At 37.4% G+C, this 144,179-nt stretch overlaps 5 protein-coding genes across 5 annotated transcripts; 1 reads left to right on the top strand and 4 right to left on the bottom strand.

Moving 5' to 3' along the window:
• Positions 1-3,073: 3,073 nt before the first annotated feature.
• Positions 3,074-44,618, bottom strand: LOC121405600 (rhodopsin-like). The gene is made up of 4 exons (XM_041596529.1): positions 43,482-44,618; positions 16,218-16,351; positions 7,126-7,204; positions 3,074-4,278 (listed from the first exon to the last, which is right to left on the bottom strand). The coding sequence occupies exons 1-4, from the start codon at positions 43,682-43,684 to the stop codon at positions 3,249-3,251; spliced, it is 1,446 nt and encodes a 481-aa protein (XP_041452463.1). The 5' UTR covers positions 43,685-44,618; the 3' UTR covers positions 3,074-3,248.
• Positions 44,619-52,248: 7,630 nt separating this feature from the next.
• LOC121431900 lies at positions 52,249-54,059 on the bottom strand. The gene is made up of 2 exons (XM_041629680.1): positions 53,457-54,059; positions 52,249-52,955 (listed from the first exon to the last, which is right to left on the bottom strand). Exons 1-2 carry the CDS (start codon positions 53,747-53,749, stop codon positions 52,265-52,267), a joined length of 984 nt encoding a protein of 327 aa, XP_041485614.1. The 5' UTR covers positions 53,750-54,059; the 3' UTR covers positions 52,249-52,264.
• A 3,955-nt stretch (positions 54,060-58,014) lies between these two features.
• Positions 58,015-76,716, top strand: LOC121432273 (EF-hand calcium-binding domain-containing protein 6-like). The gene is given in 17 exon segments (XM_041630135.1): positions 58,015-58,689; positions 62,460-62,560; positions 63,648-63,823; positions 64,648-64,824; positions 65,624-65,761; positions 66,197-66,327; positions 67,160-67,296; positions 67,814-68,013; positions 68,897-69,013; positions 69,558-69,734; positions 70,412-70,559; positions 71,021-71,145; positions 71,798-72,041; positions 72,433-72,516; positions 72,518-72,606; positions 72,945-73,116; positions 74,209-76,716. Coding segments are annotated over 17 exon segments (2,853 nt in total). The 5' UTR covers positions 58,015-58,283; the 3' UTR covers positions 74,440-76,716.
• A 1,412-nt stretch (positions 76,717-78,128) lies between these two features.
• Positions 78,129-101,113, bottom strand: LOC121432274 (N6-adenosine-methyltransferase non-catalytic subunit-like). The gene is made up of 11 exons (XM_041630136.1): positions 100,969-101,113; positions 95,941-96,029; positions 93,821-93,920; positions 93,448-93,516; positions 89,667-89,754; positions 88,394-88,484; positions 83,222-83,363; positions 81,645-81,737; positions 81,094-81,207; positions 79,248-79,458; positions 78,129-78,595 (listed from the first exon to the last, which is right to left on the bottom strand). The coding sequence occupies exons 1-11, from the start codon at positions 101,032-101,034 to the stop codon at positions 78,270-78,272; spliced, it is 1,389 nt and encodes a 462-aa protein (XP_041486070.1). The 5' UTR covers positions 101,035-101,113; the 3' UTR covers positions 78,129-78,269.
• Positions 101,114-104,996: 3,883 nt separating this feature from the next.
• Positions 104,997-122,555, bottom strand: LOC121431783 (follistatin-related protein 5-like; the record flags this gene model as incomplete). Its single annotated transcript, XM_041629483.1, has 12 exons — positions 104,997-109,386; positions 109,905-110,135; positions 110,456-110,689; positions 111,125-111,399; positions 111,789-111,917; positions 112,688-112,843; positions 113,585-113,705; positions 114,556-114,725; positions 115,461-115,667; positions 117,261-117,398; positions 117,943-118,197; positions 122,468-122,555. Coding segments are annotated over 12 exons (2,484 nt in total), but the record flags the coding sequence as incomplete, so codon positions are not given.
• Positions 122,556-144,179: the final 21,624 nt, after the last annotated feature.

The raw sequence follows: 144,179 nt of genomic DNA, 5'->3' as shown, positions 1-144,179 counted from the left end.
GACTTTCAACCAGTGAGGTACAAGCACCTACACTGTAAAAAGTGGTGTTTATAATAGAGGACCACACCCTGAGGTGTTAAAATAACACACTAGAGATTAAACATAACACCAAAGAGTGTAAATGTAACAACCATAGGAGTTGTAATAACACTAGAGGTGTAAAACTAACACCACCAATTTAACACCGGTGTGAAATAACTGGTGTGGTCCTCTATGTACACCGGATAACACCACAGTTTTTGCTGTGTAAGACTTATATTGCATTCGTATTGGCGAACAAACGTGATTCGTTGTAAAACGGGGCCAAGATCTGATGCGCTTCACATTTCTTAAATCATTCAACATTTCTTGGCAACATATAGTGAATGAATAGCGAAGCATGCATGTCTACACAGTAAAAAATATACAACGGTGTTTACTATATGAACCTAACAGTAATTGTTTAAACAGTTTAAACAAGTGTTTAAATCTTAAGCAACAAAGTTTAATTTTCAATATATAATCCTCAATAAATTAAACATGATTGTTTAAACGGTTAAAAAAATACTGTAAGGTTCATATAGTAAACAGCGTTGGGTTAGGCGTTTTTAATGTGTATGATAAATGATTCTTCATTGAAGATCTTCTTACACATAATAATAACTACTTTTATACATTTGCAAATTCCGATTACAAAATATAAAACACATTATTTACATATCATGCTCAAGCCAAGCTTATATAAAATATAACATCGAAATATCCAGAGTATTTACAGAATAATATAGACATAGTTATTTACACCATGATTGCAATTATTGATCCCCTTTTGTAGTAATAGGGGCTCTAAAAACTGTATATTTCAGAAGAACACGAGATAAATAATAGTGCCAAAATGTGCAATAGAAATATAAGCAAAATAATATAGCATTAGCAAGGTGATACATCAACTACTTGAATACTCTAAATCCGATTTCACAACAAAATATGTTTGTAACTGACTCTAACTTTTGTAAGGATTAGGCCTAGTAATGATACAACTATCAACGCAGAGCTGATCTGGTGGGTGTTTCATAAAGTTGTTCGTATGATAAGAACGGCTGGCGATCCTTTCTTTTGGTAAATGGTATACACCAAAATATATAGGCGAAGGTTTAGCGCGTAAGAAAGGATCACCAGTCGTTCTCAAAGTCGCTCTTAACTTACAAACAGATTTATGAATAAACGGCTCCCTGGTCTCATTGCCTATTATGATGCATAAGACTTGAATACACACATAAATATCAAGAATGTACTCTGTCTCTGGGGAGCATTCATCCATATTCCCAGAATATAAACTGACTTTAAAAAAATCAAAATCACCGAACTTTCCTTTGATAATCAAGATCCCTTCTTGATAGTTTTTATGCGACCAACACAAAAACCTTTGTGGTAACTATAAAAGTCGATGATATACTGAGTCTACATAATGTAGGCCTAAAATTCAATTGAGATTGAACGGCTTTCCATTTTATGATACACAAGGTCTTTGATTCGTTTGCTGGATAATGGTTTCAAATAAACAAACAACCAAATCATTAACTTTCCATTTGGACAGAATTATTATAAATAAGACCCTTCTTGATTCATAATTTTATCCGACTCGTTTAAGACAGGTCTGCGACTTGAAAAGATAAATCGCAGTGCAGATTCAAACCTCTAAACCGTGACCACTTTACGATGTGACTACTCAATTTGCAGATTCAAACCTCTAAACCGTGACCACTTTACGATGTGACTACTCAATTTGCAGATTCAAACCTCTAAACCGTGACCACTTTACGATGTGACTACTCAATTTGCAGATTCAAACCTCTAAACCGTGACCACTTTACGATGTGACTACTCAATTTGCAGATTCAAACCTCTAAACCGTGACCACTTTACGATGTGACTACTCAATTTGCAGATTCAAACCTCTAAACCGTGACCACTTTACGATGTGACTACTCAATTTGCAGATTCAAACCTCTAAACCGTGACCACTTTACGATGTGACTACTCAATTTGCAGATTCAAACCTCTAAACCGTGACCACTTTACGATGTGACTACTCAATTTGCAGATTCAAACCTCTAAACCGTGACCACTTTACGATGTGACTACTCAATTTGCAGATTCAAACCTCTAAACCGTGACCACTTTACGATGTGACTACTCAATTTGCAAATTCAAACCTCTAAACCGTGACCACTTTACGATGTGACTACTCAATTTGCAGATTCAAACCTCTAAACCGTGACCACTTTACGATGTGACTACTCAATTTGCAGATTCAAACCTCTAAACCGTGACCACTTTACGATGTGACTACTCAATTTGCAGATTCAAACCTCTAAACCGTGACCACTTTACGATGTGACTACTCAATTTGCAGATTCAAACCTCTAAACCGTGACCACTTTACGATGTGACTACTCAATTTGCAGATTCAAACCTCTAAACCGTGACCACTTTACGATGTGACTACTCAATTTGCGATTAACGCGGAAACAAAATCATGTAAATACTGCTCTATGTTGGATCGAGTTCCACATACGAAATGTGCGATCTTCTGATCCAGTCCCAAAACGACAATTGCATCTGCGGTTTGCGTCGGAAATAGTAGGAAAGGTCTACGAATCGGCAACGGACGAAAGCCGTGACGTCATATCCATCTCATTGTCGCAGACTGCTCGTAGAGGAGTCGTTGTTCTTAATCATGGAGGGGGGGGGGGGGGAGGATTTACTGTAAACATCCAGAATACATGCAATATGGATCTACTTAAGATGGCTAGCCGATCTGCCAGCAGATCAACCCAGTGCATATTCAAATCACTATCACATCATCAAAGAGGTTCAACATTCACTTATTCACTTAGCCCACGCAGAAGAAACGCTAAATCGGTTTAATTAATTGAATACCTACTCACCGTGGAGGTATTTGTTGGAGAATAAAAATGAATATCATTGTTCTTGTTTTGATCGTTGCTATTATCACAACAAATATCATTACTAATATCATCTTATCATTATGTCATTATAATCATCATTATTATTATTGTTATTTATTATTATTATAATATTTATCATTGTTGCTGTTTTTGCGGGTGGTATTATTCCTATTATCATTTTTTAAACAATCTCCAGTATTGTTTAATAAAGGGAGATGGGTTAAACAGGAGAGATCAAATAGCTAAAGACAGTAGACCACCCGATGAATAATATTCAAATCACATGACAGGCCTAATCTACATCTTTGTAAGGTATTCCTTATCATTGACCCCCGGAGCAGCGGGAGGCGGTTGGCTCCACTGATCCATTTGCCCTTCTCCATGTTGCTTTACTCTATCGTCACGCTGGCCCTGATCGCCCCTGCCCTTCTCTTCGATTTCAGCTCCGGTGTCTTTGGAAAAGGTGACTTCCTCGGGGTTCCTCCGATACGTCCCCGCGGCTTCCCCCTTCTCCTGCTGGACCCTCACGGTGGCTGGACCTGGACCCTGCTTCCGGTCCTTCAGCTCCATGGCGTCCTGCTCCACCGTGCTGGAGACGGAGGATTCCGACAGCGTCGAAGAATTCTGGCGATGCATCCCCCGTCGGCCGGTAACCGAAGATTCCTGCGACCCCATGCTTCGATGCTTCGACGGAAGCTCCACCCCGCACATCTCCATGAGCTTCTCCTTCAACGCCGCGTTGAACTTCTCGTGCGACAAACAATAGATGATCGGGTTCCAGATAGCTGAACACTTGGCGAAGATAACCGGCACGACCGTTCCCAACGGTGTCAGTAAATCCGGGTCGAAGTACTGACCAATGACAGCGACTACAGAATAAGGCAACCAGGAGAGGATATAAAAGATGGTGACTTGGAAACCGACCTTTGCGATTTGGAACTCGGTCTTGGCCTTGTCGGCGCGACGGATGGACGACTTATGCTTCTTGTCCTTGTCTTCGGTGAGTCGTGTCCGCATCTTGTTTAGCTCGTGCCGATGCTTCCTCACCGTGACGGCTATGCGGGTGAAGCAGGCGACGATGATGGTGACTGGCACGACGAAGCTGCTGGCGAAGAGGAAACTAACGTGGAGGTAATGGTTGAGATCCTGCGTCATGAAATCGAAGGTGCAGCCGAGACCGTAGCCCTCCAGGACGTAGGACCCTACGCCGAAGAACGGTGGAATGGACCAGAAGATTGCATAAGCCCACACTATGAGAATGATGATCATAGACCGTCGATGAGTCACCGAACGTACCGCCTCCAGAGACCAACAGATCACGTAGTATCTGGAATGGGGACCAAAGAAAGTGATATATCTGTTCGGCGGTTTTTGTGGTTCAGGGTTTTTTTTACTATACACTTTTCATTACCCCGTGATACTAAAGATATTTACATTTTTCACTACACTTTGATTGCTTAAAAGACCGCTGAAAATTAATCAATTGACCTGGACCGTGTCTATATTAAACAAGAAGTGTAAGCTATTCCTTTAAAATGCGAATATGCATCATATTTCCAAGAATTATTTTAAGCATCGTTTGCAGATAACACATATTTTACATTGTTTCAAAGCTCTGCAAAGAAGATGACATTTTAATCATGTTTAATAGAACTCCCAAGTTGGTTCCAAACTGTAATTCCTGAAACTTAAAGGACTATGTTTGTATATGTCCTAAATTAAAGGAGAATGAAACCTTTGGAACAAGATAGCTTGTGTGAAAACAGCAAAATCAAAGAACCAGATCAACGAAATGTTTGAGAAAAATCAGACAAATAATGAGAAAGTTATGAGCATTTGAATATTGCGATATGCACTAATGATATGGAGATCCTCACATTGGCAATGCGACAAAGATGTGTGATGTCGCTTGTGAGCAACTCTCCCCATTACTTTAGTATATATTTCACTTAAACTGCCCCTTTTATCATATCTATCAGTAGATCATGTGTTCTTTCTAAAGGAGGACATGTAATACATATTTTTAAAGAATACATCATGGATAAAGAGTTTGTATCGCCCTATAAGAAAGAGCAAAAATTTACATTTTCAGGGTATTTTATAATCCATCAAAGGGAAAGTTGTTCAAATAAGACATCACACATCTTTGTAGCATTGCCAATGGGAGGATCTCCATAGCATTAGTGATTGCAATATTCAAATGATCATAATTTTCTCATTATTTGTCCGATTTCTTTTCAAACTTTCTTTGTTCTTATTCTTTGATTTTTCTGTTTCGACACATGTCTACTTGTTCCAAATGCTTCATTCTCCTTTAAGGTTTTCGCTATGTATCCCTTACTATATGCTTACATCATGTCTTGTACAGTGATCGTGTAGCGAGCCGACATGTTGCGAATGACTCTTTATACCTCAGTCACATTTCATCTACGGCGGCCGTTCGGCGAGTCGAAAATGGCCGTTTATTCATTTTTTATTCAAACCGCCTATGATGTCTCTGGTACACACAAAAAATGTTAGAATGGCTGTTTTCGACTCGCCGTACGGCCGCCGTAGGGGAAATGTGATTGAGGTATTTTGTATGTTGGTGACGTGTTTAAAGGACACCAAAACCCAAGAAAAGAAGCAATCTTATCAAAAAGAGTAAATTGAGAGGAACAATTAAAAACAAAAGTTTCATCAAAATCGGTTATGAAATAAGCAAGTTATAGATGTTTAAAAAGTCTTGTTGTACTCAATCATTGGGAGATAATGTGAACTATGTAAAATAAAGTGGAAAATCTGAAAATTTGTGTACAAAACAAATGGAGAGTTGTCCACAAAATCAGCCATTTTGAAGCACGTTTGCCAATTTGAGGATTCCCAGAGAAAGTACAAGACTTTTTAAATGTCCATAACTTGCTTATTTCGTAGCCGATTTTGATGATTTTTTTTCCAAATGTTCCTTTCATTTTACTCTTTCCAATAAAATTGCTTTTCTTCTTGGGTTTTGGTTATTTCCTTTAAGTGTATTCTCCCAGGGGGCGACTGCGTTAAGGGCCTGGTCACGCCGCCCGAGCGTCGTTGGAGCGGTCGTGGACCGGTAGGGAAAGAGGGTCGAATTTCGCTTTCAAAATTGGGGGAAAAATCGAAAACAAAAATCGAAAACATAAAAAAAACAATTGAAATCTAAAATGGTGAACGGTAGCGAGCGGTGATGATTTTTTTTTTCTCTCCGCTCCACGACCGCTCCAACAACGCTCGGGCGGTGTGACCATGCCTTTGGGAATTTGATGTGCCATTTTGTTTATACATGTAGTGGCGTATATTGCATCAGCAAGAATAACACTAGAAATAATACCCCGAGTTCATTTCTCTGTATTCCTTCTCTTTTTAACGTCTTTTAGGCTATTATTCATCATTATTTGTTTGGCGTCACCTTTGCCTGGGAGGCGAAAAGTGAACTGAATAACGGCGACCCGCAGGTCTCTCCTCCCGATATAACTGATTGGGGGAGTGCAGGTGGACCACTACACCGGGGTTTTCCCCTACTCTAGAGGCTAAATCTTACAAGCCATTAATTTGAAAGTATTAAACTGGCAGCTATTTTTCGTTAGGTCATGCATTACACACTCTTATAAGTTTTTTAGAAAATAGTCTACGATCAATCACCTTCAAGGAAAAATCGTCTAGTTCGCAAACTAAATTTGTCATTCAGCCCTTGTCATAATAATGGAAGGGGGGGGGGGGTAATTTCCATTCTTCTAGCACGGATTGGCATGACAATAGACTAAAAAAACGCTGTTTAAAATTTCAAGCAGGATGTTTAAGCCCGTCACTCTAACATGAGTTGTTTAAAGTCTGAAACAAGTTGCTTAATTTGTTTTGACAAGATGTAGAAAACGTATGCATAATTGAAAACAAGATTGTGTAATGTTTAAACAACTTGTTGTTAGAGTGACGAGTTTAAACAGCGTGACATTTTCTTTTTACTCTGTAGCTTGCCCCCCCCCAGATAGACATCTTAAATAATTAAAAGCTTAAGAAACAAATAAAATCGGATAAGGGGAAGTGGAGAATATTACTTTTTAACCTTTTTTTTCGAGGGGGGGGGGTCAACTCTTAGTTTGCTTGGATAGGAGGCTTTGCCAATTTTTGTTCATTTTTTCTTGATTTAGTTAATCCTCTTGCTTACCTATCCAGTGCAATTGCAGTCATATTGGCAATGGACATGATGCCGAACAGAGCTCCACAGAAGGCGTAAAACTGACAACCTGTAAATTCAAAAGAGTAAGAATGAATTGAATATGACAAATTATAAAATTACAGCATATGTTTTGTTTCTAGAATGAAATGCTATAAGAGGGATTCGTGAAAAACTTTTTATCAAATCGCCCCCCCCAAAAAAAAAAAAAACCCAAAATAATAATAATAATAAATAATGAATAAATAAATACAAAATCGAGAAAGCTTCAGTCATTTTCAGCCGAATTGTTCAACTGGACTATGTCTGGAGGAGAAACAAAAAGACTTTTAAAAAAATGTTTAGAAACTCCTCCAAACATACGGATTTCAGTTGTCTACTATACGTCTTGCCACCCGATCTTCCGCTTTCATCATTACTGATTTGGTAGTGTGTATATAGGTGCCACGAGCCTAATTACAACAGCTGAGGAAATCAAAAGATATTCATTCGACCCAACCCATAATTTTCTTTTTAATTTTATATAGCTGATTGACAAAAGTGTGTGAATATGATTGGAAATCTAACATTGATTCTTGGGAGGGTACCTATACTGAACCTCCTTTGCCCAAATTGTGAAGATATATCAATGACTTTGGAACTACTTTTGACTGGCGGAAGAATAACAGCTATTTTACTGTTTCAAGTGATGAATTTGACCCCTTTAGGGGTTATCTTCATAAATGGCGATTTATTTTTAAAATGAGCTGGTCAAGGGACCCTTTTCTTGTCAGATATGGAATGTCAGATATATATATCCTTTTCACTGGTAGTAAACGTTCGACCGTCTAATTTCAATATTATTTTTATGAATTTTTTAACAGTGAAATTTTAACATTTATGATTGTTTGTCAAATGTATTATTTATGCCACAGTTTATTGCATTCACGTTTGTAACTTAATGCCCGAAAGCGAATTTTGTGTATTCTTATGCATGACAATAGATTATCTTGAATTTTTAAACACGAATCTTCGGGAAATGTTTTACGCGTGTGAAATTTAATTTAATATAAATTGGAAACAGGGGAGACGCTACAGGGGAGAGGGCATCCACACACACTTGATGCTCCAAGTAGTTGGGAAAGAGAGCTAAGGAGGAAGAAGATTATACCAACAAGGGCAGTGCTTCCACTTTTCAAAACGGAACTTCCTGGAATTTCCTGGATTCCAGGAAGAGTGGAAGCACTGAACAAGGGGGTCTGGGACGCGACATCCTATCTTACCTATCTTACATATTCAATCTTTTATTCCATTGGGTAAAAAATGACGTCACTTTTTTGGTGGTGTTGCCAACCCTAGCAATATAGTCACGATTCTATGTAGGGTAGACCGCGTAGAGATTATGCAAGGGCATGATTGGAGACAGGGGACAGTGTCATATTCCCTGGCAAGTTCACAATTGTTATAAGCCACCGGAATCCTTGCTTCTGAATGGCATAGAGTTGATTAAATATTCACTGCCCTGGGACCAATTTCATAAAAAGTTATAACTATTGTAACTTTGCCATTATGGTAACTACCAAGGCAACCTTGATTTTGATTGGCTGCTGAGTCATGTTACCATGGTAGCTACCGTAATGGAAAAGTTACAACTGTTGTAACTTTGCCATAATGGCAAAGGTACAACAGTTGTAAGTCCTTTATGAAACGGGCTCCAGGGCTCCGTAACACAGGGGCTTGCGATTGAAGAACCTCACTGATTGGTTCCTAGTCAGTATTTTAAACCAAATGCGCGTGTACCATTGATCTTTATTGGCCAGTCCATCAGTGTAGCGATTGATCTTGAAGGGGGGGGGTACTCACGAAATAAGGCATACGGGGATGTGCCGCTGGAATGGGTCGCTTTTATTTAAAGAAATCCCTAAACATGGGGTATGGTTTTATGTTGGAAAATTCCTTAACATGGCCTCAATTTTTAGATACAGGCCTTAAACATGGGTCCATAATCTCCTCCAATTTTGGGTGATAACCTTTTTCCTTGCTTGTCAAATTTTTAATAATGGGTACCTTCTTAGCCACAATGACCAGTAAATATGGGTATCGGTTTTGAACCTTCAGCCGCTCATCCCCCTCAAAACCAAATCTATTAGTACCCACCCCCTTTGTGTTACGGAGCCCTGCATGGACGCTTAAAAAAAACCCTTTATGCGTAAACAATCCCGACATAAGATTGATTTTGAGATAAGGTTAGACAAGATTTATAGAGAAAGCTATCAATGGAATTCCAGGAAAACTGTATCTATTCTACATGATCGAAAAAAATCAATGGAAATATTTAAGAATTCTTCGAAGTGCTGGTTGAAACAGTAGTGTCACCCCATTTACCACTAATCACAGTGATATTATTCGCTTTTTATGATGTTGATGAAATCGAATACATATCTTGATGCGCAGGGCAGATAAAAATAATACTATTCATGATATTCTATTCATCATCCGCATGAGATCTAACGACAACAAGAAACCAGTGCTATTAATACGGAAAAAAAATTGTCAGAATTTTATTCAGGATCTGCATACTGCAAGAACAGGATGAATGTGTTTCTACTTTCCACGGTGAAGATTCTTAAAAAACACAAGTGGACAACTCGTTCTAAATATGCATTTTAAAACAACAAAATAAGCATCCACCCCCTTCTTTCGATAATGACGTTCAGACGTTTACGTATAGCAGCGTTTAACCACATATGTATATCGTTATGCCAGCGATGGAATGACAAATAAAGATGAAAAACAGCTTCATGATTCGAAAGATACATGTAGGCCTACTGTTACTGCTGACCGAAATATTTTCGCTGATATTGGTCAAGTGCAACAATGCGCTGACAAAGTAATGGCAAATGTGACACAGTTATTCTAAAACAACTGAACACAGAATGTGAACAAGATAATACGTTATGTATAAACACACATATTTTAGATATGAACGTAATCTCGCAGATGTATTGTTTTACGTGTTCATACCTGATACAACTGCGTTCACATTATCTGTCATGCCTAGAATAACTATCAATAACTGAAATAAAATACCCCTGTTTATATCTTAAGTATATTATGTGCATATGAAAAAAAGCTGTATTCATCCGTCATTGTGTCATATCTAAAATAATTATGTTCCTACCTAAACAAATGTGTTCATGCGTAAATTAGATGTGGTCATATGTAAAATTAAATGTATTCACACCTGAAATAAGCGTGTTTATATCTACAGTAGATATAAAATAGTTGTGTTTATACATAACATTCCTTGTTCACATTATGTGTTTATTTCTTTAAGAAAACTGTGTTCGTGTTAATGTGTTCACATCTACCGGAGACAAGGGGGCATTTCATGAAACAAAAAAGTGGTATCCACTATTGTTATAAGCTACTAAAAATCCTTGCATCTGATTGGCTTAGAACAAAGATATCAGTGAAAAATCACGGAATATCTCGTTTTATGAAAAACTCTTTTAACAGAGGCGGCACCAGAATATTTTGAGGGGGGGGGGGTTGTTGCACCCACAAATGTAATAACGCCCACAAATGTAATAACGCCCACAAATGTAATAACACTTTACCCACAAATGTAATAACGCCCACAAATGTAATAACACTTTACCCACAAATGTAATAATTTTTGATCGCCCACAAATGTAATAATGACTTTACCCACAAATGTAATAAATTTGAAGGGATTTTTGGCGAATCCGTTCTAAACTAAAATCCTATAGTAATGCGTTCATATAGCACAAAAGTGCAAAGTCTTTTTTTCAGACCGGGTTAATAAAACATCAAAGTACAAGTCCAAAGTCTTTCTTCCAGACCCGGTTATTTCAAAAATTATAATATAAATCCAAAGTCTTTTTTCCAGACCCGGTTGTTAAAAAAATATAATAAAAGTCCAAAGTCTTTTTTTCCAGACCCGGTTGTTTAAAAAATTGTGATATAAGTCCAAAGTCTTTTTTCCAGACCCGGTTGTTTCAAGAATTTTAATAAGTCCAGTCTTTTTCCTGACCCAGTTATTTCAAAATTTATAATATAAGTCCAAACTAAGATACGATAATGATATTCCTGTTGAAAAAATTGGAATCGAGCTTAGTCTTTTCTCCAGACCCAGTTAATTAAAACTGGTGGAATTAATGTCTTTGTTGTTGTTTCAACTTATACGGTGTATATTGTGAATATATGCACTAAGAGTAAATTGAGAATCAAGCGTAGTCTTTTCTCCATACCCGGTTACCTGTTATTTAAACATTATGAATAACAGTTTAAAAACAGTTTAAAGACCCCATAATCTTATTAATGCTGGATATAGCGTAGTCTCTCAGCCCGACCATTTTTTTTCTTAAAAAAAAACGCTAATAGTAAGAATTAAAAAAAATCAAAGTCTAAGACCAAACAAACCTTCAACCTAAGAACCTGTTTTAAAAGAGGTTTAGAGTGTTGTCTTTATTCCAGACCTAAAACAGTTACGAAAAAAAATCTTCTAACATAAGACCTTATATTCTTATTCTCGTGGAATAACACGAGTTTTAAAACGTACTCTTTCCTCCAGACCCGGCTATTAAAAAAAATAACTGAAAAACTTCGAATCTAAGACCAAATTTCCAAAGTTTTACCCAGTAAAAATATGTCTTTTTAAAAATAATACTACTACCCCTACAAAACATTGTAATAACGCGTGGGTTAAGCAGACATCCTTTCTCCAGACTTGGTTACTATTTGAAAAATAAATAGTTTTTACAAATATTCTAAAACGAATACCCAATAATCTAATTACTGTGGAACAACATGAAGACCGATTGTCGAAGATCGACTTTCCTCCAGACACAATTATTTCAGGAATAAAAAATCAATAAAACTCAACCCCCAACAACGAATCTAAGAACCAACAATCCTCCAAATTAAGACCATGCATGTAGAAAAGCACATGTTTAGAGCGTTGTCTTTATTCCAGACCCGGTGATTTAAAAATGATTTAAACAATCCTAAAAATAAAAGACTCATATTCTTATTCTTGTGGAATAACACGAGTATTATGCTTAGTCTTTCGTCTGGACCCGGTTATTTAAAAGATAAAGAAATATTGAAAAAAATGACAGCTGAGACCAATCTTCAAAATTAAACCCACTTAAAATGCTTGGGCTTAGAGTGTTGTCTTTTCCCCTCACCGACGTATATTATAACTTTTGAAACGACCGGGTCTGAAAAAAAGACTTTGGACTTGCATTATAATTTTTGAATTAACCGGGTCTGGAAAAAAGACTTTGGACGTATATTATAATTTTGAAACAACCGGGTCTGGTAAAAAGACTTTGGACGTATATTATAATTTTGAAAAACCGGGTCTGGAAAAAGACTTGGACTTGTACTGTAATATTTCATTAACCGGGTCTGGAAAAAAGACTTTGAACTTTTGTGCTATAGACCAATTTCACGGCCGGTTTATGTATTTGGCCCTCTATCGGCGACGCCATTGCTGCGGTGGGCAAGTGCGCTGACCGCGATTGGCTCTGTGTACAAATTCAATGAAAGATTACAGATAAGCTCTGATATTGTGTCATTAAATTCATCATAAAACAATAAAATAAAGCATGGACACCTGGGTAGACGATGTAAGACAATGGCCATATCTGACCGATGAAGGTATGATGAATTTTTACGCTTTGGCTACTTTTCCCCCTTAGTTTTGTCAGTAAAAGTGAGTTGATGATGACCAAGAATCGCTGTTGGTTTTCATCAGGGAGCTCACTTCTTGTTGCTAGTAAATTGTGTTAGAGTAGCGGGAGAGTGAACGAGACATAGAGTGAGAGGGAGAGAGGATGAGAGAGGGGAGAGGGGGATAGTGAGAGGGGAGGGGGAATAGTGAGGAAGGGGGGGGGGGGTAGTGAGAGAAAGAGAGAGAGAGGGGGTAGTGATAGTGTTAATACAGAGAAGGGGATTAAGTGAGAGGGAGAGAGAGAGGGATAGTGTGAGATAAAGAGGAGAGAGAGAGAGGGACTGATATTTCCATCTAAGTCCTTTCTGTTGATGTTTTTTATCCACTGGCGACGCATTCCTTCATCACGGCCTGGAAACCTATGCAGGGAGTACGGCTTCACACACAAACAGGCTTCATGAGTCCAAGGCGAGTGAATTTCACATTCACTTTGCTTCCAATCCTGAAGCTTTCTCCAATTGTTGTGGCAATTGAACACAGCACAGCTGCGACCTGAACATCTCCGATTAATGCTCATTGTCAATCTGCTCAATTGGTCCAAAATAAAAAAAAAAATCGAACGAATGTACCAAATACCCTATTGACTTGTGTACTATAAAGTTGATTCGCCCACCGCAGCATGGCGACCAGTCTGCTGCCCTCTCACGTTGTGAAATTGGTCTATATGAACGCATTACTATAGGATATTAGTTTAGAACGAATTCGCCAAAAATCACTTCAAATTTATTGCATTTGTAGGTAAAGTCATTATTGCATTTGTGGGTAAAGTGCATTATTACATTTGTGGGTAAAGTGTTATTACATTTGTGGGCGTTATTACATTTGTGGGTAAAGTGTTATTACATTTGTGGGCGATCAAAAATTATTACATTTGTGGGTAAAGTGTTATTACATTTGTGGGCGTTATTACATTTGTGGGTAAAGTGTTATTACATTTGTGGGCGTTATTACATTTGTGGGCGATTATTACATTTGTGGGTGTAACAGGGGTCAGGAAGACTTATGGGCGGGGGTCAGATTTTTTTTCTCAATTGAATTGTGGGGGTATTATAGAGTTAACACGCTTACCCGAGATCTTTCCTTTAAATGATCGTCTTCTTTCTTTCCTTTATTTCTCATTTCTCTTTAGTAGCGTACTAAGAGGCGGGGGGGGGGGGATTGGGAGGCGCTTGCCTCCCCCAAAGAAATTTCACGACTAAGAAAATAATAAAGACAAAAGGAAAGAGAGAAGAGTGAAATATATTTTCTGAACATTATGTCAAAAACTGTCACAAAATTTGATTGTTTTAATGAAAATATCGATTTTTTTCTCGCTCTTTCCGCTCCCTCGCACTGGCGTTAATTGGGGGGGGGGGGTGGATTCTTTTTCACTCCCAAGAAAATAAAAGACAAAAGGAAAGGGATAAAGGTAAAATATGATATTATTTCCTGAATATTATGTCAAAATATATTACAAATTTGGGTTTTTGCTCGCTCGCTTTTCTCGCGAGCAACTTTTAAAATTAATTTACGCGATGTTTCATACCGAGCCCCCTCAAAATTTTGCCTCATTACGCTACTGTTCTGTTTATATACCGACACAAAGAAACGGAATTGCAACCTACTTTTAGTAAATTCCTAACGATGAATTCATTTCTCTGCTCTAGCTCCCTTTCAGCTTATAACTCTACCCATAATGAGATCATTAGACATTGATTTTCTCCTCTCTTTTTTCTTTTGGAGGGGGGGGGGTATAGGTCAGAAGTGCCATCAAATGAAACTAGAACATTAGGGATGTCTATGCTCGATACTAGTGATTAAATATGACAATGGAGAAATTGCATTATATTCCAATTTCTATTATTTTATGTACATGTACATGCCGAAGGCATTTTAAGTAGTAATTGCATTCACTGTCGGCTGCGATTATAACCACTGTAAAAGAATTTAGTTAGCATCTTATCTGTATCATGATTTTTCATCCATTCGTCTAAGCGAACACTGATGTGTTTTGATATGAAGTTGAAATATTTTAATCCATGTTTGACAGGTATACGTGGCGGAAAACTTGACTCTCTGCATGTGCTGTGCGCGTGCGCATGAAATCAACACGTGAAAGTTACCCCAACGCAAACAAATTAATGGACACTCACAGTCATGGCAGTGAGGAATGGAAACGGGATGGAATTAGACAGAACAATTGCTCGAGAATCCCAACTCCATCTTACAGACGCCTTCCTGGGTCCATGAGGATAATTGTTTAAGTACGGACAGGAAGGCGAAAGACGCAACATCAATTCATCTGGTTACGTCGTGAAGACAAATTAGAAGCACTCTTCTTAATACGTTACAAATCAAATGACACATTGGCGGAGACAGTGACATCATGTTTACACTACACTGTTTACGGAAGAGCCGTGGTGTAGTGGTTATGACTCTCGCCTTGTAAACAGAGGGTTGTGTGTTCAAATCCCACAGCGGTCTAGCATCCTTTGGCAAGGCGTTAATCCACACTTGCGTAATCTTACAGGAAAGAAATTGGTCTTTGGTGTATGGAACCGTACAAATTTCTTTTAATGAAACACCCTTTTCCCCTTTTTAAACAGACCTGTTCTCTTAAATTGCAGAAAATTCCCTTTATTATGAATTTACAGAATGATTCTGTTATATAATTGCTTTCTGCAAAATCTTCTTTTTTTCTCTCTGTTAAATCAGGTTTTTTTACAGTGTACATTCTTATCCCTGTTCTGGTCTATCGTCGGATCTGAGCAGGTATCGGTGTTAACGACATGAACTTAAAGGGGAATCCAGCCTTGGCTTGCCTTGTTGCATTTAAAACTTTTCATAATTAAAATAGTTATGTGCGCAACTCAGTGATGCGCAAATGAGTGAGTCGATGATGTTCCTCACTCACTATTTCATTTTATTGTTTGAATTATACACTATTTACATATTTGACGATAATGACTAATTTTACTGAACCAAAAATGTTAAAACAATGGTATTTCTACATGTTCAGGGAGGAATTAAACTTTGTTCCAAATGACAATGAGGAGAAAATAGAAATATTTCATATAGTGAAATACAAAATAAAAAGTGAGTGAGTGATATCATCAGTCCCTCAATTGCATACCGACCAGGATGTGCATATAACTGTTTTGTGAAATTAAGCGAAACTTTAAAATGTCATAACTTCTTGTTTTACATCCGATTTTGATCATATTTTCAGTGTGATGCTTGTTAGATTTTTATCTTCTTATTTAAATCAACTTTTTGTTGGGGTGGACTTGTCCTTTAAAGAATAAATCGACTTCGTAACACGCAAGAGAGAGAGAGAAAAGGGATTTAATATTATCTTACCTACCTATATCCCCGAAGAGCCATCTATTGTATATAGTTGAAGCAAACATGAGAGGAAAGTTGGTAATGACCATTCCAAAGTCACTGATGGCAAGATTCACAATCAACATGTTGGGTGGTGTCCGCAAAGACTTGGTCCTGCAGTGCCAAAAGAAAAATTAGAGAAAGAGAACGTATGAATAACATCGCATGATATCGTGTGGCAACGAACATTATGGTATTTTAGTCTTTTACTGCAATTTTTCCCCTGATATGGTCGATGTTAAATTACCAAAATATTACCGAGAAATGTTATGGTATTTTAGTCTTTTACTGCAATTTTTCCCCTGATATGGTCGATGTTAAATTACCAAAATATTACCGAGAAAATGTTACGCACTTGGTCTGATATGAATATTTTTATTTAAAAAGATACAAATAGTAAAATAAATGAAATTTTCTTTAATAATAAGTGTATTTTGAAGAACGGAAAAACGTTTTTTTCATGAAAATCTGTTTCTCAAAAATATTCTTTAAATTTCATCACATTACAGATGTCAAGGGGACACTTAAGCCGGATAATTATTTCAGATGTATGGGATTGGACGAGGAGGAAGTTTCAGTTGTTCAAGAAATATTTGCACATACCCCCAGAGAATGGAAAGACAGGTTAAGAAGGAATACTTCATTGGACGGCTTGAATATTGAATTTGTCCTTTATGAGAAAAGAATTCAATTCGACTCGGTTACTTCCAAATATCTATATAGAGAGTATATAAACAAATCGTATGGCAATGTAATGGTTTGTATGATATCGTAGTGTATGGTATGACTTCGTGTTGCAAAGTGCACTTAAACACTGAAATGTTAAATCAGAAATTGAGAGATTGAAGGAATGACAACCCGTTCCAACTGTTGCATTTACCACTTTAAATCGTTTGACCCAACACTTAAATTCAGCTTTATGCAAAGTTTATATATTATATTATTTTATATTAAAATGTCAATCTCGTCTTGCTCATAATTGCGTGAAGTGTTCGTCATCAGGTATCAAAATGTAGAGGAATTATGGAATTGCATGATCATAATTTATTTGCCTTTGAAGAAAAAAACAAGATGTGGGAACCCCGATTTCCTAAAAATACTACTACTACTACTGATAGTAATGATAATAATAATAATAACAATAATAAATAATAATAAAAAATATAATAATAATAATAATAATGATAATGATCCTCTTTTATATAGCGCTTAATACATCAAAAAGACGTGTCTAAGCACTTTAAAGATATATTATTAACCCAGTCATATGATTCAATCAGTCATTCCAGCACACAATGTGTGCACATCCTCCACTCCCTGGGGAGTATTCCAGTCGGTCACCGGTGAGGCGCACGCAGTACTGGACTTTCACATCCGACCGGGTACCAATTTAGCACCTGGGTCGAGAGTGGCAAAGTATGGATTGACGCCTTGCCAAAGGACGTCAGACCTAGACTGCAGACGCAGACCCTGATTGAAACTTTGATCAACAAGTATGCCTCCGCGCAAAGAACTAGGACATACAAAATTTGCTGTTCCAATTCAGGAGGGCCTACAGTACACAAGGCATGGGTAGGCTGCACATTCAGACCCTTTATTCGAGTGAAGGATTTGCCCAGCAGCAGACTACGCCGGACCGTGGTGGTATTCGAACACACGACCCCCCCCCCCCACCCGTTTTCAAGGCGAGAGTCAGAACCACTATACCTGTCCATGCACGGCTCCTCCTCCACACAACAAAGAAAGTGAGACGGAATGTGATGGAAGAAAGAAATTAAATTAAGAGAAAGAAAGACAAAGAGAATAAGAGAGAGAGGGAGTGCCGAGTTGAGAAGTCTCGATTTGTAATCAACCTGCTTTAACCAGATAAATGTTAATAAGGTTCTTAATAGGATTTAAGTTGAAAATTGTAGCCAGGTAATGATGGAATGGAGGACAAATCTTTGCATTAAATTCTCATTATCATTTCATGTTATATCAATAATCTCAATAAAAGTGGCCCTTGAGGCGCTACTCGAAAAACAACCACGAAGGGTTAGATAATTATTACTTGCCCTTGCGAAGAGAGATTTTTTAATCAAAAAAGAATATTTTTTATGTTTACTTTATACTCGGGAGTGTCATATACGTATATTTACCTTAATTTTTTGTTTTTTTAATTTTTGTGATTTATTGATTTTCACAATTACACATTTTATGATAAACACACCAAAAACTAGTCACAGATGTTTCAAGACATAATATTATATACAACACAATTATAGATTTAAGAAGCACACAGTAAAAAAAAACAGAATTACCTCAGATGATTTTGTGTAAGAGCATACCTTGAAGCACTGGCGGATCCGGGGGGGGGGGGCAAAGCTGGCCCGTGCCCCCTTTGAGAGACACCTTTAAAATTTGTATGTAAAAATGCCGTTAAAAACAGAAATATACCCCCCTTAAAAGTGAATACTTTTTTCTTTTGCTTGCCAATTTTTTTTTGGTGACGAAATGTCATTATATTTGGTTGAAAACCTTTTTTTTTTGCTTGTCAAATGTTTCCTCGGGAAAATTGTGCCCCTTTTGGAAAATCCTGGATCCGCCCTTGCCTACATTGAAGTTATACACTTTTGTGAGAAATTCAAAGTAGGCATATGTCATCTTAAATAGTTAATGCTATACTATCAGACTCGTTCGCTTGTTTGTTAATCTGAATTTTTTTCGTCATTAGCAAATAAAAACTCGCCACAATCAAAAGAAAATCATACAGAGAAAAAGTTTTATCATTCAAATTTTTTATTGTTTATCTCTTTATTAATAAGTGAACCATGTCAACGCATACGACTGGATATTAAGCAAATGAAGATCAGCAAATACACCGTTGGCAAAAATTATGGGCCAAGCCATCATTCAGACAATTCCGATATAGCGAAGCTGAGGAAAAGTAGCATCTACGTTCATATCGTCAAGGAAGAAATAGCTTGTCTCAACCGCTGTCACCAAAATTCGATTGTTTGCTTCACCGTCCACATCGGAAACGATCTAATCTATTTACACAAACAAAAAGGACGATATTCCTTGAAAAAAATGTCACCTAAACTGTAATATCTGGAGTAAAACTCAGACAAAGCAAAAAAATACGAGTACAATTACTCCTGGGTGTATACATATTTTTTTTAATTAGGATATACGAATGCAAATGTGTTTGTGGTATTATAGCGCTAAATGATATACGATTAGGGTGCCATTTGGAACGATGGGGGGGGGTCCTCCAGGACTCAAAACGGATTCAATAACACAGTAAATGTATTTTCAAATGCGAGTAAAATGACAAAAACTGGAGGTCTTTGTCGAAAATTGGTGGACCGGAACAGTTTTGTCCTAGGTTTCGGTCGGAGCTGACGAAACAAATCGAATATGTCGTTTGTTCAAGACCAAACCGCTGTTTTGAATCACCTATTTTCGACAAAGACTTCTTGGTTCTTCTTTGTCATGAAGGGCATTTGACAACCGGGGAGCGTTTCATGAATGACGTGTCGGACGTTTTTTCCGACAGTTACTATAGTAACAGTGCTTCTCAACCAATCAGAATCCAGGAAAGTTGTCAGATCTGACAACTTGTCGGACGAAAATATTGATGAAACGCCCCCCAGATTCTCTATGTTCTTGAATTCGTCGTGCGTCGTGGAGCAAAACCTCCATATTTGTATGCAGTGCAACGAACTGTTATCCAAGATAGTACATAGATCAATGACCTTTAAAGATAAATTCCAGTTCTGGTAACGATTTAAAAATGACTTTTTACAATGACCACCCAAGTGTCTGTTTGTATGAATAAAAAATATGTGCCAAAGGATTCTGGAAGAAATTGTGTAATTGCTGAGAAATATGCAAAATAAGCGCGGATTCGGTCACTTCCGTCGGGTCTTTATTCCAGCAATAATAATACACTGTCCCATGTTTGCCTATCTGTGTTGGCGATATTCAGTGTGATCGTATTTCAGCTTAGATTTTATGATTTCACAAAATTCAGTTTTTAACTGTACCAGATCTAGACCCACGATGATGTAGTCATACTTAACCGTGGTTTTACAGACTTTTTCACGAAATTAGTGTTTTACTGCAATACTATCATTTAGCTTTAACCTAACAAAATACTCCGGGTAATATCACTCTTCTGTGGTTCTACATGTAAAGATCATAACTGTTTATCTGAGAGATGAGCAAAATAGCTGATTGGATTGCGTTTGATGGAAAAAAAGAAAAAAAAACATGTCGTGATCTGTGTCGTGGAATATGCCTATAACCAAATACTGTATAACTTAGAGGAGTGCACCCTTTAACCCTTATCGGGCATGCTTTTCAATTATTCAATTTCTGCAAGAGCGTGCGTTTCGTGAAGTGAGCTCTTCATAATGTTGTCTTGTGGCATTCTGTATCTGTCAAGCATGGGCATAAGTGCCCTTCAAATGGAGTTAAAGGAGGTACCCGCCCAGGCTAAAAATAATGATTTGAAGAGATAAAGAAAAAACAATCAGACAAACAAAACACTGAAAAATTGATCAAAGTCAGACAAGGAATAACAAAGTAATTACATTTTAAAGATTACCTTTATTCCGATAAAGCAGTTCTATGCATGATGTCTTCATGAATATTCAGTGAGCAAACTGATGTTGTCATATCCCCACTGTATTGTTCTTTTGTATTTTATTACATGAAATCATGTTATCATAATTTTGTCCTCCAAGAACATTTTTTTTACAAAATGGATTGACAAGAACAACTGAGTTTTACATTTGATTTTCATTGCTGCAACTAACATTAAGGGATATATCATACACGCACATAACATACAAATGAAAATACGAAATATTTATGATTCATGTATGAAAAGGGGAGAGTGGAGACATGACATCGACCCACCTAATGAGTATTCATGACGACGTGCACGATAACTGCGTTTACAAAGTATAAAAAAAGTATTACAAACTTTAAAATCAAATATCTTCGTCATTTGTCATATCTTAATAAAATTACCCCTTTAAAAATTAAACAAAAATAAAAACCACGTGGGTACAGATTGCAACTCTTGTTAACATTCTACATATCTGGAAAGATAAGTCATAGGACGCTCGAAGAAACGGGTAATAGACTGAAATATATACCGCGAACTATTTTGGGGGCAATACACTGTAATATTCTCCGAGAGCTATCAACACCTACATAGACTGAGATGTCGACCTTTTCCAGTGCCTAGAAGGGGGGGGGGGTGACATGATGTGTGAAGATGCCATGATCAAATAGGATAGGAAATCTATCATCAGGGACCCGTTTCATCATGGACCATGGTTTCATAAAGAGTTTCAATTGTTGTAACGTTGCCATTTTGGCAACTACCATGGTAACGGGGCTCAGCGGCCAATCATAATCAAGCATACCATGGTAGTTACAACAATTACAACAGTTGTAACTCTTTTTGAAACTGGCCCCTTGATCGAGGAATCAGAGGCTATCGCGTGTCTGTTGTCATGATTACGAGCTAAACCCTTACGCTTCGATGTGTTTTTTAATCCCTCGTAGTCATTCACTTTCGATCCGTAAAATGTTGCAGTTGGGCTGCTCAGAATTTGAAATTTAATCTCTACATTGTCTTGAAGTTTCATTATAAACTTAAGATCGTGTGTCACATAATTAAAGGACAAGTCCACCCCAACGAAATGTTGATTTGAACATGTTGAATTAAAAGAGAAAAATCAAACAAGCATAACTGAAAAAAATAATCAAAATCGGATGTAAAATAAGAAAGCTTTGACATTTTGAGGTTCGCTTGATTTCACAAAACAGCTAAATGCACATCCTGGTCTGTATGCAAATGTCGGACCTGATGACATCACTCACTCACTGCTTCTTTTGTATTTGTGACATGATTATTTATAAAAAAAAAATTCTCAGAATTTTATTTTATAATGGTTATGATATTTTGCTTATATATATACTATGTTTTGTTTTACTTCTACTTATAGATAAGTATCATCTACTGTACATGCCTGAATTTATTTTGTCTGTATGTAACTATTTTGACCTCATTACTTTGTTCTTCTGTTGAAAATGAAATAAATAAAATTGAATTGAATTGTTTTATTCCTCCCGATCTTGTGGAATTACCATTGTTTTAACAATTTATGGTTAATTAATTCAAGTTGGTCTTTATTTTCAAATCTGTAAAACTTGAAATAAATCCTTATCCATATTTTGTAATTCAGGCAATAAACAAAAAACAAAACAAAACAAATGAAATAGCAATTGAGGGACATCATCGACTGTCTCATTTGCATGTCACTGAGTTGTGAATATTAGTTTTTTGGACAAAGAAATGAATGTAAATTTTAAAATGTCATAACTTCCTTATTTTACATACGATTTTGATGGCATTTTCAGCGTTATACTTGTTGACTTTTCTCTATTGATTCAATTCAACATTTTTATGAAGTGGACTTGACCTGTAAGACAATGTCGTTCCTACCAGAGCACCCCCCCAAAAAAAAAAATGATGCCGTTGCGCTCTTTACATTTGAAGGTATAAATATCTGCCAGGTCCCAATTTACTCTAGTCTGCAGGCACAGACCCGGATTGAAACTTTGATCAACAAGGTGTGTCTCCACGCAAAGACTAACACATACAAAACTTGTTGTCTCAATTCAATTCTGAGCGAGAGGGCCTTCAGTACACAAGGCATGAGTAGGCTGCACATCAGACCCTTAACTCGAGTGAAGGGTTTGCACAGCAGACTAGCTCTTTACCCCGCCATTTTCCTCACCTGGGTTGGCTGCAGTACATCGTGACCATAATGATGGCCCCTCCACAAAACTGTTATCTGCCTGAATTTGGTATCCACTAAGGCCTTAAACATAAAACAAAGTTCACACATTAAAAAAAACATCTTAAACTTCAAGAACACCTTCCATAATACATGCGAATTCTCTATTTGGCACTTAGACTCGAGATCCCTTTCCTAATTTCCCCACTTTAGGATAAACATGATACTCGTCTCCCTTATTTTGACGTATTTATTTCTTTCATTTTAATTGAGAAGTTACTGTTTTATCTTTACCCTTTCTCCTCTCTCTTTCTTTGTTATCAAAACCCATAATGCTCTTCGATTAAATCGATCATAAATTACTTACCTTACCCTACTTTTAACTATTTATGGTCTACGGGGGGGGGGCAGAGGGGGCAGACTGCCCCCATGACGAGTCACAACCCATGCAAGGGACGTATCCCTGCGCCCTAACCCCCCCCCCCCCCCCCCCTCCCTGACGAGTCACAACTGATCCATGGCCCGCTCCTTTGAACTTGAAGACCTTTTTTTTTTTTTTTTTGCTTGTTAATTTTTTTTCTGGCACGAAATCCTTTATTTGTGGAAAATGCTAGGTACGCCACTGGTAAGGATATATTTGACGGATGAGGAAGAAAGAACACATAAGATAACACGTAGCAGAGCGAAGTTACAAGAAAGAAAATGTGATGTAAGAACTTGTGAAATTGCGAGAGAAGAGAGAGGTGATGAGAAAATGAAACATTGTATTTTGTATAACAAACTTAATAACTAATGAAAATGCAAACGTTAAACAGAAAATTGCTTTTCGTTAATCATCGCGACAGATCTCACTACTATATTTTTTTTCTACAAAGAAAATGCCGATATTGATTATTAGGCCTAAAGGCTTTTACTAGTGGAAGTGGACTATTTTAGTATGCTTTAAAATGCGATTTTCGCATGTCAATTTCTTTTAAAAGAGTACCCCCGGCTCGGTCGATTCGCTCCCTCTCCAGGACTCAGACAACAATCATCACAAGAAATCGACACCTAAAAGAAAATTTAACAAATCTGCTTATATGCTTGTAACATAATGAAGTAGATGTATTTGAAGGAACTTTTACCCACGGCCCTTTTTTAAGTTGTCATTTTTCATTTCATATTTTCATGTATTTGTATATTGCATGTTATGTGACTATCGTGTGTTATACTTTGTAAATATCTTTTAATCGAAATAAAATAAATGGAACCAATCAATCGATCGATCGATCGATCGATCGATCAATCAATCAATCAATCAATCCAGTGGCGGACCGTGACCCCGAGGAGACAAAGCATTGGGGGGGCACGGCATTGTTCACACACAATGCAGTGGCCCCCCCCCCCCAATGCTTTGTCTCCTCCGGGTCACGGTCCGCTACTGAATCAATCAATCAATCAATATACAAATCGACAATCAACGTATACGCCTTTATTCCCCGGAAAACCTTTAGGCCCCCATCTCACTAGGATGGCGATCATGGCGACCATGGCGACCATGGCGATCTGTCTAAATCCCGCAAAGCGTAGCAGAATCGTCCTCGAATTCTATTTTTAGCCTGCGAGGCGATTGCACTACAACTTCACTGCGACGGACCTGCGCTGAAGGCGATGGTAATACGCTGGTAGTACGACGCTGCCACTCTCTTGCCACGATTTGAGGCAGATGTGATGCGCTGCTTCTGCGATCAGAGCGACTGTACAACGAGGCCCATACGCTAATTAGGACCTCGGTGCGGTGGTGCTACGAATGGAACGATTGTGTTACGTTCATGATGGGCTCTTGAAACGATTTCAAGCAATCGGCATATTGATCGCGGCACATGAGACATTTTTCAGTCGATTGCCAACCTCCGACCAAGATGGATGTCCAGAATTTGGTTGGACTTATACATCTTAGCATTATACAACAACTTCAATTAGAAGTTGAATACGAGGACCTGATAGTGATACGAGGACAGTAGGAGGAGGCCAAAAAGATACTGGGTCCGATCCTGGCTGTCACTTAAGTCATAATATACAATATATATTAAAATTTCACTCAAAAGATGTCGATGAGCCTAATAGTTAATATGAGGGATGCATCCAGAATTTCATAAAAGAGCATAAAAATGTTTTATATTTTGTTTATTTTTTTCCACAAAAGTTTGTCACTCAAAATTGTTAGGTAAATTCCTTTCAAATTTGCTTTCAAGAAGTAGTCTACTGATGTGAGAGCACTCATAAGGGGGGGGGGGGGGGGGGGGGCACAATGCCAGAATCCCCATAAAGTGTGCTTTCCCAATCAATACATCAGTGATCGAATCATTAAAATTTTGATATTAGTTGTTTACTGTCACTGTAGTTAGAATTCATTCTATTTTTAAAACATATTCAATTTTATATTTTTGCGGAGGTAACCCATTTCGTCATCAAGACATGCGAGCGTCTTTTTTTTCTCTCTTTCAAGCTGGCTCAGCAGTTAGATTTTCATCCTCCTACTATACCTCCTCCTCCTCTTTCTCCTCCTCCTCTACCACCACCATAACCTCTTGTTCGCTTACTCTTGGATCGCCGGCATAACAGATTGGGCAGCTTCCCTTTTTGGTCCTTTTTCTGGGAAGTATATTTGAAAACGTCATGGTGTCGCCTCGTAATCTGTTGAAAATGTGATAATCCGCTACCATCATGACCATCGGCACGTTGTGTTTCATAGCAGCGCAGACGGTCGCTGCTCAATCGCTGGCCAGTCATCAGCGGCGCAGCAAAAGCGCAACACGAATGCCTGCCGGGCTGAGAACGTGTGCCACCTGCCACCCAAAGGGAAAGCGTCGTGGTGGAAACGGTGTAAAGCGTGTCGAGCGCAAGGCAGTCGCCTCGTAAACGGAAGCAGCGTAGCAGAAATGTCTTGGGAACGGGCCTGAAAAACACGGGCGATCGGTGCCGCTTTTAATGCGCTTCTACTACGCTTTGTGCGTTGGAGCTTCGTTACAGCTACGAATATGTCGTTTGTAATACGCTCTTGACTCGATTATGATGCGCTTTAGCACCTCGCGATCTCGCTACGTAAGTTTTGAACATGTTCAAAATTTTGTGGCGACCAGGAAGATGGTGGCGATCCTTGCCGCTTCAGAAAAGATCAAGGTACGACGGAGAAGATTGAAAAGATCAAGCCACGTTCAAGCTACGATATATACCACGCTTTGTCGATTTTTGACGATCGCAGCGGAATCGCCATCTAGTGAGATGGGGGTATTAGTTTGCTAAACAAGCGTTCCGGATGTATACAGGAAAGCAATACGTTAATAACCATCTCGAACTTAAAAGCTCATAAAGTTTAAGGTTTCGGACCTCATTTTCGACCTTAATTGAGGCACAATAACACCCGGAGGAAGGCAAAAGTACTAAGAACAAAAACAAATTTTGCTAAATCTTTAGAAAAAAGCAGATCCGGATAGAAGAGTAGATAATGCACATTAAATCAAATAGCCGCGTTTCCTTTGAATTAAAAGTGAAATATCCCGGACGGAACCTTTTGTGCTACAAAATGATGGTGTTTTCGGTCCAGGAATAATTCCGTAAAATCCATTGTTTATTCGTGCTATCATAATTATCTATCAATAAAATATATGATCGATATTGTCGTAATAGGCGCTTACATGATTTCAATGCAACAATTTGGTATATTCTACCAAAATGTTAATACTCTCGACTTCCATCGAACTGTATGTTTGGAACCTGTCATTATGTTAATGTAATTGAAGAAATTTATTTGATGATCTGGAACAGCGGTGTTATGGCAGCTGAGGAAGTCTGATTGAATTTTTAAAGGCCAAGTCCACTCCAGTGAAATGTTGATTTGAATAAATAAAGAGAAATCAAACAAGTATACGCTGAAAATTTCATCAAACTCGGATGTAAAATAAGAAAGTTATGGAATTTGACAAGTTTTACTTATTTTTCACAAAACTGTGATATGCACAATAAGGTGAGTCAGTCGATGATGTCCATTACTCACTATTTCTTTTGTTTTTTATTGTTTGAATTATACAATTTTTTTTTACAGATATGACAATAAGGACCAACTTGACTGAACCATATAGTATAAAACAATGCTATCTACACATGTTCAGGGAGGAATTAATCATTGTTTCTCTTGACAATGAGGAGAAAATTAGAATATTTCATTTTTCATATAATAAAATACAAAAGAAATAGTGAGTGGATGACGTCATCAGTCTCCTCATTTGCATACCGACCAGGATGTGAATAGAACTGTATTGTGAAATCAAGCGAAATTTTAAAATGGCATAACTTTCTTATTTTACATCCGATTTTGATGAAATTTTCAGTGTTATGCTTTTTGGATTTTTCTCTTTTTATTCAAATCAACTTTTTGTTTGGGTGGACTTGTCCTTTAAGTGTTTGATTTGTTTCTAACGTACCATACCTAGTTCCGACAACAAATCGCTAGCCCGATTGGTGAGGTCCCCATCTCAAATCTTGGAATAGCAGTTAAAGGATCTGAAATCATGCAATTTGGCTGGATGATATAAACTTGTAGTACTAGTAGTAGTAGTAGTAGTGTTATTATCATCGTTATTTATTATCATTATTACTATTGTTATTATTATTATATTTATCATAATTATCGTCATCGTCATCATCATCATTATCATCATCTTCATCATCATCATGCATCATAATTATCATCATCATTATCATCATTATCATCATCATCGACATCATCACCGGACATTACCGGACATGTTGGCTCAGTGGTAGAGCGCCCCCTCATGGACGGAGGTTGTGGGTTCGATCCCCGGCCGAGTCATCCCAAAGACTTAAAAATGGGACCTTCTGCCTTCTTGTCAGGCGCTCGACGAATGGAAATGGAGAGGAGTATTGAAACATATTATGTTATACAGGGCCCGCTGGAAGAACAGCTTACAGCTGAGAGTGGCTACCCTGGGTAAATAAGTGTTATTATTATTATTATTATTATCATCATCAACATCATCCCTATCACTAGTATCATCATCAGTATACATATTATCATAAAGTTTGAAAGTGTTTTCTTAAAAATAACAATCTGAATTTCATCATACAATAGTTTTAAAGGATTTCATCCTAATATTTGACCTAAATAAGAAGACACGCCTGTTAAAAATATAATTATGCTCGACTGTGCGGAGGTCAGATTCTCGCCATGACACGTGCCAATCATCTAACAACTATATGGGCAAACAGTGACTAACTTTAGAGCGGTAATAACGAGTTTTCGATTGTCTGCGATGTGGACGTGGTACTCGTTGACCTGAAGTGCCAATCAGGGAAGTGCACACGTTACTTCACCGATGAAATTAATTAGTTGATTGATTTTTTATCTATTTATTTATTTAGTTATCCATCTATACATCTACTCATTTATGTATTCATTATTATTTATTTATTCATTTATTTATTCATAAATATATTTATTCATTTATTTATTCATTCATTCATTTATTGATATATATATTTATTCATTCATTCATTTATTTATTTGTTTCTGCATGTCATAACAATGTACACAGTGTGACCATCACAAAAGTAAATACATTTAATTCTACATAAAAAGATGAATAATTATGATCATTTACATAACTGATTATACGAAAGTGGCAGATATGCATTGGTGTTACGATATAAGCAAATACTTGAGCCGTTGTCTCACCTTTGGAAATATAAAATACATACATGTATGTAAAAAAATACTAAAAAAGTCGACCGAAACTAACTAATGCTTACAAACAGAAAGAAAGGATTTTGTTCCACAACTATAAATACAAATATTTACAAAGGGTGTGAGGCGTAATAATACTACTAAATTAGCACGGACTGTGTCGGAGTCTTTGTTATTGGAGCAAGAAGACCCAAAGATGACGCGATTGTCCTCAATGAAAAAAAAACAAGAGTCAGCAGTTCTATTACATGCCTCTTCTTTTTAATAGCTTTCTTTTTAAGTCTTTTTTTTTAACTTCAACTTAAAAATAGCGGGGCTACCGCCGCCCCAGTTTGCTATAGCATAATTATGCCGAGACCCATTCCAGGCCACTTTCCACTGTTCACCGCATGCATTAAGTTCGTTTTTCTTCACATTACGGTCCTCCTCCTCATCCTAATCAGTATCATCATTATCATCTCCAACACCATCATCACCACTCTCCTCATTATCATCGTCAATATCATCATCGTCGTCATCATCAGCATCCTCATCCTCACCCTCCTCATTACCATCAATATCATCATCGTCGTCAGCATCATCATCAACATCATCACCATTATCACTATCATCATCCTCATCCTCCTCCTACTCCTCCTCATCAACATCCTCACCACGAACATCATCCTCATCATCATCCACATTCTCATCATCACGACCATCGTTTCATTGATTCATACTGATCTATATGTCTGCTTTACTTCAATCATGTTTATACATTTTTATATCATACTATCCATAATGGCTCTTCTTCTACTTGCTCGCCTCGCTACCGTTTTCTTCTTCTCTGTACTCATATCATCCTTTCCCTTCTCTTAGCCCCTCTTTTTTAATCATTGTTTAATAGTTATATAGTTTTACAGATGTGTCGAGAAAAAAGCCCCTGATTTCTGGGTTTAATGCCTTCTTCCATACACATAATTTAGATACTGTATTCCTATTCTTCGTTTTGTATTACTGATTTGTATACTTTATGCGAAAAATGCATGAAATGGCAATGAGAGAAATCAAAAGTTCAATTGAATTGAAGCTTACACGACATATGAATTGTATACGCAAGTTAAGATTTCTCACGGATTCATAAATGATCCATTACCAACGCATGATAAATCCACATGAATCCTTTCTGCATGTTCTGCAAGAGTTCCCTTCCATGAAATCATCTAAATTGACCACGTTAGCCACCTAAGTGATATTCCTTTACCTATCCTTCATTTGTGATTCCTCTATGTACGATGGAAATAGACACGAGCCCAGGTGGGTTGAATGTTTGGAAGTCATACTCCGCAGGGGGACGAACATTGCATCGATCATAGGCTGACAAAAGGGTAAATTGCCAATTCGTCTACTGCCAACTCCTCACATGGTCTACTTTCATTTATTTTAATGCCATTCCGTCCATCAACATTTCGTCTGGCAACCATTTGGTCCAATGATCACTTCGTCTGATCACCATTTCGTCTATGACCATTTCGTCTCATAACCAGTTGGTCTAATATCTATTTCATTTTCATTCATGTTGCACAATCAACACTTAGTCCAATTGGACCAATGGTATATGGACTAAATGGCTACTGGACCAAATGGTTATTAGACGAAATGGTGAGTGCACGAATTGGCAATTAGACCATGTGGATATAGTGGACGAACTGATGGTAGACCAAATGATAGTAGACGAGTTGGCAAATGGACGAATCAGACGAATTGGAAATAAATCGAAAAAGGAAGTTTTCCTTCTCTCAACAAAGTACGAATGATTAAAAAAACAGAGAAAATATTTTTGTCAAGTGCCTGTCATGACGGTTACACTTCGTAATTCCGAAGGTTCTTTATTCCGAAGGTTCGTAATTCCGAAACACGTAAATTGCCTATACCTCGATGTTCGTTAATCCGAAAACGAAAAAGGGTTCGTTAATCCGAACATTTGTGGCGTTATTCCGACGGTTCGTTATTCCGAAGGTTCGATAATCCGAAAACGAAATAAGGTTCGTTGTTCCGAAGGTTCGATAATCCGAAAACGAAATAAGGTTCGTTGTTCCGAAGGTTCGTTAATCCGAAAACGAAATAAGGTTCGTTGTTCCGAAGGTTCGTTAATCCGAAAACGAAATAAGGTTCGTTGTTCCGAAAACTAAATAAGGTTCGTTTATCCGAAAACAAAATAAGGTTCGTTAATCCGAAAAATGAAAACCGGGAAAGCAGAGGCAAGGGGGATGGGGGGCGGGGGACAATGTTGCCGTTCAATCGTTATGAGGATGGGAAGGCAAGGGCGGCCGAACGAATTTTCGTTTGGGGGGTAAAACCAAAAAATGAAACTCATACGTCAAAATGGACACTTTGGTGATATTTTCCCCTTAAGATTATCATCTGCTTGAAGTCATTGTGTGTTTGATAGTGATTAAGTAGAGAAAAAACTTTTTTGAAGTGATTTCTTATTATGGCAAAACGTATATTTAGGCTTTATTTTTTGGGAGAGAGTGTAATGAGCGAGCGGCTTGGTAAAACAAATTCAAAGGTGAAGTTGTAAAATGTTATGGGGGTCAATTAATCTTAAAATGGCATAATTGCGAGGTGTTGCGAGCGTGAATCACAGCTAGAACTCTAGGGTATTTCAATAAAAAATGAAAATTATTTTTTAAAAATCCGAGCAGATTTCTGCTGTCATTAAAAAAGATGTGCATCTAACTAAAGAATTAACACGAGCGCAAAACGCAGCTTAAACATAACTGACAAGGAAAAGGAACATGTTAAAGAAAAGCAATTAGTGGCCTCTTTAGGAAGCATATTTCACCAATCGAATGAGAAGGGCGAAGCGCAAGCTGTAAATGTGCAATATTCCAGCCTGAAACTTAACTTGTATACTTTAAAAAGAGATATTTTAATTCGAAAAAACACGAAAAACGGCATAGTTATTTTTTAAAAAGGAACTTTCCCATTTTGGAAAATATTCATTTCCCTGTTTTTTATTTCATTTTGGGGGTGCAAGTACCCATGCCTCCCTCCCGGCGGATCCAACTTTCGTCAAATAGGAGGGGGGGCAATATTTTTTTCAGCCACATTTTCCTCGATCGGCAGCTTAAAAATTGATTTTTCTTTGTTTCTTTGAAAGGGTAGTCCTAACAGTCAATAATTAGCTTTATACTTATAAAATAAAGTAAATATGTAATAACATGATAAACCCTTTTTAAATAATGCGAGCGCGAGCTATATATTTTTTTTATATGATGGGCAATATGTTTGTGATCTTCAAAACGAAATGCCTATGTAACTAACTTTAGATAATAATTGCGAGCAAGATCGCAAACAGAAATTTTAAATATATAAGCTCTGACCTGATCTAAAGGGGACATTTAAAGAACTTTTTGCAGTTAGCCATGAAGAAGATGCGTGTTTCAACCAGTGGCGGCGGAATATATTTTCCTTGGGGGGGGGGGCAAAGCAAAAAAAGGGGCCAATAGGGGCAATTTGGTGCAAACGTATATTTTCACCATGAGTTTATTATCTGTGTAAAGAGGTTGTGTGTTTTGTAGTAATTGAATTGAGCAAAAAATTTAAGTGATCACTGATTGATAAATTAAATATTTACGTTTCATTTCTGCGAGCGTAGCGAGCAAGCGGTTTTGGGGGAAAGAAATCAAATCTGAAGATGTAAAATTCGCCTTTTTGGTCAATTACTGTTAAAAGGGCATCCTGGTGGGATGTTGCGATCGAATCACGTGCTCAAACTTTTGGAAATTTCATGTAGGCCTAGAATGATAATAATGATATAGATATTATTTACCCAGGGAAGCCACTTAAGTTCTGAAAACTGTTCTCCCAGCTATTATTTTTTTACAAGAATGCTTAGAATATCCAGTTTTCAGGTTGGAAATCGGAAAGTTTTGGCTCACGTTTCTCGCTCGCATCAAGTATTGTTTATTGAGGAACTCATTCTATTCCTGGTTACAAAAAAATATAAAATGTCCAGTTTTCAGGTGGAATATCACAAATTTTAAGCTTGCGGTTCGCGCTCTCATTATTTAGTTCGTGAGATATATATTCTATTCATGAGTCACTAAATGCAGTCCTTAAAACTGGTCAGTATATAAACAAATTACAGCTCACCCTCGAGTTAATAATTTCTTTAGAAAGATACACATCTTTCTCACGATTAAAAAACTGTTCAGAATGTTTAAGTTCACGTCTTGTTACATGAATGTCTACTAGTTTGAGATTGCGATTCGCGCTTTCATCATCTCACAAGGATCATTATTATAGTATTATTTTTATTACCAGCAGAAGCTTTTATTAAAAATGACATCCCCTCCAATACAAATCCTATTATCTAGAGGTTACTCGCACGCGACCAACACACTTGATCCCCTGCATCTTTAAACCATTTGCTTAGGCAGCAATTGCTCAGATAAATCGAAATTAGCCTATGCTTGATCAGGGCGCCTATTCTTAATGAAATACATGCTTTTGGCCACAACACATGCATGTATCATCGATCGTCATTGCATAATATCGTGTAATCTTGTAATGACAACACCGTTTTTGTTACCAAAATGAATAATTTTTCATTTTCGGAAATACGAACCTTATTTAATTTTCAAATTAACGAACCTTATTTCGTTTTCGGATTGACGAACCTTCGGAATTACGAACCTCATTTTGTTTTCGGATTAACGAACCTTCGGAATTACGAACCTTATTTCGTTTTCGGATTAACGAACCTTCGGAATTACGAACCTTATTTCGTTTTCGGATTGACGAACCTTCGGAATTACGAACCTTATTTCGTTTTCGGATTGACGAACCTTCGGAATTACGAACCTTCGGAATTACGAACCTTCGGAATTACGAACCTTCGGAAATACGAACCTTCGGATTACGAAGCTTCGGAATTACGAATGTATGCGGTCATGGTTAACAACAACAACAACGAAGTCTTTGTCGAAAATTGTGAATCAAACCAGCCTTCAGTCTTTGATTATGGAAAAAACAACATTTTCAAATCTTCGCCAACTTTGACACGTATCTGCGGTTCCGGTTTCTCAATTTTCGACGAAGAGATCCTTCCTTCAGGCCCCTGGGGCCCGTTGCAGAAAGAGTTGCGTTTAAACGCAAGTCAAAAAATCAATCGCAAGTCCCAAATGCGCGCTGTTGATTGGTTGAATATCAAGTTGCGCATGATTTTCAGAGTTGCGATTGATCGCAACTCTTTCTGCAACGGGCCCCTGTTCTGTGTCATTCGACGGGCATTTTCAATACATTTATTTTGTTCGTGAATCGTCTGTACGTTGTTGAGCAAAAAACCCCAATAGACTGAATGAACTCCAGCAGAAAACGAGGATTTAGACTTCGAAACCTAAAAAATAACTCTTCAATCATCATTTCTGTCTTTGTATCTATTTGTAGTTCAATCTTCTTATGAGAGCATCTGTCATTGTGTTCTAATTTTACTTGTGTTTACTTTCTTTCTATTCTTTTCATAGGGCGAATGAAAAATTAAAAACAAAACAAAAACGCTATTGTATTTCAAAGTGGTACCGACTACAGAAAAGTTAATAATTTGAAATAAGCAATGGAAAAGCAAGAAAAAAGACAGGAAATTGCTTTAATGTGTTTTATATAGAAATTACTTTTATTATCGAAGTGCCTACAGCTTCAAGCTCAGATCAATATACCATGTGTGTACATGAATTTAGTTTTAAATGCAAGGGGAAATGAGATGATAGAGAGGGGGGAATGAACGAGAGAGGAGGAAAGGAAGAGGGAAGAAAAGAGAGAGTGAGACAGAAAGAAATATATAAAGGGAAAAGGGAGAGTAAAAATGGGGTTGTAAGGTCCAATTTAAAATTATGAAATAATTATTTCTGTTCGTAACTGTATATTGGGTTCTTTTTCTTTTATTCATTTCTACAAAAAAATGCACATAGCAGCCTTATATACAATTTACAATTGTTGATGCAATAGTGTATGAAAATTTAAGATTATTGAAATAAGTCATGAAGAACTAAACTTGATCTAGATTCAATGAATATTGGTAATAGAATTTTAAAAAATGAATTTGATGGATAGAGATTTTATATACATTTTAATCCGGTTGCTTTGGAATGTATATGTTTAATAGTTATGTCATATGTCATATGATTCATAATGCAAATCCGTTAATTAACTCTGCTGCAATTATTATACTATTTATACATGATCACAGCCGAGGCAACCAGTAGGCCTCCACGAATTAAAGGTATTGTTTAACTTTGTGAGCAGCCGATTTAAAAAATTCTCAAACCAAGATGAAACATGTGTACAAGTGTATGTGTTAGAACTAAAAACCCCGAACAACCATTATTGAGAATGAAAAGCTAAAAACTACAAGGCAAACCCCGATTTCGTAAAAAGGCTTATATATGCCTAAATGGTACACATAACTGTATGGGATGAAATTATTATGGTGTTTCCGGTCACTTTATATTTTAATTTTTGAAGCACTAAATAATGATTTTCGAACGCAATTTTTTCAGGGCTTCATGTTTGTAACATATCAAAGACACAGAAGACAAGTGTGACCTTCTGACTCAGACTTTTTAAAAGTCAAACCAATGTTAACCAGTCACTTTAGGGTATTTTTTGTGCATCTTATAATTATCCCGCAGGCCCGGCTGCTTGCATGCCTCGCACATTTTGTAGATTGAAGTGAATATCATATGTAATGTATGTTTTCAGAACCGCTCAAAATGATAGTCTTCATTGATTTTTATTGATTTGAAATATTCATTTCCGTTTTGCTGCTCCAATGCGAACGGAGTCTGAAACCCGTTGGCGGTAGTAAGGAGGGCTGCCCAAACTCATGGATAATCTAACATTTTTTTTATTATCTCTATTTCTTTCATACAGACGATATTTTCTTATCTGCCTCTCCAGAGGCTTTTTTTTTCTACTTTGCTTCCATTTTTTCCCGGTCCCCGTCACTGCGAATCAAGAGTCGCAAATATCATGCACATGATGTTTCAAAAGAAAAATAACTAAAATTTAAGAACAAAGTTTAAAGGGGAATAAAACCTTGTTCATAAAATGCTGTGTAAGAGAGAGAAAAAAATAAAGAAACATTTTTTTGGAAGGAAATGACATTTTAGCCACTTAATGTAGCCTATTTCAGTATATTTATTGGAAGGGTATCTTTGCCTCACAACATATGACATTACCAACGCGACCAATTTGAAGTCCCCATATAGGGATTACCCTTTTGTACACCTTTTAAAAATCCATAACTTTCTCACTGTTTATTGCTCAATCTTTTTCTATCCATTTTTCTGGCTTTTATATTTTTTTCTAAAAACAACGTTTGATTTGGGTTGAATTCCCTTTAAGAAACAGAGTTCCCCGGACTGTTAATGCGTAAGCAGGTGATTGAGAAGCAATTCTTACAAGCCCCACGGGTATAGGTAGCTCTGGAAAAAAAGATGCATACATGCACGTCAATAAAAGAGTTTGTTTCAGAAATTCTGGAGCAAAATAGATGGTGATACTTGATACTATTTAAGGAAATCCCTTTGGATGTTTTTTTTTTAGGCATCACTGGGATTTTAATGCGAGGCATGTGGTGAGAAGCAGTGTCACGAAGGTAGCGTTCGCGGGCATAGTAATTAACATAATTTGTCAAGCAAAAGTATCATAGGCTATGTGCATTAGGTGTCAATTTGTGGCTGCGATTTGGGGACGATCCGCCTCAACGCGACCAAGCGTGAAAACGTGTTACGATGACCTTAATCAAACAATCTTCCTGGGATCCGAGTTACTTTTATCTCACTCTTTTGACATCAGTCTCTATATTCATTGTCAAAATATCTATGCGAACGATTCCTATGTTTATTGTGTATATTTGTATATGTAAGTTGCTTCTCTTTTTTTGACGAAATACTATTTTTTTTTTGTTTATTTGCTCATATTCCTTGCATTGTATATTTGTTTGTATCATTTTGTACTTCTTGTTTTGAGCAAAATATTGGCAATTGCCAGTGAAGTTCTAATAAATTCAATTCAATTCAATTCATCATCTCTTGAATTGTGTTTGCGAGCGAAGAAAGTCAGCTTTGATGGAGGGGAGGGGGGGGGGGGGGTCTCAGTTGCATAACATGGTTATCATTATGATTAAAAAGTTAGGCCCCATACGAAATGATATCTCCCTTTTTATTTCTTAATTTTTCTCGAAGTACGAATGCGATTTCGATTTCACTGATTACTCAACGTATATTTATGGTAGGGCAAGGGACCTCTACAATTTAGTCCGCATTCATCTGTTCATATATGAAATCAACGAGCTAGCTTGATTGGTGTTACATTGTACACGTAAAAGGGCAGCTGCTAGTCTGGCGAAAGTAGGGGAATTAATTAAGGTAAAGGGGGGGGGGGGGAAAATAAAAAGATGACAAGTAGGAGGATAAGTGACGAGAGAGTTTATGGCATTGGTATTTCTCTTCCTTCATCCACACAGACGTGACGTAACCAAGATCAGACCGGTAATTTGCCAATTCGTCTATATACTGCCAACTCGTCAATTCGCCACATGGTCTACCTTCATTTAGTCTGATGTCATTCCGTCAACTGGGCGTTGTGGCGTGCGCCTGTAATCCAGCTGTGGGGAAGTTACAAATTGATGCAGAGGGTCGAGGTTCGAGCCCCGGTCACGTCTTTCGGATGGTGACGTTAAAGGTCGGTCCCAGACGCAAATAATCATATCTGATTGATACACGTCTGACAAAACTCAAATACACACACACACACACACACGTCCATTTGTTCCAATCATCACCTCGTCTAATCTCCAGTTCGTCTATGACTATTTCGTCCCATTCATAAAAAAACATTTTATATTCATTCATTTGCCACATTAATACTTAGTCCAATTAGACTAAATGGTATATGGACTAAATGGATGTTGGACGAACTGGTTATTAGACGAAATGGTGAGTTGACGAAATGGCAATTAGACCATGTGGATATTGGACGAACTGATGACAGACCAAATGATAGTAGACGAGTTGGTAATTGGACGAATTGGCATAAGACCAATTGAAAATAAACCTTCAGACTGATCAGCATTTCTTGAAGCAAATACAGGATCTCTGATTGTTCATGGACCCGTTCCATAAAGACTTGTTAATGCACAATTTCTGTGACAAGTTTACTATCAGCCAATCAGATTGAAGGATTTCAGTAGCTTTTAACTGTTATCGCAAATTTTTCCTCACAACCAGTTTTATACAACGGGCCCCTGGTGGGTGCTCCATAAAGCTGTTTCGCTCAACTGGAACAAGGGGTCACCAGTCACGCGTAAATTCATTCGTAACAGAAAATTGCCAACTCGTCCACTCATCACATGGTCTACCTTCATTTAGTCTAATGTCATTTCGTCCATTCACATTTAGTCTACCAACCAGTTGGTTTACTCGTTATTTCGTATAATCACAAATTCGTCTATAACATTTCGTCTCATAACCAGTTCGTCTAATATCTATTTCATTTTCATTCATGTTGCACAATCATCACTTAGTCCAATTAGACCAAATGGCATGTGGACTAAATGATTATTGGACCAACTGGTTATTAGACGAGATGGCGAGTGTATGAAATGGTAATTGGACCATGTGGATATTTGACGAACTGATGGTAGATCAAATGATTGTAGACGAGTTGGCAATTGGACGAATTGGCATTCGGACCAAATAAATATAAAAACTTCGTTACTTAAGGACATCTTAATTTTCAGATTTTTGTATTTTTAGCCTCCACTTCGCGGAACCTTTCTGCAACGTTCAGAATCAAAGAATGGACAGACCAGAGGTCATTGTCGAAAGTTGGTGGATCGGGGCAGCACAGCGTCTTAAGAATAGGACCGAACAAAAAATTCCGAATATGTCTTTTTTCCAGAGCCAAGGACGATACTGCTGTTTTGATTCACCGATTTTCGACAAAGACTGCTCCTTTATAAAGAACTTTTGACAAAATATTTTCTGCGTCATAGAAAGAGCCTGCGAAGAGATTGCTAAAATGCCATGATGAATCACCCGCCAGAAACGAATAATGACCTTAACCTTCACTCTCAGATTTTTTCAACCAGCCTAAATAAATAATTGGCTTTAAAAATCACAATGCATTTAGGATTTGTTTTTTTTAAAAGGACAAGTCCACCCCAACAAAAAATTTATTCGAATAAAAAAGAGAAAAATTCAACAAGCATAACATTGAAAATCTCATCAAAATCGGATGTAAAATAAGAAAGTTATGAGATATCTAAATTTCGCTTGATTTCACATAACACTTGTATGCACATCCTGGTCGGAATGCAAATAAGGAGACTGTTGACGTCATCCACTCACTATTTCTTTTGTATTTTATCAAAAGAAATACGAAATATTATATATCTCTCCTTGTTGTCAAGTGAAACAGTGATAATTCCTCCCTATGGCAGTGTTTAATACTATATGGTTCAGTCAAGTCGGTCCCTACGGTCAATTCTGTAAAAAAATGAAATTTTGTATAATTCAAACAATAAAAAACAAAAGAAATAGTGAGTGATGGACATCATCGACTAACTCATTTGCATGTCACTGAGTTTCGCACATCACTGTTTTGTGAAAAATAAGCGAAACTTTAAAATGCCATGATAACTTTCTTATTTTACATCCGATTTTGATGAAATTTTCAGTGTTATGCGAACTTGATATTTCTCTATTTATTCAAATCAACATTTTGCTGGAGTGGACTTGACCTTTAAACAAATAGTTGTGGTGGGTTCATTGAACCAGCTCATTGGTTAGTTTAAACAAATTCTGAGAGTGCATTAATCACATTTTAAAGTGCATCTTCCAGGTTTTGATAAAAAAAAAATGGGGTTCTTCTCATTTGCCGACATTTAGATAAGTAATTTGTTCTATAAATAGTACCTTGGAACATTAAGGAGGCTTTTAACGTCGTATTTGCAGAGGCGGGAATGACCATGCATGCAATGACCCATTCTTGACCGATCATAAACTCAGCAGCGAAGAGAAGCTATTTCAAGGCATTCAGGATGTGAATCAAGGAGGAAAACAACATTCAACATGTTCAAGGATACCATACCATATTGAAAGGGAGATAAAAGGGGGAAGACAGAGGAGGGGGGGGGGGGGGGGGGGGAGGGGAGGGAGTAAAGAGAAGGAAAGGGAAGATGGGTATATAAAGAGGAAAAAGGAAGTTACATGGAAAGAAGTAGAAGATTGAGAAGAAGAGACAGAGAGAGAGAGATGAAGAAAGAAAAAAAAGACCATATTATCGAGAATGTGAGATGAGAAGGACAAAGAGGAAGAGAGAGGCAAAAGAGAGACGGACGGAGGGGGGGGGGAGGAGGAGGAGAGGGGGAGGAGAGAAGAAGAGGGGAACAGCTAAAAATAGGGGGATGGGAGGGGGAAGATGAAGAGAGAATGAGACGGGAGAGAAGAAATATAAACCCAAATTGTGATTGCATTAGTTTGGGGTATAATAATTGATATATAGAAATAGTATTATTTGCAATTTACTGTAATTTACAGTTTCCTGTACAAAATGCCCCCCCCCCTTGGAAAATCCTTTATCCACCCCTGAATACGTCTATTACGGACCCATAAAAAAGTATTTTCAGTATTTTTAGTACGTTGGTATTTAGTGATTTTGAGGGTTCCCGAATCTAGGAACTCGTTAATTCATTGTCACATGAACTGGAATAGCTTCGAAGCTTTGGTAAAGCTTATTTCCAAATATTAACTCTTGCGTAAATATGGCGGTCGCAAATCGACGCTTCATGTTCTATTTCAAAAGGCGTTGCATTAAAAAAATAAATGAATAAATTACAGTCAGGGATGCTAGGCTCTTGTGCATCAAGGATGTAATCTTGGTCTTCAGTCCAATGGACCCTTGCATTAAGAAAATCAATACAATGTGTAAAAGGGCGACAATCGTAATCTTTAACGCGAAACCGTTAAAGACCGTTTCGTCTAATTGTCTGGCGTTTGCCAACCGTTCGATTTGACTTTGTAAAAAAAATAAAAATTATAAAAATAGAAAATTATTTAATGCTTTATTAAAATGAAAAATCGTGACCGGAAAAAAACATTCAAATTTTATGCGATAATGTAATATGTATTACAATTTGACTCGCCAGGAAATTTTTATAATAAATGATAATTTTTTTTCAATCAGAGATATCTTGAAAATATATGCACGAATTTGATTTGTTTTCCTCTGGGTGTTTTTTTTTATCCAGCATGAAATTGAAACAATATCGGATACAACACACATAAAACTTCGGGATTTTTAAAGATAAAATATTCTATGTCTTCTTTTTCCAAACTTCACCGAAAAATGATCTTCACGACATACCATTGGCGAATAATCGACATGATTATTGAAGGAGAGATTCGGCAAAAAAACTTGCAGCGTATTACGGCAAAAAGGTCTTGCTATCTCGTCATCTATTACAGAAACACACCCAATTTTTTTTTACCATTTCATGTCAAGAGTGTACGTGACGTAATGTGGTGGCCCTGAAGAGACATCGCAAATAGACCAAATCGCGAATATTCACGACCAAATTGGCGACGAAATTAACGCCGTCGCCAATTTCGTCTGGAATTTCGTCTTCCATTTGAATATTCACGACGTCGCCAATTTGAATATTGACGACGAAATTCATGACGTCGTGAATTTCGTCGCCAATTCGGTCGTGAATCTTCGCGATTTGGTCTATTTGCGATGTCCCTTCAGGGCCACCATAATGTAAGGCATGCACCTGTATGATACTATTAGTATCATGACCCAACATAGTCTTTCCAATGGTGAACATTCATCGATGTGAACTACACTGAAGACCCCCCCCCCCCCCCCGAAAAAATAATATTAAAATAAAATAAAATAAATGAAATAAATAAAGATTAAAATTGAAAAAAATCTCTTTGAAGCACATGAAGTATAAGTAAACACATGTTTAGAAAAAAAATGTTAAAGAGCAAATTATATAGATTAAACTCGAATTAATTATTTTAAACGTGAATGCCTTGGATTTTCAGCAATATCTATGTAAAAAGAATGATTAAGTCTGCAATACAAATACTTGGTACTGAAGAGCAATTAGATATGTTTTATGAAGGCCATGTGAACACGGAGAATATATTATTATGCAATCACGAGAATTGTGAGAAATTCTAACGAACACTCGGGGAATACATCACTGTGCAATCGCGATCATTGTGAGAAATTCTGTTGAAACCAAATGCTTTGAAAATGTCAGTGTGTCCCATAAAATCAGGATTGGACGTGTTTCAGATTTGAATTAAGCGGGAGTTTTTGCAACCACTAGACGTTTTCTAGATCGCAGAGAATCTATTGGCAAAAGCCCTTTATGACAAAGCAGTCTTTGTCGAAGATCGGTGAATCAAAACAGCAGTAACGACCTGGACTTTGGACAAACGACATTACATATAAATTATGTGCAATTTTCCGTCATCTCCGAATCTTAGGACGATCTGCTGTCCATGTTTACCAACTTTCGACAAAGCCCTCTACACCTGTTAATTGTGATTTGAAGATATTTTTAATAGATTTACTATGATAATAATAGTAATAATAATAACCAATTTTTATAAAGCGCTTTTCCCAGAATGGCCCAAAGCGTGTTACAGCATATTATTATTACCCCGGTCAATGGATTCTTTTCAGTCAAGCACAAAAAGCACAATTTTCACTCCCTGGGGAGTCGCAGCCACATAATGACGCTGGTAAACTCAAACATACAATATCTTTCGCATCCTACCGGGTACCCATTTAGAACCTGGTTCGAGAGTGGCAAAGTGTGCATGGATTAATGCCTTGAAGACCGCGATGGGATTCGAACACAAGACCCTCTGTTTACAAGGCGAGAGTCAGAACCACTACACCACGGCTCTTCCGCTATATTGTACATTCCATCCCCGTTGAAATTGCAATAACTCACCATTGTCATACTGCAGTCACATCAACGGAACCGAATTGAAAATCGACCAAGGCAATTGCATTACTACCAATGACATACCACCGGCCGAATTGGAGTCGGTTTCGTTGATGTAACTGTGGCACGACCGGGTTCTCTTTATGTACACAGTCACATCGGCGAACCAATCTTAGATCGATCATATCTATTACGTTATTACCAATGGCATACCATCGGTCGGTTTGGAGTCGGTTTCGTTGATGTGAATGAAACATATCCGATGCATCGTTTGAAAGCCAAACCTGTTTCCAATAAAACCTACAAAAATCTTACCCGGGGGTTGTCCGTCAAAACACGAGAGCATTTCATGAAACCAAATGGTTAGTGATTTTCCCTGACAGATGTTATAAGCTACTGAAACCCTTGTATTTGATTGGTTCTGAACAATAAGTTAGTTAAAATCATTGATAAAACTTTTAATCAAACTCCAAAATCTATCATCTACTTCATTAGCAGTTAAGCTAATGGAAAACCATGCCAAAGGTCCCTATAAAGAGAAAAACAATAATTTATAAAATAAACTTGAGTGTTTATAACCTGACATACAGTTTCTGGAGGGGAATCCGAGTATGTCAATGAATTATTACGTAATTTCAAGGGAGGTTAATACAGGAAGGAATTTCTAGGTCTTTAACTTACTTGACGAAGATCATGATGGCGGCTCCGTTGCCAGCGATACCGAAGATGAAAGCAAATACGAGTACGATGGAAAGACCGTGATCGAGGAATGGTGGTAGAGGTAAGGCCGTGGTCGAGGCCATCGGCGTCGTGGCGTTCGTCGTCATTCCCGTCATATCCTTCTCCGTGGTCCACATCACCGCCGTGGTCGTATCATTTTCCATTTCGAACAAGAAGTTTCTTTAAACGATTCTTTCTAAACTGGTGATATTTCTGTTTGATGTTATAGTCACACGCCTAAAAATGCGTTGAAAGCGAAGAGGTCTTCCAATACAAAAGGAAACAGCGTCTTCCTTTGTTAAGATTTGCAGAATTCCATGTTTTTGGGTAAAAATAAGGCAGTTGAACGCACCGCCCGATCGAACGATTGAGATATAGACGATAACGATAACAGGTGATGTTATGGTCGTCTGCACAGCAATGTGCTAAGTGAACGAACTTTGAAATAACAATCTAACGGAGATATGAAGTTCGCGCTCTTCGTTCGCAAATCCACGCAAGCGTCTCCCTCTTTTCCGATACTGTGGGATATCTTTCAAGTGTTTGCGACGGTCAGAAATGTAATTGTTAATGATCCTCGTTATCTCTTAGTGGATAATTTGATTCGAGAGTTTCATGCGTTGATGGAACCCGTTTAAGAGGCAAATGGACGTGCGGTTTCTGGGAGGGAATGCGACGCTGAGCACAGCTTAAAGAGAAACGAAAAGTCTTACTGAAGAAGTGTGCGTGAGAGGGAGAGAAGAGGAGAGAGAAGATGGAGCGAATGGCACGTGTCTTGTTGAGGGATTGGGTAAGCAGAGAGGGAAACGTTGCAAGTCGTGATATACGATGCTTCGATTAAACCTGATGTAATTCAAACGGAATCCTTGCAAAAACTCGCAGAGGGGTTGACGGAACGGAATACCTTGGTATTCTTAGACGCATTGAAATTAAAACCCCTAAGATACCAGCCGGCAAGACAAACCAGCTCGGTTTTCTTTTCTGAAAACTATTTTTTTTAAATAAAAAAAATCTACTCAGGATGAACAGACATTCCCCAAAGCGTGACGTTTGGCTCCTAGTACACAACGAGGAATGCCGACCATATAATGCATCATATTGTGACTAGACACAAACCAACAATTGAGTATCAAAAACACCTGCATTAAAGTGTGGGACAACGTGTAACTTGAAATCTCGTTTAAAATCTATACTGTGACGTAGGAACCTCAGGTGAACTCTAAATTCAAGGAGTGACTAAAATTTCGAGATAACGATCGTTGATGAACCTGATGAAATCTGGGGGCAAGTGCTGGGGGCGTTTCCCTGAAAAAGTATTCTTAATCATAAGTGTACTAATCAGGCAATCGTGGTTAATTTCATTTTTTTTTTTATTAATTCAGTTTGTTTACGAATAGTATGGAAGCATATTCCTTTATCAAGTATATAGCTTGTATTTGTAATGAGGGTGTTTGATGGTTGTTTATCTTCGCCAAAAGAGGGGGGCGTTGGTGAAAGAGAGAAAGAGAGAGAGAAATATATATTATATATATATATATATATATATATATATGTGTGTGTGTGTGTGTGTGTGTGTGTGTGTGTGTGGGGTGTGTGTGTGTGTGTGTGTGTGAGGGGATGTACAATGTATGCATTTTGAGGAAGGGGTGAAAGTGTGCCCATGATAAAAAGAAACCCTTTTTTTTGGGGGGGGGAGAGAGCGAGAGAAAGAGGGAGGGTAAATGTATGTGCGTGTGGGTGTGTGTGTGTGTGTGAGAGAGAGAGCGGGAGAAGAGAGAGTGGGTGTAAGCATGTATGTTTGTGCGTGTATATTTTGTGTGATTGAGCGCTTTCGGGATATTGATTTATGATTTTGCCCCCCCCCCGCCCGATGCGCCGCCATATCAAGAATACAAATAAATCGACTCTCCTGCATGTCAGCAATCGAAAACAGAGGCTTGCTCAATAAGGCAGAATCTATTACTATTTCATCAACTCTAAAGAGATCGTACGGTCGGCGTCATAGTTAGTGACATGCAAGAGGTTACCCCTCTGGAAAAAAATATAAGAAAAAGGGAGAAAGGGGCGTCAAATGAGAAATGAGAAAGAGCAAATTAAAAGAAGGGGGTTCTGAAAATACGCATGTAGGTGCCCCCTTTGAATGACTGTAAGCACTTTTATTGCAAGCTCACTTTGACATATGAAAAGTAACGATCTTGTTTGAATGATGTTGTCAAAGTGAGAATGTTATAGGAGTGCTGGATTTGTTTGTTTATTTATTTTCCGATTATTAAAAACACAATACATAAATATGTTTAACATAAATAAAAAAACACATTGATGGCATCAACTGAAATAAACAAAATGAATTGCAATTATGTTGAATATAGATAGAATAATCATGATAATCAAAAGGATTGTCCATTTCAGAGTCATTAACATGATTACTCTGTTCTTCCATGGGGTCCGTAAAGGCAGAATATATACATGTAACTATTTCGTCAAATTTAATAGATCACACGCTCAAATAAACTTTGCCACGTTCATGACGTTAGTGGTTCTTCTGATGTTAATACGTGCGAGAGAAAATAAATTTTTAGAGAAAGATCTGGTGGATTTTTCATAAAGATTTAGATTTATTCATTTTCCGTTCACAAAGCACAACAAAATCAAACAATACATAGTCAAATTTAAAGTACAACATCAATCGAAATAAGGTATAAACAATGAGAACTAATGCAAACTAAAGTAACTTTGACTATAATAACTATATAAAACAGAACGGAGGGGCCTGCCAAGAAAAGCGAAGCTTGTATGGGAGGCAAGCCCCCGTAACTTAGTTTCAATACGTATATTACAAAACTATAGTATAAAGGAGAGACGGAAGACAGTTTAAAAGGAGGCTATACAAAATATCGATGGTAACAACGAAAGAGTGAACCAAATTAGAATAAATGATACTAGTAATAACAATAACAAAAAAATTAAAACATGGTTACAATGATTGTGATTATGAGGGAGGAACAGAGAGGCAAATGTAGGGAGAGAGAAAGGGGGTGCAAGTACAATTGGAGGTGTAAAGAGGAGCATGGCAGGCATTGGCGGCGGAAGCCAAAAATGTTAGGAGGGGACAACCAAAATTTTTTTGACAAGCAGAAAAAAAGAAAAGGTTCTCAACCCAAAAATTTTAGGGGGGACGTAGGAAAATAAATCGACAAGCAAAAAAAAAAAAAAAAGGTCATCAACAACAAATTTAGGGGGGGGGACACGTCCCCCCCGCTTCCGCCGCCTATGATGGCAGGTGCGGAAACAGGTCGGCGGGCAAGTTGTAAGCTGGGAGGCAAAAAAAAAAGTTTTTTTTGTATATGGTTTTGGTTATATGGTAGATTGACTTGTTGTGTAAAGTATTGACAAATAAGCATCTTTTTAAGGTTATGTTTAAAAATTGTGATGCTTGGGGATTCCTTAAATGCGTTGGGCAAGGAATTCCAATATACGGGACAAGAAAAGTTAAGAGCGACTTTAAGAACGACTGGTAATCCTTTCTTACGCCCTCAACCATCGTCAATATTTATTTACCACAATAAAGGATCACCAGTTGTTCTTAAAGTCGCTCCAAACTTACGAACAGCTTTGAAACGGCGCCCTGGTTGCATTTTTAACAACGTCCAAATGCGGAAGCCTAACTAAAACACACCGGATTTTTTTTTCAAGGAGAGAGAAGGGGGTGGGGTCATTCTTGATACACTTCCCTCTTCCAAAATTCCCGATACACATTTGAACCGTGTAAAATAAATTCCTTTTCCTTCTCATATACTGTAAAAAGTGGTGTCCCACTCATATTTTATTCATAGGATGATAGTGACAAGGTTTATGTATACGAGAGCAAAGATCACGGTCATCGTAGCTATTTTAAGGCACGAAGTGTGATCTTCATGACGGATAAGAAAGACTTACGTAAATCTCGGTTCATCAATTTAGAAATTGACAGAATTGTGCAGAAAGATAACATCTGGTCGTGCAGGGACCTGGGACCCCTTTCATAAAGGACTGGCCACTGTTGTAACTTTGTCATTATGGCAAATGCAATGGAAACCTTGATTCTGATTGGCTGCTGAGCCCTGTTACCATGGTAGTTGCCATTATGGCAAAGTTACAATAGTTGCAAGTCCTTTACGAATCGGGCCCCAGGTAAACAGAGTTTAAAGATCAAACGCATATCTGCTGTCAGAAGAGAAGAAAGGTAGCTTTTCAGATTTTCCTTACTTTTCTCAAATTGCATTTAGTGAATATAACCCTAAGCAATTTGTCTTCTCCCCCTCTCTTTCTATTCCCTTTCTTTTTCTCTTCCCCTCTCTCTATGCATCTATCTTTAACATGGAATTTAATCATTGCTTCCGAGCATTGCTCGATTACCTTATTACTCCAATCGTTTCCGAAATTTTTACTCTACCCCGTAATTCACCGCCTCCGAACTCGGAATGAAATCTTTCATGCCAGTAGGTATAAAAGTCTAAATTCGGGTATGGATATAATTGGACCGAAGCATGTAAAGCTACATAAATACATTTTCTGTTCAAATTGATTGCGCTTCTTTTTCGAGCTGGTAAACTATAATATAACTGCCGTCACTCCCCTTGGGCTACCTGCTCCACTTTTCATCCCATTACTAGACAACATTATTTGGGACAAGCGGGTTATCAATTTATTAAGTTACAGGCATAAAGTTCGTGCCGGTGTACTCACGGAACAATTTCAAGTCTTCCATTAAATGCGATGAAACTTCATTCCACATACATGACATAGCCCTGGTTATAACCGATATTCCGCACTTTTCGGCCGACGACGGAAACGGACTTTTACGACGCTAGTTGATGTTGGAGACTTTTTTGGAGCCCCGTCATAAAATTACTAATCTGCAACGCAATTTGTATGACATGTGATTTTTTTACTTTCACAACCGCAACGGGGGACATTTCATGAAATAAAATGCAAAACAACAAGTGGGATGTGACATCATCAGAGCAATAGAACCATTTCACCGAAATAATGCTTATTTTTAAAATGTCATGACGTAGTTTTTTTTAAAACAAGTCCACACATTGTGATTCACGATGAATATATCATTTTCATTTATTTAATGCACGATAAACCAGCAATGTGGATAAAATGCCTTCCTGAGGGCCATAAGTGCAGTGTCGGGTATCGAACCCCCGATCCTCGGATCTCCAGTAAAGCGTCTTAGATCACTCGGCCACTTTGTTATTCCTTGTCCGAGTTTGATGATTTTTGCAGTACTTTGTTAGTCTTATTGTTCTTTATCTGTTCAAATCATAGTATTTTCATTTAATTTTATTTCCATATCCATGATATCACAAAGTATATAATATAACTCAGACATACAAATTACACAATTTATGTTACTGAACGATAAAGCATATAATAATAATGAACAAATTTGGATATGGGGGGAACATGCAAAAAAGCAAAGCTTGTTACAAGGCAAGTTCCCTAATTACAAGGCAAGTTCCCTAGTATTTTCAGCCTGGAGTACCCCTTTAAATAAAAATCTATCACAATATTAGATTTTTTATTTTTAAGAAGGTCCATTATTTATAAATTTTGTCCCACACATCACGGCCCCCCCCCCCTCAATAGCTTGGGCTCATAACGCCACTACTGTTGAAGCTCTGACCACCTTATTTTTAGAAATCGCATTCATTCATCAGCAGAACAAATCATGGTCCAAAATGCGACGCAAACCTAATACTCTTAAGTTATCTTTGCTCCGGGCTATTTCTGGAAATTGAGTTAAAAACGGAGGATAGCTAGGCAAGGAAACACTGAAATTCAATCCACGAGCGTTTCTTCGATGCATATATATCCTAATCAATACGGTGAATAAAGCTCACTGTATAGGGAGGATTTTGGAATGGATTTGATTCTAAAAATTGAAAACAGATCTTGTTGTTTTTCGGGAAAAGATCAAAGCAGGGCGTATGTAACAATTGGTGTAAGTCGCATAGGGACAGAAATCCGGAGTATATTCCATATGTTAATTCCTATAGCTCCAGATAGATTAGTACTGTCGTCTCTATTTCCTTACTGGCATTAAAAATCCATTTTAATATCAATTCTACAGCCCTCGCTCCTTTTCCCTCACTCTACTCCCTTCCTTTTCTCACACACACTCACCCTCACACACGCACACCCTGACGCACTCACCCACACACACCCACCCTGACGCACTCACCCACACACATGTCATACGCTCTCTTCTTCTCTCTGATTTACGTGATTTCAAAGAGAGTCTGGGGTTGACGAATCGACCTACTTGCTGCCAATAAAAAAAGGAACTAAACAGAAAACGGAATGTTTTGGGGATTCTTCGAATAATACACTAGGTACATTGCTGTTACACCGACGAAACCGACTCCAAACCGAACGATGGTATATCATTGGTAACAACGTTATAACTTTTATCGGTCTGGAGTCGGTTTCGTTGATATGACTGTAACATTGTATATACTTTATTCTGTGGCTCTTGACCACGACCACTTACGACATCAGTTACATTATTCATGAAACGATTCATAGAAGAGTCAATATTTAAACAGCGAACCGACATGGACTTTTTTTCGGCGCAGAGTGGACCACAGCCATGATTAGCCAAAAAAAAATCACGTGTATAAAAACAGATACAGGGCTAGCCACATCGTAAAAACGCGGTTTGAAATTTTATACATCGTCGTTTACCATTATGAATCTTGCAGTACTTGTTTAACAATTTAAACTTCCATGCTTGATTTATTGAGAATTATATATCAAAAATTAAACTTCGTTTTTTTTAATAAGTTATTGAACACTTGTGTAAACTGTTGTTGAAACAACTACTACAAGAATGGTAAGGGTTGTATAGTAAAAATTGTTGTATAAATACTTTAAACAACGTTTTTACTGAGTAGTACACGGTATAAAACCCCTGAAAATACAGATAATTAAAGTACTCTATGATTTCCTGAGATTGGAAATCAAACTATAAGATTTTGATTGGCATCGATCAAACATACTGACCAGTATCAGATTGAGAAAATATCGAGTTCTAGATTTATTACATTGAGATAATCAAATTTTGGACAGGTCAGTCATAACTGACCTTCAAGCACTTTTGTTCTTAAAATAGCTGGCCCCTGGATTTTACTTACTATATCACATGCTCATGATTAAATAATCAGTTTTTAGTATTTTACTCTTCAATTGTCACATTTAAAATATAGGCCTATACATTTATATAATGATAACAATTATAATAACATAGGTATATTTACCAAGGGTAGCCACTTCAGTTTCGAAAACTGTTCTTCCAGCGGACCCTGCTATTACTATTACACCGGCTTTAGCTGAGCTGCCAAGGCGCTCAAGCATTCAAGGAATTTCTTCCTACCGGGTACCCATTCACCTCACCTTGGTTGAGTGCAGCACAATTTGGATGAGTTTCTTGCTGAAGGAAATTATGGCTGGGATTCGAACCCACGACCCTCTGTTTCAAAGAGTCAGAAGACTAATCAACTGGGCCACAATAATCTTTATTATGTGAACATGTTAATTTCTTATTGATATACAAATAGAATTTATAAAAAAATAGACTATTAAAATGTCTTCAATAATGTAAGGTCATGATGATCACAATGTAGAGGGGAATTTACACATTCAGAACAACAAAGAAAAACGCAAATTTGAGAATGGAACTACATTTGTGATAATTTTTTTCCTTTCACCACACCTACATCTTTATTATAGACATTTTAGCTGATCCGACTTTCGTTCTTCACTTTGACATCCTTAAGTTACTGCACTTAACACAGGCATGACATGTGCAGATATTTTGTGGAACATTAATTACATTAATCAAATTACAAAAATACGAAATGGGATTTTAAAAAAAGAGTAAGGAAAATTGAACGAATTAAAGAATTATTTGGAAATAAATCAGAATAAATGAATGAAACAAAATGGTAAGAAAATATATTATGAATATTGTAGTACGGGGATCTGACAATTAAACATTTCTAGTAGTAGTACTCTTCAACAGAGGCAGCCCAGCAGACATGTTCTCAGGTTGAGAACTTGCTGGCCAACTACCAGTTTTTTAATTATTCAAAGCCTTGCTGCATTTATGGTAACATTCCATGCAAATTAGTTGAGGCACATTAATATTCATATCTATGCAAATTAATATAACAAAGAATAACTAAATATTCAAATATACAAACAAAATATATTCAAACTATATGCAAATTATTATCGAAGCTTGAGGGCATCAACTGAACATTTTAACCAATCAGGAGAGAGGTGCAAGGAGAGGGAGAGAGAGGAAGAGAGGTGTGAAGAAAGCTGTATGAAGGATGGTGGAGTGATTCAATACAAAAGAACCTTGTGTGACGAGTGTACAGCAGTTAGTGTATAAGAGAGAGCTTAAAGTCACCTTTTACTTACGAACAGCTTTATGAAACTACCACCAGGAATGTCACTTATCTTTAGTTTGTAGCATCCCTAACAATAAATTTAATAATCTTCAGTTTACACAGCCTACGTAGCTACCTATATTGCCCTTGATTACAACTTCTATCATCATCATTGGTGTGCAGTTATTGTAGAACGCATCACCCCCTGTAAAAATATTCGTACGCTTATTTTTCATCTTGACCACAATCCTTGCAGTCAATCTGCATCAATTGTTTTTTTTTAAATACTTTTAATTGATTCTATAATTTGTTGTTACACATTTTGTCATAGAATGGTCTAGCTTGCTCAGCCAAACGTAGTACATCTTTCGTTAAATTTTGAACCTGCTCTCTCTCTTTCGCTGGCATGAAACAAGAGCTAGTCATTGCCGTTTCGTAGAAATGGACATTACCTCGTAGAAGTTCGTCCCCAGCCGCTTTCCACGAAAATGCAACGTCCGCGGATGGGTCCCACCGAAGAAACGACTGGTCGTAAGGCAAACCAAGGGCTTCGCAAAACTTCGGCAATATTTCGTCCGGTTTCGTGAGAAGATCGTCTGAGTCGATGATCACCGATTGACTATTCGGTCCGGAACTTTCTCCATCAGGTAGGCCTACACAACGCGTTTTCGATGATTGCATCACGTAATTCCACAAATCGCAGAGTTCTTTGTGAAATAATCCAGCATTCATGACAAAGTTATCCCTTTCTATGTCGAATTCACTTTCATTTTTGGCATCTTCGTCCAGGTACCCGGCAGATTTAAAGGAGCTGTACGTGGCTCGACGGTATGATGCTATCGTTGCAATGGGTTCCCGAATCAAAAACGCGTGAGCGAAACCATCAGGTAAAAAACGACGATATTTCTCACCGGACATCGCCAAGGCCATGTCTTTCACGATGACATATCTACTCGTGGTGCATTCAAGTCGTTCTTTGACACCCTCATACCTGCAAAACAATGTAAAGGAGAGAGTTAGTGTGGATCAAAATAGAGGAAAGCCCAACGGAGAGGTGGAGAACACAGAAAGAGTAAGTAAAGGAAAGAATGCGGGAGAGAAAAGAGAACGAAATATGGGTACCTATCCAATAAATCGAAGGTAATGGCGTACATGGAAAGTAGTGAAAGCACCAAGCAAAAATGTATGACACATCTCTCCCTAAAGACTGCCGCCCCTTCCAGTTTCCCCTAGAAATATTTCTTTTTAATGTGAATAGAAGTGAATGTTGTTATAGGATCCCATTCGAGCTGTAAAATGCTTCAAAATAGTATTTTCGTTCAGTCAATGCTGCAAGCACGAACAAGCCCTTCGACTTGGCGATTGGGGTATAATTTTATGTGAATATATTTTGTACCCCCCCCACCTTTGGACACTGGATCTGCCCCTGGTATAAGCTAGGCCATCATGAATTGTAACGATACAGAACACGATATGAAAGAACTATATTTACGCAAGTCTTTCGGGATCCAGGACTCCCGGAGGCATGAGCGTCATCTTCGACAAAATTCGGGCAGCTTCGGCAAACATCGTTTCATTCCCTCGGTAACTCGTCGGCAACTCTCGTCCGTGAACCCGTCGGTATTCGGTCGCGGCCATACTACAGAAGCAATACGGTTCAAACCATATCTCGACGCCTTCGATTTGACTCAGACATTTAGTCAAGGCTGTTGATCGTGTACGAGGGAATGTCCAGAGAAATACGCGGACCTGACTGGTCTTTCTGCTGGGTTTGGTCGACGTCATCGTCGTTCTCGTAGTCGTTTGCTCTCGGCGATGTCCGGACGGACAGCTTGATAATCGCTTGACCGCTAAACGTCTTTTAGTTACATGGGTTAACGCAAATGGAAAACAAAACAGAATCCCATTTTATGTACACTGTATCCGTAATAAACAAATCGCCGGAAAGATGTGTTGCTCGATGACCACAGTTCAGATCTCCCAATGAATTCATGCAGGTTTTAATGGGGAAGTCATTCAATACACACACACTCGCACGAAAACCACAAGAGAATAAGCATGGAGCTATTTGTGTTAATTAGCTTCCATGAGATAAAGAGTTTAATTCACTCAAAACTTAATTGGACTTTGTACTCCGTGTCGGTCCAATATTTAGTTCACTCATTTTACATGTTTCATGATGTGTGTCGTATTTTTTTATCCATTAAAAGTGAATGATTTCATTTTTTGTATGGCATAAAAACATACCTGGATCCAGAGAACTTTGATTGCTTTCATGGGGGCGGGGGGGGGGGGGGGGGGTGGGGGCGACATAAATGGCTAAGTCATTTTTTTTCTCAGTTGAGTACGGGGTCCCAGATCAATCTCTTATTATGCACACATTTTTTCTTTCCTTTCCCTCCTATTTTAATTAATTAAAAAATATAATTATCCAACCCCCACGCTTGCGTTGACGCTTGTATAGCCAGGATCGTAGCTTTCTTTGTTAATGTTGATGATGATAATAAAAATAAAGAAGATAATTACAACAACAATGATGATGACGATAACAACGACAAAATAAGGATAATAGTACTAGTAATATTCATAATAATAATGATGGTGATGATGATAATGATGATAACAAAAATAGCATAATAATAACATAATATTGGTATGAGGATACAAACGGCAAGTATTATACCCCAAGCTTAAGCTCGGGCTTCCTGTTTTATCACCAGCGCCCAGTGCACCTAAGATTAATGCTACCCATGAAACCATTCACCACACCTGAGTAGAGCAAACTACACTTTCACTACTTTAAAGATCACGAAAGGGGGCCATCCTTTCATTTCTCTGGGCTCCGCCCTGGATAAGTTCTAAAAGTATAAAAGGAAATGCATGTCACGATTCAGAGAAGACACACTATAGGGGACATTTTTTTATGTAGAGAGAGAAAGGTCAAATTGGATGACCTAGCTACGATACCACTTGCTCCATATGCTTCCAGTTACCATAGCAACGGCGGAGTCACTGCATATCTAAATGGAAGAAGCGCGGAAGAGGGCGAAAGATTATAGGATGTCCCGCGTGTCATGGATTTTAATAGGAGGAATGTTTGTATGTAGGGGGTGGCGGGGTAATTAAGTTGTGACACTTTTTGCTTTTTGCATGTTAGAAATGATATGATTAATGATCTTGGAGAAATAAGTACCTTGCCTTAAAATCTAATTCTTCTGAAATATTTTTCACCTATATTTAGATTTCTACCCCACACAGAAAGTCAGAGTCACCTTTGAAAAGAGAGATGTCAAATGGCTCAACTTGCCCATCTGTGGGGGTAAGTTGAGCCACCTTGTAGGGTAGGTTGAGCCACAAAAACTATGTTCAAAATGTATAGGGTATAGAACCACCATGTCATTTTTTTATTTAAAGGATAAGTCCACCCCAACCATAAATTGATTTGAATGAAAAGAGAAAAATCCAACAAGCATAACAATGAAAATTTCATCAAAATCGGTTGTAAAATAAGAAAGTTTTGGCATTTTAAAAATTTCGCTTAATTTCACAAAACAGTTATGTGCACATCCTGGACCAAGAAGACACCGATGACGTCATCCACTCACTATTTCTTTTGCATTTTATTATATGGAATATGAAACATTCTAATTTTTTCCTCATTTTTAAGTGAAATTAAACAAATGAAACAAAGATTGATTCCTCCCTGAACATGTTGAATTAACATTGTTTTAATGGTTCATCCAAGTTGGTCCTTATTGCCAAATCTGTAAAAAATGATATATTGTATATTTCAAACAATAAAAAACAAAAGAAATAGTGAGTGATGGACATCATCGACTGACTCATTTGCATGTCACTGAGATGTTCATATAACTGTTTTGCGAAAAATAAGCGAAACTTTAAAATGTCATAACTTTCTTATTTTACATCCGATTTTGATGAAATTTTTAGCGTTTTGCTACCTTGTTTTTTCCTCTATTTATTCACATCATCATTTTTCTGGGGTGGACTTGACCTTTAAAGTCATTTCACCCGCTTATTCTCTATAAATACCAACATCCTCTAACAGGAAAAGAACAGTCATGTAAATTTGCTCCTTTCTGCCTGCATATCGATGGCTTTTTAAAGTTTTTTTATATATATATATATATATATATATGCATTACCATAAGAATTACTATGGCTCAACTTGCCCCATGTTGGTTTGCTAAACGTACTCCAGTCCTATATAAACACACTTAATGCGATAGTTTTGCATCCACACATTTCTTATGCATCCATCATGTAAACAACTACGACAAGAATGAAGATCCATAACCTGGACTACAATGTTGTTCTTATGTCCTTATTATATTTAAAGACGTTTTCGTGTAAAAAGCACTTGTCTATTTCACATCCTTTTTTACTTTTTTGGCTGAAATTTGTATTTTTCCCTCTAAAAAATACGTTTTGTTTCAAAGTTGAAAAAAATGTGTTGGGGTCGGGGGTTATGCAATGGGTCATCAATACATGGCACCATCACGATGTCCGACTCATTCATTATTGGCCTGGGGGTGGTGGCTCAGCTTGCCCCTGTGCTCAACTTACCCCGCCTTCCCCTACATGTCACGTCCTTACAGGGCCCTAAAGAATAATATTCTCCGACTCTTTTTAGGGGGTATACGTTCTTTATTGTATTTTTTCTGTTAAAAACACAAAATAAACAAGCAAACCAACGTGCCTTGACTTTAATCGTAATTACGCGGTTGTTGTTCGAAATCCTAAATATCTTGGAATATACAATAGTACGCTTTGAAACTTAAAAAAGGACAGGGCAAAAGATTATCTCGAGGCCCGCTCGAGGCCTATTTCTCTCTCGCTTCGCTGTTGTCATTAGGAGTAATTTTCCGCTAATAATGTCCCTTTAACTAACCTAATGAAAACTTTTTTTCTCTCTGTATCTTTCTTTATTTCAAGTTTTTCCTGTAAACAAATAAGCACATATCTTATTGGGCAAGTTTATATCGATTTATAGGGCGGAAATTGTGATATATAGGCCTCATTGTATTCACAATATTCATTATGGGTTACTTTTGTTCTTGTCCTCTTTAGTCTACAACGGGTGGACTCCCGTCAATCAACCTTAATTAAAAATTCTATTCTTTTTCGTTTTCTATTATGGTTTGTGTGTATGTTTATTTCAATAGGAACAAGTTTTGTAATGTGGGGTCTTTCTTTTTAAAAACTTGTAGAGCAACAAGAAAAGTATATAGCAACACTTTTCGGTGCCTTAATGATAGCCTAGTTACATGCATCATAAAGTGCGCATTTTTACTATTATTTTATTAATTCACTCTTTCTTTAAAACGCTTTTTAATCGTTAATGTTTCGTCTTTATATTATATCGTGGTAATTAAGGGACAATAATTCTGAATATCCTTTTCATTGCTTGAAAATTTCTCTCAAAATAATGCCAGGTTAAATCATTTGTTAATTTAGTGAAAATTTGCTAACTACCGATCCCCTCCCACCCTTCTTTTAAACACGTTATATAGGCCTACAGAAGAAAATTTGATAATAGTAAGAAAGCTAAACGGATTAAAAAAAAAACAGTTGTTTGAAAATCTAGTGATGATTAGCATTTCATATTCAACAAAATTCGTATGTATGAAGTCTTGGCTAATCAAATTCACGTAGCTTCTCAATTCCCCCCCCCCCCCCCCGCACACAAACACACTTGATCTTGAGGTTGTTTAGTATACATTCGCGCCCTTATCGAGCGATTGGCATGGTTGGGGTCGCCCGACTGGCTTGTTGTTTGCCCCCCTTCCTCCCAGTTCTCGTCTCGTCGCTATCATAAACATATCCTTTGTCGCTATTCAATTGCTCTCGGCTTAAACATTGTCATCGAGTACCGGACGACTGGTTGTGAAAAGAGTTCGGCAAGGGCATCTTTACAAGCCGAACCAACCAAGCGGGGTAGATACCTCCATTGTCCACACCCCCACACACAACACGCACACATACACCGCCGGAGGGGGGTAAGTGTCATTTGAATATGAATACCATCCCGTTGCTAATGCCAACAAACACCCCGGTTACGATGGTTTACCGTGTGTGTAGCCAATGTATATCACTCCATCGCGAACCAAGGGGGTAAGAATCTTCGACGATCTTGCGACCCGTCTTCGTATATCCTACCGCATGCGACTCGAATTTCGAAACAAGATAACATACTTGGATTTAATTCGTGAAGAGTAGAATTTGACATTTTCGTGAAAAAGCGAGGAATATTTAGAGGATTCATCGAGGCAAAGTTTGAAGAATCTTAGAAGAAGTCATGTCCCAGGCGTTGGTATCGAGACCATCGTCGCAGGCGGGGTTCCCCCGCCAGCCCGGCTTACCCAACCTCCCCGAGATCCAACATCCCTTAGCACGACTAGGTGATCCGGACAAACTCAACGTCAGGGGTTTATCAAGTCGATCTGGTGGACGACCACTGTCTAATCCACTTGGCGGAAGAGGACCACGACCAGCCGAAGAGGTACCTTTTAGCAGTTTGACCCCTAGAGTATCCCGGACAGCGTCTGGTGGTCGACCCCTTAGCCAGCTCCAGAGGGGTGAGTTTGGCCCCTCTCACACCAGTCGGTCGCTCCCTAAGATACCACATCTATACTCGAGCATTCCAGAAGGGGTCGAAGTATGCCATTCAGATGATCCCAGCAAGACAAGGCTACCAGTATTTGGTAAGTATAATCCTCCTTAATTTCTTCTAAAAACTATTAGTACTTAACGGTGGTGACGTGCAAAAAAATATATAATATATATTGTTTACAAAACGACTAGGTCTGCAGTCCATCCCATCAAATAAACGTCAAATGCTCCCAGTCTTTAGTATAATTTTGCTTCTTTATTTCTTAATTTTTTATATACTTGAGGACAATTTAGACAATTAGTTACCAAGTGCACAATCATATATTAAATCCTTCTTTTCTTCAATATGCGTAAATTGATATACTCCAATAACTCCACTATTTCATTTCTAATTATATGTTTTTTGCATCAGTTGAAACCATTGATCATGCGTCCTTTTGATGACGATTGATATCTGTAAATAAGGGCACATTTCCATTTATTGTTAAAGGAAAACATTAAAACGCCCAAGCATACATTTTCATTCGATATAGGTGTATTGATTTGTATTATTAAGGTGTGATCAGAAAGATAAAAGTTTATTCCCGATACCAGTAGATAAAAATGAAAGGGAATACGATGGACCATGACTGAAACATATACATTTTGATTAACATCCCAATATACGGTATTTCATAGAAGTTGCGATCAATAAAATTTTAAAAAGAAGGAATTACAAGTTGGAAAAGACGTGTGACCTAGTCATTGTTTCAAACTAACTGACATTCGTTCTATATTATAAATAAAATTTTTAAAAAAATCCAGTTTCGATATTTAATACTAGGATGACTACAAAGTCATTTACTTGCAATAAAATAATGTTATCATTTACGTGAACAATTCTTTCAATGGCTGATATTACATGCAAGTGACAAAATTATTGGATCTACATTCTGCATGATACTTTGGTTTTGTGAATATAAATATATACTGTTTACTTGTAATACTTTTATACCCTTAACAGTGGGGTTACTTGATTAGGTAATATACATGACATGACTGCAAATGCCAAACTTCCATTAACATTATTTTCACTTAATGTAAACTTAAATTTACATGACAGAAATTGCTCGTAGTAGATGTAAACGATCATACATGTATCTAAAATGGAAAAAGACACAGAGAGGGGGGGGGGGGGCGTGAAAGACATACTGTATTTTGCACCGTACGATGACATTAATTTACGAGGTTCAAAGTCATATCCACGGGCAAAACATAACTTTTATGATTAACAGAGTAAACACTGACATGTCTCTACGAATTTGTTGTAAAATATATTTACGGTTAAAATATATTTCATCTGGTATACATGTAGTCGTTTTCAGTCGTCAGGATATTGGTGTTTAGTAAACAAAGAAACGAACGTATATGTATTTTTCACCGCCTGCCTCTGACCAAGTCTTGTGGCGCTATACATGCGTGTCACTTCATCGAAAGTCTTGTAAATTGATATTTTAACTGGATATCATTTGTTTTATCAGGTCAGAGTATGCCTGCAATAAACAGCTTAAATATTGCAAACTCTTCTAATGTGAAGTGAATAGACCGATATAGACCTGCATGTGCCTACCTCTTCAAGCAATCAAAAAAAAAAAAAAAAAAAAAACACGCCGTATGATGATGACATTTAGACAAAATGTCATGTTGCAGTTAAACAATAAATGTTTATCGCTTAGGCAGTATAGGTCTATACGTTCGTAAATATTTTTTTTTTATTCCTGCAATTGAAATAAGTTCACTTGATAATGACAGATCGTGTATCTCGACGAAAACTTGATGAATGCATTTTAGATGGTACTGTATACATGCACTCTTAAAATGTTGGGTAATATCCTGTCCACACAACAGTTGGTTACAAAATTTATCCAACTCTGGGTAGTTTTCAACCAATACTGTGTAGTTTTCACCCAAAGCAAAAATGATTGGGTTAAAACTACACGGAATTGGATAAATTTTTAACCAATTATTGTGTGGACAGTACATGTTACCCAGTATTTTTAAGTGTATTGTTTTCTTTGCAAATTGGGGCAAATTATCACACCATACACGCTTAAAATATTTGACAACATACTGTCCACTGTGTTTGGTAATGTGTGTTGGTAAAAAATATATATATTCTGGGCAATTCTTATCCAATAAAACTTGAGCAAATTTCTTACCCAATGATTAGTTTTTATTATCAATTTGGACAGATTTTAACCAATAGTTGTGTGGGCAGTATGTTGTCCAGTGATGGTTAAAAATTGGGCTTTTTTGCCCAACCTTTTTAAGAGTGTACTTTTTATTCTTATGGTTAAAGCACATACTTGTTCCTTCGCAATCCTCGTTGCACAATTTTGAAAGAATCATTAAAAAGGTCATATTTTAAGTACATGTATATGAAATACATTTCTAATTAGAGAAGTAAAAATACATGTACACCGTAAAAACTGTGGTGTTAAAACTGACACCAATTGGTGTTAATAGAGGACCACATCCTGAGGTGTTAAAAGTACACCCTATATTGAACATAACACCAGAGTGTAAATGTAACAACCAGAGGTGTTGTAATAACACCTATAAGTGTAAAGCTAACACCACCAATTTAACACCGGTGTAAAATAACTGGTGTGGTCCTCTATGTACACCGGTTAACACCACAGTTTTTGCTGTGTACATGTATATATACATGAAAACAGAATAAACCATGCAATTATTCAGCCTCAATAGTTTGTACTGGTCGTATTTTTTATTTATCTATGATTTTAAATGCTTTATAACATTCTTGACAGATGTAGGACTGCGAATTATTTTATTTGCAAATGTTCCTCAAGATTATGGCATGTTAGTGAAATATTTACCAGTGACAGGAGTCGTAGTGGTTATATTTGTTGGGGGTAAACATTAAACATGACAGTTTGACGGACTAATTAAACAATGGACTACGTCGTGTTCATTCGACGCGCGTTTAATTGCTTAAAGAATTTGCGTTTCTCTCTCTCTCTCTCTGTTACGCAAGTGTCTCATAAACAAATTGTCTGAAATTCTATGTTCATGTGAGATATTCTTAATTTCTATTCCCCACACTCTTCTTCAATAAGTAAATAAGATGCAAAAAGTGGTTGAATATGAAGTCACAATCATGAGGAAAAAGAAGGTGACGAAAAAAAGATGTATTGCCAATACTATTGACATACAGGGACAAACAGTTACGAGGAGAATGAAGGATACATGTTTGATTTTCTAATGAAAGGGAGTATAAAAGAATTATTTTATTCCTCTTTAATTCATATGCATGTATAAGCCCATCCCCCTGATAAATCCATATGAGAAGAGAGTGGAGGATGGCGAACGTAATCACACACTTTTGCAAAATGCACGGATGTCACATTTTGTAAAAGAAATTCTTTAAGAAATACATGTATTAATGTCGAAAATCAACGATTAAGACCGAGGTATAAAATCGTTACATTAAAAAGAAAATGTTTCATTAGGAGGTGCCGTGGCCCGAGTGGTCTAAGGAGCCTGACTATACATTGAAAGTCAGGGGTTCGATTCCGGCCACGGCACCTAATCGACAATGCTCTTTTATCCTGCATTCAAATAAATGAAAATGCCTTGCCCGTGAGCAAGGCATTTAATCGACAATGCTCTTTTATCCTGCATTCAAATAACAAAAAATGCCATGCGCATTCTTGGTAACTAGGTGTTTAAAAAAAATAACATAAGGCTACAAAAATATTCACGCTTGCGAAACAATTTGGAGACGTATTCTTATGTTGAATAACTAGAAGATGTGTATATTTCACATTCTTTTAATATCTTTTATGTCCATTTTTTTCAGGGGCAAGAAGCAGCTTGGAAAGCCGCGCAGAAGGGAGAGATCAGCTGACGTCGCGCCAATCAAACCGGCCGGGCACTCAATCCAGGATTGAAGTGGACGAAGTAAGTTATCATCAAAACCGCCTTCCTTTGGTTTCCAAACCCACAAACCACACGCATCCGCATGCTCAACACACTTTCACATCATCCTCAATATTATATTGTCTTTATATTTGTTTGTCTCGGGGTTGATCCCCTGAAGGGTTCATCATTTTCAGGCGAACCGTTCCAAATTTCAATCAAGAATTACTGGAAGATTTAGAGGTGTTATTCAAGCGCGGCAACGCCTCTCCGCGCAGATCAGATAAAAATGGGATTTTAATTGCATACTCGCGGCGTGTGATGAGGCAATTACGGAGATCATTATCGGAGATCAAAGAAATTGTGTCACAATATTAGCACCCTATAAAAGTTAAAAACCAACAGAGATAGAGAATCGTCTCGTATTTGAAATTCATAGGACCCAAGCAAGCATGAACCAAGGTGAACTAAAACTGTGTTATAACAAACAACTCACTTCAATTCAAAGATCAATTGATATATTTGCCATTTCATCCCCCTTTATGATTTCTTTCTGACCGACTGACTCTGACCCGCACCAACTGCTTCGTATAAAATTTTAATATCAACATTTTACATAGTAAAGTGTTATTCCCCTCCGAAATAGAAGATTCTTTATATTTCAGTAAGATTTTTCAAAATAAATGAAAGTGATATATACCATGTAGTTAAATCGGGTACTTTTTAATTTTCGTCCAAATTTGGCAATTTGTCCGCCTTAAAAAAAATGTTTGTCATAGTAACGGAGAATAGATACAGCCAAATTCTATAGATAGGCCTATAGTCCATACAAAAAAAAATGCTGAAAGTATATGTCTAATACCCGGTCTAATATATGTTACAACTTTACGTGTCTTTTAGTTTTTGTTCCCATTATCGAGATACATGTAAGACTTTCAAGTTAGGAAAGAACATACTAGTATGTTTAGCCTACCACTGAAGGGTCAAAAGTTTCATAGGCGACTAAAAAAAATCATTACTTTTTACATCGCGTAACTTCACCTCTACCAACAATTATAAATGGCGTATGTTTCATTAGGTGTTTGTTTTCTTTCTTAACATTGTTCAATGTTTACTCATTTCTTTTTAGATTGAAATGAAACTTCGTGAGAAGGTGAAGAAGAACTATTACGAGTTGAAGAAACTATTCATTTCCAACGACCCAGATGGTCGGGGGATTGTCAGCCGGGAAGCTCTGGCGAGGATCGTCGTCACATTCCTCGGTCGATTTGTTAGTCTTAAACAATTCAACCAGCTCATGCAAAGGTAATTATCGTTAGGCTTAAATAATTTAACCAGCTTATGCAAAGGTAATTTAAATACAAACGAAATTAAATAGGTGTGTACTATCTGAAGGCACTTTCATGTACCTCTCTAGCAAGAGAAATACTCTTACTTTTACATTAGAATTTCAAAAGCTTAATTATGAACAGCTTCATTTTATTATATTGCTGATTTTTCCATTCCTCATTTCAAATCTCATTTGAAAACGTAATAAAATTCAAAAACTTAATTTGCAAGGAAGTTTGCCTCAATGATTACAGAAATATAATCTTAATCATAGTAGGCCTCTATGTTATGATTGTAATTGAAAAAAAGAATAAATCCATCTCTTCGTGCCATTTAATTTACCCGTCTGACACGTCCTCCACAGCCTATACCTTTTTTCAATTTCAATTTATTTCATTTTCAACAGAACAAAGTAAAGTGGTCGAAATAATTACAATGAACTTATACAGACAAACTAAATTGAGGCATGTACAATATATGATATTTTTCTATTAGTAAAACAAAACAGTATTATTATATAAGCAAAATATCATAAACAATTATGATATTATTCCAAGATAGCTGCCTGACATAGCATTGATTTCAATACATCATCATTTAAACAATCCATTCAATTCTTTTATTTCATTTTCATTCAAAACATAATACAAAGTAATATAATTGTAATACAAATCAAGTACAATTTTACAGAAGGGCATTCTTACTTCGTAAAACAAACAAAAAAACAGTATAATATAGAGCATAAATGGAAATGAGGGGGATCCACTAATCTCTTCTTTCTCTTCATTGAAATCCTGCAGGATGAGATTGGATGACAAGAAAGCAATCAAACTGGAGGAATTCTATGCATTCTTCCGCCACGAGACCAGTAATGAGATGCCAGCCTGGTTGGATCCTATCAACAGACACAAATCTGATAAACTCGTGATGAGCGCTGCTCAGGTCCATGCTCAACTCAAAGAAAGGGCTAAGCAGAGGTAAGATTGATTTTTCAATCTTTTTGTATTACTTTTCTTCTTTCTTGTGTGTTCATAAACACCATGCTTTCATGCCAATATATGTGATTCAAATGACACTGTAACGTAAGATATTAATATTAATGATAATGGTAATAATAATAATGACAGCAATAAGAATATAATAATACTAATAATATAATAATACTAATAATAATGAAAAAATAATAAAGATAATAATGATGATAATAATAATTATTTTTTATTTATATTGATATCAATAATACTGATTATTCTACTACTAATAATATTATTACTGATAATAATAGTAATAAAAGTAATGATAATAATGTGCCTAATCCACTCCACACTGTACTTGTTGAGAGATATAATCCTATTGTATGAAAATTTGTTTGATAATTTACTTATTCACTTTAGCCATCCTTACAATCAATCTTATTTTTTTCAATCAATAAGCTAAATAAATATACTGCCCTCCTTTTACAAAAGCAAGCAAGTATAATACAAAAGTAATTTTCTGTAGAATTGGCAATTTTATTTATGATTTACATATATAATAAACCAATTTCAAAGAAGAAAAAATCAGTTTGTAAACTGTAGACACAGTTTCAGTTAATGTGCCACTTGTTTCCTTTGGTAAAATTAGGGCACAACATAGCGTTCTATGGGATTATGTTTATTGATAAGTGCAAATTGATGACTTTACCATGCTAATCAAACGTCAATTTGAGATTTAATTAAACCTTACTCCGTTACTTGAGTCCCATTCAATATGTTTCCATGTTTGGTTTTCTTTCAGGTTCCTTGATATAGCAGATATGATTCCTCAACTAAACCCTGGTGGAACAGGCCGTATTCTGAAACCAGAATTCAGAAATGCTCTGAATAAGATGCTTTTCCACATGGATGATGATGAATTTGAAAAGCTTTGGCTCAAGTAAGTCAATAAATGCAGAGAAAACAAGTTAAATTGCATGCATGGGGCATGTCACAGCTTGGGGGAGGGTGGTTGCATTGAGTCCCCTTTTTGAAGTGATAACCCTTCTTTAGTAGTGGGGAGGCATTAAGTTCCGTCTTTTGAAGTGATAAACTTCCTTCAATGGAGGGGGGGGGAGACCTTAGTTTTTTATCTGTACACTGCATTTATTTTTAAAAATTCAGACTACATTTGCCTACATTTTGAGTAATAAACTTTTTGAGAGGGGGGGGGGGAGAGGGGGGTAACTATTTTTAGTGCCTTCTGTGCCCCTTTTTTAATGAAACACTGGATCTTCTCCTTAATTATGAATTTAACCATATACTGACTTGAATCAAAATATATGTGAAGAATTTCATTATAATGTTTCATTTCTAATTTACCTTTTTCAAACAGATACGATTCTGACAATATTGGAGTAGTCAATGGCAGTAAGCTCTTGGGCAAGTTAGGCATCAATCTCCGGGCAACCACAGCCCCTGTCAGCGACATCTACGCTAGGAGCCCCGATGGTGAACCAACATCACGTGAGTCAGATTTCCAAAAAATTCACTAAGGAGAATAACTCCCAGGGGTGTGAGTGGTCACAAATAAAAAGATCTGAAAAGAGCTGAAGAATGTTGAAAAAGTCTGAAATAGAAGAGCGTCCATACTTTTTGTACAGAGGAAAGCCAATAATAAGCTGAAATAAAGCTAAAAAAAAAATCTGAACCCCCTCCTTTGAAACACCAGGGGCCAGTTTCCTAAAAGACTTAAAGCTGTTGTAACTTTGCCATTATGGCAACTACCATGGTAACAGGGCTCAGCAGCCAAGCATAATCAAGGTTACCATGGTAGTTGCCGTATTGACAAAGTTCATTTAGTTGCAACTCTATGAAATGGGCCCTGGGTCCTAGCCGTTTCATTAATACTTCTTATAATATCTAAATGCACAAATTCTACAATAGGTTTATTATTACCCAATCAAATTGAACAATTTCAGTAGCTGTGAACTGTTCTTGCAAATTTCTCATTTTGATATGTTTTATTGAATTGGCTTTAGATTAGACAGGAATGAAATTGAAAAAAATACCACAGACCGATTCAGATAGTAAATTACATATTATCTTTCATGAGGGTGCACTGGACTTATTATGATTTGGGGGCTTAGATATTCAGAGTCGCATGATTGCAATTTATAGAATAGTACATGGAGGATTTGGCAAACTTCTTGGTGAAAAAAAACCCAGAAAGTTTGTTGCAAGACTATGGGGTGTGGAACTCATTTTTTAGTCAAAAGCCAGCAGATAAAAAGGAAAGTAATTTCCCGAAACTAACAAATCAAAGAAGCTAACATTTTACTCCCTATTTTTCAAACAGCGAGGAGAAAGAAGAAAGCAGACACAGCTAGACTTAGATCAATCCACGTTGAGAAGTGGATCAAAGACAAGTTCAGGACCGGCTGTACCAGGATGAGGAGGGAGTTTGAAGAGTTTGACAAAGACAACAAAGGAGAGGTATGGATTTTTATACTCTTTTGATCAACTTTGGTGATCTTGGTGTCCCATTGATGTCAGCTTTAAGCTTTCTCTTAAGTCCCTGATATGTCAGTCCTCACTCCTCCGAGGAATTATCTGCCGGATGTGTAGCCAAACTATTCTTTTCCTCCCCATCAATATTTTTCACTAAAAAAAGAGATCAGTTGATATTGTAAATGACTCGAAACTTTTGAAAATACGCATTCCCTAAATATGCATAAGAAATATTTCAAACCTTCTCTGGGAAGCTGCATGAAGATTTGGAGGGTCTTGAGGAAAAGTTCTTCCAATCAAGTACTTCAAAGTGCAAATCAAAATTCAATATCAAACATCCAAGATTTTTTGCATGTCTTTTCATAGACAACTATTATTGTCATTCCATTTTTCTATAGGTGGACAAAGAGAAATTTCGGTAGGTTCTGTCCAAGTTCAAGATCTAAGATCTCAGACTTTCCTGTTCACAGTATAATAAATTCCACATTCTATTTTTTTCCAGGTGGACAAGGAGAAATTTGGGCAGGTTCTGTCCAAATTTGGTCTGAAACTGGAGGGTCCGTACCTGGACGAGTTCTTGACGCGTTGTGGTCTTACTGCGAACCGTGCTGGCATGGTGTCTTACAGAGACTTCCTCAGGCGCTTCCAGGACAGGAGTGAAGGTGGCGTCACCCACAACATTCTCAATGACCCTACTCACAAGTAAGTACGATATTAATAATGATATAGGGTATTTGTATAGGACACAAATCCACCTTGTTAGTGCTCGTGGTGTTCCTACATTACCCTGGCTAGGCTAGCTACATGTACGTAGGCTGCCAATTCTGGTGCTCACACCCATTTATCTCACCTGGGTTGAGTGCAGCACATTATAGATCAAATTTTTGCTGAAGAAATATCATACCATGGCTGGGATTTAGACCCACGACCCTCTGTTTCAAAGTATGGAGACTTATCCACTGGGCCACGATGTTCCACTTTAGCTGTAGACATTGTTTGTCAGGCAGAAGAGTGTAACACATGAAAACTGAGTGCACGTACAACATACAATCATTCTGACATCTGGATGACAGTGTATTCTTTTGTGATGGGAAACCTTCTGGGCCTTATTTTATGAGTAAGATTCTGTTATACCTTGAATAGAGAGAGATTATAAACTACAGCTGATACTCTTAAAGCATTAAAACAGAAGAGATTTTTTTGTTCGTTTCTGACAGGATAATACACGTCATACCCTTCTTGGGACCATTTCTTGAAAGTGGTCATCAGCACCAACTTAAGTCATTCTCTGACAGTTACCATAATAACAATCAACAGTCAGTGCTTCTCATCCAATCAACAATCTTGAATTTAGTTAGCGCTGACAGTTGTTGGTGGAAAAAAAGTTGATGAAATACCCCCCGAATTAAAATAGGCCACATATTGTTGAATCAAGAAATTTTCTCACTTTTTGAAGCAACAACATCTATTCATTAGTCCAAAGAACTCTGTGTGTTCTGGCATAACTAGGGGGATCAGCAGCATTACTCCTCCATAGGATGGTTCTAACATTTCCACTTTTCCCTTTTCTTAAAATCTCTTGTAGATACCACCAGGGTGACTGGATGGAGAACCAAAAGAACGTCAACTCGATGACATCAGCGGAGGTTAGGATGATGGAGCTCTTCCAAGGAGACTTCATAGGATTATTAGGAATCTTTCAGTAAGTATTGGTCATTCCTTTATGGTTTATCTTGGAACAGAGTCAGGAATAGTTAGGATAAGAAGAGTGGAACGTAGTATATATATTTTTTTCTTAGATTGAGATACATGTGCATATACATTTTTCATGGTACACCTAAAGATCAGGGTCGACAAAGGCAATCAGTATTTGAGACATGAGTTCCGTCTCTGCAACACCAACAAAATTTTCTAGAATATTTGTTTGTTCTTGTAAATGTTGGTCAAAAGATTAAGGTCATAGGTCATCTGCATTTAAGATATCTGTCTCAAAACAGCACCACATTTTCCTAGAAACACTTTTTCTTGCAAATTGCCAAAAATTCAGGGTCATAGTCTATCTACACTTCAGATAAGAGATCCATTCCCCCAACAGCAACATACTTTCTAGAAACAATATTTGTTGTAAATGTTTGTTAGAAAATCAGGGTCATGTATAGACCATTTCTCTGGTAGCGAAGATTCTGAGAGACAACTTGTCGTTTACCAAGCATTTCCATTTCATATTTGCCTCTTCCTTCTTGCAGGAAATGCGATAAGTTGTGTTTGAGGGTGATCAGTCAGCAGGAGTTCCGCTCTGCCATTGAGAACAAGTTCAGTCTTGGTCTCTCGGACAGGGAGTTTGAGGCTTTCCTCGACAGGGTGCCACTGGACGAGGAGGGGAACGTCAAGTACCATGACTTCTTAGGACAGTTTGACACCAAGTAAGTCAAATCATTAATAATGATAAGTAGTTCTTATCCACTAGGACAAAACGCATAAAGGTTTACCTTTAATTTAGCTTTGCATGGCATCAAGATGACAATTTTTTTGCAGGAACTTTTCAGCAACATCCGTTGTTTGACAAGATGTCAGATCTAAAAACTCTCTATTATTTGTAGTGGATGAGAAGCACTGATATCTGATTGCTACTGTAGAGGGGGGGGGGAGTGTTGGGTTGACGGGATGGAGAATGCACAGTTGAGGAAAGGTATAAGGGCAATTTTCGTGAGTGTGAGGTAATCCGGACATCTCCAATTTGAGATAATGAGTTTGGCGTAGGGTTAAGAATACTTACTAGCTGCAAAATACAAATTTTTATTGGTCACCAATCTAAAATGTATTGTTTTGTATTTTCATTTACTGGTATATCAAGCAATTATGTTCCTACAGAAGAAAAGTGATAAAAATCAACCTCATCACCTCCTTACCAATTTCATGGATGAAATTTTGGAAACTATGAATAGTTTGTTGCAGGAATAAACTGATTATCTGATTATATTGTTTCAGACATTTACTACTTAATTCTCTATGTGCCTTGAGTACTCTACCAAATGGATTTGACACTGTATAAATAATAGTATTTTTATTACGCCTATTTTCTGTTTATCTTGCAATCTAGGTACGGACCTGCTCCCAGTCTGTTTGATAGCAAGACAGTAAGAGGAGGCCCAGAGGATATGGATCTCGACGTGGAGGAAGACTTGAGCCAAGAAGAGGAACAACCACAGAGCTTTGAAGACTTCAAGAAAGGAAGGTCCATGAGACAGGTTTGTGACTTTGTTTTTTCTTTGGGCGGGGGTGGAAGGGGTGCTATTGCATGGTCCCGAGAGCCTTTCTACAGTTCTTTCCTAATGAAGGGAACTATTTAGGTATCATTCAATATTCTTGTGAACTCATGAACAGAACAAGAAGATGAAAAATACCGCCTCAGACAGGTCGATGAATTATCCCTTCCTTTTTTTTTATTTAAAAGATATTTTTCAGGTTCTTTAATTTTTGTGTTTGTAGTTAACCATCCTTTTTATTTGTTTTTCATTAGCAAATTCAAGCTCAGTCTATCCTTTTATGTGTACACAGATTTACAACACATGAAACTTGAGAAATTTCTGTTTTGGAAACTTAAAACATAAACTCAGGGGGATATATCCTTGTATTGTTTATATTTCCTTCTTGTAATTCCAAAAAAATTCAAAATTCATTAATTCTTGTCCCCTTTCTGACCCTGCAGATCTCAAAGATGATGAAGCAACTTATCACTAACCGCATGGCAGAAGTCGAGGCGGTCTTCTCCGAGATTGATGTCAACAACACGAGGAGACTAAGTCAGGAGATGATGTATGAATTGTTAAAACGGTGAGTGATCTGTCTGCAATAGAAAGCAAAATAACAAGTAGCTTGATACAGATATAGGTAGTCATTGATAATTTCTCATCCATTCTTAGGTTTCAGTCTCACTTAATTGAAATAATAATTTATGTTTAGAATGCCACATCACCATCATCATCATCATCTATTTCAGTCAGCATTTTCCCACGTTGAAAGGTTACCGACTCTTTCACCATGGTGTCAATCCCTCCTTCCCAACTTGAGATTGCTTCTCGTTCAACCTTCCTGCTTTCTTTCTTTACCATATCATTTCATGATCATTTTTGTCTTCCTTTTCCTCTTATTTGCCTTCCACGTCGAGAACCCATTTTTGCAAATGGGTAAAAACAATATGATTAATTTCAATTGCAAAGTCTCAGAAGATTTTTACTAGGCAATTAGAATGTAGCAAGAAATTGTAGGATTGATTTTAACATGAGATCTTTAACATAAGAACGTTAAAAGAGGTAGAGTTGACATAAGTTTCTTTCAGGTCTGCATTGTCTAGAGATAATAGATTTCCCAAAAGACAGGCAGAGATAAATAGAAATTGGGATAACCCTTAGACTTACAAAGGCAAAAGGAATTTGATGTAGTAACGGGACAAGAAAATCATTGTCTTTTCTTATGCCATTCACAGGCTAAACGTCAGGCCAGAGGTCACGAGAGGAGAGATCCGCCGTCTCTGGGATTCCTTGATCACCACGCAGAACAGAACACTCCACTTCACAGAGTTTGTCCGCCATTTTGGATACTCGCTGAAGAGCGCTGCTTTCCCCAACGCCAAGCTGTCACCGCCGAAGCGTGGCGATTCCGACTTCCTGATCAGATCGAGGAAGCTCAACTGTGCAGCTGACATGTTGGAGGACAATCTTAGATCAAAGGTAGGTTCTTTTGTTCACATTGATAGATGTAGAAATAGGTTTTAGATGAAATTACCCTGCAGGAGAAAGCCTACATTAGAATTCATGGAATTTTTCTCGGACATAGAAATGCATGCCAAATTGATTCCTAGGTTGTCCCCTGTAACTGGTTTTATGATTGATAATAGTATTGATGAAACATTCCCAGGCAGAATTAAACTGTTTCCAATTAGTGGAATAACAAAATAGACATCTGACTCAGTGTCCTTTTTCATAGATCTCCATGGAATAATCTACTTCTCTAATTGGATTAGCATTTCTGGTTGTAAGAGAAGAGCTTTCAACTGTTCTCTTAAAATCAATATTTGTTTGCCTCCAAATGTAAATGTCATCGATTTTGTCAATAACAAAGGTTGATTACATGTGGGACGATCTGCGTAAGGAGTTCCTGAATCTTGACACCTACGGGACGGGCTTCGTCAGTAAGGAAGAGTTCCCGGGATCTTCTTCAAGAGCTGTGTGTACACCTTAATGCCTATGAGCTGGATATGCTGAGCGAGAAATTTGACACACAAAAAGACAATAGGTATGTGGACTTCAGACCCATCATTTTATCTTTTTTCCCTTTCTCCTTTTTTGTTTCGTAGTAGGTTTTGCCATTTTACACATTGGAAAACAAAATGGAATTTGCCAATTAAAACAAGCTGAGTTTAAAACATGAAAGTTTTTGATCTTTTCCAAACTACAAAATAATAAAAATTTATATATTATAGATTTTTTAAAACTGATTTTGTTGAAACATATACTTTCAAGAAGCTTCCAATTCGATGTTAAGCCATATCCCATGCATAGTTCTCATGAATTCATCATCGGAGTAGACAAATGCTAAGTACACGAAATCTTGACCATTCTTTGCTTCTGCAGGGTGTCATACGTAGAGTTCCTGCGACCTTTCGCTGTTCGGAAATCCACGCATCGCTACGGTAACAACATGATGGGATTGATGTCACATCCGCAGGCTGAGATGCCCATCGATGCCATCGTTGATGAGCCCAACAAGGGCTTGAGTGGAATTACAGCTAGACTGAGACAAAAGGTGAGTTATTTTTTAAATCCAAGCTTCTAACGTTTGCTTTGAATGTGATCCTTTGCTTTGAATGCGATCTTTCATAGGCTAGCATGAACTTCAAATAATGACTCCTGCAAATACCTATAACAAAGACAACTCTTAAGAGATTGTGCATTTAGCTATGTAGCTTCTAAAGCTTGGAACTTCCCAGAAAGACCTGGCCTGTTCCTGTTTTTGAAATCGTTATTGAAGACCAACCTTTGTTGGGAAATATTTCAGTACAAAGATTGTTTTTTGATTTTCAAGTAAAAATAATGGGAATTTCTTATCAAAGTGTAGTAGAATATACCGTATGGGCACTAGTATTCAACCCGGCATAATTCAAAGATTTTGACATATTCCCGAAAATATTTAGAAATAGGGAATTTATCTTAATTTCATACCTTTGTTATTTCTGGGGTGATCTGTTGTTGGTATTTTCTTTATCAATCTGTCGACTGTATGCGCGGAGGATCGAATTATGCGGCGATGGCCTTTTTCATTGAATGGCACTAGTATTCAACCTAGTGAGGATAGATAGCAAATCTCAAAAGGGTTTGGATTGCCAAATTAGATCTAGATCTATGTAAGTCTCTGGCTTTGATTAATTCCCTGTTTGGTCTCATCTCAAATGGTCTAGTCCATAGCCGGATGGGACAAGGGTAGATTGAGAGACAGGGCCATCTTAAATTGCTAGGTTGAATACTAGTGCCGACGGATTGAATACTAGTGCTAAAAACCATCGCCGTATAATTCGATTGCCCGTGCACACAGTCGACTGGCTGAAGAAAAAAATTATGGAAAAAGAATAACCAGCATTTGCTCTTGGAAATAGGACGGGTCTGAAATTCAGGTAAATTCTATATTTCTATATATTTGAGGAAACTCTCCAAACGGGTTGAATACTAGTGCCCCTACGGTATGTACATGTATATAGTGACTGCACTATAAAATTTCATCATGTTACTTGTATTATTATCTTTAGATTTTACAAAGATACTATCCTCCATTCTTGAAATACAAATCATCTTTGTAGAAGAGTTCCTTAAATGAAACATGCTTTATTATTTTGATTTGCAGTTGGTTGGCGACTGGCGAAACTTGAGGCGGGCCTTCAAGAGGCTGGACACCGAACGCACAGGGTACCTGACAATGCCGGAGTTCCGGAACGTCCTCAGACTCGCCAACATGGTCCTTGATGAGGAAGAGGTCTACCAGGTCATGTCGCAGTTTGACGAGAAGATGGAAGGCAAAATCAACTACAACAAATTCATTTCTGAGACTTTCAATGCTGATCCAACCAAACCCTAGGTTGACCCGTTCCCTGTTGGAGTGAAGCAATTACAGCGTTTCCTGAACTTTGCCAGGAAGTCTGAAAGGATCCTGTAATCAAGGTTTAATCTTGTTGACTGAAGACCTTCTGGAAAGCATAAGGCCTTGTGCCAAATATTCAGTGGCATACTACTATGTTCTGAAGATTCAAGGATTCTGAAGCAAAGTTTAATCTTGTTGACTGGAGTACTCTGCCTCTTGCTGAATATCCAGTGGCATATGCATTCAGCTTTGGAGGTCCAGGACAGCTATGAGTGAACTCCTGCATTGCTGGTCTGGTGGCACTGTTGGATTTTAGGAGAGTGGTTCTAACAGTCAACTAAGGGACAGGGTAAGTACAGTCGAATGTCCCCTTGCATATGCGGTCTGGGAATCCAGCTTTGGACATTGCAGAGATTTAAGATTGAGACTCATGTCGCACTCATGGCTCTGTCCAAGTTTATCTGAGAAGGGCCAGAAGGCCATAGACTTTCTCCTCATTTCACCTTTGATGCTTGTCAGAGGATATTGCAGTGTCAGTAAAAGAACAGTATTTTTACCTTTCCTGCAAAAAAAGTACACTGTAAAAGTGGCGTTGATGTATGTATAATGTTCATTGCTTTGTTAGTTGTTTTGCTGTCATTTCAAAAGTGTATATGTTAATAGATGATTTGTATATTGTGTGTATACATGACTCGTATTTCATTCGTCAGTAAAAGCTTGTGTTCATGGTGCTTACAAAAATGAGTATATTTCCTGCTCAACTTTTCAAACATTTCATTGATTAATACAAAATATAATACAAACACATTATAATTACATTTACTTTTAATGTTATTTATTTTTCAAAATTTGACAATTACATATTACAAAATGTACAAGTTTTAGTATGTTTTACAGTTAACATATGCTATGATTGAAGTAATAACACAATGCATTTTAAAACAATTTTTTTTTGTTTATTCTCAAGTGATGTTCAATTCAAAACCAAATATTCAATATGTTACTACGGCACCGTATAATAAGTTCACTTTGGTTTAAACATAGATATCAAAAACTTTTGAATATTCAGGACCCTGTTGCATGAAACTTTGAAATCAATTGCAAGATTTGAATGATTATTCTGATTGGTTGATTGTGGGCATGTTTGTGATTGATCACTACTGTTATATAACTGAGCCCCTTATCGAACCAGAATGTTGCTGTTTTTTGCACGTTATACTTTTTAATATTTTTTCTTCATTTTTATTCTATTTGGCTGAAATGTTACTTCTATTAAACTGTAAATATACATGTACATACAAATGTAAAAAGAAGTGTCATAATAAGTTAAACTCATGTAAATAGTTTTCATTCACTCTTGTTTTATCTTTATTCAACTCACCATTTTCAAGTTTAAACTGCCCCAGGAGACATATTTTGGGTTTTGCAGTGCAATGAATGATGTCATTATTGGCATTTTCTTATCATACATTAGTTAGGAATTAGGTTTAATGGTGAAGGGGACCCTGTTTAGCAGATATAAACATTTTAGAAAGCTATTTCTATCCATGTACTTTCTTATCTATGTACTAATATATTGTGATAAATCTAGTTAAAAGAGAAATTGTAATCGTGTTAGATAATCAATTCATATGTTGTTCTTCAGTCTCTTATATAGATTGATCTTGTATCCTCATATATGTGATATTTTGTGAATTAAATTTGCATGGCAAAATGAAAAAAAAATATCCAAATAAATACATGTGCATTGTGTGCATTCATTAGTCTCATGAATAATTGCATTTCATTGTTTCCGTTACCATATTTTGGTATACATGTAGCGTGATGATATACCTCTACAACTCAAATTTGGTGGGGATTGGTCCATGAGGACCTTATGAATATATAATAAGCCTCTTTTGAAATCAATGTATTATTGGCATGATTCTAAGGCCCCCATAGACCAAATTTGGGTTGTGGAAGTATTTAATTATGCTCTACCGAAATACGCAATAAAACTAAAATACAAAAGAAGTTGGGTTTTTTTTAGACCTCATCTCTTTGGTACTCTTTACAATACAGACAAAAAGCTCAAAGGATGCATGCTTGCAAAAGCATGGTAAATTGTTACCATATTCATAGACACAGACTAACATGGTATACATAAACCATGTGTTATTTTCATTCATACATAAATAATCATTTTGATGATCATTTAGTTGGATTGAATTTATGATTGTTCCTACAACTGTACTTTCTGCTTAGGTCACACTGATCTCCTAGTGACACCCCCCCCCCCAAAAAAAAAAAGATATATATATGACTAAACTGCCATTTTAAACAGAGTCTGTGCACTAAACTACAAAATGATGAAATATTGATAAACATTACCTCATTAATTAAAAAAAAACATCTCCTAATGACAAGCCCCCCCCCTAAAAAAAAATATGACTAAACTGCCATTTTAAGCAGAGTCTGTGCACTAAACTACAACATAATGAAATATTGATAAACATTACCTCATTAATTAAAAACACACAGCATATTTCAATTTTTTTCTTCAAATCTAGGCATGATCAGAATGTTATTCCTGTTCTAGTTAACACCATTACAGTGATCCAACCAATGTGCTATGAATTCCAATTTCCATTTGGTCCACTGGTCACATGGACTTATCCCCAACTGTGCAAACTGCCAGAACATATAATGATCTAAGATCTAATGGCCAGTTTGTATACCTATTTCTCCATTTCATCTACTGACCATGTGGTCTACTACCCGTTTCTCCAAGAAAGTAGAATAAACGATGTGTTATATCAAGTAGAAATTGAACACCATTGGCATTGGCCCAGTGGAATTTCTTCTTCTTCTTCTGGAAACAGTACAGTCCACCTTTAATCTCATTTCATTTATCATCAGTTATTCTGATAACAATTTGGTACAGGTGTCTCCTGGCCCATTTACCATTCCAATCAAATCACCAGTACGACAATACACCAGACGGTGGACTGTACTGTTTCCAGAAGAAGAAGAAATTCCACTGGGCCAATGCCAATGGTGTATTGTCGTACTGGTGATTTGATTGGAATGGTAAATGGGCCGGGAGACACCTGTACCAAATTGTTATCAGACTAACTGATGATAAATGAAATGAGATTAAAAAAAGTAGGATGAATGCCAATTCACAGGCAACACAACTAAACACGCATTTTGGTGGCCTTTTCTTTGGTGACAAAACAGATACTTGAAGCTGAAAATCTGATATTTGTAGAATCAAAGCAAGCAAGCACAAAACCTGAAAATTTGTCAAAAAAGTCAACGGGAATTCACTCCCACGATTTTTTTAAATAGGACAAAATTAGGGTATATCATTTAAAAAATTGTCACAAGTCATCCATAAAATACTGAATTGCAAACAGCTTCATGAAAAATCAACCACTGCTTCTAGATATACTTCCTTCCGGTTCTTTTGTCCCTGCAGGAGCATACTTAAAGGGATTTCAAATAGCATGCTGAGCAATGGTGTTGGGGTAAATCAACACCAGCAAAAACAGATAACTTGAAGTGAGGCCAGTCACCAGTGTCAGGAACAAAGTCACTTTGTCTTGAGGTGTCAATAAGGCGAATAGTGTCTTTTTCAATATGGTGAATGGTGTCATTGTCCAGACCAAATAAAAGTTTTTAGTTCAAAGTAGCGGCACGATCCCAGATTCCAACACCTACAACAACAACTGAAAGCGTACTTGAAATCCTCCACTAGTAATCTTCATTTGGAGCAAGAGATGGATTTCCTTATACTGTACCACTTCTTGACCTTTTGCTCAAGGCTACACCTATCCGTTCCTGCATTAGAACCCTCCCCTCTGCCCGAAACCCCCTCTATGCCCTCCCCTGCCCCTACCCCCGAAGCCTCCCCGCCCACCTCTCCCTCCACGGTCCCCTCCGCCCCTCCCTCCGAATCCCCCTCTCCCCATACCCCCGCCCCTACCTCCTCTCTCTCCTCTGCCTCCTCTCCCGCCGGGGTTGTTCTTGTTGACGGGGGACTTGGGGCGCAGCCTCTCCACCTCGTCGGGGCACCCGGTCAGGTAGTCTTCGGAGTTCTTGTTGAAGTAGCCTTTGAAGGTGTCCTTGTTGAAGTTGCTGTTGGTAAGTTGAGGACCTATGGTCAGCCAGCCTGAACATAGGAATAACAGAATGAGAATACAAAAATGAAAAAAACCAGAGGAAGAACCCAGAGGGAGCGGAGACAGAGAAGAGAAAGGAGTGAGGGAATGGGGAGATGGTAATTACGATGGATGGTTTTAAAGATAAATGCCAGACGTGCTGATTTCAAAATGATTTTGAACAGAATCCAATTCCATGACTGCCCATGTGTCTGTATTAAGTATGAATTAACAAATATGTGACAAAGGATTCCGCAAGAAATTATATTATTGCTGAGAAACTGGGAACATAAAAAACATCATACTCGGGCAAATTTGTTAGTATTTTTCCAAGCAATAACTATACACTTCCCCACATGTGCTTTATGTGTTCGCAATCTTCATTGTGATTGTTTTTCAGCTTAGATATAATGATTTCACAAAGTTCAGTTTATATCCCTGTGCCAGATCTAGATGTAGGATAATTTGGTGACAATTAACCTTGATTTTACAGACTTTTTCATGATATCAGTGTTTACTGCAACTACTTTCATTTAATGTTTAATATAATCTCACATTGCCTACTTTTGTTGTAATTGTATGTACATTATATACAATTACAAGCAGTCTCTAATAAATATTAATAAGTCTACTTTTGTTACAATAAGTATAAAAGACACCTACCTGGTCTGATAGTCTGGTCATTGCCAAAGATGTTCAGTCGTCTCCTCCCAAGACAGAAGTGTTCGATCAGATGGAAAATTTCTTCTGGCTTTTCGAGACTCCCGGTCTCTGGTTCTTCGGTGATGATGACGTCCAGATCAATGTTAGCGTGGATGAAATCCCCGTCGGTGGACCGGCGCACTGTCCCCTTTATCCCCATAAGGCAGTGTTCCTGATAATAAAAGAAAATGTGAGAGTGATAGATATGTGGAAGAATCTTGGTTTAGTGGTTCTGACTCATGCCTTATAATCAGGGGAGCGTTACATTAACACTTGTTGTCCGATAATCTGTTGAATCTTTATTATAATTGGATGAAAGGCATGTACATGTACAGTTCCTCTAACTGTCAGATAACATCTACTCTTGGGTGGGAGCGTCGTGGTTTAGTGGTTCTGACTCTCGCCTTCCCAACAGAGGGTCTTGGGTTTGAATCCAAGCGGTGTTTTCCTTCAGCCAGAAATTTATCCACACTGTGCTGCACTCGACCCAGGTGAGGTATATGGGTACCCGGCAGGAGTAATTCCTTGAATGCACAAGCGCTAAAAGGCAGCTGGAGCTGAAGCTGGGGTAATTATAATAAAAATGTGCCTCGAAAAAGACGTTTCTAGATAGATGGTGCTATACGAATGCCTACTATTATGATTATTACTCTTTTGGATCCAACAAAACCTTTCATGATATGCTCCCCAATTGGTCATTTGTTCAAATTCCACCGTTGCCTGATGGCCTTCGGCAACCAATCGATCTACACTTGCCATGATCAACCAATGTGAGAAATGGGTACATGCTAGTTTGCAAAAGCAAAGGTTGTATGTCCAGAAAATTATTTTTTTATAAAGTCTTTTAGAAATATTCTCCAAGGAGTGAGGAAAGTTCATACATTATGAGCAGGCAAAGCAGAATCCAATGATTGGATTAAAGTATATCTGTAACTTGTCATTCACATTTAATAATCAGTTTTAAGCACTATATTTGAAATAATGGTTATTGCTTGGCTGCATTATGATGGAACATTTATTTATTCTTCCAATCATATCAAGTTAATGAAAACACTCCACTTGATTGTGCCTACAAACTGTAACTATGTCTTGGGTATATTTTTAAATCAACATTATTCTCCCCGTGATGGGTAAAATCCTTGGCAAATTTCCAATCTGCTCTTCCGCCTCGAAGGATGTGAAAGCCCAAGTTATCCTCCTTTTATATATTGCTAAAAACAATGGCCCGTATTCTGAAGTCAGGTTTAATTTAGACCATGGTCTAACTCTGTGCTAAAATTATGGGAAGCCAAACGTTTCAAAATTTTGTTTACAGTGAATGCTTCCCATGTTTTCTGTGCTCTTTACTAATTATCCAATGGTGAAGACACATGCCATACTTATCCTTCCCAGACAGTTGATGTTTTGGGAGTCAAATAATAACAATAATAATAGCTGGATTTATAAAGCGCTTTTTGCCTGAGAATACAAAGTGCTGCTATTATTACCCCGGCTTTAGCTCGAGCTACCATCATGGCGCTCAGTGCATTCAAGGAATTATTCCTGCCGGGTATCCATTCACCTCACCTGGGTCGAGTGCAGCACAGTATGGATAAATTTCTTGCTGAAGGAAAACACTCCATGGCTAGGATTCGAACCCACGACCCTCTGTTTCAAAAGCGAGAGTCAAAACCACTAGAGCTAATAAATTGAACCTCTTCTCTTAGAGATTTATGTAACAACTGGCTTTCCATAGTTAAACCCAACTTAAAACCAGGGTTTAAATTAAACTCGACTTCAGAATACGGGCGAATGGGTTTGTCCTTACTTTGGTTCTTTGTAGGATAGCACCAGGTTCCAGGCTGATGTTGCCAGGGTTCTTACTGTTGGTCTTGATCCAGCAGATATCTTCTGATCTTCTGAAGCCCCATTCTTTCAAACACTAGGAGAATTCAAGGACAATTGGTTAGAGGTACAAAGATGTCATGACATCAAGATTAATCTGTGTTTGATCCTCAAATTGGCAGCAATCATGATTTTTTTTTAATGTCATACACAACTTACTGCATTTTATAAGTTGAGCTTTAAAGGGGGAGTGAACTGTATGTGGTCTCTTATTGACTGTGTGTTATAAATACAGAGTCTTAGAATATGCGTTTTTTAGATATCTAATATACTACAGAGAACAAATTCACCTATGATTTTATTTGTATAAAGAAACTAAAATGTATTGAGAGGAAAAGTAATTGTAGGCGGCATGGCTAAAGCCAGGGGTAATAATAATAATAACATTGTTGTAATGCGCAGTTGAGTATATACATATAGAAATTGCCCAATGCATTTTGTACAATAATCATCATTATTATTTGTCCATCTTACCTCTCTCCCTCTTTCAAGTCCATCTGAAGAACCAACCCAGAGAAAGATAAAGGACCGGAATGATGATATAGATGGTATATCTATTCTCATTATCTGTTGAAATAGAGAAGAAAAAATCAAATCATTCTAGTGGTGGCAAATCCCGCCGGAGTAGCATTTGGAGTAAAGAACATGCATTGAAAGTCCCACTTCTTCAGACTTCATTGTTTACACTGAGAATTAATAATAATGATAATAATAACAGCAGGATTTATTGAGCACTTTTTGGCTGAGGATACAAAGCCAAATACCTTGGCTTTAGCTGTGCTGCCATATAGGAGCTGAAGCATTCAAGGAATTTCTTCCTCCCGGGGACCCATTCACCTCACCAGAATTGAGTGCAGCACTTTGTGGGTAAATTTCTTGCTGAAGGAGAACACGCCATGGCTAGGTATCGAACCCATGTCCCTAAGATTGAAGACGAGAGTCATAAATACTAGACCACGATGCCCCCACAATTAGGGGTGGAGAAAGAGGTGGCATTTTCAACATTTTACTACTTTTTCGACTGAATTAAACACAAATGTTTATGTGCCTGAAGAGATGTTACATCGTGAAGCTTATGCAAAAGTAGAGTTTAACGGGTCAAATTGGTTCAGAAATGACTAAATATCAAAGACATGAACATTGAGTTGGATTAGTAGGTAGAACTGTTCTAAAAATCACTTAGGGAGAACCAATGAGATATCTGTTCCTGCTATGTGTATTAATCGCTGTAAATAGCTCAGTGAGGAGCGGCCAGCATCAGTTTCCCTAGTGTTGCGTAGAAAATGGCCACTGATACACGATCATCTCGAAGTACTCTACTAGAATGTCACCAGAGAACATAATCAGATAATCTTTACTATGGGTCTATTCATGGAAATCAGAAAGTTTATGTGACTTTTGAAATCATTATCATACCAATGTCCAATTTCATTACGACTGAATCTTTGATGGACCTTTCGCTTCTTAGGTAAAAAACAGTAATTGCAGCAAAGAATTATTTCATGAAAAAGCTTTTAAAATAAAGATTAAATTACCACCATATACTATCATAGATCTAGATCTAGCACAATAAAATCAGCTCATCTTAGTGAAATCATGAAATCTTAGCTGAAAACTGCTAATTCTGATGATAACTAACACAAAAATGCATACGTGGAAAAATACCAAACAATTTAAGGATTTTGTGCTAATTTTGCTCGTTTCTCAGCAATTACACATCTTTTTCCAGAGCCAACTAGCATATATTCTTTATTTATACAAACAGTCGGTAGTCATTTCATTAGATTCTGTTTGAACTCATTTTGAGATCATTACCACAACTGGGTGCTTCATAAAGCTGTTCGTAGATACGAATGACTTTACGCAGGACTGGTGATCCTTTCTTGTGCTATGTGATATGCCTGTGTAATTGTATTATGACCTAAGATCATGTTCCAGTTGTGCGTAAAGTCGTTTGTAACTTTACGAACAGCTTTATGAAACACCCACCAGGCATTTATCTTTAATACAAATAGCATATGGCTTCTCCTTGACAAATAAAAATCGCTTACATCATCCCAGCTCCAGAACTTTTGGTTAGTGAGCACTCCAGGTCGATGCCTGTACTCCTCCAACGGTGGGGCCACGTGGATGCAGTCAAAGACGTTGTCCAACTCGGAAAGCTCAAAGTTCTCTAAGTCACATTGCAAGTACCTGGTTGATGAATACAAAAATATGTTTGAGGGGAGGAACTAGCAGCAATAGCATCAATTCCAAACTAGGGTCCAAAAGAAACTAATCAAACTTCACAAGCGCACTACACAAATTCCACTAAGTCAAAATGAACAAAATTTTGACACAGGCTAAGCTTCAATAGTCTTTAAAGGTCAAGTCCAGCCCAGGAAATGCTGACTTGAATAAATAAATAAATAAAAAAATCAAACTAGCATAGTGCTGAAAATTTTCATCAAAATCGGATGTAAAATAAGAAAGTTATGACATTTTAAAGTTTCGCTTATTTTTTTTATAAAACAGTGATATGCACAATCAAGCGAGTCAGTCGATGATGTCCATCACTCACTATTTCTTTTGTTTTTTATTGTTTGATTTATACAATGTTTCATTTTTTTTAGATTTGACAATAAGGACCAACTTGAATGAACCATATAGAATTAAACAAAGCTAATTCCACATGTTCAGGGAGGAATTAATCATTGCATCACTTGACAATGAGAAAATTAGAATATTTCATATAATAAAATACAAAAGAAAAAGTGAGTGGATGACGTCATCAGTCTCCTCATTTGCAAACCAACCAGGATGTGCATATAACTGTTTTGTGAAATTAAGCGAAACTTTAAAATGTCATAACTGTCTTGGGTGATTCCATACGTGTCGTACGGGACATTTAGAGAACATTTGACAGTTTTTGACAAGAAAAAACAAAAAATATTCCAATAACTATAGGTGGTCATCAACTTCTACCAGAGTGTAAGAAAAACCAAGACTTAACATGACTTGAATTCACATCCTGTATAATACAGATTAAAAATAGTAATGTGTCGTACGGACGCAGAAAAAGTGGCTTTTTTAGAAACCTCAAGTTTGTACTCAAAAGTCTGTGAGTTGGGCAGATAAATTTCATAGAAACTGAACTCAAATTGACACTCAATTACCCAAGAACAAACACATTTACAAAAGAAAGCAAAATAAACATTCATGAATAAATAAAGCAAATTATAATTTTCGAGAACATTGTGGCGTACGGGACATTCAAAATGTGTCGTACGGGACATCTCTAAATTGAAGTATGTCACTTTGACTTCTTCAATCACATTATTTGGCTGATGATAATGATAATCCCATCAAACTAAGACATTCATTAGGTTAGAAACTGCTATTAGGTGAATATTTCTGTCAATATATCATAAACAAAATAATGTGTCGTACGGGACAATTGTGTGTCGTACAGGACACTTCTGTGTCGTACGGGACACTTGTGTGTCGTACGGGACACTTGTGTGTTGTACAGGCACTTGCGTGTTGTACTGGGCAGCCTGAATAAATAAACATGAACTTTTTATCAATCAGAAGGAGCATTGCCCCTAAATTCTTGCTTATTTATGAATAATCTTTTAATAAGCAGTCATTCAGGACAATACAATTAAGTAACCTCAATATATACAATTGGGAGCAATATGTTATAATTTTTTTCATGATGGGAAATGTACAAGTGTTCACAGCATTTTACGAGCTGAAAAACTTCAGGTTTTGTGTGAAGTTATATTTTAGGGAACTAATTGATGATTTCCAAACACTATTTAAACAATAAATGAATGAAACTTTGTGTAAATTATGGGGCTAAAATGATCATGATGTTATGATTTTTTATATAAAATGTATATCTACATGATATATGTCACAACTGTCACTTTTTTCCCTTTTTTGGTCACAATTTTTTTGTCTAAAGAAATGCGGTTCTACTTTTTCAAACCCATCTGCATTTCATGAAACCATATGGTTTGTCTTATTTTCAAGATTTTTTTTACAACTTGAAAAAAGTAAGGAGTTTCAATATTGTATATAAAAAATAGTGATCAAGGGAAGTCCAAATAGATGATCATGATGATTGATATGATTTTTTTTACATCTTATAATAATTCCACATTAGCATGCAAGAGGAAGTCATCTTCCAGGCTAGGTTGAAATATAAAAGTTTTCTTTTCATGCTCAATGAAAAGAAATTAACCTGCTCTGATCAGTGAAAATCACCAGTTTAGCTGAAGGGATTCACAAAAGAATAAGCCTACATGAAATCAATTAAAATGTTTAGAATCACCTATTTCATGTTCTATGGAGATAAACAAAGTACTTTTTCAGTTCACTTTATGTTAAATCAATTAAATGAATTTAAATATGCCTACTATTTATGGTTTCTGAATCCAAATCCTGCAATTAGATGCATTATTATATTGTGTGTCGTACGGGACATGTCCCGTACGACACAGCGTGTGTCGTACGGGACATTTTTTAATAGGACAATAATTGAAAAATGAAGGGCAGTAATTAGATCCTTATGGGATAAATCGATCACCCATGGGTCAAACAAAGAGAAACTCATTTTATGAAATTGCATCATCATAAATAATATTGTAGGAAAAACTTTGGCATTGTCATGTGTCGTACGGGACATTGCCAAAAATAGGTTCGCAAAAATCAGGGCTGCCCCTATTATGGATCATGAAAATGTTGTAGATATTATTTGGAACCATCAATGATATATTATTCTATTGACCTGCAATATTTTCAATCTTCTCTTGCTTTGAAAATAATTGTTTCAGGTGGAATTTGTACTTGACTATTCAATGAGCAAAATTATTGAAAATTTAAAATTCCATTGTTCTCCCCCCAAAAAACTATATCTGTCTTCACTTTTGGTTAAAACTCATAATTTTCATAAAATTTAGGTATCATAGTAAAATATTACACTACTTATGACTTATTGAAAGCATGTTGAAATTTATGATATTTTTGAAGTTCTAGTGTGGAATCGCCCTCTTATGTTACATCCGATTTTGATGAAATTTTCAGTGTTATGCTTGTTGGATTTTTCTCTTTTTATTCAAATCAACTTTTTTTGGGGGTGGACTTGTCCTTTAATAAGCACATGTCAATAATTAAGAGATTGGTTTGATAAAAAAAGAGGCTGTAGCCCGTCAAATCAATTGGTCACAAAATGGCACAAGACCAATGAAATGAGATTGGATTAAACCAAATGGTCATTCTTTGCTGGACAGCTACTGAGTCCATTCATGAATTATGCTTCTTTGACCTCAATAGGTGTGCTTAAAATGTTAATATCAACTTCCTTTAAGGTGGTGTCACACCTTGGCGTTTTAGACAGCGTATGCCCGACGTATCCAAATTTCTCTAAAATGTCGGCATACGCTGAACTTTGATTTTTTTTTTCAACTCTGGGCGTATACTTAGCGTATTCATAACGAGTTGGATGTATACATAACGTATTAGTAACGTATATCGAACGCTTCGTTAACTTATAAGTAACGTATTCCAACGAATGCTTAGCGTATTGCTGGCGTACACAACTTATGCCCTACGATAGCCTAACTTACGCATAGCGCTCGGCAGCGTATTGCTGACGAACACGTGTCGTAGCCTATAAAAATGCTGCCGCTCGACTATTCAAATCATAACCGCACGATACATCACCTGTCAACACCACCGCATTGCCGAAAAAAACTCCTGTGAACCCCACCTTTATATACCAATTCCTATAAACATGATAAACGTTGTCAATACGCCATTATACGGTAGCTGTAAGTTATAAACACGTTCAGTAAGTTTTGTGGTCGTCCGGAGCATGTCTTCATACGTCAATATACGTTGGAGTTAAGTTACACATACGTTCAAAGCACGTTACTCATAGGTTAGAAGTAAGTTTTAGGGTACGCTGGACATTATCTCGACGTACATCGACTTATGAGTAACTTACGAGTAACGTGTGTCAACGTGTATCAACGATCGCGTAACTTGCCTACAACTTATGGCCCGCGTATGCGGGACGTATGAGCCATACGCTGGCATACGTCGAAAAATTTTGTGCTTGCACAAAATTTTTCGACGACCTCGCCGTATGACGACGTATACCAGCGTGTTTTAGCGTACTCTTAACGTATGCAAAACTTACCCGTAACGTATTCGACGTACGCCAGCGTATTCGCCAAATTCCTCATACGTCGGGCATACGCTGTCTAAAACGCCAAGGTGTGACAGCACCTTTAACTTCATGGTTATTGAGGCAATCAATTAAACATGCCAATGGTCATACTGTGAACTTTGATGAACTGCTAAGTTTGTTTAATCCAATCTTATTTTCATTGATCCTCTTTTTTTCCATTTTGTGACTTTGGATTCCGGAACATATTGATATGAGGGGCTACTGACAGCCTCTATGTGATTAAACCAATCTCTTAATTATTGACATGTGCTTAGCAAAGATTATTGAAGCTAGCCTGTGTCAAAATTTTGTTCATTTTGACTAAGTGGAATTCTTAGCCAACTTCTATTTCCAATATTCTATTGCCATTTTTGCTGCACACAGATGGATACAGTGCACATGATTTGGCTATTATAGACTTTATAGCATCACAATAGTTATTAGTATTTTGCTTAAAGTTGGCTTGATAGGGTAAAAATATTTAGGAGCAATCTGAATACGATTATAAGCATTTTACATAGCCAAGTGAAACTCTTTAAGAAAATCACTTAGTCAATCAATACTTTGAGTTGAATGCTTGCCCTGGGCCACTCTGAAGGAAAGAATGGTAAATTTGAAGCCGTATATCATACAGTTTAAATTTTCGCGCAAATTTGGTTGCAAAATCACAAAAATAATTAACCACTGCAAAAAACAAATTGGTTCATGAAGTACATGCCAGAGGGGGGGGGGGGGCGCTGCCATTATAAAATGGACACCATTCTCCTACACAAAGCATGTAAATAGGTTGTTTTTCACACCCAGGCCATGTACAGAAAAAGAGGGTACTAAATAAATTTGGGGTCCGATCATGAAAATGAAATATTTGAGGCATTATTATATTTAGGGTAGGTAAACATGGCAAAATATCTCTGACGTCAGAGGAGGTTTTTTTGTCCTTGTAACAGTATGGTGTTCAACTTGTAATAACAGCCCCCCCTAACAGTAGTTCATGTATGTTACTTACATGGGTGGAATGTTAGTCTGTGCTATCAGTTCATCTTTGAGTCGGATGAGCTCTTTCAACTTAGGGTACTCCTCAAATCGATCAGCAAGGCCTGGAAGAAAAAAAAATTAATAACATGGATTCACATTTTTTTAAATGCCCTGTCACATCATTCTGTGCAAGCCTTGTGGGTGACTTGCGGGTAACAAATTTTACTACATGCAGGTCGCCCACATTGACAGTATTGCGCACACATCTCACACGCAGTTCCTCGCAGAAGCACACGCAAGTCTGATTTGCGCGCAGAAAAGCTTTGAACATGCTCAAAACTTTGTTGCGGGCAATCATCCGCACGGAACGATGTGACAGGGCATTTTGATTTCAGTTTTGTTTGAAAATTTAATAAGAATTTGGCAACAACTGCAAAAAGAAAGAAAGAAAGAAAGAAAGAAAGGGAGAGAGTGAGTGTATACTGTGGTATTTCAGAAAAGATGTTTCTTCATGCAATTATTTCCCTTTGGACATGATATTATTATTGTGAGAGAATTACAACTTTTGTGATGAAATATAAAACACAGTGATATCATTTGAGGAAGGTGGAAGTGGGCTGTACCAGACTATCAGTACATGTACATACTGTAAAGGGGAAGTTCACCAAGTTCATTGTAAAAAAAATTGCAGAACAAAATAATAACAACTATTGATGAAGGTTTGAGGAAAATCCATCAAAGAATAAAAAGGTTATTAGAATCTTAATAATTTGATTTGTGATGTTATATGAGAGCAACTTTCCTACATATCGTATGGTAAAAAGCAATGAAATGTAATTTTCTAAAAAAATTGAAAAGGTCCTTTTTTTGTACCTGCGGTATATCAACAGACAAATCATTTCACAAACGTTCCTAACAAGAAAAAAATAAGTCATCAAGAACCATTGAAAGACTATAATTTATGCAAATAACATAAAATATGGGGCAGCTGTTCGTATATGACGTCTCAAATAATAAAGTCAATATTCTAAGAACTTCTTAATCTTTAATAGATTTTCCTCAAGCCTTCACCAATATTTTTTAATCATTTTTTCTGCTATTATTACATTAAACTTTTCTTCGGGGTGAACTTCCCCTTTAAGGAATTGTCAAGATATTCATCATTACTTTGCCTGCTTGATTTTTTTGTTTATACATATCCCCCTCAAACAAAAAAAAATAGATAAGTCCTTGAACCATGCAACTTCTGAATCCAAAATATTCTATTCTTCTGTAGCATTGGAGAGGTCGGAGTTCAAACTTACCAACATCTCTGATGAAATTCTGCGGCCGTTGTCCGGTATCCACAAAATGCTGACAGTAGTCATTATGAGGGTTTGCACTTTGAGTACCCTATTAAACAATTAAAATAATAAACAGTATAATTTTTTGGAAATTTCATATGGAAGAGAAAACAAAACATTTTTTTTATAACTACACATACCAAATCGAACAGAAAAATAATCCCTTTCATTTATTCAGTACTTTAAACATAATACACACACACACAAAATAATGTCAAATCTTATCAGATTCAATCATGAACCCTAACACAAGAAGTGTACATGTATGAATTCATCCACTCCTGAGTAGTCTGGCCAGTTGTAATGTTCAGTATACTGTATCCACTCCCTAATGAGTATTCCAGCCTGTAGCAATATGAGATATACTTTATCCACTCCCTGAGGAGTATTCCAGCTTAACGCAGGCCAACGCAGCGCTACTTTGAGCTGCGTTTCACTGCCTAAAGCTGCGTTACCAGCTCGATTTACCTCGACTTACCTCGCTTTAGCTCGCATCAACGCGTATTTCGTTGCGCTATACCTCGCACGCTGTTCGCAACAACAAGGACCGTTACGGATGTAGCTTGGTGCACTGCATTCGTCTTGGATCTTAACTGCGAGTCTAGGTCATCTTTCGCTCGTTTTACCTCGTTCCTGCTCATTTTAGCTCGTTCCTGCTCGCTTTGGCTAACCAGCACTGCGGATATCTGCCTTTGACAGAGAATCCTCACTCATGAATTATTATTCAGTTAGTTCGTAGGCCGGGAGAGAAAGATGCCGAAAATTAGAAAATCCATGACAAAGGCTTCAGCAACCTGAGGCCTGTCCCCCATTCCTGCTCCGGAGTCACCAGGAGTGGCAATAGCTGAAGATGACGGTGATGACGAACTCGTGGAGTTCAGCAAGAAATCAAGAAGAAATCAAAGAAAGCTGCAGTAAACTTTACTGACGAGCAAGAACAAGAACTCGGGGAATGGCTCTGTGCAAATCCCATGTTTTATGATAAAGGGTGCAAATTGTACAAAGACACCAGAAAGAAACAAGCGGCGATCCATGACAAATGTCTAGAGATGGGCACTGACCCGAATGACTACAAGACATGGTATCACTCCATGAGGAGTGCCTACGGGAAACTCACGAGGAAGGCATCCGGGTCAGGAGCAAAAGAGTTGACGACTCGTGAAAAGTGGATCATCAGCACGTTCTCCTTCTTCAAGGCACACATCGTTCGGCATGAATCCTGTCAGCTTAGCGTGAGTATTCTTCTCGTATTTCTTATAATCAAATTTTGATACCAAGAATTCTGTTATTTGAGGAAAGTAACTAATCTCAACTGCCTTCATACTTTATGTTTTAAAACTGACTGGTAAACGGAGCTTCAGGCCTATACTATTTAACCCTGTTAAATTTGCAAATAACTATACTATTTAACCCTGACATTAACTTTAACATCTATTTTATTACATTTTCAGCTGAAGCCAAAATCTCAAACGGATGCCGACCAACAGAAGAAATCAAGTAACACTGACCAGGTCTCAGAAGATTCGGATGATGAGATGCCTGAGGAATACATGGACCTAGAAGAGCAGGAAGGAGAGGGGCAACAGCCAGCTGCAACAAGCACACCTTTTGTAATTAAAAGTAAACGGAAGAGAAAAGCGACAAATACAGATATTGAACACCTAGTAGAAAGGTTGGCTCAAAGAGCAGAGAGGGAAGCAGGGCTCCGCAAACAGGTCGAAGATTTGATCAAGGCTGCTGAGAACCACCATACAGCTTTCAAAACTTTCTTGGAAGTATGCATCCTTTCATTCACCCGGACTTCTGGGAAGAATATGTGCGCAGGCAATTCTACACCCTAATGTACTACGTCGCAACATCCAAGGTCGTAAGAGCTACTCAACCACTACCATCCCAACAAGTTGTCGCCAGTTTCATGCAACCTCCTCTCATTCAGCATGACAGGGGGCAGAGCTACGCAAACCTCCAACCAGTTGTCATATCTTCTGTTGAAGTGGGTCGTTCCGCGAGTGGTCCTTCTAACAGCGGAGGAGCCTCCTGGGATCGTCTTTCGGACGTTCCTGTATTGGGCAACAAATCATCGTTGCTCCGTCACCTGGCAAGCACCCCTATGCAAGATCCTTTGACACCTATTACTTCTTAGTGGTAGATCACGAATATGTCCTTCACAGATTTCCCATTCATCGCAGGGGTTTGGCGGAGAGTGGAAAGCAGGCACTGGAATCGATTGGCGAGAATTCCGAAAGCGTTCTCGACCACTCTCCTAGCCCGAGAGAGCCTGTAGTTAAAAACTCTCTCTTCTCTAGCCATAGCTGTTCTAGCATATGGCTTCATCAGCCATGTTCTTAACGGGAATGCCTCGTCTGCCACGATGTACAATGTAGTAAGGGGTGTTCTCGTCGTCATTTGGCAGGGGCTCTGGAGGGGGTACTCCAAGGGTCAAGGGTGTCCGATTCTAGGTGTTGCCTTAGTTCGCAAGAGTTAAAAAGCTGCGCATCTGACGTAGATCCCTGTACTGGGCATCAACTAAGGCCATCATAACTAGCGAATAAAAGCCCTTGTAGTTGTAAAAGATGGAGCCACTATCAGCGGGACATCGGATGGCAATATGTTTGCCGTCCAAGGCTCCAATGGTGTGAGGAGCGTTCCACCGATCTTCGAAGCCCTGTGCAACCGTTTTCCATTCTTGAGGACTGGTGGGGCACCTAACAAGCTCGTCTGAGAACTCCTCGATGATGGCAGAGCACACTTCACGGACTATGAGTGAAATTGTGTTATCGGCTACCCTGAAACTATACATGAGCGTTTTGTAACTGTCCCCAGTGGCCAAGTGTCTAAGGGTGACGGCTAGCTTTAGTGCAGGTGAAAGACTTCCCTGAAGAAGGTGTCCTGCTTCTCCAGTCTCCCATGGAGTCTTTGCTCTAACTCACTGAACATTGCAGGACTTATTCTCAAATAGTTTGCGAATGCTTCTTGGTCTTCAGCTTCTAGTTCCCTCATTAGCTGGTTGAAATGGCCCTGCTCATTCCTCCTGCAGATCCAAGACCGAATCCAACAACTTCGAGGCCGGATACGACTTCGTCGATGCAACTCAAGCAGCAATTCCCCTTGCGCATAATCGTCAGTGGCCTCTTCCTCTTCCAGCTGAAGCAAAAGCTTAATTTTTTGTATAGAAGAGCTTTGCAGAGAAGTCATAGTTCACAAAGCGATGTTTGCCTGTAGATTCGTCAAAAGATTATGACTAGTACCACAAAATGATCATCACCGCTGCAATATACGACCACACGTGTACGCAGCAGAGCGAACTGTTACGCCGCGGAACGAGCAGCAGTCGAGATAAAGCGAGTGAATGAGCAGTGAGTCGAGGCGAGACGAGGTAGGGCTAGCTAGCAACAAACGAGTGGCTAACGAGATAAACACCCAACGTGGTGAGCAAACTTCGTATTGCATCATACTGCTACGAGCAAAAGCGAGCTAGAGCGAGGTAAAACGCAACCTAAAGCGACCGTAAGCGGTCATTTTTCGAAAAAATGTACGAGCTATAACGAGCTCCATACGCAACAGTGTGAGGGCTGCCGAATGTTTTGCTGCGTCGTGCTGCTTAAGGCTGCGTTCGGCTATTGCAGCAATACGCAGCTAAAAACGCAAAGGTGTGAGCCGGGCTTAAGTCAACATATGAGTGCACATCACATCCACTCCCTGGGGAGCATTCCTATTATTCTGTACTGTGAATATGTGTTACCTTTAGAAAAGTGGAAGAGTCTTTGTAAACTTCATCTCGAAGAACCTTCTCTCCAGCTTCCTCTCCATCCTGAAAAACACGAGAAATCAAAAAATTTGAATAAAATATATGAAAAAAAAAATTAAATTCAGATTTTCACCCCCACCCAAAAGGCAGGGACAAGCAGACAGACTAAAAAAAGACAGAGAGAAATAACAAAATAAAGGAATAAAAAAGAGAACTGCAAAACCGGAGACTTATTAATCTTTATAAAAACTTCATAGATTTTCATAGTCAAAATGGCAATGAGTTACAGACCTCACCAACATATGAATTCAATCTGGAGCAATATTAAATAACACATAAATCTTTGTGAAACTCCCACAGTTCTTACCTCGGTTGATTTTCTCCTGTCCAAACTCGTAGGAGTTTCACCCTCGCCTATCGCCCTTCTCTTGATTGGCGGTGGTGCAGACCCACCAACCCTGTCAGAGCTAGAATAAAACAAAGAAATTCAGTTTGGGTCATTAAAGATAAAGGCCTTGTCAAATTGCTCCTTGCAAGACTTGCGGGTGAGTTGCAGGTAATTACCCATATTAAAGTTTTGAGCTTGTTCAAATCAGATTTGCGTGCGCTTCTCTGGGCAACTGCGTGTGAGATACGTGCGAGCTACTGTCAATACGGCGACCTGTGGGTGACCTGCGGGAAGCAAAAACAGCCCTCCGCAAGTCATACATGAGGCTAGCACGGAACAGGGGGGGGGGGGCACTTACATTGATGAGTGGATACCATGCACGACAAAAAATACACGTAAAAAGGACAGCTACGTGTTTAGGGTCAAATTTGCGGGGATGATAAAACAAAATTAAAATGCTTTACAAAGGATGTGCCTTTTTCCCCCACACTACTAGTTTAGAGTCCAATTAGCGCGGTGTAGAAGGTGGGGCCGTACTAAACCAAATGGGGTGTAGAGGTAAAACCAATGACCGACGGACCCGTGAAATAAAATATCACTGTACTTGTTTAGGGTCTCATTTCAGGGGATACTTGCCAAGAGTATAGTTTTATTTCCAATACTTGTTAAGGGTATGGTTTTAGACGCCAATACTTGTTAGGGGGTGCATTTTCAGAATATGGAAAATACGTAATTACATGTAGGGTGCATTTTGAGACATGGAAGTGCCCCCCCCCCCCCCCCGGGCACGGAACGATGTGATAGGGCTTTAAAAACACCGAGTGCTGGTTGTGAACTAGGATAATTGAGGAAACTTTCTCTCAGTGATTGAGAATGGCTAAATGCATGAAGGTCACATGCACTGCACATAGGTAAGCTTAGATCAGACAAAACCTTAGTTGTTGACCTGATACTTTCATGATAGTTTGTAATATTTTTAATGTGAAGGGAACTGGATGAGCAATCATTTGCAGTGGATCATTTCTCATGATCAATTTTGCCAGCTGACGATGCTTACTTGAATTTTTACAACTGCTGTTTATCTTTAAAGGTCAAGTCCACCTCAGAAAAATGTTGATTTGAATCAATAGAGAAAAATCAGATAAGCACAATGCCGAAAATTTCATTAAAATCGGATATAAAATAGGAAAGTTATGACATTTCAAAGTTTCGATTATTTTCACCAAAGTAGTTATATGAACGAACCAGTTACATCCAAATAAGAGAGTCGATGATGTCACTCGCTCACTATTTCTTTTGTTTTTCATTGTTTGAATTATACAATATTTCAATTTTTACGAATTTGATGATTAGGACGTCCTTGCCTGAAGCACAAAATGTTAAAATAATGGAATTCCACGTGTTCAGGGAGGAATGAAACTTCATTTCACATGACAATGACGAGAAAATAGCAAAATTTCATATTTCATACAATAAAATACAAAAGAAATAGTGAGTGAGTGATGTCATCAACTCTCTCATTTGAATGTGACTGGCTCGTTCATATAACTATTTTGTTGAAAATAAGCGAAACTTTCAAATACCGTAACTTTCTTATTTTACATCCGATTTTGATGAAATTTTTAGTTTTATGCTTGTTGAATTATTCTCTTTTTATTCAAATCAAGTTTTTGTTGAGGTGGACTTTTCCTTTAATAAAGAAAGTTTCTCACCAGCACCAGAACTAAAGGGATCATGTGTTCAAAGACCTTGTACTGTACCCTATTCTTTTGTTTTTCTTACTAGTAGGCAATATGTTTTACAGTATAGTCAATTTGAATGAAACTGACCACTATTTAATGCATCAAATGTCTACAAACAGCACATTTTCTGTTGTCGTTTCTTTCTCAAATAAACTTTCTCATAAGCAGGGTTACATATACTAGAGCAAATCTTTCCATCAGTGGTGGAACTAGGGAGAGGGGGTGCTCCCTAAAAATAATATAAAAACAGGAGGGACTAAGCTCAAACACCCCTTCCCTGTTTACGAGAGCTGTGCAAGCAGAACAGAGGCTGATCCATGGGGGAAGGGAGGGAAATAAAGAGGAAAAAAAACTTACACTGAACTTGCCGAGGCCTGTACAATCTTCTGATGATCTTCTTTGCTGTTTAGCACGGAGGATAGGTTGTCTGCATCTTTGGCTCCAAGCTAATGATAAATGAGTGAAAATTGTTTAGAAGTAACAAGCCATTTAATGTTCTTCATTCTCTAAGAACTCTTCACAAATGAACTTTCGCTTTTTTTTTAAACAGATAGGTAGGCCGACTGAATTTATTGATAAGATGTTACATGATCTTGTCTGATATACCTATCAACGATATTCAACTTAAAATAAGGAATCGCTGCATAGATCAGGGGCCCGTCTTGCAAAGAGTTATGATTGATCTGATCATCTTAAACTATGTGGAAATCCAACAATGTCATAACTTTTTCTCAAGGAAATTTGCATGATTTCCTTTGTAAATAAGGAGGAGACTAAATGCATAAAAAAGTTGACGTTGCTGGCTTTCCACAGTTTTTTTCCTTAAAGTCTCGTAAAACTTTTAATAGTAGAGGCCCAACGCCAATATGGGAAACTGTTTATGTCGCCATCATCATGACCTTGTTTTCTTTGTTAGTAGCTTAGCTACAAGACGCATTTATAGAGGGCGGCAACATCATGCCGTTAAACATCTGTAAGTTTTCTCCCATCATCTCATAATATATTTCTTGGTTTTTAAATGAGTATTTGTTCAAAAAACAAAATTGATAATGTATGATGGGGTGACCTAAAGTTATGCACTTTGTTTACAAACGAAAAAAAATATGCCAATTTTAATATTTGGACAAATTATTTTACACTAATAATTTGTTGTTTATATTCTAAAGATCTTTACCCAAGAAGAAAATACCACAGAAACTCACTAATATGAAAATTCCACCTTGTTTCCTGAACACCTCTTTATTTCGCCGCCCGATGTAGTAAGGATCCTAATGCTATGCACTCGATTTATAACGCAAAGAAATAATATTTCCTGTGTCATAATTTCTAAAATATGTTCATATCATTTTAGGAAAATATGAAAACTGATGGGAATATAACTTCAAATTCCAAAGAGTTGCTATTTTCTCTACTTTTAGTGATTCTGTAGCCTCTGTAAAAAATTGAATAGGAGTCATTTGTCACTTTGCAGTCACAGTTCCACTCACAGAATGCGCATTTACCATTGAAATTGAAAGTGGTACTTAGCATTAGGACCCCTTACCATATACATGTATGTCAGAAATGATTTAGCCCATTTCTTTTTTGCATGAGGCCCAGTTTTAGAAATTTCACATGGAAAGTAGAATTTGGCATGCGCAAGTTTCAATTTTGCCCATCCTGTGAGCACATGATATAGGCTAGACCAATAGGTCTATTTCTGTCAGGGATATGCTCCCCTGAGACTTCGTCTGGCTCCGCAGCATCCCCCCCCATCAATAGACTGATGACGGCCATTGGGCTCGTAATGGTGTCAGAGCAAACACAGAGCTACCAAGTGTCACGCAGTAGGCGTGAGACTCCAGCATTTTGTACCCATAAACATTGCACACAATGTCTGTGATCTCACTCAGATTCACAGAAAATCTCACGCGTAGCTGGTCTTTGAACTTGGCATCTCTGCAAACAACGTACTTCAGGTTAGCGATGCCGTTCTGAAGATTAATTTATAGATAACAATTATTATTTTACAAATAATAAAATATAATACGTGATTGTCAATTATTTATAATTACGTAAAAATTTTAATATTTGTAAAATAATTTTTTTTATCTATAAATTGTTCTTAAAAAAGGCATTGCGTACCATATCGGAACTATGTAATACATAAGCGGTTCAAGGGTCAACGCCATTGTATTTGCGTTGTTTACATGGGTATTACATGTGGATCAAGGGGTCTACGTGACATCGGTCTGGTAAGAAACCTTTATTTTTCACCTTTTTTCTGTTTTTTTAAACCTTCCTACGCATTACTTTAAAGGGGAATGAAACCTTTGGAACAAGTAGAAGTAGGTGTGTGATGAAACACAGAGATGCCAAGGTCAAAGACCAGCTATGCATGAGATTTTCCGTGAATCTGAGTGAGATCACAGACATTGTGTACAATGTACATTGTATATGGGATAGGCTGTGATAGTTGCGTGAGACAGAGATTTGAGGGGATGAACAAGAGTCCAAAATGCTTGAGTCTCACGAATAATGCGTGAGACTTGGTAGCTCTGGAAACAGAAAAATCAAAGAATAAGAACAAAGAAAGTTTGAGCAAAATCGGACAAATAATGAAAAAGTTATGAGCATTTGAATATTGCAATCACTAATGCTATGCAGATCCTCCCATTGGCAATGCGACAAGGATGTGTGATGTCACATGTGAACAACTTTCCCTTTGAGTTTGATGGACGATAAAATACCCTCAAAATGTCTCTTTGCTTTTTCTTATAGTGATACAAAATCTTTTTCCATGATGTATTCTTTAAAAATCTGTATTACATGCCCTCTAGAAAAAGACACATGATCTACTGATAGATGCGATAAAAGAGGCAATTTAAGTGAAATATATACTAAAGTGATGGGGAGAGTTGTTCACAAAAAGTGACATCACTCATCTTTGTTGCATTGTCAATTTCATTTGATGATCTCCATAAGACCTAGACAGCTGGCAGCCGTCTGTTTCGAGGAGTTTTTTAACATTTTTTTATTTCTCCTCGTACACAGACGGCTCGCTATCGTGCAGCCACCATTAGGGGACTTGCAATGCAAAATCCCCCCGTCGGGGCTCTTCAATTTTTGTCTTTAATGAATAAAAAAATTGAAAATTATTGCAACCAAAATGCAAATTAATATTCCCTCTTGGCATTAATTGCCAAAAAACTGAGAAAAATCAAGTTAAAAGGAACAAAAACAGTGACTTACCTCAGCTGTCACGCAAATTCACTTCCCCGTTTTGTCCGATCTTAAGTACATAAACATATGGCCATTGAGTCCCCTGTACAGATCGCGCTAGAACTTCGGTCTCTGTATTTGGTGAGTGAAGCCAACGGAGTTCAGCTGAACAACCAACATTAACAGAGACCGAAGCTTTTGGTCTACGTAAGACCCACTCATGGTTTCAAATCGTCTCGTGTGTGAAGGATTCATATGCACCTGGTGCACGCGAATCTTTCACACCCTTTTTACTAAAATAACTATGACTTTACATCGTAGCTAAGCATTATATTTATTCTATGACACTTACCGAACCATATGGATCGTTTGTTGAATTCTGTTTGGTGTTGTTTTGAATAAAATAAGAGCATTTTTCGTGATCTTCACGTAGATGCCTCTTGATCAGCGTTGATATCAACTTTTGCCTAAAGAGGGCGCGCGATATTATTTCAAAGTCGGTAGGCACTTAAGAACCAAGTAAAATTATGTCACTCTCGCCGATGAATATTCATTAGATCGTGGTCGTGCGTGTTCAATACACACTGAGTGCATGCATGCAGAGAGTTTTTATTGAACACGCACGACCACGATCTAATGATTATTCATCGCGAGAGTGACGTAATTTTACGAGTGTCCTTTCAAACTTGGTTCTTAAGTGCCTACCGTACCTTTGTTTACGGTGTTGCAAGCTAGCTGCATTCTAGGCGATCAGCATTATTTTCTTGCTCGTTCAATCCACTTTCATCATCATCTTGTCAAAAGATGGCGTACTTTACCAATAAGTATGATGGTGGGCCCCAAGTCTGCGCACCTAACGATTTGAGTTAAGATTTAAAGTGAATTTCTTTTCATTTCACAAAATCTTTCAGTTGATTATGTTCCTTACATCATAATGAGTTAGTGTGCCAAATATCTCATAAAAATTTGAAAGAAATATATGATTTTCCTGGAAAAAACCTCGGGCAGTCATTTTCAGATTGAAAAAAAAAATGGTACCCCATGTCTGCGCACTCATTCACTTTACACACGATTCAGGGATTTTGTTGAGAAAGGCTGCATTTTGAGGCCGTCACACGAAATGCCCTAAATTCATTATTTTACCATCATTTTTAGTCAGATTTTTTAATGAATACCTATCTATATTGCATGTGTAAAGTTCGTGCTCGTTGCGTATCTTCTTTTACTAGAATCGCGCATCAGATACGCGGGTGCGCAGACTTGGGAGACCGCGCAGACATGGGGGAACTGACCATATATACATGAGATGCAACCTGTTGATTTTTGGTACAATTTCCTATTATGCGCTGACGACTTGAATTGAGAATGTTCGATACGAAAAATTGCTTTTCGATTGTTGTTTGCGTACTTTCCACCGCAGTATTAAGGACGGATCGAACGGAGTATCCTGGTTGAGACTTGGAGGTAAGCGATAAAAACAGTTTTATAAATAATTTCCACTTCATTTTGTTTTTTTAAACTAAATTTATTAAAAAGAAATCATTAGTGGAGAAATACTGAAACGTTTGGCGTTTCTAATTCCCTCACATTCGTGTGATGAATGAAAACGTCAAAGTCCACTATGAAACCACATGCGTTGTGCGAGGTTAGTATTACTAACCTCGCATGTTGTGTGAGTGAGTAAGACCATACTAGCATTAGTGATTGCAATATATTCAAATGCTCATAACTTTCTCATTATTTATCTGCTTTTTCTCAAACTTTCATTGATCTGTTTCTTTGATTTTTTCATTTTCACACAAGCTATCTTGTTCCAATGGCAATGGTTCCATTCTCCTTTTAAGGTGTAGAGAACTAGAGATAAATTAAAATGACGACCAATTATTAAAAGAGATGGATTTCCAAGGGGAATCCATCTTTATTTACTTGGTTCTCTTATGGCTATATGGAAAGGGATTTAAGACTCCAATGATGAAGAAGTATATGTCAATCTTTTTTTTTTAAAGACATCATCATGGAATCCTCAGACTCAGACTAGGCTGCATTTCGGCGACAAGCGACGCGTAGGCCACCGCTTGAATTAGCATTGCCCCACGCGTAAGGATCCGTGTTACCTTTTTCTGTATGTAAGGTGTAAATTGACGTGGTAACCATATAACGGCGACTATTTAAATTCAGACTCACCTGCTGGGCAAGGATTTTTCTCCGCTGGTAGGACCGCTCTCTTATTGACTTCAGCCTTTCAGACATTTTCACTTTTAAAAGTGGTTTTGTATCGAGAAAAAAGGAGTAGTTTCTTCCAACGCTGGATGTTCCTTAGGATGGTGTCGCTAAAATACCCAATATAGCAAAAAAAAAAGAAAAGTCTTTTGATTGCAAAAAGGGTTTTAAAAGAACGTCCTGTTATCATCTCAGGATGTTAAAAATGTTCAGCTCGCGCTTCGCTCTCGCATTATATATTTGGTGAGATATCATCTTCATGACCCAATGCAAATAGCTAGTCCTTAACAGGTCCCTTTTCAAGTCAGTATAGGGACGACATTAAAACAAAATCAGCCGCCGAGATGCTTCTCCCTCGATTTTGAGAAATAGGCAAACCATTTGTGTGTTGCCCCGCCAAAAAATATTATTTTGCCTCCCCCTAGGTTAAAAATCCTGGTGCCACCATCGCCCCGGATCCGATCCGCATAGCACTGGCCCCAAAATATTCTACAAACGAGAACAAACCCAAAAAAGTAAAAAAAATAAAATAAAATATAAAAAATAAGAAAAAGGAAAAGGAAGTGGGGTAAGATATATTTTTTCTCAATACCATGTCAAAATCAATCTCAAAATTAGATTCGCATGAAAAGGTGACCTTTTCTCACTTGCTTTGGTCGCTCGGGACTTATATTAAGCAACTTTTTTTTGCTGTGCACACCATGCTGTGCCTCCCTCTTTTTTGTATTTTTTTGTGAGCTTATAATATGGCAATGCTCGGTGCACAATAATAAAAAGATCTTGTTCATATCATGATATGGTATGGGCATGGGCGGAAATCCCAGGGGGGACAGAGGGGACGTGTCCCCCCTACTCAAAATAGTAGGGGGGACACAATATCAATTTCCCCCTACTATTTTGGGTCTTTAGTCATGCTAAGAAATATATCACTCAAAATGTGAATAAAACGTGCGTTTTCGGACGAGATGACCTTCTTTTTTTTCTTTTTTATTTTGCTTGTCAAATTTTCCAGACCCTTGTCCCCCTACCTTTTGGGAGAGATTTCCGCCCCTGGGTATGGAGAAATAATTATTATCCTGTTGTACTAAAATATCTCGTTTTCAAGTCAATATACACTAAATATATTTCCTCGCAGTTCGAGTTATTATTGTTTTATGTTGCGACATAATGATAATGGTTAGTTTCGGTCATGTTCGCTCATTTGGTTTACGTAGCAGACGATGCTAGCCTGCTAGTATACCTAGGCAAATAAAAATCAAATAAAAATCGATTCCGGACTCGATTTTTGCTTCCTCAAACTGTAGCTATATTATGAATAGGGGCCTATCAGTAAGCAAAGCTTCAGTACAAGAACATTGTTACTTTCAAAATTAAATGATTCGCGCTCGCATCATTTGGTTAGTGAAATACGTATGGTCTTAGTGAATTCCTACAAATAAGCCTAAGGATGCCCCTCTTCAGGTCTGAATTCAGCTCGCGCTCGCAATATTTTATTAGTAAGCGTATGAATAGGTGCTCCATGTGTTGACATGTAATTCTAACAAAATCAGCAAACGCTTGGAACTCGCATTAGATGAATATGGTGAGATATGTATACTCTTGATATATTCCTTAAAAAATAGTCCTTAAAATGTCCCTGTTTGGGGTCAATATACAAAGATTTCAGCTCGCGCTTTGCGCTCGCATTGATTGTTCAGTGAGACACGTAATGGTTTGCTTTTTATTTTCATTTTCTTCTCAATGCAATGACTCTATTTTCATTTTTAAGTTGACATGATTTTATGTTATATGCCCTAGTGAACCTTTTTTCTCCATTCTTCCCTTCTTGGCTTCTTCTGTTTCATTATCTTTTCTTCATCCTCTTTTACTTCTTCTTCTTCTTGTTTTTCTCCGCCTCTTGTTTTATGTTAAGTTCTTCACTCTCTCCACTTTTCACACTTTTTGGCGCCACTTATGACAAAAGGGTGCACTTTGGTCCCCCAAGTCCCTCCTACCTATATGTGGAGGTGTTCTAAGGCACCCGACTATACACCATCACTGTATAAAAAAAGAAATGTTAACCACTGGCGTAAATCCGTGTTGATGGGTGGGGGGATGACTGAAATATTTTGGCATTTTTTTTGCAATCATGTTTTTAGATATGCAAGGAATTGTCATTGATATGTCCACACTGGCGTTCCGTGGGTCACGGCATTGTGGGGGCACCAGCAAATTTTTTGAATCACTGAGTAAGCGCGCAAAGCGCGTGCTGATTTTTTTTATATTCACACCTAAAAAGGGACATTATAATCAAATTTATGTAATCATGATAGGTACCTGTCTTGCTAAACAATGCGAGCGCAGAGCGCGAGCTGAAATTTTCTTATATTTTGACCACAAACAGCGAGATTTTAAGGAATTTATTTTAGGAATCCATTAAGAGTATGCATATCTCACCATAGTCATCTAATGCGAGTGCCAAGCGCTTGCTGATTTTATTAGAATTACATCTGAACACATGAAACACTCTTCGTAGTCATTGCAATCATGATTATCATACGCATTTTACCAATCAAATATTGCGAGCGCGAAGCGCGAGCTGAAAATTTAGATAATTCAGACCTGAAGTGGGGCATTGTAAGGTTTCTTTGTAGGAATTAACTAGGACCATATAGGTATTTCATTAACCAAATGATGCGAGCGCGAAGCGCGAGCTGAAAATTTTTCATATTCAGATCAGAAGAAGGGACATTTTAAGGACTGATTTTAGGAATTCACGAAGAGCAGACATATCTCACCAATCCACTAATGCGAACGTAATCACGGACAGGAAATGTTTATATACGGAGACCTTAACATGGGGCAATCACTTTTTGAGTCATGTAAAAGAAGCATATGTCAATATATGATAACTCAAGTGCTAGAAAATATATTTGGTTTATATTGACTTGAAAACGTGATGTTTTAGTACAACAGGATTATATATCTTGTTAAACAGACAATGCGAGCACCAGGAACAATGAAGACGTAGGCCCTGGGCAAATTATGTTTCATAAAGTTATGATAAAAATGTTTCTTATGTAATGTAACATAAATAATTATAATATAACATTATAATGAATTATATTTTCTTCTTTCCCACTACGTTTCTCTTCCTTTCTCCCTCATTTCTCCTTTTCCCCGGTTTTTTTTTTTGGGGGGGGGTGCATGTGCCCCCATGCCCCCCCGGTAGTTACGCCACTGTACGTTCATATGGCAAATACCCCTCCGATATTGTTATCTTTTTTACCCCATGATGGTTTAATGGTTTTATTAGAGATTACATTCAAAATGTTTTGACATTCCATCTTAATCCCTCCCCCAAAACCCCAACATTGATGAATTGGAAGAAACGGGGGTTTCTCTTCAATGTTATAATAAGGACAAAAGTATTTCGTTTGCAAAATAATGGTGAACTGGCTCTTTATTTGCATTTTATGATCCAATGATATTGTTTTATTTATTAAGCGGTATTTTAGGAAGAATTTTCACCAACAAAACAATTATCTCTTGTGATTTTTTTTTCATTTCTTCCGTAAAAAGTTGGGGGATGTTTGTACAGGCCATCCCCCCCCTCCTCGAAAAGTGTGGGGGGATATATCCCCCCATCCCCCGGGATTTACGCCAGTGATGTTAACTCAACATTTGAAAGGTTGGGGAAGTGACAACATTTTCTAAATGTTGCATTTACCACTTTAAATGGTTCTACCCATCACTTAAAACGTTGGATTCAGCTTTATACAAGGTTGGATGTAACATTTGGAAAAGATTGTCACGCCTCCAACCTTTCAAATGTTGATTTAACATTCGAATTTTTAGAGTGATTGAAGTCCGGGTTCGATTCCCGGCACGGTCCTTAATATTGAGCAAAGTAATAAATGAAAATACTGTATGTATCATCGATACAAAGGCACGCAAGTGTTGTTTAAAATTATGCAGAAACAGACATGGAAAAAAAAAACACTAAGCGAAGCTCTTTTTTAATTCGACACAGTCTTTTATTAATCACTTTATCACAAAAGCATTTGAAGGTTACCGGTTATTTTCAATAACATCAATTACAAGACATTCAGTATCAAATAGACATGATAGATGAAACGAAAATATAAACATGCAACATTTTGTTTAATAATTAAACATATGATAAATAGGCAAACCAGCAGTACACCTCTAATTTCGGATGCATACTTTATTTTAATACAGGTTAATGGTCTGCTTGATTTAAGTTCCATCGACAAATAAGCCTCAATTATGACGCAATTTTCATCACTTATTTTAGAGTGATGAAAGCTACTAAACTCACTTTGCACAGATTCCACAAAAAATATAAAAAAAACATGAATGACCCGATATTAAAAAAAACAAATACCGTTTTAATTACAGAAGAAGATCATTTGGATTGTGTCATCTAGTCTTCCTTAAACAGGTTTCAAATCATTTCATGTGTTTCCTAACGTTGAGTGGAGTTACTTGTCGATTTTTATACCAATGTCTTCTCCGTGCTTCAAATGTGCGAACTATACCTTTCTAATTACTTTCATTAGAAATATAATACACACTGTAAACAACTAAATGCTAAAAGTCATTTTAAATAATTTGCCATGATACCCTCGTCTTCTGTCAGATATCAATAATTGCAGACTGTACAATTGATGTTTGTAACACGGTACTTTGCACCATTTTGTTTTAGTCTGATTTTTATTCATTCTATCTCTAAAAGAAGTTCCTGATTATGAACATACTGAATATCAAAGCACTGGCTATAATCCGTACGCATAAAATCAATAAATTGATTGAATACTGACTACAGTAACTACAAAAACACATGAATACAATAAATGCTAGTTCTTTATTCGTCGACCATTTCAGTTATTAATGATAAGACGAGTTACGAATACAATTATGCTGAAAAAGATCCAACGACTCACGGGGAGCGTTTCGTGAAAGGACTTGTCAGATGTTTTACCCGACAAAGTCCAGCTGTTTTATCCGACATTTACCCTAGTAATAGCAGACACTTGTTCATATCAGCCGATCACATCCAAGGAAAGTTGTCCGACAACATTTCGGATGACTTTGTATGAAACACTCCCCCTGGAAGTAGAATATTCTTTTTAGAAACTTAACCATTGTCAAGCCCTTCCCTTATAAAATATTCTAAATCATAATACAACTACATTGATTAAAAAAAAACAATAATGTAAATTGCTCGTACTTATATACGATAATCTTCTAATGGATATATAACTGCAACATCAAATGTAGTATTCATTTTATATCCTCACAAAATTTTCTCAAGGTTGTAGACCAAAGTAACATTCTTTTTGGCAAATCCCAGTTTAAAATAGTCTAGCATATTATTTGAATGCCAAGTACAACTAAACTAAATAATGCCACAGTTGGCCGAGCTTTATTCCATATGTTTAATTTCTAATCGTTGCCTGATTTTGATATAATCTTGCAAAAATCAATTTATAAAAATAAATAAGCAAAAGGAACAACAAATCTGCAAACTTACATTTCTTAGTAAACCCAAAGCAAAAAGGAAAAAAAATACAAGAAGTGAACTTATTTACCCGAGTTTCGGTCTCCTGTCTGCTCAATTTTTTAACAAAAAAACTTTAGAGATTTGATATAAGCATAACTTCTACAGATATTGTAATTGCGGTTTCGATGTAACATGTACAGAAAAATCTAATTGATGTCGTTTTGCTTTATTGGTATAAAACTGCATGTCTACACGAGTTTCTTTGGTGTATTGTATAAAGTGTTTGAGGTACTATCGAACGCCACATGCAAAAACAAATTCGGATCTTATTTCTGTTTAAAATCATCAAAATATTCTGATGAATCAAAATCCAATGTTTCATCGAAGAATTGTCATTATGTTTGAAGATGTAACGGGAAAACTTGCTATACTCGTACCATCATTGGGCCTTCACGAAAACGCCGGTTCAATAGGCCTAGTTTTTACGAAATTTTTCAAGATTTTTTTTCTTCAAATTTTGAACATAATCCAGACCCTGGATTCGGTTTAATCCAACACTGATAACGGAGAACCGTAATGAATATAGTACCGAAGAAGTTTATGGCAAGCTACATGCCAAATGATTCAGATAAATTTAATGTCGATCATATGAAAGGGGTTTACCAGATTCAGTTAAAGAGCAATCACTTAGACTTAATTAAACAATTTAATTACAATAATTTGGAACTCTACTTATGGCTTACCATAGACATTGGCCAGTGTGTCTGTTTGGCGCTGGACCTGTAAATGCCTCGCACGTCCTATAGTACCTCAAATACTAAAAGGCAAACTTTGTTATTACAAGAATGGATTAATGAGTTGCTAAGACAATTACACTCTCTGTAAGATATGGGTATAGTACACCGAATATATACGACATTGAATTTTTTTTGTAATACTCGTAAATATTGACGGGCTAGCCATTTTTGTCATGCATGTGAAAATACATTACATATATATAATGACATACAAGAGGCTCAAGAGCACATTTCAAAAAGCAACAGACATCAAAATGGCCCGTGTAATAAGTTCATCATGGATTTAAATCTATGGGCAGCCAAGTGTAACAAAAAAGTGTGCATTGTGTGTGTGTGTTAACTGAATTCCAGTCGTCCGTTTCATATAGTTTCGAAAACCAGCATAATTTTCATTACCAAAAAGTCTTAATACTGTGATTTCCCAAAACATTGAGTAATGTATGTATTTTGAAATATTTTATATGCCTGTCACATTTCATGGTTACCGATATATATATATACTATTGATTCAAACTTTTCTAACTACTTTTTATGAATGTAGGTCAACATCGTGTACCATAAACAATAGTAAGAATATGGAATATTTCTTATATACACTAGCGCACTTGGGACATTTTGTTTTTTTTAATAACTGTAATTGTTTTAATATTGAACCACGATGACACCACATTATACACCGAAGGAGTGTTGTATATATTGGTAGAGTCAACGTGAACGATGGACATATTACATTTTAACTGATAACTCATATGAAAGTGCTGATCAATGTACAGTGATCTATAATTAATAAAAATTTATACTTCTAGACATTTTGCATCGCCACAAATAATCATATTTTATGAGGAAGTACAGAATGTCCAAATTATATTTCATATATGAATTATTTACAATCTAAAGTTCTTCGGATTTACAAATAAATTCATAGAGTACAAAACAAAGATAAAATTACTCCAACTGCATGTCACAGGTAACAATTAATCTTACTAAGTATTCTGTTTCCTATCAAGGGAACTATATGATAATACTACATTTTCACTAGATTTACAGTTACAGTTATGTACATTACCAACTAGTTAATGGTATAATTTATTTGAATAAACCATAAACGTTGAAACTTATAATGTAAACAAACGATGTACATAAAAATCAATCATATACATATAAAACATTGTGATTTCTTATCATGGTAATCACAGCTCTTCTTGGTTTCAAATAATTTTGAAATTCTATCATACTACATCATAAAATCATGTTTCTCAATTTCATAAATGTAATCTGAAATAAAACTTGTTATTTACATAGGAATCTACAAAAATCATATGACGTAAAAGCAACCACGTTCAGCTATAAGGTATTATGCTCTGTAAAATATAATTTGCAACAAAGTACTATGCTTTCTAGCTGCTGGTAATACATTGCACTTATCGACGAGCAAACAAAATTCATTCTCACAAAAATAATCCGTCTACATCTCTTAAAATGCATAGAATCCAGATAAAAGAAATAGAAAATAGTTGCGAATTCGAGCCCACTCGAGAAGGGTACCACAAAGTCTCTTATTTTCTTTCGTTAAAAGTAGTTGAATGATTACACGGTTGCCTAACACTTTCCGATCCATACAATGACATTAGCTACTGCTATATCCTCGATGTTGCAATGGACCTTTCGTAGAAGGCCGTTGATGACGATTTCATGGTTGGCGGCAGGCGTGACAAGATAGGGATCGAAGAAGCCGCTGTTGACTATCCTACGATTGCGACTATCCCATGGCCAGTCCTCGGCGGCGATTGGGTCTTGGACACCGGTGATGGTCTTGACGAACCCACTTTCGACGTCAATGAACAGGACATCGGGTTGATCTCGGGACGTCGCAAAGACATCATAGGTGTGGGAGGTCTTGCTCGGGAAGAAGCCGACATCACTGATTCGTAGGTTGGTCTTGACTTCGAACGCGGTCTTGATCTTGCCTGATTCGGGGAGGACCTTCTGGACGTGGACGTACTGGTGGTTGGCATCGACGCTGATGATGTAACGACCATCTGGTGAGACGTACGGACGACCACGGATACCCTCGTTGACCTAATCAAAGATAATTTTGATATGGAACATGGATTAGACTTATTAGAAGTGACAGGTTAACAACTGGTGTTCAAAACAGAAGTGCATTACCCACCAACGTTTATCCTATAAATATTCCTCATAGGGTGCATGTTCATGAAAACTACCACCAGAAAAAAAGTTTTCAGGTATACCTGTCAAATATTTCTCATATGGCCATTCGGAAGAATGACAAAGTATACCGTCCACGTTTCTTACTTCAACAAAGTTATTGTCACAATGTCACAAAATAATTTCAATGTCAATACAACATGATATGGAAAGTCATCAGGCACATAATATTTTTATTAAAAAAAAGTTTGAAAACACATGGGAAAAATGCTATTGTAAAAATCCTTCCGTAATATGAAAAACTTGTTGGAAAGTTTGCTCTACAAAATGCCTGACTGAAACTGATCACCATGATCATGTATCGAGAACTTTGTCGAAATTGCAAATCTTATACGATTTCAATTATTTCTCGCAATATTTGATTTTACCTTGATAACACTATCTGTCAGGTAATCAAGCACAACTTGCTTAGCTGGAACGGTATCACTTCCGGCACAGTTGATGACTACACTTCCTCCGATGGATACAAAGTTAACTGCTTCCGGGTGACAGCTGTACGCGGTGAGGTCGATGAGAGCAATGCGTTCCATGCGGACAAGGTCCAATTTGTGGAGGCCGAGTTGGTTGTGATGGACAATGTATCCGAAGTTCATAGTACCCTAAGAGGAAATAAATTAAGAAGAAAGAACCATGGCACTTGCAATATGTGAGCAAGGAAGAGAAAGTCCACATTCGATTCGAATTTAATCAGGGAGTTTAATGTTTCGGCTTTTAAAAACATAAATACTAAAATTTTCCTCGATTAAAAGCAACCAAAATAGACCTTATGAAAGTTGACGTCATTATGCAACGCCATCTTTGCATGCGTTAGAGATCTGCAGCTGGCTCATATCAAACAACTTGACAACTCCATTTCAGCGTATTGCAATATCTTCCGAGGGAGGGCGCTTTGAGATTATGACATCCTTGTCAAACCTACCTGATTAGGAATTTGTTCCTTGGGGATAAAGAGGTCTTCGACAAGCTCAAACGTGTGGCCGACCGGCGCCGTGTGGATTGTGTGATGAGGTCCTGGTTGTCCTGCGTTCTTGATGACCACAATGGACTGACGCCCTGCCTTAGCTTCCTCATCTGATCTCCGACATAGCACCCAGATGGAGTCCACGTGTTCTACATACTGCAGTGATACCGGTTGACCGTCTGTGCTGATAACCTAAGTAAGTTAAGAATCGAGGTGAATAACTATGATCGTCCTTTATTTCAAGTAAAACAAATAATCATCAACACTACTGGAATACCAATAATAATGATGGTATTGCACCTTTCTACTACTACTTAATAGTGTACCACTTGGTGTTTTTTTTACAGCATTGTTACTGTATTGCTTGGTAACTTGGTGCTTTTTACTGTGTCACTTAGTGTTTTTTTCCTCTTCTTTTTACAGTATGGTTACTAGTAGAGACAGTAAAAGCACAAACAGCATTAAGGTGCAAATATTCACAAGAGAAAGAGGAGACTTGGTCCAGATACACGTATGCCTCGAACTCAACTGATTTAACTTGAGACAGACCTAATGCATCATTAGACTGATGTTTGCCTGAATGCCCCCAAAGAACAGGCCATAGCAGCAACGCTATAACGCAATTACCTCGATAATCCTTTGCGATCGTGCATCAAGAACCACGACGCGGTTCTCGTACGGTTGTGACGCGTAGATGTAGCGGTCGTCCACGCTGACCGCGTCCCCCCAGTCGCACCGGCGTGTTTCGGATTCCTGGTCAACGCTGCAGAGCGTCTTGGTGGTGTCGGGTAGGGTGCTGGCTCCGGTCAGGGCCAGTCTGAACCCGCATGTGTCGGGTTCGAACGTCTGGATACCATCGCGATGGAACAGGTAGAAGACATGGAGTGGACCGGGTGAAAGAGCTTAAGAGGAAGAAATTGAATTTGAAGTGAAAATCAAACAAGGAAGAATATTGTTAAGAGTCAACCCACTCTGTAATATCGTTGGCACCATTATATACTAAGTTACCATCCACGCTCACTCATAAATCTGTAAGGAATCTTCAAGACGTGACAGAGGAACAATATATCCAGGGAAAAAGTAATAGAATGAGTAGGAGGAAAGGGATGATAGGGAAGAGGGCATGGACGAGGAGCAGGGGGGTGGGGAAGGAGGAGAAGAAGGAAGACATGGAGGAGGAAGAGGATGAGGGGAAGAGAGGGGAGGAGGAGGACGACGAGTAGCAGGAGAAGGAGCTGGAAGAGGGGGATGGGAAAATAGGAGAGGTAATAGCTGTATCTGTGGTACTTACGATGATCTTGGGGTTGAATAAAGACCGATGCACTCTGGTGGGCCTCTGAGAGAGGGTTGGTCGCCGTGCATGTGTAGATACCAGTATCAGGATAAGAAATCTCCTTTACCAGGACACTGCTGTTCTTGTCTGCATTGATGATGGGGGGGGGGGCAAACATTCAATATAAAGATTGGGATGTTGTGTTCCTGTGGATAAGCTCCGAAGTTGGGAACGCGAGGTATGGGGTTCGTTGGTAAGACATTAATCTACCTTCGCCACACTGGATTCAGGTGAGGTAAACTGCTATATAGCATAAAAATGCACCTTCCTTAACATGTTTCTGCACTGTAAAAGGCTGACATTTGCAAAATGTTTCTGTTTTCAGGGGGAAAACATGATCATAATGGATGCTTATGACATTTAACATTAATCGCATCCCCCGAAGAAGGCTTAGTTACCACAGCAACGAATGGCGACGTAGTTTTATGGCCCGCAGTCATACACTGCTATCTCTTTGTGATATTCGTATGATCAAGGAAAGTTTGCTAGATAAAGCCCTGGGAGACGGCTTTAGCGTGTAAGGTATGCAATTTTGTGAAGAATAATTTAAAATACATTGGGTTAATTTTCGTTTTCAAAATGACATGCAAAACCCTGTCCAACAATTGAAATAAATTAATAAAGCGTTTTATACAATATGCTTGGTTTGAAAAGATCCACATGTCTCTATTTTCTAAATCTTATAATTTACTTTTATAGAATTATATCAAAGGAAAGTACAAAAAGGTAAGGGGACTCTTAAACGTAAACAGTGGTTAAATAATAAAAATATAGACAACGAGAAATTAAAAGAAATAAAACAGAAAGAATATGATAAAGTGAAATAGATACGATCCAAAAGTGTGCCGGATACTTACTTTGCAGCTCAATCCTGTCATTTTGTACTAGTGGTATATCGTTCCTGGTCCAGCTCTTTTGTGGGGTTGGGATTCCTTCGGCGTAGCACTGGACTCTGGCCTTACTACCCTGCTTCCTCAGCTGCGAGTGAGGACAGATCTTTACAGATGGAGGAACTACAAAAAAGGGAGATGGTTTACAAAAGGGAATTAGGAATTAGTAAGATTGATATTGATATCATCATATTGCTCTGACATACAGTACTAATGTGAAATGGTTTCAGCAGTGTTGAGGCAACGATTAAGGAGAGATTTTCATCCCCGCGTCTCCCAAGGGTCAGATTCATCGAACACAACTCTTCCGAGGTCGGGGGGGGGGGGGGGTTCTGAGGAGTTTTACCAAAGTCTATCATTCTCTTGACGTTTGCCCATGAATGCTAAAACGGTTAAGGTAAAAAATACTATAATAACAACAAAGGAAAAGAGAACCGTAAAACATAAACTTGATAATAGTATGACCATCTCTCTTCTTTTCTTTCTCTTTTTCTTCACAATCATTTTCTTGTCCTTATTGTCTTTTCCACATAGTATGTGGAAAAGAGAATAAGGACAAGAAAAATGATTGTGAAGAAAAAGAGAAAGAAAAGAAGAAGAAAGGTGATTATGATAAAAAGAAATACAACAGAAGAAAGGCAAATAAGACAAGAGAGAAGGAAAAGAAGTAAAATAGGAAAGTAAAACAAAAAGTAAAAATGAAGAGCAAAAGAGACCGAATAAAACAAAAGAAAATGGGAGTTAGGAGATGAATAGAGAGGTAGAAATGGAAAACTATTTAAAAAAGAACAAATGGAAAGTAATAATGAAAAAAATAGAATGTATTTTCCTTATGATTGCTCTGATAAATATGAATTGATTTACCTTGGACTTGAAGGAGGTGTGTCTGCTTCACTTCGTCATATCCTTCCGCGTAACAAGCGTATGTACCTTCATGCATGAGAGTGATTGATGTCAGGTAGAGAGACGAATCACCGGCATAGAACTGTCTAAAAAAATCCAAACATATTTGATTAACTTTTATCTATTCCAAAAAGCTTATTCACAAATTTTGTTCATAAGATTCTACGCAACATATGGTTAAACACATTTTTACGCATGATTTACAAACGACTGGAATGGAGTGATCTAAAAGTATTGGTGTGCTATTCAGTGCTTATCTTTGAATATTTTACCTTGTCTCTGTGACTCTTAATGATGTTCTTATATAAAGGATCCATGAGCATAACGAACGTCTTGGTGAATACTGACCGAAACAAATTACTAGGGATTAGGGTCGCCACTCGTCAGTACCACATTATTTCTATCTGTTTTAAAACAGCATAAGTTATCTCACTGCCTTGTCATTATGCACACGTACATACACCTTGTCTAATCCTCTTCATTGCTACATTCACACCGGATCAAGTCAAGACCGACCATTTCAGTTAAACCCGATCAAGGTCGACCGAAGCTATTACGTTGTTTCCAATGACACACCACATGTATCTATCGGTTTGGAGTCGATTTTGTTAGTATGACTGTAACATAAAAGCAAGGGCGGATCCTGGATTTTTCGAAAGAAGGGGGTGGGGCACATTTAACCGATGAAAAATTTGACACGCAAAAAAAAATAGGTGGTTCAACCAAAATTTGAGGGGATTTCGTCCAAGGAAAAATTTGACAAGCCAAAAAAGTCTTCATTTTCGAAAGGGGGGCACTTTTATTTTTACATTACAAATTTTAATTGTGCCTCTCTAAGGGGGGTGGGGCACGGGCCGGCTGTGCCCCCCTTCTTGATCCGCCAGTGCATAAGAGTGTATGCGAAGAAACGACTATGAGGCAAACTACTTTACCCCGATTCCTTGGTATTCCTGGATCTCTGTCAGAGGAGCGTTGTTTCTTGTCCACCTGATATTGAGAGGATGATCTGAAGAGAGCTCACACGGTAAGGCCAGGTTGTCACCGACTGCAGCAACCGTAACACGCTGGGCTATGCTTCCTGATAGAGAAACGGCTTTGATGTCTGTAAGTAAGGAAGAAGAAGAGGATGGAATAAGGGGAACAACATGGTTTCAGCCATTTTGAGAAAGTCTGTCAAACGTGATCTCGGTGCTAAGGGTAGGGGTAGTCATATCATCTTAAGCATCAATACGTCGTCAAAACTTTCATAATTATCATCATCACATTTTCGGTGTCGTCATTCTCAACCCAAGCACCGAAGCCCCACCGTCATTTTTATCTCATGTCTATCATTTTCATCATCCTAGTCATCATCATCATAATGATCATCATCATTGTCATTTTCATTATCCTAGTCATCATTGTCATCATTATCACCATCGTAATCGTTACCGTCTTCATTGTCACCATTATTCGCGCCATACGATTTTCAATGATCTCATATTTTTTTACCTGATTATTCGAATACTTCCTAAACCGTTCTTTAATTTATACTTTTGATAAAATATCCTAATTTTTCCCTTTTCAATGATCTTATAGCTTTGCCATCTGTAAAAAGTCGGTTTGTTTATCTGATTCTTCTGATACTTCCTAAACCATTCTTTATTTCTTAACTGATGAAATATCCTCATCTCAAAACTTTGACTTGTTTATAGCAATAGTCATTAGCAAATTTTCACTTTTGCTGAAAATACATGACGAGTCACGTGATAACTTTCAGCCAATGGCGCAAGGTCTAAATATGAAATACCACACAAGACAACAAAGGAGCCTCGTGGCATCTTTACGCAATACTCACTGAATTCTCGGTAGAGTTCCATTCCGCTCAGTTTATCATTGCCATCGAGATCACCGGAGTCGAGGACATCGAGGAAAGAACATCCGGGTAAAAGGTCATTGATGCGGTCCAGGGTCATGGCCGATTCCATTTCTTGGCGGGAAATAGCATCGTCTGCATCGATGTCATAGTGATTTAAGATCAAACTGACGATGTATTTCTTATTCACTGGAAAAGGGGAAATGAAGGAATTATAGAATAACTTCTTTGGACACAGCAAGAAATGTGGTGTTGACCGGTGTCGATAAAGGACATCACCAGTCAATATACTCCGGTGTTTAATATGTGGTGTTAGGTCAGGACAGTTAGTTGATACCTGTACAATCTTTGGTGTTATTTTCAAGCTATTGGATGTGTTTCAACACCCAAGGGTGTGTTCCTCTAGGACCACCAGCTGGTGTCAGATTTAACACCTCAGCTTTAACAGGGGATAAATGTCTTATAGTACATTCATATCTACTGCTGATAACTTACATCATATGGCCGTGCATCTTCCCCACTAGACTAATTCGCAGGCAATAGTTAATTCATATCTACTTCTTACTGAAAAATTTGCATGGAATAATAAATGTCTGACGGCAACTGTTAGCGTTTAATAGTACATTGATATCTACTGGTGATAGCTTTACGTGTGGAATAACATCTCAATTGGAGATAAGTTAACGCGTTGAAATAAATTCGTACTCTGAAAAATAACGAGGTTGTACATTAACATTTAAAGCTGGCAATTTCACTTATGGTAGTTTTTTTTATTTTGGCGATTAATCCAAAGCCAATAGTATGTCTATATCCACCGCTGACAACTTTACAAGTGATATGATCAACATACTGCTGATAGCTTTAAATGTGATATGATATTATCTACTGCCGATACCATTACGGGTGGTAGTATAAATATTTACTACTTTGCAGAAGATATAAACAACAAGGCAATAAAAATCAACTCACTGCTAAAAGCTTTACACGTGTTATTATTAACTTTTACTGCTGATAGCCTTTATGGTGATATTATAGATATCTACTGCTAATAGCTTCACAGGTCCATGTTTTCTACTTGAAATAGCTTTACTCATGATGATAATATCTACATATAAGAGTTTTATGATTGCGGCAGGGTTTCTACTGCTGATGTAATTTTTACATATAATATTTCATCTGTAACTATACGATAAGACTATACACAGCAAAAACTGTAGTGTTAACCGGTGTACATAGAGGACCACACCAGTTATTTTACACCGGTGTTAAATTGGTGGTGTTAGTTTTACACTTATAGGTGTTCTTACAACACCTATGGTTGTTACATTTACACTTTTTGGTGTTATCTTCAATCTCTAGGGTGTTATTTTAACACCTCAGGGTGTGGTCCTCTATTAACACCAATTGGTGTCAGTTTTAACACCACAATTTATACAGTGTACATTATGATTACGTATCTATGTAGTGATAGGTCTGCGATATCACGGATATATTGAATACTGTTATTTTTATACGCAGAATACATGTTGATAGCTCTATATTGTGACAGTACATCAATATTTACAACCGATAAGTTCATGTTGTATTACATTTTCATCCAGTACGACTTCTGTTGAATGTACAGGTATTAGACAATAATCAAGATGATTTCTTGTTACGATAATAAAAATCCTCGTATCATATCTTATCAAGGCCCCTTAATACGTAATATACTGTCAACCAAACATGGGGCTTGAATAAACATCACGTGGCTTGAATCAGCCCAATTGCAACAATGCTTACATGGAGGTAGGCTGTTGTCCTCGTTCGGATTGTGAAACTGCTCGCGGTAATGTGCTACGAGTTCTTCTTTCAACTGGGCCATCTCTTCAGGTGTGCAGGTAATGGGAACTTCCGTCGGTGACATCGAAGGAATAGGACCTTCAAGAAATTTAAAAAAAAAAGTTGTAGGGGATTAGTTCCGACTGATTTCAACTTCTCCGACTCAGTTTTATAATTTCGTGATTAAAATGAAATGTGCACAAGCTGTTATCACCACGCTAAATTTCATTGGACTGTATTTTCCACGCAAAGGATTTTTCAAACTAGTTTTCCCATCTGTGCAAAAAAGTAAACACGTATCAGTATGGATGACTTTTTTTCTTATAATCACTGCAATTAATATACAAAACAGAAGTTTTGTATTAATTAATATACAAAACAGAAGTAAACTTTGAATGGCATATCTTATTGGCATTTGAATAATGGTATGGAAGTCGAGTCAGCTTGGTACTCGAATCGCAATATGAATGACGGTTTTAAAGTATTTGCTATCCGAATGGCATTAAAATGATGGATTGAACCGGTTCGGTACTTGAATAGTATTCGAATGATGACTTGGATCATTAAGATAATCGAATACTATTCGAATGACGGCTGTGCCCCCATCCCCATCCCCGTCAAAAGTCCAACAGGTGAAACTTACTGTCCGGAGTGGTGGCCATCACCAATGGCAATTCCACCGGGGTATCGCAACCATGGTTGTGTACGGTGATCCGTTGCCCGCTGAGGCACGAGGCACGGTGGAGCTCGCAATGGTTCTCATACAGGACGCCATCGGAACCACAGACAGGCTTGTAGTGAGGCTTGCAGTAGGGTCGGCAGATGCACTCCGCCATGTTGGTCGTCCTGTTGACCAAGCACTCACTGCCCTTGGGGCATTCCACGTGCGAACAGGCATCTAGAGCAAAAAGTAAAATTATGGAAGAATAATATGGCAATTAGGATAATTTAGCCTACAGTGAGTTTACATTCATTTTTCTGCCGAATTCAAGTAAACGCTTACTACAAAGCCAAATTAAAAAAAGGATGGTGCTTTTTTGTGTCTATACCCCTTCCAATTTGCATCGATCCAATTTCACAGAATACTTGTTATGTGTACATGGTTTATTCTTTCTCTTAATCATAATTCTTCTCTTCTTATATTTTCTTTTTGTATTTTTATTTTTTACAAGTCATCTTTCTTTTCTTCTTGCTTTCTTTCATTCTTAATTCTGTCTCTTTCTCTTTCTTTCCTTGTGTATTTTGATATTTTTTTTATTTTGCTTGAATTCTTTCACTCAAATTTTTATTTCCTAACTCAAACACATTTCCTTTGATTTCTCTTCCATCCGTCCATTCTTTTCATATTTCGGTAATCTTTATTCCCCCTTCATTTATCTCAGTCACTCTCTTTACAAATTACACAGCCCATCTTTCCTTTCTCTCTTTCATCCCTTCCATGTCACTCAGCCTACTTTCCCTGCATTGATTGATAAAGCAGATCGCCGTCAATTGATACTCCCCCTGTCTCAAATATTTGGTTAGATGAATGGATGTGTTGTTGGTTCGATGCATTTGGTTTCAATCTGCTTCCAAAGGGTTTCGAGTGTTTAGAATGGCAAGTATATGGGTGAATGATGATCATCCGGCCTGGATATGATGAGGATGTAACCATCAAGCTACGAATCGGTCACACCGGTTAAATCGATTCCAGATCGATCAAAGCATGATCAAAGCTACAACGTTGTTTCCAATGCCGTACAGTCGGTCGGTTCGGAGAATGTATTGTTGGTGTGACTTTAGCTAGACCGTTTTTCTTCATGTAAACAGTCACATCGGCGAACCAACCTTACACCGATCATGTCTATTACGTTATTACCAATGTCTTTCCATCGATCGGTTTGGAGTCGGTTTCGTTGGTGGGACTAGAGCAATATGGTAGAATAACAACTATGGGTAAATGATGATCACCCGGCATGGGAATGATGCGGGTGTCAACAATAAAGCTACAGTCACACCCGGGAAACCAAACTCCAGACCGATTAAAGCCTTCTCATATTTAGCCCCCCCCCCCCCCCCCCCGCCTTTCCCCCAAAAAAGCACTAACCAAAATAAAATAAGAAGAAGGAAAAGAAGAAAGAAAGGAAGTAAAAGAAGGGGCAGAAAAATGTTACACCATTAGATTAAGATTTTATAAAGATTTTTTTTGGGGGAAGGGGGCTCGTTTGGAAATAACTTAGAAATTTCCCCGATACACGTTCTCTCTTCCCCCTTATTTTTTTATATTATTTTTTTTTCATTCTCTACACCACATGCGTAGATGGGCTTCACCAAAGACCTCTCTAAATTGAGTGACGCGATTTTGTGACAAAAGACATCGAATTTGTGTCCATTCAGTTAGATCCGCACGGATCATCTAAATCGTTTTACAAATCTTTATGACATAGTGATCGAAGAAAGAGGATGGTTATGATCTGCAAAATTCCAACCATAATGTCATAGAGCAGCGGCCAGAGGATGGTGAGGTAGTTCCGGAATGCCATTATTGATTCATCCCTATCATGTACAAGTTTTTTTTCTCGATAAGATTTATTATATGCTTCGGATGGTAAAATTAACAAAACAAAAGGAAAGAATCTATCAAACCTCTGGTTGATTTTTAATATTACTTTTAAGTCTGAAACCAATTCACCCAAAGATTTGTTATTTTGACCAATCATTTTGAAAGAGTGATGTGATTGAATGGTAAAATGTGTTGCTATCCATGATATTTAGTGGCGGATCCAAGATTTTTCAAGGGGGGGGGGCATTTTGGGACATATTTTGGGGGCCTCCCAAAGGGGGAAAGGCACGGGCTGGATGTGCGTGTAGTAAAAAGAACTATAAAAATAAGGAATAAAAATAGATGTATGCAACGTCCAATTTAACATTACATTTTGGAGTTGATAGCTAGCTGCCTATACCTATACTATATCAATGACCGACATTGCAATTTTATTGATTATCATAGTCTGAAAAATTCTTGAAAGTTGAGAAGTTTGGGAGGATAGATACCCCCCCCCCCTTCTCTGCCTCCCCTTTCCCCTCTTTTAACTCTAATTCCCCCGGCCAAGACGTTGTGAATATTATTAATGGTTTGATACCTGAAATGAACATGACTACATCCTTCTTCATACATAATAAGAGAAAGGGAGAAGGGGGTGGGGAGATTAGGTTGATGCTTAATGCCCGTAGGGCAACAACTGATAAAGAGAAAGAACAAGAAACGATAATTCCCGGTTTCAAAAACAAGAGCAGAGACGAAAACACACCACCACCACCTCAAGTCTAATAATACAGTCACCCCACGAAACCGACTCCAAACCGACCGATGGTATGTCATTGAAAATAAGGTAGAAACTTCGATCGGTCTGGAGTCGGTCTAAGTGATATGACTGAGGCATTACCGGCAACCATCTCAATATATTTTCTCCCTCTTTGACCCCCAGACTCAGGCGATCATTACATGAATTTCAATTTACCCGCATGTGCCCTCCGGCTAGTGATTGGCGCGCCCAACGGAGGAAGAAGAAAAACAAAAAATAATCGATTCAGTTGCTTTGGAAACCCGTTAACTCCACACCTTAGATGTACTCGAGAAAGAGGCCGTAAACGCCTTTCTGCATATTTAACTATTCGAAGATAGCTATCGGCACTTGACTTTTTTTCTATGACGCCTGTTTTTCACAGTTTTCCATTTTTGTATGCGCCTGCTTTAATGGAGAGGATATTTTTTCCCCATTTTTCATTTGAAAACAAATTCTCCTTCCATTTCTTTACGCTTATAAAACTCGATCGACTACTTAGTATTCCAGGCGCTGACATTCCTTGCTTGACTTCCATTTCTATTTAGAGATAATTGATATTCACATTTTGAATTATGAACATCGACAAGATTTAGAAGGGGGTGTTTTTATGTTGTTTGTTATACTCTTTCTGCTCAGTACAGGTGCAATAGTTAATTGACTGTACTCTCTAGCTGCTAATGAGCTAATCACACTCCTTTCAGCGTAAGATTAGGAACCAGTCCTGATGGAATGAGACTTCATTCTTTCAAGAGTAAATTTTTCATTTTTTTAATTGAAATTGTGCATCTTGTTTAGACTTTCATTAAAAAATGTAAAATTTCACTTTTGAAAGATAGAAATCTTATTCCAACTAGACTGATCTCCCCATCTCCCTCTGAAAGGAGTGTGATCAGGGATCAGATTAGCTCCTATAGTATTTTGGTTTGGATAATAAAACATTCAAATGAGGAATCCCTCAGAGAATTAAAAAAATATATTTCTTTTTGTGACGTCAGAAGCAAGCACCGCCCATAAGTCGTGTATTGTCGATTCGGTGAATTATTATTGGTTGTTAAAATATCATTGAATAGCTTCTTAGTTTTCACAAAACCATGTATGAAATCATTTGAGTATTTCCTTTGATGCAAAGATTTCAATGTTTATAGAGAAAATTACCACATGAAATTTTCATTGCTTGACGTTTGCGTGGTACTGTGGAGCTGCTCTCGTGTGACATTACAAAGATTAATACTAACTTTAAATTCCATAACATGATACTCTTAATAAATTCAAGAAAAAAAAGAGAACAAAATACATTGCTCTACTTTTATTTAAACTATAATGAGGTCAGAGTAGACTTGCCCTTTTGTTAGTACGGTGCTTACTCCATTTAGGTGTTTGTGATTGCATATTAACCCATTTTAGGTATTATGAAGTGCTATAAAAGTGTGTCAATATAAAAAATAATTGTGTTCACACAATCTTACCAGTTTTAGATTCGGTTCACAAAAAAGTGCATATATTGGACCCTTTTTCCTCTTATTCATTGAAATTCATTCTGCCTGTACAATGATGTAAATTAAAAAAATTATACTTTTTAAGATTTTTTCCATTTTAAAAAGAAACTCAAATATAAGATAGGAGTAAACTGGGAATACATATCAAAATAAATGGTCCTTTTCAAATGTAACTACAAGATTTCAAGCTCAATCTCGAATGCATTACGTATATTTTTACCCTGAAATCAGTGTATTTAAACAATATGTTATTTCTTTGTTTATGGATTATCTGTACATTTACCAGCTATTGTTATTTTACAAGTTAAAAAGGTTGATAAGAATAGAATGTAAAAAAATTTCTTACCAGTTTTGGGATCAGGGAAGACATCATTGACGTGCCAAACATCGAGCGAAGCTTTCTGCAAAATAAAGAAATGCAACAAGATGTTATTTTAATGTTTATTGAATTGTTGTCCAAGGAGGCCAAATTCTATGATGCATAATTATGGTCGATAATGAACAAGGAAGAAATATAACATGATAAATATACCAAATTAGCATGATTAACATGATTAAGGGATAGGTTGATAAAACTGGAAGCCAATGAGATTATGTCCACTTAGTTTCCATAGCAACATCCCATGTGATCAGTTACGAAACTAATGACAGTGCAGGTGGAGGAAGTTGGGAAACTCAAATTGACAACGTAATAAAAGTAATAGCTTTATGATTAATGAGAGGACAATAGAATAGCATAACCGATTATTAAGTGATGGTAGTGTAATGATGATAGCATCATGAAAGGCGGAGTTAATACATCTAGAGGGAGAATCTGATGTCTGATGTTCTCTGCAGCCCACTCTCTTTGATAAGTGTAAAAGATAATGAATAAATTTTCACTCAATTCAATTCAATTCATTTCCATTCTTCAAAATAATACAAATAAGTACAAGATGGATTGATTCAATTTAAATAAATAATAGCATGAACAAAATGCAATATTGAAAAAAAAATGAAATACATATTTGAAAGTGATTTAAATATAAATTAATATACATGTCACGTTTAAATCAATATAATCAATATCATTAAATATAATTAAATCAATGCAATTATATATTATAAGAAGAATGGAGGGGTCCACTGAAAAGCAAAGCTTGTAGAATGTGGACCCCTCAAAAAGATACAAGGAATATAGAAATATACGTAAAGTAATACATGGAGATAACGAAAAGAGCAAATAATAATAATAATAATAATCACTCGCTTATCTCTCCTCAGTAGTGACAAGGATCATTCAATTTCGAGTGAATTAAGAGTGAACATACGAATATTTCATACTAATTTCACTTTAAAAGTGTGAAATTCAATCAACAAGCAAAAGCCACTCTCAATCTATAATGACATTATGGTAGATTCACTTTCTCAGAGGAGTTAATTATTAACTCCATTGTTTCTTTCTAACATGTATATTTCTCTGACGGAAATAAATTTGTACATTCTCCTTCGTCATTGATCACGGAACGATTATTGTCTCAATTGTTTTGGTCACCTAGCTAGTTTTTCATTCATGTATTCCTATTTTTGCAACTGATTATGATCATTCTAGAATATTTCTAGATAGATGGCGCTATATAAATGCCTATTGTTATTGTTATTATTCTCGTACAAAAGGTTTTGTCAAAAGGCGCTAGGTACAATTTTTCTTCTAAATTCTGAAACAATGAACAAATGAACAATGCATTTTCCATTATCACTTTCATCCCTTTATCAAATCTGCATTTTTTTCTGAATAGATAATTAACTTTGGGAATAAAATGATTTATATTCTGCTGAAATATGACTCTTCTCTCTTCCTGCATTCCCAAGTGTTTTCAACCAGATTTTCAAAGGAGTCATCGATCATGCACCCCCTTTGTTTAAAAACACATCGACAGCTATGATCCGTCACGCCAATGAAACCGACTCCAGACCCATCAAAGCTTTTACGTTATTTCCAATGGCATATCATCGGTCTGGTTGGGGTCGGTTTCACTGGTACGACTGTTGCATATACCTTTAAGTCACTCGAGGATTTCCCCAAGACTCACTCAGTTGAGTTACAGAATCGCATTCCGACGTATACATTCAATGAATTACTCTTGATTTACTGCACATCAGCATCTCATGTAGAAAGTAGATGTGTCACGAATGACTCAGACCTTACACACGAATCACGTGACATTATTCGACCTCGTTCAACTAAAATCATTCTTTATCATCTAATATAGAAGTTGCGTTGTTGGATGGAGAGCCGATTGTAGTAAGACAACAATCTCATTAATCATGTAAATTATGTAACTATGGTAACCATCAACGTTGGATTGCAACCACAATCATCCTCAGATGAGTGATTCATTCCTAATTAAATTAAAGTAAAGGTGAAATAACACTGTGTTAAAGACCTTATACACTGTAAAACTGTGGTGTTAAAACTGACACCAGTTGGTGTTAATAGAGGACCACACCCTGAGGTGTTAAAACTACACCCTAGAGATTGAACATAACAACCAAAGGTGTTGAAATATAACAACCAAAGGTGTTGTAATAACACATATGGGTGCAAAACTAACACCACCAATTTAACACCGGGGTAAAACAACTGGTGTGGTCCTCTATGCACCGGTTAACGCTACAGTTTTTGCTGTGTACCTAGCCCAATCGAATTTTCTGGAATCAATATGATTTTTGATGTATTTTTTACAAGTAATTGCCTCAAAAATATTTAATCCCCACCCTGGTCCTTATTTTTGAAATTCTGGGTCTCCCCATTCCATGAACTGATGTAAATTTAAAGATGATTTATGAATATTTCATTCTATAGAAAATCGAAATTCAACCATTACAGCTTTGTATCATGAATATTGTAATTATGTTTCTGATCAATTTGTTTTGTTATCATGCTGTACAAATGTGTAATTTGACCGCTTCAGCCTGTGCTGATGGTCAATATTTAGGTCTACATGTTTATATGCATGTAAAATAATACATAACAATAAATTCAATTTGTGGAATGTCTGACTTTCGCGACTTTCTTTTTTTCATTTCAGTATGCTCACTACGATTTCCATCTGTGTCTTTTTCTCGGCCTTTCTTCCCAAACCCACCATCGCCTCACGATGGGCCCCAGCCATATAATGCTACTGTCTCACCAACGAAGCCCACTCCAAACCGACCGATATCATGTAATTGGAAATAACGTTATATCTTTGGTCGATCTCCAGTCAGTTGCTCCTGTGTGACCGATGCAGCATAAGATCTGTCACCGTCCCTCACTCTCATTTTCAGATGAGAGTGCTTCAGTCACAACAGCGAACCTAATGTCAGCCCGATCAAAGCTATCACGTTATTTCCAATGACATATCATCGGTCGGTCTGGAGTCGGGTTCGTTGGTGTGACTGTAACACACGAAAGCTCCCTGGTTGAGAGGCTCGAGTGTTAAGTCAATACCCGTTCCCTACACCCGTCCACTCGGTCGTTAGATATTCCACAGGATTGATGGGGGAGTTGTTTAGCATGTGCCAAACTCGAAGACATTTCGGGACCTGGAATGCAGGTCTAGGGAAAAAAAGTGCATGAATAACTTGTTTTGAATGTGCAAGAGCAGCACGTGACCTGGATACCAAAGACTGTTGACCCGACCTGTGATATACAGGAGGTTTGCAGAGACCCAAAGGCAGAAAAAACAACAACCATTACCACAACAACTTACATTTCTTCCTGTTTGGAAGATATGCTCTAATAATATCAGACGCGAATTATCTTCTTAGACGGGTACCAGATACAAACAAATTTATTTATGTTTTTTTAACGTAAATATTAGGCCTACGTAATAGACCCCATGGGGATTCCACATTACTACGATGTTTCGACCTTTTTCAAAAATAAGACTATGGCCATTGGATTGGGAAGATATTGTGGTAATTGACTCTCTCACTTTACTCTGTAAACACAGGTTGGGGTTCGAATCTATTCTTATGCATTTTACACGGGTCATACTGGTAGCCTATATTTGAATGCAAATCGTTTGAAATATTATTTGTATATATACATGTAGTTGTTTGAAAAACACTTTGTATTATTTCATTCACTCTGTATTTGTCGTGGTCTAGTGAGTATGTCTCCGGAGTACAGATCACAAGATTTAGGATTCAAAACCCGCAGTGGACTCCTTGGAAGGATAAATGAGTCTTTTGGGGTATCTAAGCTGAAACCGGGGTACAGCCCAAGGAGTTTCATGTCTAACTGAGACTAATAGTCCCCTATTAGTGATTGTGATATGGTGATCACAAGACACGTTTTTTCACAAACTGCAGAAGTAGAGGATTCATTCTGATGTCGCTGACCCGTTTAACCTTAAAAACATATCAACTCCATATGCAGTACAATACTCAAAACTAAGCCATTATACAGACATGCCCTTAAGGCTGATTGCTTTTAAAAATGTATTCAGAAATGAGTTCGCACAAAATGGTTTTGTGTGTTATTAGAACACAGTTTATTCTTATGTTACACACACCATTTCTTACGCAAACAAGAAGAAGGGAGAAACAACTGGGAAATCTTGCCCATTTTTTTCATTAAAAAGAGATAACATTTTGGCTTCATTGCTTGTTTAAGTTTGTCGGTACCCACCGTTACCGACTGCTTGCGCCAAAGAAAAAAAAACTAATTTGATTTCTTACCGCGCCGGGGAGCAACATGGCTAGAAATGCTATTCCCAAGGCACGAATGGATTCAACAGATAGACTTTCAATTTAGAATTATTTGCACAGTTGGTTAGGTGGGCGTAAGAAGTGACGGATGAGAAAGAGAGAAAAAAAAGAGGGAGAGGAGGAGGGGAAGGGGAGATATATAGATAGACAGACAGACAGATGCAGAGAAAATCACAGGGGGAGGGGCAAACACACATACACTCTAAAAAGGAAAGGGAAGGGAAAGGTTAAATCAGCCTTTAATAGGACCGAGATGTGACATTTTTTTCAACCCTTTGAGCGCCCATGTTGCAACTTTGGACATTCGCACAATTGAAGTTAACAATTGTAATAATCATTTATCTTATTTACTTACATATTAGAAAGATTATAAATTACAATTGTTCTTGGATAACATCTATATAATAATTATAAGTATCAATGGTGCAATATGCACATCTTGAATCAAAGAGCGTGCAAAGAGTTAAATAATGATGGAAAACGCTGTCACCCCTCGCCCCCTTCTATAAAAATACCCTTTCTTAGGCTTTCGTGTTTTAGAGTGTACGGATGGAGGGGGAGGGGGCAAGATTTTTGCGCCAAAATAATGACCCCCTTTGATCAAAGACATGAAAACAAAAGTAAAAAAAATTACGAAAAAATACAAAATATATATCTATTATCTTAATTATTTAAATGATTTTTATCATTTTATCACCAGTTTCCCACCGAATGATAATTTACAAGATAAAAAGACATCAACATGAGCACTTGAGCAAAGGGGAACAAGATAAAGAAAAAGAATCGAACAGGTGTTTTTGATAGGACTGCATGATCTCAATGTGATAAGATACACAAAGAGACAAGGCAAATTGCTAATTATTTCATTAAAGCTGCGGTATCATGAGCGATATTGAATCAATATACAGACCGAAAGCGGCACCGATACTGCTAAATTCGATGGATTTTTGGGGGTTCTTATTTGTAATTGTCTTGTTTTCTTTTTAGTGTCTGTATCACATTCTATAATATTTTAGACAATGTATTTTCACAGCTGCAAACTGTTCATTTGTTATCTTTCTTCCTGTTTTTTGTGTTTGACTATATATGATTTTTAACTGAATGATTAAGACTACTACGAAACATCAACAACATTTTATGCAAAAGTTTTGTTCGGATAGGGAATCGCTTCTTTGATGGGGTATGACATTAGGGGAGACGGTTGCACGAATGTAGCAGACTGGGCTGGGGGTGGGGGCATCACTCAGGGGGAGGGGGCACCGAAGGAAAATCTTGAAGAGTACTAGGCAGGAGTAACTCGATATTGATGAAAGGAAAAGGGAAACGGAGAACAGTTTCCCAATGCATCATGCAGTATCTCGAAGGCAGAAGCAACGGTATCTAACCAGGTATGGCCCGAGTCAAATCAAACACAGCCATATTGGATCGAGTCGGGTGATATTGATTTTTCCTCTTCTTTTTTGGCTAATTTTACATCAGAGTCTGATATTACTCGCTGTTATGCCTTCCCGTAGTCTCAAAACCTAGACCTTTTTTATATCGTAATTAACCGTATTAAATTGTGTGATTTACCCAATTATAGAAAGGAATATGGATGTGTTTGTTAGGTAAAATTTTGCAAAATGATAGGTACATGTAAATCTATTTCAATATAGTGAGTTTTTTCTACTCATGAAACATACTTTAATTAAAAAAATATAATGTTTCCTTGGTAGTTCCTTTTTACAGTATGAAAACTTCGATTACACGAGAAGGGATAATTCAGCCTTAACCAGGAACATGATTTCATCAATTCAAAATGCACACTGCTACAATTTTGAACGTATTGTATGAAAAAGAAGCCTATATTCAGAATAAAGAGGCAACGAATGAAAAATAAGAATATTTTGTACAATATCAAATCTTCAATGCCTCTGACTTTAAACAGTCATTTAGTGCGGAAGTAGATTTGTAGAATTCCATTAAATTTCATCCCATAATGCTCGGTGAGAGATTTATATCGGTGCAATGGACCGAGACTTTATTAGCCAAATTGAAGATGGGGAATTATTTATGATCCATGTCATATACGATGCCCTAAGGATATACAAATGCGTGTCCATACATCTCGTCCCATAATGGGTCGGCCGACAAATGGGAGGGGCTACACGAGGGGCTCCTGAAGGGAGTAAAATCAAAGACTCATCACTTTTTTTTAAATATGGGTTGATCGCTCTCTAGCTAATATTTTTGTCTGCTTTTACTCATGAAGATATACAATTATTTATTTTAGCTACCTTATTACTTGTGTATTTATAATGTTATCGTTTCTAAAATCAGCTGAGTCTTAACGTCAGAGCTTGCGCCATATGGATTGCATTTGTTAGCATGTAGCTAAATATACTTTGATTTTGAAAACAGAATAAATGCGGTAACAAGCCTAAAGTAAATTACAACGATCATTATGAAAATGTATAATCAACTCGATGTTGGGCATGTGGTAACTAGATAATAACTCACGCGAAAACAAACAGCAAAAACTGTGGTGTTAACCGGTGTACATAGAGGACCACACCAGTTATTTTACACCGGTGTTAAATTGGTGGTGTTAGTTTTACACCTATAGGTGTTATTACAACACCTTTGGTTGTTACATTTACACTCTCTGGTGTTATGTTCAATCTTTAGGGTGTAATTTTAACACCTCAGGGTGTGGTCCTCTATTAACACCAATTGGTGTCAGTTTTAACACCACAGTTTTTACAGTGCATTGTCGACATTCCATGAAGGAAACTGATATTTAAATAAAGCCATCACACTACAGCTCTTGCTGGAAAGCCTAGCATTTGCATGATGATTCTTGGAGGATTGTGATTAATTGATAAATACAACAATTCGAGGCATAAGTTCATTTTACTACGATTTAAGCAATACATCTTGCAAAACATTTATGAATTTCGTTTTATAATGATTCAATGAAAGTAACAGTGAATCAAGGCAAGAATAAAAAAGCTCTCTTGGCATTATTTTAGGAAGAATTAAATTTTCCTTATAACAATATAAATCTTAAGTAACTTAAATGAAACACAAAATGTTATCATTATGCTAATTCATATCTTCCAAGCATGTACCATTGGCTAAGTTCCATTCTACACACGAAATGCGGTTAGAGTAATTTTAACATCTCCTAGGTTTTATCTATTCGATCAATCTAAGTAATTGCATCTGCTTTTCAATAATAAAATGATTTGTTTTACTATCCCGCTCATCCTCCCTCTCTAGCAAGCTGTCTCGTATAGGAGCGTGTAAGTAATAAGTTTACGCATAACAGCAGAGCTATTAGGGGCCACTGTTTACTTAGGGGCAGCTTAAGGGTATTTTAGGAGGGGGCAACATTATCTAAACTGGGCGTTGTGGTGTAGGCCTGTATAGGCCTAATCAAAGCTACGTGGATACAGAGATTCGAGCCTTGGTCACGTCTTTCGGATGGTGACTTTAATGGTCGGTCCAAGACGCAAATATTCATATCTGAATGCTACAAACTTATACACGCGCGCACGCACACACACAAACACACACACACTCAATAGAGAGTCCTAAAATGATTTAAATCAAATGGAAAAGTATGGGTATATTAATAATGTTCCCAGCATTCTCATCTCTCCCCTTCGCCTCCTTCTCTTCTTATAATCATTTCCGAAAATCAAGGGGGCACATTTCCCCCGCTTAATAGTACCATCCCCGATTTTACTCCTATTTTACGATTCATTAATATAATGAACGTGACGTGTATTGAAAATGGACGCCACGTTCATTACTAGCACTGACTACTAAAATACGAGGCTTGAATTGCCCGAGGACCATTAAACTTACATGTATATGCCTGATATTTTAGAGCCTTATATGCCTATACGGTTAGTTTAAATAAAAGCGTTTTATATGCAGGCCTATCACGATTATTTCGTTTTTTCATGTAAACAGATTGGTTTCGGTTTATTCCTAAACATACACTCTTTAAAAAGCTAGATGAAATGTCAGAAGATATTATCTTGCATTACAATCTCTGGATATTCAATTGTGCAATACAAACACGCATCAATTCCGATACAATACACCGAAAGGTGTCCTTTGGGTAAAGCAGATAATATATTCTCATTGATGTTATCATCATGACAAAATGGCGACTTAACGATGGTTACCATGGAAACAAATCACCAGGACACATCTCATGGTAAAACACCGTTAACGCTGTAAATCATCAATCGACATCAATAGTGTTCCAGGTTCTGGATCCATCATCCATACATGGATATATCTCTTTATCGGTATTATAGGAAACTACAAAACAAACTGAAAAAGACATACTTTGCTAAAAACTCATAACTTTACTAAGAATTTTCCCCTAATCTGTATGTTATGTGGACTGATCTCGGGAGTGGCGGTTTATAGAAAATGGACCAAAGACGAGAAGAAAAAACAAAAGAAGAGGAAGAAAGGGGATTACAACAAGAGAGGCCCGCTAATTACTCCTATTGTTCCATTGAAAAAAAGAGGGATGCCATACTACTATGGATGTGTATATAGGTCTTTCTTATTTTGCCCCCCCCTTCTGAATTTCTAACGTCATTAATGATTTGATTTCAAGAAATCAGAGAGTAATTGATCACAGTATTAAGGACCTCAAATAATTTTGATATATTGATAATTACATTTATTTTTAGTACTATGAAGTATCTGGAAAACGAATTGTAAACACTGGTTTAATGGCACTTTTAGTAAGTCATGAAGAGGAAATCAAGTTGGAAGCTCTGGGTTATTATTAAAATGCGACTAGTCTAAATCCGGACTAGCCTTAATCCCTTCAAACAGACTAATCCGCTGGATATTTTGCGGCGGGCGCCAAGATGTACCTTGGAATTTCAATTAATATTCGGAGGCACGTCGCTTCATAGGTGAAGCCTAAGACGAAAGATCCACGTAGTCCCACTTACTGATTATTGAGTTACAATATCGGGAGTGTTTCCATAAAAAAAATAATCTGATTAAAAATTGTCCCATTCCGTTACCACCTAATGAAGTTAATTAATGACATGCTTTGAAATTTGGATATGACAGTTTTTGTAGGATACTATTTGCGACGTACAATCCCTGAATTATCAAACACAGTCATTAAAAAGCTCCAATAATGGGACACACTCACGCGCGCACACGTACCGATTCCCACGTTAGTAATAGTAGCTCTATGATTCAATGATATACACACCCTTTTACGCATCCAGACACACTACACACACACAAACCGAAACTTGTCACTTTTTAACACGTGTTTACATAATTGGTACCATTGTAATTTCCATATAATTTCTGACGAATGATACCGATAATATCCCAGTAGTCTCAAGCACAGAGCAGCATGGAAAATCTACAAACATGACTTTAAAATTAGTAATCTATTCTTAAATTTGAAGTATGGTCTTAAAAATAGCCATAGTCCTGATTTCCCATAGCGCGAAAGTGATCACGATGAAAAATTAAACCCAAATGATCAAATCGTCTCGTGATCGATTGCCGTCCGAAGGGGTAATTTCAACCCTTTTGAACATAATGGAGTGTAAGATGTATTGTCTAGTTATGAGCTGTAAGCTCAGTTGATGAATATCCCATGTCTCCGGGGGATGATGAAATTCTTATGAGATGACGATGTTTGGAGAGAGTATGCAGAACACAGCTTCATGAATCTTTCACACTATTCTCTATGGAGATTCGCGGAGTACGCATTCTACGGTGGATATCGAAATGCTTACTTATCGAGGTCTCGCGATGTCGAGGTACCAAGAAGGTAAATTTGCGGTGAAACATCGCACTGAAGTAATGCTGAATAATTAAGGGAATTATGGAATGATGTTTTATCACCATGATCAAGATCATGGCAAATATGATTACAAGTTGACTCGCTAACGATTCAGTTCAACTATAATGTTCACTACATTTTCACCACTTGGATACGTATCCCGACAAAATTGCAGAGAAATATTATTGAGAGACAGATCAAGGAATAGAAGAAAGTAATATGGGGTTTTGATGTGGATGGAATACGCCCCATGATCCTGAAGAACTACAAAATATATTAATACAATAATTATATTCCATCAGTTGGTTATTGTCACCCTTGCCCAATGCTTGGACGAACTTCGACCAGCTTTCAGAAATCATGGTACGGGTGTCCATGGGTATACATATACCAAGTGTATTTATGTAAGATGGCGTTTAAGTCCCAGTCACAAAGAAAATCATGATTCAAATATATAAAATATTGAGTCTTTCAGAGTGTTACTTTTGGACAGATAATCATGGTATAAATCATGACACAGCAAATGTCGAAATATGTATTTCACTACCCGGGAAGTCCTGATTTTATTAACAGATTAAAACGTATACCGCTGATTGACCACATGCCCATTTCTGCCATGGAAGCTAGATGACAGTATCAACAGCATATTACGTATATGGTACAAGACCGATGAGGAACATTGACTTGGGAGCAGTTATAAGAACAACACTGGTCCAAGTAACGATCCCTGTGGTACTGCAATGTTTCGAATATAGTAAAATCGCACCAGCGAAGCAGACAACATACCGACATCTGGTGTTACGTTATTTCCCCTGACATACAGTTTGGAGTAGGTTTGTTGGTGTAACTGTAGTCAGGGGTGGATCCAGGATTTTCCAGAAGGGGAGGGCATATTATTTTGTCCGAGGATAAATTTGACAAGCAAAAAAAATAAACAAAGAAAAAGTCCGACTCTCAAGGGGGGGGGCACGGACAGGCTGTGCCCCCCCTGGATCCGCCAGTGACTGTAGTTTCAAGAAGTCACAATGATAAATGAGGAGCTCATTCTATCAGATCAAGGTGACATATCATTACTATGGAGTCGCGTTTCCCTAAATAAGGTGTCACTAAAACACACCATGCAGCTGATGCCGGATGAATTCAGGAAATTGCGATGAAAAGCTAATACATACATAAAATTACTGTCTTACACACTGCAAAAACACCGGTGTTGATTTAATACCAGCTAGGTAGCTCTATCCGGTCCACACCAGAGAAGCGTTGAAACAACACCAGTTAAGATTCAGAGTGATATTGGTTTAACAGTCATTGGTGTTGCTTAAATGCATGATTGGTGTTAGCCTATCGCCAAGCCAGTGTTGTTTCAAACACCTCTCTGGTGTGGACCGACATAGATGTCAGGTTGATGTTAGATTGTTTGCAGTGCAAAGTATACTAACCAGTGTGATTAATGGCATAGTTTACGTTAAAGCTTATGGAACATTATTTGTAATGGTTAAGTTTACCTACAACTACTTGTCATAATTAAGTAATGAATGTCTATCCATTTAACAAGGTTAACAGAGTAACTATCATTACCTCTCGTTTTTCCATTCATTTTTAAGCTTGAAAATTTTACCATATTACACTGTGTATCAAACCTGATGCAGCTTCGCGCATCTGATGAACAAAATTGATAATGATGTCATGAAAATGGCGTGATAGCGACTGGAAGCGAATTGATGTCAAAGTCTAGCGTCTGATCTTGGTATCAATTTCAGGTTTAATGAAACAGGGTTCCAATACAAAAAACCACCACCATTTCCATCAAGGAAACACGTCCTCTGCGGCTATTGATAGCAATGCCCTGGTAACTGGGTCATGCAGTGATTACACACCTCACGCCGCAGACACGACAAGACAGTCCTCGTTTCCACCTCGCTTGTTGTTTAAGAGTTTAGCTAATGTGTTTTATCGACATGCCTCTCACAAAAATGCCAAGACTGTCTTGAGACGGACTGGATGCCTGCAACACGGGGTGGAAATGTTGTGATTTCCCTGATTTCCACTCCGAAAAGCATGACAGTACAGTCACATAAACGAAACAGACCCCAAACCGACCGATGGTACGTCATAGGAAATCACTTTGTTGACCTCGAGACGCTTTTACCGATATGACTGTGGGACTAAGAGTTAATGTAAATGCCAAGGTACAAATCTCACAAGTTCTGCCAATCATTCTATCTCCAAACCCTTTCCCCGATCACTCTAATTCTCAAGTTAAAACCTCAGGTTCGAGGTATCTTTCTTTTTGGAGAGAACGTCGGTTTATCTGAAACCACAAATTATAGGCCACTGTTAGGATATTGCTGGTTGCGTAGACCGAGTTTGATACTTGAATTTTGTAAAATAACAACACAAGTTTATCACAAGGTTCCACACCCCTGTCATAAATCTGCCTATGGCTCCCCAGATTTTAGTTAACAAAGCTAAAGTACAAAAAGGTAATGTAAATACTTAAAAATTAAACGAAAAGAGAACAGAGGACTAAAGAGATTTACTGTTTGGCATTGCAGCATTAATACTTTATCAATACCGATTTAACTGTGGATAATAGTGTTTTGGAGAAACCCATTAAAAATCTATGGTTTGCAAATCGTGGTTTCTTCAACTAAATGAACAACTTGTAAGGGGGAAGTATATAAGCATGGTAGGAGGTTTCAATCACAAGTTGCAGTAGAATGAGACCCTCAGTAAAACAGTTTGGATTAAGTGAGAGTATACTGAGAAACAATTTCGCCTGAAATCTTCAAAATTTCAGGTTTAACTCTCCTTATTTAAAAAAAAGATGCAGCTTGTCCTTCTGTGAACTGAACATAATGTCGTGTCAAACATGTCAAAAGCATTTTCCCATTATATATCTCAAGTTAGAAGGAGCCAGCCCTGAACTGTTCCACTAGATATACCATTGCATGTGAATGTAATATCGAAAGACACGCCAACATCGTCCAATATTGCTTCCATCAAAGATTCGACAGGCGATTCAAAACCGAAAAGCAAACTATTTCTCTGTTCAGACTTGTGGCAACTGCTTCAGGATGCATTTCATTAACACAAACCGAACATCCAACAGCTTCCTTTTGAAAGATCTTTCTTTATCGTCATCGTCGTGTTCCGCCATACCTATTTATCTCATCTATGAAGCATTTGCTGTCGTTAATGATTTGCTTTAGAGTGTGGATATCAAATGAGATAACTCGGATAGAATGTCTTCTGCCCGGCAGTAGCACCGCCATACCTACTCTAAACCAACAGGATATCGGTATTCCAAGTGCTCTGTCTGTTCGCTGGCGGTCTTTGCCATGTTTGCCGTGTGACTGTACCTCTCTGCCTCGCGCAATTCAAGCAGACACTATCGCTTGCATTCATCTGGACCAGGTGGTGTGGTCTGTGGAAACCTAGCCCATCCTTCGTCAGAGTGATTGAAAGATACTAAAGTAGATGGTTTTATCGATTTCAGTATCGAATGATATCGTCACATTCGTGCGAAGCTCCGGAGGATGAAAACAAAATGAAGATGAAAGCTTCAGTCCGTACTTATTGGCCAGAGGGATTTTGAAAACAGTTCATTAGCATTATTGAGTAGTGATGGCACGTTGAATTATGTGATATGTTGTTTATCAAAATATAATTATGATGCTCATGTACATGTGGTACAAGAAACACTCATAAATAACTTAGGAATGAGCCACCTCTCATTATGGTTTTTAAATACTATATGGAAAACATAGAAGTAAAATAAGGAACAAAAGGAAGCAAAAGGGCAGAAGGGCATCAAAAGAAGGTATTAATCGTGTAGCTATATTAAAATGATTTAAATGATAATATAAATCAGGCCGCCCCCATAACCTTCCAAAATATAACGGCACATCCCAAATTTGGTAGGCCAATCAATTGAAGCTATTATCATTAGTGTCTGATTAGCAAAAGTATTAATTAATAAATTATATATATTACATCGCTACTCCCAATACTTTTTATCAGTGAACTTTAATGACACAAAACTTGAAGTAAAAAACTCAAAATTTCCGTATTAAAAGGAAAATTAGAAAATAATTTCTGAAATACTTTCATTCAGTATTCACAATCATTGCCTAAATGGATACTGGTATCATGTTTATCACTTTTTTAAGAGATCTCATAAAATGAGACTTGTAAAATACGACATTATCACATGCATCAAAGAGCTTGTATTCGAAGATGGATGTATTATGCATGTAGAATAATTCATTCTGTTGGGGGCTCTCTTTTACTTCCTCTTTCGTTTGAGTGATTAGGTCGGCACGTACACAGCATTAATGTATCTCTTTGCATTTATGCGCACATTATTTCCATAACATAACTCAAAGTGTGCTTGCCTTAAGTCTAGAATAACAATTAGAAATTTATAAATACCAATCCATGTCAGACGAAAAAGGGGAATCAGCTAATGTTCCTTGGTTGTGCAAAGGGAAACGTCCATGTTTTGTTCTACTTCGTTAATTTATTTTTTTATGTTTGAATATTTTCTTCATGGAATGACTTCGTATATATTTTAGTTGACGTCACTAAAATAATGTTGACATGGTAGTGAGGAAAGACATGACATGAACCAGAAGAACATTTTTATATTCAAATAATGTTAATAGATATAACATAGCGATATATTAATGACTGATGTACATCGTACCTCTGTGTTATTACCCTATGTATTCTAGAATTGTCTACGTCTTTATATAACTGCATGGCACGAGTATAACGAAAGAAAGGAATAACTTATACATTTTCCAAAATGAGTCGTCTATCACGTGAAGTTGGCATTTCGAATTCTCTTTTCAATAAAACCTACGCCTTCTAGGTGGAGAACATTACACATCTACACATCTACATCTATGACTAAAGCATGGATTTCTTTTCACTGCACAATCATTGAGTTTCTTTAAAATCAAAACTGCTTCACACAAACGGAACAAACTGCTTTTTGTTATTTCAGATGACGGTTTTCCTTGATTCTCCAACGATGATCGATCGGAAATGAATTGAAACAAATTTGAAAGATATGGTTTCTTGTCATGCGGGACACCTCTTTCAAGGCTAACTGTAATGTCAGATTATTCATCAGTTCTAATCGATGAATGATGCCAGTCTACCTAAAACATAATATTGTTTGGAAAACGATTCAGGTGGGTGTTTCATAAAGCTGTTTGTAAGTTAAGAGCGACTTTAGGAACAACTGGTGATCCTTTCTTGTGGTAAATAGCATATTCATTGGCGATGGTTTGGCAAGTAAGAAAGGTTCACCAGTCGTTCTTAAAGTCGCTCTTTACTTACGAACAGCTTTATGAAACGGTCCCCAGGTCACAAAACATACGTGGCAAGATACAATTAATAACTCTAGTGTTGCATTTTTGGGGTATTAGTACACTAACTCAATCATGTCAATGTACACGGAACATCTTCATTCATTTATCAATATTTTGGTGGTTTGAGTGTTTGATTCATCAATTAAATTATCGCTTCTAATTTCATATCTATAATTCTCGCTTGTAATTCTCGTCATCAATGCTTGTCTGTACTTCTCGTTTGTAATTCTGAATTGTAATTCTCGCTTGTAACTCTGAATAGTAGTGCTCGTTTCTAATAAAATTGATGGTCCTAGGATCATTAAGGGAGCAGCTTGGTTGAAGCCGATCAACAATGAAACCGATTCCAAACCGACCTATGACGTGTCATTGGTAATAACGTAATAGATTATGATCGGTCTAAGGTTGGTTCGCCGATGTGACCGTGTACATAAAGAGTAACGGTCGCGTTACAGTCATATCAACGAAAAATTCTCCAAACCGACCGATGGTATGACATTGGTAATAACGTAATAGATTATGATCGGTCTAAGGTTGGTTCGCCGATGTGACCGTGTACATAAAGAGTAACGGTCGCGTTACAGTCATATCAACGAAAAATTCTCCAAACCGACCGATGGTATGACATTGGTAATAACGTAATAGACATAATCGGTCTAAGGTTGGTTTGCCGATGTGACCGTGTACATAAAGAGTAACGGTCTTGCTACAGTTACATCAACGAAACCGACTCCAAACCGACCGATAGTAAGTCATTGGAATCAAAGTAAAATCTTTGGTCGGTCTGGATTCTGTTTCACCAGTGTAACTGTGACATAGACCCGTATTCTGAAGTCAGTTTAACTTAGACCATGGTCTAACTCTGTGCTAAAAATTATGGGAAGCCAAAAGTGCCGGAATTGTTATTACGTTGTATGTTATGTTTACAATGCTCTTTCCTGATTCATCAATGGTAAAGACAATCATTTATTTATACTTCCTAGACAATTATGGATGATTTGAGAGCCAAATGAACTGAAATATGATATCTGTACTGTTAGTGATTTATGTGACAATTGGCTATCCATACTTAAACCACAACTTCAAACCTGAGTTTAAGTTAAACCCGACTTCAGAATACAGGCCTTAGGGTTTAATTCACGAGATACACGCCATTGTTGCTCCAGAGGTATATATTTTTTTTTACCTACGGCCCATTAAAGGTATATAGCTTTATCCTGTAGATATACACCACGTAAGATAGCACTGCCATGACTACGCTTCCCTTTGACGCACTGGCGGTAAACCCTGAGTGGTCCTTTTGATAATTAGATACCAAGCCCAAGGGATCCTCATCTCCACTGGCTCATATCTGCATCAATTATAAAGAGAGTCGTTTATCAGGCTACCTACTTTTTTATGGAGAGGAAATGGCGTTATAGGCCAAACGTTATTACTTCTATTCTAATTCTATTCGACTATAATGGCAATGTTCCTGTTACAATCGCTTCGCCAACCCGAACGAGAAATCAATAAGGCAATGGTACTTTCAGAAATAGTGGTATATCTTGCTGTAGCGTCATGTGATGTTTTCAACTATAGGCACACGACGAGTGTATGGAGAATGGGTATGCAGGCCTACAGAATGCAGCCAGAATATATTAAAGGACAAATATGTTAAATTATTGCTCTTCTTGCCTTCGTGAGAAGACAAAAAAGAGACAGCATCAACAAACAACTAAAACAAAACAAAACAAAAACGTGCGGATGCCACAAGACTATTTGATAATAGAATCTAATTCAGTTTTCAAGACAAGACAGTCTATTTACAAATTGCGGGCTGGTTCTACCCTGAAATCAATTATATCAGCATAAATTACTAATTAATGCATTCAAGTTTTCATCAGCAACCGCAAATACAGACAAGCCCTACTTAATGCAAACAGTACCTCCATGGGAGAGAGTATTTGAATTTTATCATTAGATACTGGCAGTGAGGCGTGAAATTGAATGCGTCGGGTGGAAAATTGTTTCTTTTATACATTGTAAATTTTAGTATTGCAGGCAAAGTTATATAGGTACACATGCTTACCTATAACACTTGCTATGTTGGCTACACAGGCCTATGCACAAATAAATGAAGAAAAAAATCACAATTATTCAGGAAACGTAACAACTTACAGACTTAATTTCAGCTTTCTTTGTCGGGTAATTCAACAGTTTACGAGTTTGGGTTGATCAAGAGATTTTACCCTCCCCGCCCCCCCCCCCCATTCGCCAATTTCTCACTATGATGCATTTAAATTTGAATTCAGAATAAATATTTAGATATTGAACGAAATTCAGTCATGACAGTACATTTGGAAGATTTTTGAGAGACTGTTTCTTGCATTATGAATGCGGATAATGCACTATATTCTTTCAAAACGCCCTACTTTGGGAGGGGCTAATTAACGTAATTGCGAATACTTAATTTTTGGAATCTACATTTCAAATAGCTCGTCTAATGTGGCAGATGCAATTGACAAGAAGAGACGAATCTATTGATCTGAAAATACTTGCTTCATAATGAACAACCAACGATATATCAGGGGAGTGTTTCATCAACATTTTCATCCGACAAGTTGTCAGATCTGACATCTTTCTCTGATGTTGATTGGCTGAGAGGTATCGTTACTATGGTAACTGTCGGAAAAAATGGGACTTGTCGGATAAAACGTCCGACAAGTCCTTTCATGAAACGATCCCCAGATAAGTATAATTATATACAAAAGAAGATATCCCTATGAAGGGAGTATACGCCCTCAATCTCGAATACAACATAAGCACACCCTCATCCCATCCCCCTCACACACACACACACACACACACACACACAATTTCTCGCCATCACAATCACATAACCCCACACTCACATAAGGCCGCCGTCACACGCACATAAAATTACTCACACACCATCCATCGCACACTTCTACTTTTTCATTTCATTAGGCCGTGCGGGCATCAAGGCCACATAGGTAATGGGAGTCGGATAGAAAACGTGAGAAACTTGTTACCTAATTCAATAGAACACCGAATCTAATTAGGCTTCCAAGCTTCATCAATATTTCAAGAATGAGACGCGTCTGCCGAATATAGCCAGTATTTTTATGTCAAGTATATATGTCAAGAGAGGAATTTCATCTTGTCTGTTGGTATGTGATCAGCTCGTTAAGCCATTCTAGTAATGCCTTTCTGTGATCTCGGTGATTTTTTAATGGCATTCTTCAAAGAATCTCGGTAAAATATACTGGTAAGAAAATCATCACGAACTACTCGTATCTTCTTAAAACTTTACTGGATTTTTCTTCCCCATATTCAAGTTCGTCATTTTTATCCTAAGAAAGATTTTCAAAGTCACCACCCAAATTTGGAGAAGGTAATGTTCACAACATGTGAACATGGTGAAGTAGATCTTCAAACTTTTGGTGGGCAAGATGAAAGTACATGGTTAATCAACGTTTAGATGTTTAAACAAACAATTAGAAAGTATTGCAATAAAATGTCACTCGGTTGAGTAATTTGCATGATATAGGGAGTCTCGGTGTTGTTTAATGTGTCCTCTATTCTCTTTCAAATAAATGTTTTCTCCCCCTTTTCTTTTTCTAGGGGAGAGGGTAGGATACTACCAAAGTTTGTGATTTTCTCCAGGTTCCTCAGTCACGGAACATCCTTCGCGAAAGGTTAACTTGACTGAACCTCTAAAGCTCCTTAACATTTTGTGAGCACTCTGAACCCTCCCGCCACTTTAATTGTTGTGGCACGGGTTATTAGCGCACTTCCCTTGAGAAAATGTCTCGCCAACAAAGACGTGACAGGAGAAGACTTGAATATCTTCAGGCCAAGGAATCGGGGTCTTTATTGGGTATGACAGTCCGGAGCTTTTAAGGTCTCTGGTACCTCTTCCAAGTGAAGAGATGGCTTCGGAAATCTAAGACGAAGAGGTCTGATGGCTCGACTTAATCGATCTCTTAAAAGGAGGCCTCTGGTATTCTAAAGTTTGATGGAAAGTCGAGATGCGATCTCTTTCCCTCTCTTGTTTCTTCGTAGTTGGAGAGTTCATTCGCTTTTCGATAGAAAAAAAGTTCATCCAGATTATTCCTTAGATTATATTTTAGGCTCGTATTCTATTCTGAACTCCTGTTGAAATTAAAATTTAGTCTAAAGTTTTGGTTTAACTATGGAGAGCAACTTATGATACAAATCTCCAAAAGTACAGGTTCAATTATCCACATTAATGGACACTCGAATCATCCATAATTGTCTGGGATTATTGAATAGGTTTGTTCACTATTAAACCATGAGGAAAGAACGGAAAAAAGCACACCCCTACACACACACAAAAGATACGAGGTGAAATAAAATATGAAATATTCGACTTTCCATAATCTAAGTGATTTGAAACTATACCATGGTCCAAGTTAAAATGTACTTCGGAATACGGGTCCATAACCTTTGCTTTTTCATTTCAAGTACAGCGATATGTGACAGTGGCAATTATAAGGAGGATCAAATCTGGATTATTGGTGATATAGGATGTTACTTGAGGTTTAAGCGAAAGACGTTCATACTTTTGGAGGACTAGCCACCGAAGGAAGGAATAACGAGTATATTCATATCTACCGTAGAAAGTTAAACGAGATATTTTATTTTTATGTCAAAATATTAATAAAATAATCAAATCGTGGTAAATATTCGATATGATTGTTGCTTTTCTTATGGTGATATATTCACAATACATTTATCAAATTGATCGTGCTATCTCTATACATTAAAATGTTAGTGGAACATCATTGGAATACAATCAGTACGTGTTAGTTAACGCCTACAAAACATTTATTTTAAAACTCAAATCAGAATCTAATGGTTACTCCTTCAAAAACGAAAATTGAATTTCCTTGGATTATTTTTTTAATTGTTGACCATTTCATTTTAAACAACTTTGGATCTACATTAGGTTCCCCAAATGGTTTTGATAAAGTACCGCGAAATGATCTTTATCGGTTTCAAAGATTATAGCTAGGGTACACCGGAACCGAATCACCTTCGAATCCATCCGAATACACGTTTTCGGATGGTTTCGGAGGTATTATGTTCTCCCTCTGCAAATGCGAGAAAATTCAGGAAGGATTCGGGAATCTACCGAAACCATTCGAAATAGGGCGAATTCGGCTAGAATCGGTCCGAATTTATTCGAAAGAATTCGGTTTTGGTGTAACCCTGGCTTGATCTGGTAAAAATTCAGTCGGTCTAAGAATAATCCCTGGATTATAAGTTGTATGATTGGCATGCAGATGGATTTAATTACTGTAGGCGTATAGCAGGTCCCCCAAATTAATTGTAAGTTTTATATGACTATATGAGAATCACAATTGATCGCTCGTTTGCATCTTGTTATAGAATTCCCAGTGACTTATTATAGATCTAATAATTATTCGTAAATGCATTTGCAAATGATTTATGAATTTGCAAAAAGGTTTGTTGGAACACCCCCTCTCGCATGGCTATAAAACACCGTCATCAGTTTGACTCAATTTACCATATCACAAGAAGTTGGTCACATACAGAATCACATTAGAAGGACTGTGCCATTCCCAAATCAATCTAATATTTCAAACACCTGTCAACAGACCTGTTTTAATTTACAAGAAAGGTTTGCGGGGATTTCGATAGTGCATGGTTTCTATTTTATCAGCCTTTTGCTGTCCTTATCGATACGTTTATACATGCAATACTGTACTTAATCAAAGGTGCAATAGCATTAGAAATTTGTGATTTATTTATTTGTGTATATGATGAACGAACTCTAAGAAATATACCGTGCATTTGTATTAACATACACTATCACAAACCTACCGCCGATAAGCAAATGGACATAAATATTAATGAATAATAATAATAATAATAATCCGCTTTTATATAGCGCTTAATCCATCGGAACGACGTTTCTAAGCGCTTTACAGATATATTATTACCCCGGTCATCGGATTCAATCAGTCATTCCCGCACACAATGTGTGCACATCCTCCACTCCCTGGGGAGAAAAAGAACGACAAATACAGGTAAAACATATCCAGGAAAGTGGAAATAAA

Source organism: Lytechinus variegatus, chromosome 18, assembly GCF_018143015.1.
Source record: "Lytechinus variegatus isolate NC3 chromosome 18, Lvar_3.0, whole genome shotgun sequence".
NCBI lineage: Eukaryota > Metazoa > Echinodermata > Echinoidea > Temnopleuroida > Toxopneustidae > Lytechinus > Lytechinus variegatus.
The sequence above is the reverse complement of the archived record's forward strand: the minus strand, read 5'-3'. Positions and strand labels throughout refer to the sequence as shown.

Bases quoted from the DNA above. Each gene is read 5' to 3' on its own strand.
- LOC121405600 (XM_041596529.1), bottom strand. From the start codon at position 43,684: ATGGAAAATGATACGACCACGGCGGTGATGTGGACCACGGAGAAGGAT. The intron at 7,205-16,217 runs GTAGGTAAGATA...TTGAATTTACAG, and splicing joins ATGGCTCTTCGGGGATATAG to GTTGTCAGTTTTACGCCTTC. The intron at 4,279-7,125 runs GTAAGCAAGAGG...TCCCCATTCCAG, and splicing joins ACTGCAATTGCACTGGATAG to ATACTACGTGATCTGTTGGT.
- LOC121432274 (XM_041630136.1), bottom strand. From the start codon at position 101,034: ATGTCTGAAAGGCTGAAGTCAATAAGAGAGCGGTCCTACCAGCGGAGA. The intron at 96,030-100,968 runs GTGAGTCTGAAT...ATTTATCATTAG, and splicing joins GAAAAATCCTTGCCCAGCAG to CTTGGAGCCAAAGATGCAGA. The intron at 79,459-81,093 runs GTAAGGACAAAC...TTTTATTATCAG, and splicing joins CTATCCTACAAAGAACCAAA to GAACACTGCCTTATGGGGAT.
- LOC121431900 (XM_041629680.1), bottom strand. From the start codon at position 53,749: ATGACGTCGACCAAACCCAGCAGAAAGACCAGTCAGGTCCGCGTATTT. The intron at 52,956-53,456 runs GTAAATATAGTT...ATTGTTTTGCAG, and splicing joins CTGGATCCCGAAAGACTTGC to GTATGAGGGTGTCAAAGAAC.